This window comes from Sapajus apella, unplaced genomic scaffold (assembly GCF_009761245.1).
Source record: "Sapajus apella isolate SASKATOON/1434 unplaced genomic scaffold, GSC_monkey_1.0 scaffold36, whole genome shotgun sequence".
In the NCBI taxonomy this organism is placed as follows: domain Eukaryota; kingdom Metazoa; phylum Chordata; class Mammalia; order Primates; family Cebidae; genus Sapajus; species Sapajus apella.
Genome location: NW_022436976.1, coordinates 27,328,735 through 27,472,913, shown reverse-complemented (window position 1 = coordinate 27,472,913; position 144,179 = coordinate 27,328,735). Strand labels below are relative to the sequence as shown.

Here is a 144,179-nt window from a genome sequence, read left to right as displayed (position 1 = left end):
AAGTGCTCAATAAATTGTGACGACTTTAATTAAAACATTGAATAATAAGATAGAAAAAAAACATTTTAAAGCCATACTCTGGAAAAGTAGAGGGTACTTATTAGGTTTGTACTCTCTAGGCACAGTTGTGTCTTTAATGGACAGGTAGGGTCTACTCAATCCAGGAATTGATTATAGAGCAATTCCTAGAAGGGTTATTTAATTCAGAACTTTCAAAAGACGACAGAAGGATGAGTTAAGAGAAAAATAACCCCATTCCGCAATGAGAATTGCATGCCTGTGTATACAAGGAGACACAGTGGACACCATCATGGGTCTCAACACCCTCCTCCAAAAGGAAATGATCAAGTGTGACCTGGGTTTGAACCTCATGCTGCCAATTGGCAGCCACAGACCCTGGACAACTTAGGTAACTACATGGAATCTTGGTTTTTCCATCTTTAAAAAAATGCAAGTGGATTTTAAGATACCTTCCTCACAAGTTGAGGTACAGATCAAGCAAGAGAACCACTGTAAAGCACATGAAGACTGCATAACTCATTTTTCTTTCTGTACCCCTCGTTGTGACTAGGTTTTGCTTATGAACTTACTCCAAGTACAGTCTAAAGACATGAGATCTAGTACCATTGAGTTCTTTGGGGCTTAGCTGCTGCCAACTGGCTTCCAAAGGCGGCGACTCTGTCTCTATGGCTTCAGGCCCTCAGTTTTCATTCCTTCCTGATTCTGCATCCTTCCCACATCATCAGTATTATCAGTCTCCATGGAAGGGGCCTTTCAATTTCCCTTTTGGGAGAAATGGATTCTCCTTAATTGATACCATGCAAAATCTATGCACAGCAGCCCAATGACAAATTCCTTGTATATCATTATTGAACAAATCCCTGGAAGCATTAGTGAGCACTGCTGCTAAACCATCACAGCCCAACACCAGGTAACCAGGTCCCATGGGAAGAAGTTAAAAGTAGGCTGAGCAGTCAAAGTGGAATAGCCATCTGTATTAGTCAGGGTTCTTCAGAAAAACAAAACTAATAGGGTGTGTGTGTTGGGGTGGGGGGGGCGGTGTTTAAGTGGATTTATTATGAGAAATTAGCTCATGAAGTTATGGAGCCTCACAAATTCCAGGATCTGCAGTCAACAAGCTGAAGACCCAGAAAAGCCTGTAGTGTAATTCCAAGCTGACGGCCAGTTTACTGAAGATCCAGGAAGAGCTACTGTTTTCATCTAAGTCCAAAGGCAGAAAAAAGGCAGTGTTCCAGTTGAAAGGCATTCAGGCAGGAAGAGTTTCCTCTTATTTAGCCTTCTGTTCTATTTGGGCCTTCAACTGATTGGATGAGGCCCACCCACATTAAGGAGGCAATCTGCCTTCTCAGTCTACCAATTTCGAATGTTAATGTCTTCCAAAAACACCCTCATAAACACATCTAGAAGAATGTCCAACCAATTTTCTGGGCATCCCATGACCCAGTCAAGTTGACCCATAAAATAAATCATTTTGCACCACCTATTGTGGGAATTCTCTCTGTTTATCTGTATCTAGATGCCTGTCTGCATCTTTCTAGATGCCTGTCACATAGTGTAATCCTCCAGAAAAACATGGTGCAAACACAGTGCTTACCCTGAATTATACTCTCTGAATTATATACCCTGAGTTATACTCTCTCTGTTTAAATATCCTTTGAGGAAAACCTAGAGTAGTTTTGTCTCTATGGGACCTATTTCAGTGAACCCTGAGTGATACAGGGAGCAAGGCTGGAGACAAGGAGACCAGTTAAGAGCTGTGACAATTGTTTTGGGGCTCAAAACTAAGATAACAGCTGTGAGAATGAAGGACAGAGAGTGGGAAGGGATCAAAAAGCATTTAAAAAATAAAACAACAGGGCTTGGGGACCAAACAAACATTAAGCATGAGGAAGAAGGAGGCGTCCATGATGAGTTCGAAACCTCTGGTTTGAAGAGCACCAAAAGGATGATGTCTTTAGGTGAGGTGGTGTGGGCGGGTGAATACAGTTTGGGAGGTGTTTTCCATAGGATACTAGTAAATAGTTAAATGGTAAGCATATGGCTCCATAATGGACATTTGTCATTTTGTATCCCAGAATCCCTTCGTGCAGCCCCTCTGTTTTCAGATATTGTTCTAAATAAGTGATCTAAATGGAAGCTGATATATTTGTCTGAGGTTCTGCCTAGATTAATTCATGAAGAGATAGGCCTTTTAATCCAGACAAGCGCCCTTGCATTCTTCACCAGGATTTTCTAACCAGGTCAAGAGAGTCTCTTTCTTTCCTTTTTATAAAAGTTGTAAGCCCAAAGATTTTCTGGGCTGCCAGAAAGTCCTGAAGCCAGACTGAGAGAATGGAGCCAACGTGAAAGTCAATCAATGTCCTGCCAGTGCTCACATCCTTAATTCTAGCTGTCATGGGGTCCGGCTGTGTCCTTGCCCTTTCTTAAGCTGGCTTTGTGTGCCAGTGCTTTCTCTTAGTATTTGTCTAAGCTAGCCCGTGTTGGCATTCTGCCGTGGAGTTTTAAGGGATCTGAAGCTCAGAAGAGCATCAGCATTAGAGTCAGGGCTGAGACACATCAGGAGAGAAACAGTAACTAGAGCCTTTAGGGCAAAGAACTTGCCAAGGACAAATATAGGATGAAATACAGGACAAGTATAGGATGGAAAGAGAAGGAGCCAGGGACAGAATCAGAACAATCCTTAGTATTTTAAGGATAAGCAGAAAAGAAATCTAGTATGGAGAGTGAGAAGGAGTTAAAAAAAAATGAAAAAAAGAATCAATGGGTATGATCAGTGAAATAAAGGACAGAAAACTTTATCAAAGGGCTGGTCAACACAATCAAACATGGCAGAGTTCAACATTGAAAAGAATCCATTAGATTTAATCAAGCAGATTGGCAGGGGAGAAGCCTTCTGGCCCCAACTCTGAGGATGAGTGGAAGGTGAAGAATAAGAGACAGAAAGTGAGAGGTGCAGAAGAGTGGTCTGGGCAGTGCAATGTGGGGTTAGGACAGATCTTTAAAACAATGAGGAGGTCTGGAGTTTGTCTGTGTGCTGATGGAACAGAAGAAGGGGAGAGCCTTTACCGGGAGTGGAAACGGTCCGAAGCCCAGGAGTGGAACTGAAAGTTTGCAAGGCACTTTGGCTCATCTTTGCTCTTTCCTTAATACCCTTGGGAGGTTGCTCTTGGGGATATTATTATTATTATTCCATTTTGCAGTGATAAAACTGAGGCCTAGAAAACTTGAGTGACATTCCTGGGGTCCCATGATAAAACAGTGGGCCTTGGACTCAGAAAGGTTTTTTATGCCCAGTGCTCTGTCTCCCACACCACATGCTTTTTACTGCCCAGGGCAAGGTTGGCCTCCACCCTGCATTTAGACAGGGGACTTCAGGAAGCAGGACATAGGAGAGTTAACCCATATTGAGGATACCTGCCATGCATTTGACATTATGCTGAAGACTGAGAGTCATTCAGCAGATATTTATTAAGTACCTACTATATGCCAGGTGTAGGAATCAGGAATTTCCTCATGCAATTTTGAAGCCTGACAAATTTCAGGATCTGCAGTCAATAAGCTGGAGATCCAGGGGAGCCAATGGTGTGGTTCCAGGCTGATGGCCAGTTTGCTCAAGACCCAGAAAGTACTACTGTTTCAGTTCAAGTGGAAAGGCGTGAAAAAAGGTAGGAAACCAAAGAGATGAACCCCTGCCCTTGTGGAGATTACATTCTATCAGGGAGAGACAAAAAAACAAGACACCTTCTTGTATTCCTGCACTGAGCACACTTGTATTGAATGCATACTATCTACCAGACTCTATTTAGGGCCTAAAGATCCGACTGTGAACATAATTTGAAATAAATATAAAATTAAAAAATAAATGAATAAAATCTATATTATATGGTGATAAGTGCTATGGAAAAAAAAATTAAGTAAGGGAGGAGCCAGGACTGCTGGAGTGGGAGGTTTGCAATTTTTAAAAGGGTGGCTAGAAAAGGGCTTGTTGCAAAGCGAAGGTTTGAGCAAGACATTGAAAGAGGTGAGAGGGTGCACCTTTAGGATATTTTGGGGAAGAGGAACAGCAAGCGCAAAGTCTTCGAAGTGAGCACGTGCCAGGAATGGTTAAGGAGCTTGAGGGAGACCAGTGTACATGGAGCGTGATGGGGTAGGGTGAAGTGGGGTGCAGTAACCAGGGTACTGTGAATTGGAAGCAGGCAGGGGTATGGGTAGGGTCACGCAGGTGGAATGGAGAACATCTGAGATGGGAAGGGGTGTGGTAGAGTGAGGAGGGGAAAGGTGGATACCTAAGACCAAGGTAGTGCAGTATCTAAGAGTTGGATAGAAACTTAAGGCCCTCTAGACATATTAAGGACTTTTACTTTTTCTCCGAATGAGATGGAAAGCCCTTGACAGTGTTGATCTTAAGAGTTTTGGCCGGGCGCAGTGGCTCATGCCTGTAATCCTTGCACTCTGGGAGGCCTTGGTGGGTGGATCACAGGTCAACAGATCGAGACCATCCTGGCCAACATGGTGAAACCCCATCTCTACTAAAAATACAAAAATTAGCTGGGCGTGGTGGCATGCACCTGTAGTCCCAGCTACTCGGGAGGCTGAGGCAGGAGAATTGCTTGAACCCAGGAGGCAGAGTTTGCAGTGAGCCAAGATCGTGTCACTGAACTCCAGCCTGGTGCCTGGTGACAGAGTGAGACTCTGTTTCAAAAAAATAAAATAAAATAAAAATAAAAATTAAGAGTTTTATGATATGGCTTTATTTGAACAGCACCACCAAAGCTGTTTACTGAGAAGACTGTAGAGAGAAAGCATGGAGTCAAGGGGAACAGTTAAGACATTATGGACTTAATTCAGGTGAGAGGTGATGAAAGCTTAGTTCAGGGTTGCAGCAGTGGAGCTGGTTAAAAGCAATTCAACTGTTGATATATTTTGAAAACAGAGCCCCCAGTGTGTGTTAGATTTTGGGTGTGCGAGGAAAAGGAGAGCCAAGGATAGCTCCAAGATTCTGTTCCAAGCAACTAGGAAGATACAGTTGCTACTGAATAAGACTGGGAGGTCTTCAGGGCCAGGAATTTGAGGATCCAGTGTTTGACTTGGTAAATATTAAGTTTGAGGTGCCTTATCTTAAAATGTCAGATAAGGAGTGGGTCATGTAAATCTAGAGTTCAGGGAAGAGGCCTGAAATAAAGATAAAAACGTAAGGGTCATCAACTCAGACAGTGTGAAAAGGTTTATACCAGCCAAAGATGAGACAATTCATTCATTATTAACTGCAATGGGTTGACATACACATAATTATGTTTGCAAATCCATGCCTTCATAATGAAACTAAAAAATATATCATTGGTCCCTTTGAGGATGCTAAAGAGTAAGCCTATTATTCAAAAACTGATAAGTTAGAGAAAATAATTAAGCATTTAAACTGCCTTTCCTTTTTGAATTGCACTTCCAGGTAATCAAGTAGTTGATGAGGGAAAGTTCTCTTTATAGAAGTATTCTGATAAATTAAGAAGGAATAATAGCATTAGATGATAAATCAATAGCATCACAAAGCTACTAACTGGACATGGCATGTTTCCTACCAGACACCAGCTATTACATATTCTTGCCAAAATATAAAAACTGGCTCCAATCAAGCCACCAGATCTGCTCACTAATTCACAGGAAATACAGGAGACATAGGAACATGTTTAAAGACACTAAGTGGATATAGTCAGCAAAATCCAGATGTGAGAAGCTCCTAGCACAAACAACCCAGTTTTTTCAACAAATAAATTGCAATAAAATAAAACAAGAGTATCCATACATTTAGAGACCAAAGAGCTATGGGTCAACTGAATGTTATATATAAATATCATTTGAATCCCAATTCAAACCATACCACTGACTAAATATTTGATAACACTGAGAAGCTATTGCCATTTTATTAGGTGTGATAATGGTATGCGATTATGTTTAATACAAAATAAACCTAATCTTTAAAAAAATATTAAAATATTTACATTCCAAACAGGGTTATGCTTACGGTTTGCTTCTAAATACTTGATTGGAAAGAGGGGAAAGTTGCTGCTAGTAGAGTGACAGAGCCTGTATATTTACAATACCACCCTTTAAGCTTATACTTCTGTATGTCTCTGAAATCATCCATAATTTTTAAGGTCTAGTTAAATAGTTATTAGCATAATAAATAACACAAAAAGAATATGCACAAGAAATTCAAGAACAGGCAAAACTCATTGTAAAGGCATCCCCTATGGGAGGGGTGCTGCTGACTACAAAGGGGAATGAGAGAACTTTCCAGAATAATGGAAATGTTCAATCATGACCTGGGTGATGGTGACATATGTTTTGTAATCATGTAGTATAAGAGCCATAAAATTATAATAGTTCCACAATTTACTACATGTGAAAATAGACTATATGCAAAATTATATAGTACAAATTACTATATGCCAGGGCAGAGGGGAGGCCAGGCTCACACTTAGAATTCCAGCACTTTTGTAGGTCAGGGAAAAAGGATCACTTGAGGACAGGAGTTCAAGACTAACATTACAAGACTCTGTCTCTAAAAAAAAAAAAAATTGTCTGTAACTTTAAATGGTTGGGGGTAGGGGGTGGAGTTGGGAGAGTCACCAGGACATAAAGGGCAACAGAGGTTATAAGACTGGATGAGATCATCAAGAGAGCGAGTGAGGACAGGAAACAGGATTAAGTATTGTGTTTGGGAGCACGTCAACCTGCAGGAGTCCAGGAGTTGAGGGAAAAACTAGCAAAGGAGACAGAGAAGGACAGTCAGTGCAAGGGGGAGACACTGACAGTGAGATGTCCTAGAAGGCAACTGAGGAAGGGCTTTCACTGTGTCAGAGGCTGCTGGTGGGCTGCCAGAAGAAGACTGAGAAATGCTCTGGAGTACACCCTTTCTGGAGCTCTCAGTACAGTAAGGGAGGCAGCCAAGAAAGGGCTTCATGTGGAGGCAGTTTAGAGAGAAAGAGAGAAAGCAGAGAGACTGCATGGAACAGTGGAAAGGGCCTGGCCATGCTAGATGGTCCAATTTGATGTCTCCACTTATGAAACTATGGTGTGGGGCAAGGGACCCTACTCCCTGAGCGCTGCTTGCTTTGAGTGTAAAGCAAATATAATAATGATGTCTGTCTTGGTCCATTCGTGCTGCTATAACAAAAGAGCATAGATTATAAATTGTGTAGATTATAAACAACAGAAATTTATTTTGCACAGTCCTGGAGGCTGGAAAGTCCAAGATCAAGGTGCTAGCAAATTTGCTATCTGGTAAGCAGGTCCCATAGGGCATCCTCGAGGTCTTGTCAATGTCACATCGTATGACAGAAAAGATTGAGGGTCTCTCTGTGGCCTCTTCCATAAGGGCACTGATCTTATTCAAAAGGCCTCTACCTCCCTAATCTAATCACCTCCTAAAGGCCCCATCTCCTAATACTATCACTTCGGGGGTTAGAATTTACAGGGGGCACAAAGCCAGTGCAAATTTAACATATGAATTTGGGTGGGACACAAAGCCAGTGCACACCCAGCAATGTCCAACTTGTAGTTGGTCGTGAAGGCAAAATAAGATAACAGACTTTTATGTGAAAAGTCTAGCATGGTGCAGGGCATCTGGTAGTTACTCAATAAGCTGTCTTGACACAGGGTGCAAACTGTGGGCCTGGTAGAGGATTTCAATCAGAGAGGAAATGGCATTTGACTGGATCTAGAAGATGGGTGGCATTCAGAACTGGGAGGATTAGAGGGCAAAACCGAAATAAATAAAGTAAGAGATTATATCAGGTGAAAAAAAGAACGAGAAGAACTGGAAAGGCTGAATTTAGGAACTCTCTGGCACCAGAAGTGCCCTGGGGCAGTGTAAAGTCGGGAGACTCTGCGAAACCCTCTTCTCCAAAGGAGTTTGAAGAAGCCTGCCAGCTACACTCAGGCTGCAGCTGTGACCTTGCTGGGCCCTGAGAGTGACAAGAACGGAGCCCATAATTATTAACCTTGCAACTTGTTTCTGTAGTTTATTGTGACAAGACAATGCAATAAGGAGGGAGGTAATCAAAAAGCAATTTTGCAGCAGTAAGCTTAAAGTGACAAACCTTGCTTTTCCTAAATAAATCACTATTATTCCCATTTGGCTCAGGACTGACAACTCGGGTTTCCTTAGTAACCAAGTACTTACCCAAACCTGTGGCTTCGTGCGAGCGAGAGCAAGCTGCATCTGGAGAGAAGAACTGGTTGCCAAGTCTCTCCCAGAGGCCCCCTCACACCTCTCAGGTGAACGCAGATGCTATTAGCATTCCCAGCTTTCACATTCTCTGTGTTCAGTACTCTCTAGGGATCCCTGAGTTCTATGACACGTAGTAATTTGTCATTTTGCAGCATCATTAATTTGGTTTTTGATAACCACTTGCCTTGCTAGTGAGTGGATTTGGGAACTCCAGCATCCAGACCTCAGCATGGCTTTTGAAGTTTACAAGGTAATGCTCATGATGTGATTCCTAAAAATGTACCAAAAGTGGTTTCTCTGTGAATCAGGGACCTAAAAAAAGAAATCCAAGAGCTAATGATGGTGACAGAAGGGAAGAAAAAGCAGTGAAGACCAGGAAAGCAATGGCACTTAAACAGAACAAGTTCTGTGGCAAATAATATATTTTAGATAGATATTTACAAATACCTAGATTTATGAGGGTTTCTGAACATATCCTTTGCAAGTATTAAGTAACTATGCTGTTGTTTAACAATTCACTCCTTTTTCTCTTCTTTCTTTTCTTTCCTTTCTTCCTTCCTCCCTTCTTTGGACACATTTGTTGATGACCCACCTGGTCTAAGTCATGGCCTCTGTACACAGAGGCCTGACCCCCTTGCTGGGGAGGCAGATGTGAACTGATGAGTTACAACTCCAGGCTGAGAACTCAGAGGAAAGTGTGACCATTTCAGAAGGATTTGACATGTGGGACTATGGGCCAGTGGCCTGAGAGTTCATGTGAAACTGGGCTTGAGCATAGATTTCTCAGAAGCACTGGAGGGATGGGTTTGGAATAAACGTGGAAGGGCCTGGACTCCCCACTCATTTCCATGTCATGCCAAGAACGTCACCTCCAGGCTGTCTCTACTTATCCTCGGTTTCCCAGAATCCTCCTGTCTCAGAATCTCTGCCTGGAGCGCTCTCCATGCCCATCCTTTGCCTGGCTGCTTTCTTAGCACCCTACAGCTAGCTCTTGCTATGAATCTCTCTTTCATAGGGATGGGAGGAATCCTCCCCTAGACACTCCACCTAAAGTTCCTACTATTTTTCTTAATGGCCTTTAACAAAAACACATTTTAATTTTACATTTTTTGGTGTATTTGTTACATCTATCTTCTCTCCTGGACTCTAAGTTCCTCGAAATCAAAGAAAAAAGAATTGATTCATGATTGTATCCTCAGCACCTGACACAATGTCTCCTGATACATGGCTGATTCCTCACAAATACTGGTTGAATGAATGAATAAATGAGTCAAGACACAAATTAGAGGTGACCTCTTCCACCATGCCTTCCCTCCAAGTCTGGAGCAGCGTCTCTTTGCTGTGTGTATTTCCATAGTGCCTGTGCTTATCTGGTCATAGCACTTATTAGTATCACAAAATGGGAAGTATTTACTTGCCTGCTCTCACTCTTCCCTCTGCCCCAACCAAGAGCTCCCTAAAGACCAGGACCACCTCAGTCTCCCCCATTCAGAGGCTGGCATAAATGCATCCCAACCTGACGCTTTGCCCTAATAACAGGAGTGTTTTCCTGGAGGTAGGAGGAGGCTGGGCACTTGCTGAGCTCTAAATCATCCCTCCCCACTCATGAAGAGAGGAGCCTGCATGAACTGGGCTTCTGTGGGAGCTCCCCGGGCTGGAGTTCCTGTTCTGCGGCCCCTCCCCCCAGCTCCCTTCTTGTGATGACAGCGGGGAGGAGGGCCGGTCCCTCCTGCTGGCTGCCAGCTTTGCCTCGGCATCCTGTCTGCCTCCCAGGCATTGCTCTTTGCAAGCTGACTCGGTACAGTACCCGGAGGCAAGTGCCTGTGCTCCCAAGTGTGGATAGTGAGGTTGTAGGCTGTGTGAGAAAGCAGAGCTTGAGCAGCCAAAAGGGGCTTCCCACACCCTGCCTATTTCATTCTCACCCAGGGCACCAGCCAGACTGTAGGGCTTCTCTCATGAAGGTGGCAAGATTGCACATTTGGTGGGTACTTCACACGGCAGTCTTAACCATCACTCTTAACAAAAAGCCCTATGAGTAAATAGCAGGGAGGATAAGAGGGTCAGAAGTGCGAGAAAGAGGAAGGTGGATAGGTTGTGACTCTAAACAATGTGGTCAGGGTAAGTCTCACTGAGAGGATGACATTTGAGAAGAGATTTTAAGAAGTGAGGGGGTGTCTTCATTCATTTTGGGCTGCTATAACAGAATACCACAGACTGGGAAATTTATAATGAACGGAAATTTATTTGGCTCACGGTTCTGGAGTAGGTTCTCTGAAGTCTGAGAAGATGACACCAGCTTCTAGCAAGAGCCTTTGCGTTGCATCAACCCGTGGTAGAAGGCTGAAGGGCAAGAAACAGAGAGAGAGAGAGAGAGAGAATGTGTGTGTGTATGAGAGAGAGAGAGACAGAGACAGAGACAGAAGAAAGCTGAACTGATGTTTTAAATCAGGAACCCATTCACACATTAACCCACTCCTGAAAGAACAATATTAATTCATTTATGAGGGCAGAGTACTCATGACCTCTTAAATATCCAACCTCTCCACACTGTTGATTAAGGATAATTTTTTAACATATAAACTTTGGGGGACACATTCAAACCATTGCAGGGAGTTAACCATGTGAATACCTGGTGGAAGAACATTCTAGGCAGAAGGGAGGGGCAATGCAAAAGCTCCCAAGCGGGAGCTTCCTGGAGTTCTTGAAAAACAGCAAGGAGGAGGCCGGGCACAGTGACTCACACCTGTAATTCCAGCACTTTGAGAGGCCAAGGCAGGCAGATCACCTGAGGTCGAGAGTTCAAGACAAACCTGACCAACATGAAGAAACCCCATCTCTACCAAAAGCACAAAAATTAGCAGAGCATGGTGGCACATGCCTATAATCCCATCTACTCAGGAGCTGAGGCAGGAGAATCACTTGAACCCGGGAGGTGGAGGTTGTCGTGAGCCCAGACTGAGCCACTGCACTCTAGCCTGGGCAACAAGAGCAAAACTCCACCTCATAAAGAAAAGAGCAAGGAGGCCAATGAGGTCAGAGTAGAGCATGGACAAGTATATGTGAGGTGATATCAGGAGAGAAATACAAGGGCACAGACCATGTAGGCTACTGAAGAACTTTGGCTTTGATTGAGTGAAACAGGGTCCATGGTTGGGTTTTGATCAAAAAAGCGACATTATCTGTCTTGCATTTCTAAAGGATCACTCTTGCTACTGTGTTGAGAACAGACTTTAAGGGGCAAGGAAAGACAGAATCCATGTAAAAAGCTATTGAAATAAGCCAAGCAAGAATGGCAAGGATGATGCCTGGGACTACAGTAATGGAAGTAGAGATGGTGAGAAGTACTAGCTTTCTGGATATAAACAGTAGCGCCAAAAGGATTTCCTGAAGGCTTGGATGTGGGATATGAGAGAAAGAAAAAATACCAAGGATGATTTCATGTCAGAACAGCGAGAAGCAGAAAGGATGAAGTTGCTTCCGCTGAGATGCAGGAGGCTGCAGATGGAGCAGATTTAGGAGGAAGGAAAATCAAGGATTCCTTTTTGACTTATTGAATTGGGGATATCTATGCGTCTTGGGTTTAAGAAAGAGATCTGAGTGGGGGATATAAATTTGGGCTTTATCACCGTACAGGTGGCATTTAATGCCATTAGAATGGATAGGTCACCAATAATAGTGTTTGTAATGTTATAGGTGGAAAAAAGATCCAAAGTCCAGCTCGGTACATTGCAACATTAAGAGGTTGCTTTGACACCCCAAAGATATGAGTCACATTTAGAAAATTAAACAAAGTGCATTCTCTGTATGTACCAGCTCACTTACTTCCTTCTCAAACTTCTTGAAAAATAATCTGATTTCACAGTCTCCCCACCCAGCAATCAAGCTTCAGCTTCACCCATTTTGCCAAAACTTCTTCCTCCAAAGTCATCAAAGACTTCCAGTGAAGGAGCCTTAGTATCATTTGACATTGTTCCCTGAGCACTCCTAGGTTCTTAAAACTCCCATTTCCAGAATGTAGGAAATCACAGATGCATCTTTGAGAGTTAGGTCTTGTGGATTGCATCACTTGAGTCTGCCTTACTGGTTGACTTCAGATTGGGTTCATCCAATGGGAGATTGGTGGTCAGGAAGAAAGAAGTCAGGATATTTTTTTTCTCTGCTTTGGTCTATTTCCCCATATCTAGCAATGGCTACATCCTCCTCCTTCAGGATTCTGAACTCTGGTAGAACTTTTTTCCTGTTCTGATTTCAGCCTTTCTGTTTCAGTCTCTATGACTGACTTATCTTTCTCCTGTATACTCAATTGCTGATGTTCCATTCTCACCAATTTTCTCTTGTTTTCTCACTGTATATGCTCTCTATGACCTTGTTCTCCCCCGCCCCATGATCATAGCTATCATTCATATCTTATGCATTCTAGCTCTTTCCCACATCTTACCAGTGAAGCTGTAACCCATGTGTTCAGGCACTCATCAGAAACCTCCACTGGAAGTCCCCACAAACATCCCCCAAGATGATTTCATGTCCACCAGTAAACCGAGCTTCTGCCTCCACGAAGCTCCTCGTCTTCCCCAGGGCCTATTTCCTTTGCTCTGTCATCCCCTTTTCCTGGAATTCCCTCCTGCCTAGCCCCCTTCTCATCTACCTTCCTCTTGCCTGTCAGCCTTCTCCCAAAAGGGGAAGCTAGTCCTTTTTTCTGTCACCATTACTGTGTTTTTGCTGCCTCCAGTCTTGTGCCCTGTCACTGGGTGGAGAGTCTCTGTTATTTATGCCTCAGGCCTAACTCAGTTAAACTGTTCCATAATTTATAAGACAGCCAACCTTAGCATGTCTGAAGTTATTGAACAAATATCAGAGAGAATTTAGATTTGGTTGCCGACGAACAGAGAACCTGCAGTCTGTGGTCCGGAAAGGGTCACATGGGATAGAGGATCAGACTGCTGCTACTTCAGCTTCTCAAACTAGTCATGATCTTCCTTCCTGGCAGAGAAGCCATCCCCAGCTCCAGCCTGTTTAATTGAGGCCCTCACAATTTGCCCAGCCTCACCTACTCCGTGGTGAAAAACACAGAAACTTTAAAATACAACTGGCCAAGATTTGAAGCCAGATCTTTATCTTGGCTGTGTGATCTCAGGCAAGTCACTTCACTTCTCTAAATGTGGAGAAGGAGGCTAATAATATCTACCCAGCCTCCTTCATTGAGGAAATGCATGGATTATAGTGAGTGCCAAGAATTTTATAAGCATTATCTAATTCTTACACCCAATTATTAGCTAGTTGTACCTAGAATACATCCATTGGCATTTTGGAGGTGAGTGATGAGAGACAAGGAAATATCCCATATCCTATAGGATTCTATATAAGTATGTGGGAATGGGGAGCTTTCTCCAACAGAATAGCCAGCTTCGCCCAAGACTCCCACTTGGAACAACCAGAAGTTCTGGTCACCATATTCTTAGTCCATTGAGTCTCTTACCTCTTCAGTGTCATTCCCCATCTCTTACTCCATGCCATGGAGAGGAAGTTGGCTTCTTCTTAACGGTCTCCCCTTGGCAAATGAATCACGCTAAAGTCAGAGATTACAAAAACAAGTGGTTAACACCAACCCCTTCAGGTTAAGGTTCAGAAGCTTTAAAAAGAAGAAATACTAGGAAGATAAGAAAGAAAATAAACAAGATTTTTTTTATCCATCTGCTGAATGCAGTCAGATGCTACTGCTGTAATATATGACTCTAAAATTACTTCCTGGATGTAGAGTATTTAGATAAAGGAGTGCAATGTCAGTGATGTGCGCGGTTCCTATTTGGGTGAGGGGTATTGCTACCCCCACATACCCTAGTGAGACCACATGAAGCCTTTGAACTGCTCCCTATCCTTCATCCCCACACTCAAGCAGTCACCAGTTCCTTTCCATTTGTCACCTGAGCATTCTCTCTGCCCACAACCTCTGGCCACATGTTTCCTCTCAGTCTCTGGGCCTGCAGCCACCTCTGGGTAGCTTTCAGACCTATCTTTCTAAAACACACATGAGATCAATTTTCTTCCCAGTTCAGAGCCTCTCCTATCTCATTACCACCTCAGAGAATAGTTGTTAAACGTGAATATGCCTAAGAATCACCTGGAGAGCTGGTTAACGATTCAGATTTTCAGGCCTCGCCCCAGAGAGTTTGAATCTATGGGTCGCGGGAGAGGCCCGGGGACCTGCATTTTTGACCAACACCCTGCCCTTACTGGGCATTCTGATACATACAGTCTAAATACTACATTTTAAGAAAAACTGCAAAAGAATGAATGGAGGAAGGGAGAGAAGAAAAGGAGGGAGAAGGCCAGGCAGGAGGACTCAGTTCAAATCCGTCAAAACAGCACAGAAGAGCCTCACCATCTGGCACCTGCCTATACCACCTTCCACGATGCCATCTCTAACTACCCTGTAGAATAGTGTCCCCTCAGCAGCCCTCGCTTTCCGTACCTGGTTGGGTTCTTCTGCAGAGCACATATCACCACTGGAGACATTTGTGATTATTAACGTGCTTGCCTTCTGTCTTCTCGCATTCCAGTATAAGCTCTAATGCAAGCAAGAACTTACATTTTACTTTCATATCCTCAATTACCTAGAACAGTGGCTGACACCTAGTAGGAAATATCTGTAGGTATTTGTGGGGAACAGGGCTCACGCCTGTAATCCCAGCACTTTGGGAGGCCGAGGCAGGCTGATCACCTGAGGTTGGGAGTTCGAGGCCAGCCTGACCAATATGGAAAAACCCCGTCTCTCCTAAAAGAACAAAAATTACCCAGGCGTGGTGGCGCAAGGCTGTAATCCCAGTTACTTGGGAGGCGGAGGCAGGAAAATCACTTGCACCCGGGAGGCAGAGGTTGTGATGAGCCGAGATCACGCCACTGCACTCCAGCCTGGGCAACAGGAGTGAAACTCTGTCTCAAAAAAAAAAAAAAAAAAAATACAATTGTTGTGTACCCAGTCCTACCCCAACACCTCCTTTGAGGAATAGCACGGCCCCTTCAGGTCACATGACTCCGAGGGCCCGCTCAATAGCAGTGCTGAGCAGGGTGGGCACATGACTAAGGCCCAGCCATTCACAGTAGCCCATCTCCATATCCTGGGTGGAGACAGTTCTGTGGGTGGGTATTTGACTCACTCAGGGCAATCACACTTTCACAACAGCTGTGAGTTGTGGACCTGGAGATGCCAGTGACGGTGTTCCCTACATACGTGCAGTATTAGCAGAGGAGCCACGCAAACCTCAGAGATGAGGAGAGAGAAAGAATCTGACTGTGCGGAGGTCCCATCCTCTCTCTGACGCCCTGGTGCCTGCAGTCCGTCTGTCCTTTCATTCCGAGTCACACTCACACCCTTTCCAGCTATCCAAGCCATTCCACTCTTTTTGCTTCAGCTAGTTTGAGTTTTCTGTCATTTGCATATGACAGAATTCTGCCTAATACATGGGGACTAATTACAGACATAATTAATTACAATTTGCCATGAAGTCGCAGGCAGGAGAATGTAGGCTGCATTGAGAACAAATAATACATGGGCCTAATCCAGTCTTGAGGGTCAGGCTACTTCTCTGGGGAAATGGGATTTAGCTGTGATGGAAAGGATGAGAGCAGTTAGCCAGATGAAATAGGCTAGAGAGGGCTCCGGGCAGTGGTGCAGTAGGTGCGAAGGCCCTCAGGTAGGAAGGAGACAGCTGGGAACATTCAGTGAGTTAGAAGAAGGCCAGGGTGCTGGGCACCTTTGGTTTCCTCACCTCCACTCCTGACCTCTCGCTTTGGGATCCCTCCTGCTTCTGTGTTTGCTGCTAGCAGCTCACCTACTCTTGCAACCTTCAGAGGCTTGTCCAGGGCACTGGAGACACCACACGTGTACAGGAGGCCAGCAGTGCCTGGATGTTCACGTGCTTCTCAGGTGTAAACTCCAGTAACTGGCTAGCGTGGAAGAACACAGGGCAAATTCTGGGATGATAGTTCTACACCAGAGCTTTTTGCTAGATTAAGTTGAGTCTGAAACTTCACCTAAATCACTCTCTGACTTGGCTTCTTCCTGTTCTTTCTCCTGCTTCTGTTGCTTTCTCCTGAGAATAGTTGGAGAAGAAACCATTTGCATTTGAATCTGTGGCTTAGAGTCCACTTTGGACGAACTGGACCTAAGAGCCAGTGTGGGCGAGGCAGCATGGCATAGGGAGGGTGGCATGAGGTGAGACTGAGAGGGGCAGGGGCCAGGGTCTGGGAGCTAATGGGTTCTGTATAGGATTCAGGGCCATATCCCAAGCAGCGGAGTTACCATTCCCCACCCACCCACCCAACATCATAACCTCATCATGCTTTTCAACATTTCTCAAACTGTCCTTTCACTACCGAGTTATCACCTTAGGCCCAAAATATGTCCTTTGTCTGGAAAGCTCTCTCCCACCTTCTCTACTCAGTTAACCGATGTATCCCACATAACTCACCTCAAGTATCTCCTCTTCCAGGAAACCTTTCTTGACTTCCACTGGTCACTGTCCCCAGGGCTGGGCTAGATACTGCTTCTCCATGCCCCCCAGTATCTTCCTCCTAGTTTGATCATTCATCTCCCTTCAATAAAGAATCATTTATTGGGGAAACATGCTCAAGATTTTTATTATAGATGGGGCACATAATCAAAACAGTTTAGCGACCTTAACCCTAGATTCTGAGCCTCTTGAGAACAGAGATTGTCTTAATCCACTCTGCTCCTTTAAGTGTTATTTAATGCCTGGTAAAAACTAGCAATTGCCTGCTTGCTTACTCTGTGGGAGACCACTGTCCCAAGCATTTTATATGCTATTTATTTATGCAATCCTGTGAGGAAAGTAGGTATCTTGCCTATTTTACAAGTAAGACAAGTGAGTCATAGAGAAACTGAATAATTTGTCCAGGATCACATAGCTTGTAAGTGACAGAGCAACACTCAGACTGAGGCAACATTGACCTTAGAATGTGGATTCTTAAACAATATGTTGAGGCCAGTCTGTATACAGCACAAGCACTCAAAAGAGCTGAAGGTGATTATGAACATCGCTATCATTAAAAGATCTGTATTTTCAGCTTCATTAACCCACTTTTCATCTCCTGCCTGCTTTTTCTTATTTTTTGTAACAGTCCTTGGAAGATTTTGCCAGTCCAGCATGACTTCACAATGCAGCAGTTACTGTGATGAGGTTCCCGCTTATCTCTACATGGTCACCTGGGAGATCCCTGTCTTCCTGACAAGATTTTAGGGATGACTAGAAACCTTGATGAAATTGTGGAACCCCCCAAGAGACCCATCAACCATATTTACAAATCCTGTCTGCAGCAGGAGTGGGAGAAGAGAATTTCCTGGGAAGATTTCCAAGATGCTTCCAGTTGAAATCTAAAGACCATGAGACAGACTTTCATGCTGGGCTTCAGCCTCTGCCCGCCTCCACAGCTTACGTGCTGCTTGAGTTTGTGTTCTCATTTATTTCTCACTCACCAGAACCTACTACGTGCTGGGCTGGACGCTGAGCTTACAGAGATGCCTAGCTCATAGCTTAAAGGAACAGTTCAACAAACAGGAGGCCCATATTAATACCCTGAAGCAAATGCTGTGGCTGAGGTTGTTGGAGCACAAGAGGAGGGACCCTTGACCCAGGCTGGGAGTATTGGGAAAACCTCCTGGCCGAGGCAAAAATGGAAGAAACTTTGAAAGTGAATTTGTGTGTGGCTCTTAACATTTTCCTTAAACTGCATGTCTTTGGGGGAAGTATTTAACCTCTTTGAGCGTGGATGATCTTACGGTAGTAATAGTATGTACAGTATGGCTTAATGAGATAATTAATGAAATAAGTGTTTTACAGACACATAGCTAATATTTGAATTCTCACTAAGTGGCAGACATTATTCTTTGCCATTTAGGCCATTTAATCCTAACAACTCTGTGACATAAAAACTCTTATTATCACCATTTTATAGATGAGAGAGCTGAGGCACAGTCTGATCTTGAACTAACCAACCAGAGGCAGATCCTGAGACAAGAACTCAAGTGCAAATAATTTCTGGAGAGGTGCAAAGAGCATGGGTCACATCAGGAAAAGGGAAGCCAGCCAATAACTGCATGATTAAGCCGGCCACTCCGTGGGTAACTAGTGCTTAATCATGTGGGGGATCTGTGGAACATGGTGCAAAACACATGCCTTGAAACTATCACAGTCAAGAGGCAAGGGAGTTGGGGCATTTATACCCTCATTATCTGTCAGCTATTGGTTAGAAGCTGCCCCCAGAAGACTGGGCCTGCATTGCACATTGACAAACGGGGTTCCAGAGGCCCAGTCACAGCCCTGCAACAAAGACAAGGGTGCTGGCCATACAAAGTGGGGCTGGATCACATGCAAATACTGAAGGGATCTGAAGGGATAGGTGCCAAGAACTCACAATGTCTGCTCTAAATCCCAAAGGTCAGGGAACTTGCCCTCTGGCCACGCAGCTATTAAGTGGTAGAACTGGGGTTTAAACCCAAGCAGCCTGACTCCAGAGCCCACTCTATTAAATCCACACTGTTCGGCCTCTCTCAGTGCTGGCCACACACAGTGTAGCTCTTGCGGTTGTCATTGTTATCATGACTACTGTTTTCTTGTTCTACCTCTAGAGATTAAAGCCAAGGTCAAGTAATCAAGTCATTCATTCTACTCTTGTGTTGTGTTGGGAAGAGTGAATTCGGGAATTGGGGCTCTTTAGTTCAAGTCCTAATTCTGCCCTGCCTAGCTAGACAGATCGTTTTTCCTTTCTGGCTCTGATTTCCTCAGTTATAAAAGAGGTATCAGATTGGATGATCTCTAAGGAAGTTTCTGTGTCTGACATTTCTGACATTTCTCTCATATGATTTTTCTACTAATGTGCAAGACGTCCTCCTGGTAGGTCCCGGTCGGTGGGTGTCTCTGGCTTGACCGTCTCCACCCCTTTAGACGGCCAGTTCCTGATTAAGCAGGACTGACGGTAATTTATGTACTTACAAAATCCTCCTCATTGGGAACAAGAGGAAATTAAATTGCTCACTGGAGTCGGTAACAGATGGTTGGCTCCATCTTTTTTCTGACTGGGACCCCCCCAGAGAGAGTAATTGAGGGCATCCTGTCACATGAAAGAGACCGAGGGGGTGAGGGAGGCTGAGGGATGGTCGGGAGGCCTCTCTCTGGCACATCACTCATTCTGATGTCTCCCCACTTCTCAGTGAAGGAGAAAATCAAATAACACCCGGAAGGAACTAAGCGGTTTGTAAATAGGGCACACTGGGGTGCCTCCAGCTTTTTTATTCTACTTTATTTATTGTGCATGCGTGTGCATGTACATATGTGTGTGAATGTGCATGCATGTGCACGTGTGTGCTCATGTATGCATGTGTGAACCCTCAAACCCATGTTGGAGGTTTCCCAAGCATCTGACCCAGGAAACTCAACTTGGCCAGTCCTAAGGGAACCCCTGGATGGACCTGGAGGCTGACTGGGCCCTGCTTGCTCCTTCATGCACATGCTGGCCCTCCTCCAAAGCCTCCAGAATGCTAGTTTTAACCAAGGGCTGACACAAGATTTCTTATTATTCCTTAGCTGAGGGAAAGAGCGGTGAGAGATTCAAATCTACATCAACTCTGCAAACAAACATCCACCTGCAAAACTCCACTGTGCCTCCTGAAACCTTCTTATTCTTTCTCTAGGTATCTCTTTGGGCATCTCAGCCAAATGCCCAGTAGAATGTTAGGACCTCCCTTTGATGTCAAATTCCAAAAAGAACTTTTTTTGAGGAGATGTCAAAGGAGTATAATTTGGAATATAAAAATAAATAATAAGCTCAGAAAAACCTAGGTTTTAATCCTTGCTCTGTCACTGACAGGCTGTGTGTCTTTGGGCTAGTCACCTATCCTCTCTGACCTCTCTTTGATCTTTAAAATGGGAATATGGGCCAGGCATTGTGGCTTACTCCTGTAATCCCAACACTTTGGGAGGCTGAGACAGGAGGATCACTTTAGCACAGGAGGTTGAGGCTGCAGTAAGCTGTATTCATGCCACTGCACTCCAGCCTGGGGCAAGAGAGTTGAGACCCTGTCTCAAAAATAAATAAAATAAAAAAGGAATATAGATATCTTCGTTTGAGGATTCTAGGAGACAGTATATGTAAGGCAGCCAACAGAGAGCCTGTCAAACTGTAGATGCTTAATTAATGTTTGTTCTAAGAACGATAGAAGCCAATTTTGAAGAAATCTTTGAAGTCACTTCCAGATTTACCAATTACTGGATTACAGACCAACAAGGCAGAATTTAGGTACATCCAGCCCCTGCCTCTTCCTGCTCCTCCTTAGTGACAAATGGTGGATCAGCTCCGCCATCACCTGCTCCACTCAACACATACTCACACATGCTTTTCTCTCATGCTAGGAGTCCAGGAGATAATCTAAGGACCCTTCTAGTCCACCACTCGGTTTGAGTTGGACAACACCAGCCTCTCACAGTATAGGAGGCTTCCAGTAATAACATCTCCTAAATAGTTAATGTAACAAGAGTGTTAAAGCTTTAAACATAGGAAAAAATATCACCTATAGTTATACTGCCCTAATATCAAATCTTTATTCTATTAGCAAACGAACATTTACATCATCACCAAGACTTTTTGTTCACTTGGTATTTGGTAGTCTTTGGACGAGACCCTGGAATAGACAAAGGGCATTAGTAGAAAAACTGGTGAAATCCAAATAAAGTCTGGATTTTAGTTAATAGTAATGTGACAATGATAATTTCATGGTTTTGACAAGTGTACCATTGTAATATAAGACATTAACCTTGGGGAAAGTCAGGCAAAGGGTAGGTGGGAACTCCTGTACTATCTTTGCAACCTTTCTGTAAATCTAAGTATTCTTAAAATTAAAAGGTCACTTTATAAAAAGCAAAGTATAAAATACGTACGTTGTATGTAATACATGTGTACATAAATTAGCAATCATGTTTACCCTTCTAAAAAGAAACTAATCATCAGCACATTGTTTAAACATAGTAATTACAGTTCCCATTTTTGTTGCTAAATAATAGTTCATCTTAAAATATCAAATTTCTATTTTTTCTAATTCTGCCATTAACTACTAATTGTAAAACTTTATTCCACCTTTTTTTGCCTCTATTTCCACATCTATAAAATGAAGATAATAGTCATGTCCAGCTCAGTGCCTAGTGAATAGTAATTGCTCACTTGTTGTTATTACTATCATTGTCCTGTCTTGGTTCTTATTCAAACTCCAGTATCAAGCCTCGTGCAATGCTGAAGAAATTGCTCAGAATCTCTGGAATTTGGTCCTTCACATGTGAATCAAAATTGTCTTTTGAGCAGCATATGAGGAACCTTGGCATGCACTGTCATGCGATGCGTGAGAACATGCAGGAGAAATAAGAATAGCCAACTTCAGAGCTTACTATGTGCTAAACTGTTACAAGAGTCTTACAAGCATTACTCACATAATCCTCACATCAACAGCATGAGGTAGGAATTCTCCCTTACAGAGATAGGAAAATTAAGGCTCAGAGATGTCAAGCAACTTGCCCAGGGGCACACAGCTTTTTGTGTCAGAGCTGGACTTGAACTAGATGGTCTGACCCTGGATTTGGTGCTCTTAACCTGCTGAGCAGAGACAGCTATGATCTGCTAGGACCTCAGCTCTCACAGCAGCCGAGGAGTGTGTCTCAGCCAGCAAAAATGATATAGGAGAGGCACCATCAGCATTTACTGCAAGGAAGATGAAGAATTGCACCCTGGTTCTTGCAGGTTTCTGCCCCGAAGTGATGCACATCTCTTGCACTCACATTTCATTGGTCAAAACATATCACCTGGTCATGGCTGACATCAAAGGATCTGGGCACAGAAATAAGAAAAGCATAACTACTGATGAGGAGCACTAATGTCAGATGAGCATTATTAATAGAAAGGGGCTTTCTTAGAAGGCTAGAAGCACTTTGTTTATATTGAAATGGCAGTTCATCAAGTAATGAATGTTCCTATATTAATAATATGAAGCATCTTATGTATACATTATATATAGGTATATGATAAATACATATTAATAAAATGGCAATAATAATTGTTGGTTGGGTTTTTAGCAATTTTAACAAGTAATCTTCTACCTCAAATGTATATCAGCTCCACTTCTTGCTAATTGCATGAATTTCTAGCTTGATCAACCATCTCAGGTTCCCTGGGGCTAAGGGATTGCCCACGATGTGGGACTTTCGGTTCTGGGCAAACTATGACAGTTGGCCACCCTACCTTGGCAAGCCTCTTAACATCTCTAAGCCCCATTGTTTACACTTGTCAGATGGAAGATAATCAAATCTACTTTTTGTAGTGATTAAATGTAAACACACGGCATAATTTCTTGTGCGTGGTAAATTCATTAGATTCTGACTATATTACTACTAGTAGTATTAAGTTCCCAATAATTGGAGGAAATAAATATCAATATTCCCACCTTACAGATGAAGACATTGAAACTCCAGCAGGTCATGAGACATGCCTGAGTACACAAGCCCACTGCAAGCCTGCTCTTTGGTTCTGCAGAGGCCAGGCACTGCCCTCTGGCCCCACCCTCACCAGAAGGAAGCTGCTCTTGGGCTGAGGCCTTCTCTGACCTAGAGGAAGTGCTGTCCTGCAGCATCCCACTGGCTCCCCTCCATGATTTACACCTCCCATAGTGAACTTGTGCAGGCACTCCTGTTCTTGCATCTGTGAAATATGCTTCTTGCTGGAGGATTTAGAAACCTGGATGTGTGGCAAGAGATGCTCTCCGAAAAACCTCTCCTGGAGAAATAGGGACTTTCCTTCAGGGAGTGACAAACTACAGTTTCCCTAAAGGAATACTCACCCCTTGTACTTAGGAAGCACGTTATATCTGGCAAAGGCTTTCCATAGGAGTCACTCCACTTGTTATTCCCAAAAAATCACAAGAAGAGAGGCCAGGTGCGGTGGCTCACTGTAATCCCAGCACTTTGGGAGGCTGAGGTGGCCGGATCACGAGATCAAGAGATCACCACTGTCTTGGCTAACACAGTGAAACCCCATCTCTACTAAAAACACAAAAAAATTAGCTGGGCGTGGTGGTGCATGCCTGTAGTTCCAGCTACTCAAGAGGCTGAGGCAAAAGAATCGCTTGAACTTGGGAGGCAGAGGGTTGCAATGAGCCCAGATTGCACCACTGCACTTCAGCCTGGGTGACAGAATGAGACTCCGTCTCAAGAAAAAAAAAAAAAGAGAAAGGAGACATCATCACCTCCAATGCCCAGAAACAGAAAGTCACGCCCAGGGAGGTGAAGCAATCCCAGAAAACAGGTCTCCAGCATGGCAGAGTTCTCTCTGCCATAGTAAGATTTTCAGATGGCACCTCAGAAGTCATGGTCTATTAGGATAAGCAACCACTCTGATTTGCCCAGGACTGTCTCAATTTTAGAACTGAAAGTCACCCATCAAAGGACATCCCCAGTCCTGAACAAACCAGGGTGGCTTCCCTGGTTACCCATAACCATCTCTTTTCTACCATTATTTCAATTTATATATATTTTATGCTCATCATTGTAGACTCACCAAGGTAATAATAAAGAAATTAATTGAGAAATTGATTTTGTCTTGTCCACTAAACTATTACCTTCATGCAGGCATTGGCCAAATCTGTATCCTTTGATCCCAGCCGATGATATCATACAAAGTAGTCTCTCAATATATCTTTCTCTAATGAATGAATGAATGAATGAATGGATGAACAAATTTCTCAGTAAATATTAGATAAGAATACCTAGTAACCACCGTTGCTCACATCAGCATTTCCTAAAATATCTTCCTTCCAGAAGCTTTTAATATTAATTTTTAAAATAAAGGTTTCCTTGGTGAAATGAACACCAGAACACTGGGTTAGACGAAGTCAATTGATTTATTTATAATGCAGGGACTTTCTTATTTACTGAGCAAAGTACAGTCAAAAGGGCTGGAGGTGGGGTGGTGGACCAGTAAGTACACGCTGTTCTTCAAGAACAGTAATTTAACCATGAACCCTTTTAGCAAAGGGCATTTGAGAGACTTGTGCTCTCTTAAACATCTTCTGAGAAATGGTGGACTAGATAACTAACCATGTGTACTCTCTGCCAACTCCATTTCCTTTGAGCCTGTAATAATCATTATTGTTACTAATGCCATCCTTGTTGCTCCTTGTCAATGGATAAGAGAGAACTAAAGATAAGCTCTGCCTCTCTCCCTGTAAGCTCTAACTCTCCAAACTCCCATAATTTTTCCCTCCAAGGCAAACTAATGCATCATAAAAATAAATTACCATGGTGTGCTGGCTTGTTTTCAAAATATTCCTGAGGGATGACAAGCTGTTCCAGTTTATTCTTCCCTAAACCCTCATATCACCTTCCGTTCGTGATCCCCATGATCCCTGCTGAACAGTGGAGGGAAATTCTTTGGACATCCTATTAGGATGGTGTTGGTGGCAAAATTGCTGTTATCTTACTAGCTGAGAGCTGAGAGCTCAGTGGCGAGGTGGCCAGATTCCTCCATGGCTCAGCAACCTCCCTGGCCATTATTCACAAGCAATGACTAATCAGTCACCTAGAGGCTGCAGAGGAAGAAAAATCAAAGAAGGGGTTTGCTTGGCTGTCATGAATGCTAAAAGAATAGTAGCAAGGGGTGGCGGGAATAGCACCGGCTCCTGAGGGGATGAAATAATGGTGCATTTCAAAGTAAATTTAAAGTTGTTTTGAAATACATCAGCCAATGATTGGGTACAAAGTCATTTGTCAAGATGAAAAAAAAGAGAGAGCTGATCAACTTTCAGTCTCAGAAAGGGCACAAAGACAAACTTTCCTGCTATGTACCAGGTTTTCTTCTACTGATATTCATGTATTAATTTTCATTTTTTTAATTTAACAAATATTATGAATCCATTATATGTTGGGTGCTATTCTAGCCACAAGAGACACAGTGGTCAGCAATCAATCAATCAATCAAATAAAAAATAAAACACCACCAGCTTCCCCAGAGATTGTAGATTAGTGAGAGAGAGTGTGAATAACCAAATAAACAAATGCTCATAAGTGCTATGAAAGAAAGAAGGAAAGATACACAGTGTTGACGGCAAATGTATGACAGAACAATATGACTTCGGATGAACAATCAGGGAAGACTTTCTTGAGGAGATGACATTTGGACTGAAACCTAAAAGATGAGCAGAAAGTCTCTTATTTGAACATTGTTTTGGCTGTGAGTAGCATTAACTCAACTGAAAATGACTTAAAAACAAACAAACAAAAAAGGTCTTGTGCAATAAGAAGACTGGAGGAGGCAGAGTTTCGGGGGTAAGTGGCTTGACAATGTTATCCAGACCTAGGTTTTCTCATTATTCTTCCCTGCCGCTCCCCTGGGGCTATGGCACGTCCTTTTGGTCTGCCACAGGCAGCCTCACGCAATGGCTACTACAGCTCTGGGCGTCACATAAGATAACAACATTCTGGAGCAGAAAAGTATGTGTTTCTTCCCTTGAGGCTCCTTTTTCTTTTGCAGAAATATTTTCCCTATGTCTCCCAGCAAACATACCCCTCATGCCTCATTGGCCAGAATTTCAACACATGTGCATTCCTAAAGCAGTTGTTGGCAAAGGAAAGGAATTACCATGATTGGCTTGGATCAAGATCGACCCACTGGGGGCTTCAACCTCCTCCCAATATCAAGTTTGTGATTACTTGATATCGATATAAAAATAGGGTTTTGTTAACAAGGTAGATGACAGAAATTTTGCCCGTGATGAATTTTACAATTAGAAAACTGAGATCAAAGAGTTGCACAACTTGACTCATACAATTTTGGATTGGAGCACAGGTGAATCTGACCTCAAGTTCACGCTTTTCTCTTTACACTGAAGCATGCAATGAGGGCTGAACCAGATCCAGAGGGAACTGATTCTGTGCTCCAAGAGGTGGGGCTGGCCCTGGTGTTGAGTTTGCAAATGAAGGAGCTCCAATCATAGGAGGAAACAAAAGGCTAGGAGCAGCGAGGGCCCAACACATTTTCAAGGGAGAAATTTGGGGGCAGGGGGCACAAGCACAAGAAATGACTATAACTAGGGATCCCGTTGATGTCTCAGAAATAAGGGGAAAATCCCAGTTACTAGAATAGAAGATCAGGCAGGCAGACTAAGTGACTAACACTCCTGCATTCCTTCCCTGTCTCAGCACTGGACTGCACAGCTGCCTCAGCTGTGAGGACAGCAGGGTAAAGAATGTGGGATTAGGGCAGATTATGAGAACAGTTCAAAGGTGATCCATCCACATTTATAGAGTAGAGAAAGAAATAGAATCCACCAAAAGAAAGTGGAAGCAATGGTTATAGAGGTAGAAGAAAATGGAAATAGCATAGAAAACAAAACAAAATTTTCATAGGAAAGGGATGATCAAACCAAGGTCTGGCATAGAATATGAATGGAATACACTTGGATACATCCATGAGTGCATGAATGAATGAATTGGCCAAGCATACAGGAAGGACCAGAGAGACTGTAGGACCTGCACATATCATGGAAATGAATCTTAGCCCCCCAGGCGTTGGAATCGAGTAGAAAAGAGACAGATGGAAGGCTCTTGGGGATAGCTGGTCCATCTCAGGACTTGGGTCCTCTTGGACTTGAACATGGGTGGTAGCCAGGTTACACCCCCCCTTTTTCAGATGCAGCTGCACAGTCAGGCTCTGCTTCCTTTCTGCCCTTTATAGATGCTGTGCATGTCCTCTGACAAACTGGCCACAGTCTTAGAAACAAAGCCTACACTATTGCAAATAATAGAAAACCAAGTAGATGGAACCTCCCAGGATGGGTGAGAATAGGATAGGAGAGACCAGCCACCAAATGTAAATTTTCTAAACTCAGGGATGGCCTTGGAGGAGTCCTTATGCTCCCCTCTAGGGTTGTTTTCAGTCACACACCTGTCCTGAAATCTCAGGAATGCCTAGGTCGACACCACTTCTTCAAACATGCCCCCTTGATTTCCTAATCCAGTGCCTCCGTGCATGCTGTCCTCCCAAAGCGAAATGTTTGCCTACCCCACATAGACTTGTCCCCAAAAGGGACAACTTCTGAAGCCAGGCTGTTTTCTTACAGGTCCCCTCATTTAAGGTAGTTGGTGCTTCCATATAGCGTAGCAGTCATTCCGACGAATTTACATCTAATAATTCATCTGTTTTCCTTCTAGTCCAAGAATTTTTTGAGATAGGAGATATATTTCATGTCTATATCTGCAATGACTAGCATAATACCTGATTAAGTGGTCAAATTAGGGGTATTGATTGACATATATATGATTTTATGAGCAAGTATATAACAATACATACAAGGATGAGGGCTATGTGAGTGAATGAGAGTAAGTGATGTAATTGGAGAATAAAAAATAAATGAGGGGTTTCCGGTTCCAATAAAGATGGTATATGCACCCTCCACTCTGTATTGCTCCTACTAAAAGCAACAGAAAACCCTGCAAAGAAATCACAGAGCAGCTAAAAAGCAAATGATAGTGGGTGAATCTGCAAAGGAAACAACTTCAAGCAGCAGCAAACTGTTGGTGAGTTTCCTGTTGATTTTTCCTCCAGGATTCCCCACTGCGCCCTTGACTCAAAGGTGGCCTGAAATCTAGAACCATGCACTGGGTGAAAATAGAAGCCCTAGGAAAAGTCTTCTAATCCTGGTAGGAGGAGTGGCTTCCCACTCCGTGAGGTGCAGCTCAATTTCCTTCCCCCACCCCTAAGTGTGGGCTGGATTTAGTGACTCACTTCCAAAACACAGAATACAGAAAGGAAAAATAAAACAGGAACTTGACAGAAGAGAAATGTGGCAGACAAGTCTGTAACCAAGTGATCAAGGTTAATGTCAGCAGTTATGTTGGTTTCCAGTATCCCCTGAGATGATACAATGAGGAGGGCACTTCATCTGTGCAATCCTAGTCTATCATAAGAAAGTGTCAGACAACCCAAATTGAGGGAGATTTTACAAAATACCTGACCAGTACTCATCAAAATTGCCGAGGTCAGGAAAAACAAGGAACGCCAGGGGAAGTGTTACAAATCAGAGGAGACAATAACTTTCTAATTTTTTAAATTTTCATTTATTTACTTTTTTAGGGATGTGATTTTGCTCTGTCACTCAGGGTGGAATGCCATGGCACAATCACGACTCACTGCAGCTTCAGCCTCCTAGACCCAAGCAATCCTCCCACATTAGCCTCCCAGGTAGCGGGGACTGCAGGCATGTGCCATACACCCAGCTAATTTTTTTTATTTTTATTTTTTGTAGAGTCAGTGTCTCACTGCTTGCCCAGGCTGATCTCGACATCCTGGGCTCAAGTGATCCTCCCACCTTAGTCCCCCAGTGTGCTGGGGTTACAGGTGTGGGCCGCTGAGCCCATCCCTGACACATGATAACTAAATGTAATAAGAAATCCTGAACTGGATCCTAGAGGACAAAAAAAGTCTTTAGTGAAGAAATGGGTGTATCCAGATTAAAGTCTGTATTGGTTCATAGTATTGTGCCAGTGTTAATTTCTTAGTTTTGACAAACATATCATCATAATGTAAGATGTTAATATCAGTGGGAAATGGGTGAAGGATATAGGAGAGCTCTCTAAATACATAAAATTATTCCAAAATAAAAAGTATATTTTAAAAGATAAAGAATAAGAAGAGACATACTATGCAAATACCGATCATAAGAAAGCTAGAGAGGCTTTAGTAAACATCAGGAAAGAAAAAATTACCAAAGATAAACAGAGGGAGAGACAGTGAACAATAAACGGAGCAACAGAAAACAAAAGACAAGTTAACACTAGAAGAAAATATTTGCAACTCAGATACTCAACACAAGACTTACATTCAGAAAAATATAAAGAAGCCTCAAATCTCAACACTAAGAAGGAAAGCATCCATTTTTCTTAAAGGGCAAAAAAAAAAATGAGACACATCACCAAAGAAATTATTCATATGGCAAATATGCACATAAAAAGATGACATTATCAGCCTCTAGGAAAATGCAAATTTAAACCACAATGAGATAGAGATACCGCTATAACCCTTTTAAAATGGCTAAGAAAAAAGAAGACAAAGTCAAGTGTTCCTGATGATGTGGGTCAGCTGGAACTTCCATTCACTGCTGGTGGAAATGCAAAATCATACAGCCACTCTGCAAGAAGTCTGCAGTTTCATACAAAACTAAACCTACACTTGCCATATGACTCAGCAGTCCCATTCCTAGGTATTTAACGTGAAAAAATGAAAAAGTATGTTCACACAAAATCCCGTACATAAAAGGTATAACTTCTCTTTTCCTAATTACCAAACACTGGAAACAATGTTGAGTGGATAATCAGATTGCAGTTTATCCATACAAAGGGATACTACTTAGCAATTAACAACAACAAACAACATGGATGAATCTCCAAGGCATCATGCTGAGTGAAAAGACCATCTCAAAAGATGACACTGTGCATGATTCCATCTATGCGACCTTCTGGAAAAGGTGAAACACAGTGAGAGAGGACAGTCAGTAATCACCAGGGGACCAGGGGTGGGGGAGTGGGATTACAAAGCAAAGGGGCACAGGAGTTTTGGGGGTGACAGGCTCCTCTGTGCCCTGCAGGTGATGGTAGTGTCACTAATCTATACATGTTTTCCCAGGGAGAGGGAGTCGACTTGACTGCATGTAAGCTCATATAATAATTGAGAACAGCAATAACAATGGCGAATGGCTGTATTCCTACTTGTGAGTCTTTGTTCATACTGTCCCAACCTGAAAGGATCTCCCTCACTCCTATCAGCCTATCTGTATCTATAGCAATCTCAACTAATTACTGGAATCCTGCCTCTGACATCCCTCTCCTTTTGAATCTCGCTGTCCCTGGTGGCCCGTGACCCGAGGGGTGCCGCAAAGGCTTTGTGAAATAAGCCCCTCTGGAGCCAGCCTCCCTGGTGTGCTGGCGACACCATCCTTGCCTCTGCAGACACACTGCTTACTGTGCTCGGGTGCTCTCCAAAGGCTGCAGCTACCTTGGGTTCTGTTTCCACCAAGATTCTTGACTGTATGGAGGAGAACCTCCCCCACCTTGAGCTAGCTTCAATAGAAGGCATTTATTGTAGGGCTTCACAGAGATCTCACAGCACCTGTGACAGAAAACTGAAGAGAGCCAGGCCTCAGGAACTGGAGAACTGGCCTCTGGCTCCCAGGCCTGCCTGGCCTCTCCTCTTCCCCATGGGTCTGCTCCATGCCCCTGCCCTCTCTCACACCTGCTTTCTCCTGCTTGCACATCAGCTTGTACAAGACCCCCAAGTCCTCCAACTCCAGATCTACATAACTTTTGTGCTACACACTAGCAGCAGTCTCATTCAGTTTCCAATTCCAAAGCTTGGAGAGGAAAATCAATTGGCTCAGCCCAAATTTTTAAATATGACACACACTTTTGGGCTTGGATTAGGCATTCACCTCTGGCCCAGTCAGCAATTGGATAAAGAACGGGATCAAATGGCCTATGAGCTGCTCCATTGAGGGGCTGTGGCAAGGGCAGGCAATACAGTAATTGCCTCTGGAATTAACTCACAGAAATGGCAGGCTATAAACACACAGCTCTCCCTGGGGTACAAAATCAAGACCACACATCCAGCTGCAAGAGCAACTGCAGTTTGGGGGCAGCCAAAGAAGCCTCAGCTTCAGACCCATTCAGATGGGCCAGAGCAAGAGGAGGCCCTGGGTGGGTGAGGTCAGGAGGCCTGCTATCGCCAGAGGCTTGCAGGAGTCATAGACCCAAACTCAGAGTTCACCTTAAGCAAGAGACAGTCACAGCAACACAGAACAGCTTTGCAGACAGATGTCGGGGCAGGCTAGGGGCGGGTGCAGGGGCGTGTCTGTGAAGGGCACTCAAGGAGGCAAGGAAAGGAACCCCCATCCGAAGGCCACACCTCCTTGCTTTCTAAGTAGTGTCAGCCTCCCCCTGCTCCCCACGACCTGGGGGCCCTCCCTCCTCACCCAGGGCTTGACTGAGAGGCGGCTGCCTTGTCCCCTCTGCTCTAGGCATTTCTGAGATTTCATCAGTTCCGCCTGCTCCCAGACAAAACAATTCTCCAGACCCAGTTTGTGACAGCAAAGTGCTTTTCTCCCTTCTCAGGAAAGAAGATATGTGGTCACACACTCTCTCTACCTTTGCATGTTCATTTTTTCTGTAAAACTGAAATCCCTGCCTTCTCCTACCACCAGAAGAGCAGAGTTAGCCTGACCTGCCCTTGTGCCGCCTCCAGGTCACGTAGGGGTGACTTGTACCATCCAAAACTGCATTCGTGCATTTTCTCTCCAGCTCATGAGCTCTTTAAAGACAATGTCTTTTCCATCTGTTTCCCTACACCTTGCACAGTTCTGAGGAAGTGTTTCTATTTGAGTTCTTCCAGAAGCCACTCTGAGCAAGGGCAAGTAGTTCAACTGGGAGAGGAACTCAGGAAACACCCACAGGGGAACAGGAACATGGGAGGGGGAAGGAAAGGCAGCCAAGGGCTGATGCATTTAAAACCCAGCTATGACTTGTGGGCAACTGGAGCTTAACCCCACTGAGAAGGCCCTGGGGGTGCAGGATACACACTGCAGAGTTGCCCCTCCACAGGGTGAGGGAGCTGGTGCGGTTATTCACCAACACCTGTCAGCCATCCGGGAAAGGTGCTTCTAGGTGGCCTTAATACCCTAGATTGCAGGCCCACCACTGGGACAGGCATAGCTTGCTGCAGCAGTCAGAGATGGTCCTCAGCAGAGACATTCAGGCACTGGCCAGTGGAACTTGGCACAGCTAGAAATGAAGTGGTCAGGAGGCGGGCAGAGGGGTGGGGAGGTGCGATTTAGTAAACACTTACTGAATTATGCTCGATGAACTTCAGAGTTCATTGGGAATTGACTGTTTTTCTTTTCTATCCCTACAAAGGGATACACAAAAGAATGAATGTTACTCCATTTAATTCTTCTCAAATTTGTTGGAGAATCTTAGGCTGGTTACTTCAGTGTATTATTCCCTCCCACTGCCTTTCCTTTAAAAACAAAAAGGCACAAATATATCCTCTCATTGGATATCTGTCACCCATTGGATTGTTGATTCTGATTCTGTGGTTGAGCAAGTGGGTGGGTGTCTCCTTCTCTCCTTCCTCCCCCTCTATAAGCATCACTCCCAGAGCTATGAGGTTAATCAGAGCAGAAAAATGTCCCATAGTCTTCATCAGTCGGGGGCACACACGCAGCAGGGCTCTGAGTCAGCGCAGGGAGGACCCTGGCTCTACCTCCACTCACTGAGAGTGGGCAGACTACATCACTTGTCTGTGCCTCACTTGTGTCATCTGTAAAACAGACATCTATCTTGCTTAGTCTTGTGGAGATGAAATTACATAAGGTATGGAAAGCATTCAGTACTATGCTCAATACTTGGAGTCTCAATTTTTTTTTCTCCCCTGAATTCAGGATAACACTGTAAGGGAGGGTCAAGTGGGGGAGAACAATTGATTTCAAAGACTGGGATGTTGGGGATTCCCATACACATAAGAGGGAACTGAAGTGCAGAGAGGTCATGAAAATCATCCCAGGTCACACAGCTCAGTGTGGGATTAGAACCCGGACTGTCTGGCTACAGACTCCACCCTCATCATCACTATGTTTTACTGTTGTCTGAGAAGTGGTTGTGCGAGTTGAATACTAGAAGTGGGAAGGTGATGAAATAGGTTCTTTCTAAGGAAAATAACGCAGAAGTGCAATAACTGTGGTCCAAAGCAGAGCAGGCAAGGGTGGGAGTGGAATGGAGGCATGGACAGGAGGGATGTGGCAATGGAGGAGTTTAAGAACTGGGGAAGGCCGAGGGAGCAGGGGAGAAGGAAGAAAGGATCAGTGAGGGTTTGTATTTGGCAAGCCTGTGGCTGGGTTTTGACATATTTAACTTAGGGCCAGAGAGCAAGGTTTGCAAAAATTGATGACACAATGATTTTTAGAATATCCATTGAGTCACCAAATACGAAAGTCCAGCTACATATAAGCTCCACCACCTCAAACTAGGCCTTAAGTGTGGCTCAGAAATACCTGAGGAGCTCACCATTAAAATGCTAGCACTCAGATGTTACTTTAGACAATTAATATCTCTGGAGGTGAAGCTGTGGGCATTGGTATTTTTGAAAAACATTCCAGGTGATTTTAATATGCATACAGGGTTGAGACCCCCTGGAATTCAATATCTCTTTTAATTCTTACATTTAATTCTCATTTTGCCTTTAAGGTTCTATTATTATTATCTCAGAGAGGCTAAGAATCAGCTCAGAAGGAGCAGAGCCAGGGTTTCAACATTAGTCTATGTGACCACAAAATCCATCCTTTCTGCCACTGCTAGCTTGGAGCTTACAGGGGTCTTAAAGGTTGCTCTCTTCCATCTCCTCCCATTTTGCACAGTAGAAACTCAAGGTCCTAGGATTGGAAGTGAATTGTCACAGGTCACCCATACCAGTAATGTCAGAGGCCAGACTCCAGCTTGCCTCTCCTGGCCCTTGGCCCAGAATTCATTCTTCCCAGCCAGGTGGCATTCTGTTTTAGACTAGAATATTGATCCAAGAAGTAGTGAGGAAAACCGCCTGAGAGTCAGACAGTGCTCTTTCACTCCCAAGGCTGGAAAGACAGGCACCATATTTCAGGGAGATAGTGAGCAGAGGAGTCCCAGCTGGCCACCTCCTCATGTCTGCACAATAGCTGCATCTCAGTGACAGCCAAACCTCTTATTAAGCGGCCTGTGCCATCTCACCTCCTGCCCTTGCTGAACTTACACAGCTCATGTTGTAGAGATTAGGGAAAAAAAAATCCCTCAACCCCGAGGCAGAGCAATAACAACATGGAAGCCAACAGGGAAGGCAGTTAGTCGTGTTGGCTTGAAAAATAACGAAGGTGACATTTAGGGCTGCTCTGGCCTCGCTGTCATGGAGTCTCATCATTAATTCAACTGTCTCTGTTACAGACAAACTTCCTAGTCAGTCTTGAAGTGGGGGTGGGGTCATCCTATCCTCTGTGGCCCATTAAAGATGTAGGGGTCTTCTTTTATTTCCCTCTGTCCCTCCAGTCACCTGAAATTTAGTCTCTGTCCAATTCCTGGCGCTCACATGACATTTCTGCAGGAGAACATAATTGGCTGTTGTTGACGGGGAAGGGTGGGGAGAAAAGGCAAGAAGGGTCGACTACACATCAGTGCTCTGCCTGGCTGATAGATGCTATTCATTGAAAGCCCATGATGGACCACTCACTCATTCATACAATAATTCATTCAACAATTGATTACAAGTAACTAATCTGTGTCAGGCACTGTACTAAGTGCTGAATATACATTTGATCCAAATAAGCATGGCTTCTGTCTTCCTGGAGCATAGAGTCTAGTGTTACCCAATACAGTGGTCACAAGATTCAGGTGGCTTCTTAAATGCAAAGTGATCTAAATTATATATAATTAAAAATTCATTTGTACTAGCCACATTTCAAGTGCTCAGTTAGCCACATGTGGCTAGTGGCTGCCACATTGGATAGATAGGAAACAGTTCCATTGTCACAGAAAGTTCTATCAGACAGGGCTGGTCTAGTGGGACAGGCAGACACTTTCTGTATATTCTTGCCTCTACCCCTCATTGATCCTTTTGAGATGGGTGTTGTTTTCCCTGTTTTAGAGAGAAGTAAACAGTGATCAGCTCGTCAATTTAGAGCCAGGATTTGAACCCAGGTTTGTTCTACTCCAAAATCTGTAAGCAACTGAAAGTTACCAGGATCAAAGCTACAGATAGCAAAGTGGTTAAAAGAATATGGTTTGCAGGCTGGGTACAGTGGCTCATGCCTCTAATCCCAGCACTTTGGGAGGCCAAGGCAAGTCGATCACAAGCTCAGGAGTTCGAGACCAGTCTGGTCAAAATGGCGAGACCCCTTCTCTACTAAAACTACAAAAATAAGCTGGGCATGATTACAAAAATATGCCTGTAATCCCAGCTATTCAAGAGGCTAAGGCAGGAGAATTGCTTGAACCCAGAAGGTGGAGGTGGCAGTGAGCTGAGATCGTGCCATTACACTCCAGCCTGGGGGACAGACCAAGACTCTGTCTCAAAAAAAATTAAAAATGGTTTGCTGTCTATTTATCAAAGTCTAAATATTAATGTGAATCAGGTTTTTTTTAGCCTCTCTAAGCCTCAGTTTCCTCATCTGAAACTGAGACAGCACTGGTCTAGTGGGACTGAATAATCATATGGTCACTTCATTTTATAATAGAGATGAGAGGTAAGATAATATATGTGTGCATGATACCTGGAAAGGAGAAAGTTCTCAATGTATGGTAGCTGTTGTTTTGGATGAGAAAGCTGAGCTTAAGATAAGAGAATTAATAGTAGTTTAGGACCAGAACAAGATTAGCCCAGAAACCATTGCTTTGGAAAACTTAAGAAGACAAAAATTAAAACCACCGATGAACATGGAGAGTGAACATGGAGAGTGAACATGGAGAGTGAGCTATGGTGAACATGGAGAGCGGGCTCAGGATTTTGAGCATTGTATTATCTACTGCAGTGTTACAAAATTGCCAAAACCTAGGATCTTAAAACAAGAAACATTATCTCACTGTTTCTGAGGTTCAGGAACTGGGGAGCAGCTTAGCTGGGTAACCCTGACTGAGGATCTCTTGCAAAATAACTGTTGACTGGGGCAGGAAAATCAATTTGCAAGAGGACCTAGTGAACAGGCTGTTGGCAGGAGGCCTTGGTCTCTCTTGGGCTGTTGGTGATCATCCTGGATCTTCACCACATGGGCCTCTACACAAGGCTCCCCAAGTACTCTTAAGAATGGCAGCTGTCCTCTTCCAGAGGAAGAGGTCCAAAGGAGAAAGAAAGAAAATGAGAGGGAACAAAAATAGGAGTGCGGGCAGAGAAGAATCCAGTCTTTTTATAATGTAATTTCACAAATAACATACCATCATTAATGCTGTATTCTATGTATTAGAGGCAAGTCACAGGGCCAAGTATGGTAGCTCACGCCTGTAATCCCAGCACTTCGGGACGCCAAAGTGGGTGGATCACTTGAGGCCAAGAGCTCAAGACCAGCCTGGCCAACATGGCAAAACCCCATCTCTACTAAAAATACAAAAATTAGCTAGGCGTGATGGTGCATGCCTGTAATCCCAGCCACTCAGGAGGCTGAGGTGTGAGGATCACTTGACCGCAGGAGTCAGAGGTAGCAGTGAGCTGAGATCATGCCACTGCACTACAGCCTGGGTGGCAGAGTGTGACTGTGTCTCAAAAACAGAAAAAGAATCAAGTCACAAAGTCCAGTTCAACCTGGACTAAGAGAGGATTTACACTCCACATCTTGAAAGGAAGTATATCAAAGAATTTGTGAATATATGTTAAAACTACCACAAACATGAACTGGGATAAGTACTCAGAGCTCCCTTTGAACAGAGAGCATGGATGAATCCACCAGAGATGAAGCACAAAGTCTAGGCATATATATACACCACTTTACTATCCAGGAGCTCTGGGTCAGACCCGGAGGGTATTAAGATGCCCAACCCTATCAGATGAGGAAATTGGCACCAGTAGGACATATCTGTGGTAGAGATGCATATACGTGGGACTGGGCAGGGAAGGAGGGTGCATGATCAGTATTTAATAGGATATGAAACTGAGTACCCATATCCTATTGGAGAGGTGGGCACCAGAAATATATGTTTCTCTACTGAGAAACATTTCCAAAATTGCATTCTTTTTTATTTCTGGCCAGAATATCTGGTCCTGAATTCCTGTCTCCCTTCCTTCACTTGGCATCAGGTTGAATAGTGAGAAGGAGAGGAAGAAAGGAATAGTTATTGAACACTTACTGTGCCATTTTATTTATTTCTCATGACTATCTTATCAGATAGGTGTCACAGGCAGATTATTAGAAAGAGGGTCCCCTCCCACGCATGTGTGTAGCTGTCTGTAGTCCTGAATCTCATTGTTCTTTAGCTCCCAACGCTGTTGACCTACCCAGACAGTGTGTATAATGATTCATGGGAGCTACGGGGGAAAACACATTGGCCTTCCAATTTAGATATTTAAATTTAAAGACTATGAAGGTTTACTAAGATGCAGTTTACAGATGAAAATCAATGCTCAGTATTTGTCACCTACTGCTAGTGAGAGATCCTGGAGAAAGTGTAAGTGCCCCATAGCTCATAGGAGTCACCCAGGACAATCTCACTCCATGTTTGGCTTTCAACATTTTATGGTTGATTAGGGTTGACTTGTGCCCAGTTAAGTAGAGTTACAGATGATATTATTTAAAATACTAGAACTGAGAAAAAATTGTGAAAGCCTTCTGTACCAGACAGAGGTTCACTGGTTATCCCAGCAGACTGGGCACTTAAAAAAGTCATCTCGACATAAAGATAAGAAAGGTAATTTTCTTTCAAAAAGACATTGGTTCACGGTTTCCTCACCCTTTCTGTGATGAAACTTGTTGTTTTCTGTGAATAAACTAGTCTCTTACAGCTAAGACAATAACTAAACTCAGCCTTTGGTATGCATTGAACTCTGGCCTAGATCTTTAAATAATTGTTTCAGAAAGTGTTGAATGCAGGTTTTCAAAAACATAATATTTTAGTATGAGCAAGCATTTTTCTTTCATTAACAAATTTTAAATTACTATTTTTATCTCATGCTTTAAAAAATCTCCATCTTAAAAATGTCCACTTATGTATGTTTTAGAAATAAAATATTAGTACAGAAGTTAACTATGTACTATGTTAATAATGACATATACATACATTGATACTAGAAGCTCAAACTTTTTACAGCCAGTAGAGGAATATGACCAAAAACGAGTGAAGACCACTGCCATAGAGACTAGTTTTTTCTTTTAATGTGATTGAAATTTGCTCTCATTCTTTTGAAGCAATTAAAAGGAAGGAAAAGGCAGGGGTAGTTAGAAGGGAGAAAGCAAAGATGGAGACACAGAAGGGATGAAGGCTTTGGAGGGCCAGCGCAACTCAGGAATGGCCCAGGAGAAAGCAAGAGAAAAATCTGTCTGAAGCTGTTTTCACATAATCACAGTAGCCAAGGACAAAAGCACAGTCCACCCCAACTAACCTACTAAGCAGCTAAGAAAAGGGTAAGAAAGGTACACCTCAAAGGATGCGGGGCCAGCAAGTGTGGATATAAACAATGATAGTTTGTGAGCACGCCAAAGAGTACCGATGAAGGCACGGAACTCACTCTGTGGCTGAATTATTCCCAGAGGCTCTGATTTTTTTCTGTTTATATTTTCTATCCTGATGAGAAATGCACTGATTTTCACCCTGTCTCAGGACAAATAGAACTTTGACATGTAGTTCACAATTTATGTAACTGATTTCACATACTTCTGCCAGCTGTATCACGTTTCTGACAATTACAAATATTTCTCTCCTCACTCCAAGGAATTGTGGGGCATCCACAATCATGGTGCTATCCCTTGAATGCTACAGTCTGGATGCTATTATATTCATCTGACACTGCAGGCAAACAGAGGCTGAGAGGGGTGATGTTGCTTACCCAAGGGCCCAGGAGGATAACTGGTAGAGCCAGGATTGGTACCCAGGTCGATCTGAGAAGGTACCTTAACTAAATTCTTTTCTGTATTCCAGGTGTCAGTCTGGATACCCTCAATCCCAAGGCATCTCAACCAGTAGCAATTTTTAGAGGTTCAGGGTACCCCCAACCTGTTCTCAAAGCTTCAAAAGTCTCATTAAAATGGCACAATACAGGTTATTTCTTAATGAATACAGTGTTTGTATTGGATGAAATCTTTCAAGGGTGGAGTTAATGATGTAAGTAAATCAGATGTGTGGTCATCGGTAGTCAGAATATGGGGAGCCACTGCTTTAGATTTTCACCCAGAAGACAAATATCCCGCATTAAATCCCTTTAACTTCAATAGCATACGACTTAGCCAGACTGATTCCTAAGCAGAAAACCTCAGGCTGTTAATATGACCTTATGTGCTTCGGTTTCCTCCTCTGTAAAATAGGGGTGAAGACAGACATACCTCTGAGTGTTATCGTAAGGACTGAAAAAACTGAAACATGTACGGCACTTAAAACAGTGCCTGACACGTCGCAGGAAGTCAGGGACAACTGCTGCCCTTGTTGTTGTAACCTCAGTTTCCTTGTCTGTAAAATGGGGGTAGTTTATGTACCATCTACCCCATAGGACGATTGTAAGACTCAAATGAAACAGTGAAAAAGTGCTTCATAAGCAATATCATGCTCTGAAGATGAGAATGTATGCTCGAATTTTCACTCCTATGTCTCACATATGAAACAAGTCTAAGAACAGTGTATTCCAGCCAAGAAATTAAAAGCTTTGTTCCTTTGGAGTCAGAGTGTGGCCCTGAACAGATCAACGTTGCCGAAGCGAAAAGAGAGAGATTTAATTACCTTGAGCCTTAGTGCCTTCCCCACTGAGAGCAGAGAGCTCCTGGTGAGAGGAGTAGCTGAGTGGAGAGGTGACAGGTCGTCATATGAGTGCCTGGGGACTCCCAGCCATAAGCTCCGTCACCTTCCTAGGGCCAGACAACTTGACAAAGGAAGAGCTGGCTCCAAGGAGAAGGTGTGAACCTGTGTCTTTGAAAGGCCATGATCTGTGATGAAATCTGTTTGAGTGTGGCACCCTGGGGAGAAGGAGGCTAAGGTTGCTTTTTTGGCCCTTGCATGGCTGTGTATAAATCTTCATGTTCGAGGCATATGGTGTTTGCATACACTGGTATCCACATTCTAAGGGGTATGTACACTCACATACTGAGTCTTACATGTATAAGGTTGTATGCATACTTGAGTCTGTGTGTACACGTATCTATGACCTGGGCACATTCCTGCATGCATACATGGGTTTGCATGTGGATGCTGGTTCTGCCTCCATGGGCAAAAATGTTTATCTGTGTCTCTGCACTTGGTCTGGTGGACATGTATCTATCTGGATTGCCATGTGGACCCACGTGTGTAAGTCCCTGGCTTCACAGGTATATGAGTCTGTCTACATCCTTGCCATGTGTTTCAGTAGAGCCTGAGAATCTGAGACAGGCTGTGGGGCTGTCCACTGGGACCATCTGTGGAGCTGGGTCTCCAAGACTGTGGGTGAATGACCCAAAGCTAGGAAGAGATGGGAAGGTTTGCATGAGGGAAGCTGAGCTCACAGCTCCAAGCAAATGGATCCTGCATCCAGCCAGAGGGGTCAAGGAAGACCAGATATTAAGTGACAGGAGGTGCAGAGCCTGGGCTGTGAAGAGGAGAGTTGAAGAGGAGGGAAAATCACACTGCAGAAATGTGGAAGCAAATGCTCTGGCCACCAATCCACAGTTGCTAAGCAGGCACAGGCAGAATAGCATTTTTGTTGTTTAATTAGAGATGTTTCCTTAAAGGTATCATACCAGCTGCACCATGTGTATGCATGGAAGACATCAATGTGTGTATTGTCATGCACACACTGAGGTCTGTATTTGTATAGGTCCTTACCAGGGCCTGACATATGATGCGATTGCATCTCAAGGATTTCCACTGTGACTCAGACAGCATTTAGACAGCACTTACCGTGTGCATGATGCGTTCAGGAGAGAATGGAATGAAGTAGAATCATGTCCCTTGTCCTTGAGGTTTTTATATTCTAAATGGGGCCAGAAACAGAGAAATATGCAATGCAGAGAAACATTATAAGCAGCATAAATAAGATGGGTAGGAATTCTTCTGCCTAGATTTGTGTTCAAGCCTGAACTTGGCCTTGTACTAGCTGTGTGGCCTTGTGAATGTTATTTAACTTCTCTGAGTTCCTTTTCCCTCATCTATCACATATAACACCAATATAACACCAAGATCTAGCACTAGGTTGCTGTGAGAATTAAAGGAAGTAACATATCAAAGTCACCCAATAAAATATAAAGTACAAAGCAAACACGATGGATGTGGGCTTGCTCAGGCAGTCTCCTTGGAGGAGGAGGCAAGAGCTGACCAGGGTGATGGGCAAGGGTAACTATAGCCCAGGAGAGGATGGGACCATTCTGAACTCCATTTCGGGCAGCCCTTGTCCTCACACCTCAGTGGTATCTGAACAGCAGGCTTCCTCTAATCACTGAATATCGGGGTAGGAAAGGAGCTTAGAAACATGAATCTAAGGCCGGGCGTGGTGGCTCACGCCTGTAATCCCAGTACTTCGGGAAGCCAAGGTGGGCGGATCACAAGGTCAGGAGTTGGAGACCAGCCTGACCAATATGGTGAAACCCCGCCTCTCCTAAAAATACAAAAAATATCTGGGCGTTGTGGCGGGTGCCTGTAATCCCAGCTATTTGGGAGGCTGAGGCAGGAGAATCACTTGAACCTGGGAGGCGGAGGTTGCAGTGAGCTGAGATCGCACGACTGCACTCCAGCCTGGGTGACAGTGTGAGACTCCATCTCAAAAAAAAAAAAGAAAAGAAACATGAATCTAACCCATCATATTGCTAAGGCAGAAACACTCAGAAATGCTCATCAAAGCCTTTCCAGAAGTTTGCAGGAGTAGCTGACACAGTGTGAGACATCGTGCTGGTGGTTTTGCACATGCTCAGTCTGGCTTATTGGCAGAGCTATTGTTAACCAATACAGTATCTTTCTCAAATAAGAAAAGGACCTTCCTCTGGACAGATGCAGTCCATCAGAGGCTCATATGACAAGCTTTAAGCAATGTTGTATGAATGGAAACTAGAACACTGTGCCTCCTTCAGGCAGGCACAGCCCCTGAGCACACCACTGGGCCCCCAGCCACCAGGTGGACTGCAGCCCTCCTCTCCTCTCAGGCAAGCGCCCTGCATGACCCTAGAGAGTGGCCCTGGGTTTGAGCCTGGCTAGGGCAGGGCTCAGCCAACATGTAGGCACTGATGATGTGGCAGCAAACAGGACATCGACCTCACCCCCACAGGAATTCTCAGTTTATTTCAAGAAATGAAAACAACAACAAAACATGCAACTAATCATTGTAAAAAGTTCCATGGGAAAAGGAGGCTACAGGTTCAGAGGAAGGCCCAAAGCCAAACCTCAGGGTCAGGGGCAGCTTCATGGAAAGATGGTGAAGCATTCAGGACAGAGTGAGATGCAGGTATATTTGGCACACAGCAGTGGTGGGAGCGCAGGGCTTTTACATTTTGATGTAGCCCCATCAAACCATTGCATTGAAATGGCCCCTAAATCAAAAATGGATCCATTAATATAATAATAGACATCATTTATTGGGCACTTACCATGCATTTTAATTCGAGTACTTCTGTAACAACCTTAGGAGACAGGAACTGTTATTATCCACAATTTCCCACAAGGAAACTGGGGGGATCAATGCCTTACCTGCAGCACCCATGGTCAGTGGCAGAAATGGGGGCTGCTGTGAAGCTGTGCCCTTCATCACTGCCCAACACCACCTTTGCTCAGGACTGTTTATCTTGGCAGAACCCAGGAAGAGGGCTGAAGCCGAAGCCAGATTTGGGGGTATATAAAAACCTAGGGCAGTATGTTGGCCATGGAGAATATTCCTCACAGATACCGAGCTTCAGGGAGCATGACTGCCCAGTGGTCCGCACAACTGCTTTCCGAAATCCAGCACAAACTGCATCCTGACTGCCCCTGGCCACCCCTAGCCAATGGAGGAGCAGGACAGGGATGCTGAGGAAGGGCCCTTCCTGGAGGCTTGGGACTCCTCTCTTGGGCAACTGTGGCTCCAGTACTCCCAGCCTTGCCAAAGTTTCCTTAGGATTGACTAAAAACGCTTCCTGCATCCCTCTCTCCCTCTTTTGCCCCTTCACTGGGAGTCAGGCCTGTATTGTGGACTTGTGGCTTTTCCAGCCTCCCCTGGCCTCTTCATTTTTTCCCACAGGCATTTCCTCTAACAGATTTCTTGCAAGTTTAATCCTGTCTTGGTTTCTGCTTTCTCAGAGGACCTGGACTAACACAGATGGGGTGGGTAGGTCTGTGTGGAAGTAATGTGGGGGCCCAGGGGAGGTTCCTGAAGCCAAGGACTTGGAGCCTGGAAGGCAGATGAATGGGATACTCTAAGAGAATGCACTATTGGCTGTCACGGGAAGCTCTGACACTCTGCTCTTTCATCTTCAGGCCTCAGAGAGGATGCTCTTTCATGAAAGAGATAATACTCATCCCCTGCCAACACCCTCCTGTCTTCCCTCCACCTACCCTCACCTGGGTCTCATCTGGAGGTCATTCTTCCAGGAAGCCTTGACATTCAGCACTGGTGATGTTTTTCTTCCTTGTGCCACCACAGCCCCGTTGACCAGGACCTGTCCCAGAACCGGTCTGCGACTGCAAGGGTAGCCGTGCTTGTGCATCTGAGCCCTCACTAGTTGGGGGGCTCCTTAGGGTGGGTCTCAGTCTGAGCCATTCATCACTGTATCCTAGTACCCGGCGCAGTAGTGCCTGGAATGCAGGTGGTGTTGAGTGAATGAATACATGAATACCTGAGTGAGTGGCCTCACAGCAGATCCGCAGCTTGCCTTGTATGATGCAGATACAAATTTGCTGACCCTTAGTTTCCTTATCTGTGAAAAGCAGTGAAAATGCCGAACTCTCCAAGTTGTGAGGATAATGCCCAACTCTTTGCCTGAAATATATAACAAAGTGGCTGCCACTGTCACAGGACCTCACACACCTCAGGCCCTCTGGCCTGCCCCCCAGCTGCCCCACTGTAGCCCTATTGCCCATATGTAGCTGCACTCAAACAAAAGCGGAAGCTCTGCTTTTTCGATTACATTGAAAAAATAGTGACTTAGGTTTTGCCGTCTGTACTACCTGCCATCTCTCTCCCCAGTCCCTGGTTTCTCTTCTCCTGATTATTAAAAACATAATAAACACATATTGCTCCCTTGCTACTGTCATAGCCACTGGGGATTCAGAAATAAGGAGATGAGAGTCTTTTTTCTTACAGCTCATGGTCCAGTGAGGGTTGGGGAGAGAAAGAGAACAGCAACAAACATAAAAATAAATAATTGCTACTTGGTGTAGTAAAAGCCACAGTGGACTAAGACTCAACTGATGGCGTGCGACAACATATATCCAAAATTTCCCAAAACATAGCCAATTTCAAATTATTTTATCATTTTTCACTAGAAACAATTTGTTGGGTATGACTTAATATGTTTAAATTTTTTACTATGAAACATTTCAGGCATATAAAAAGCATAGGTATAATGAACAACTGTGTGCCAAGCATGCAGCTTAAAATACAAAACCCGTTTGCATTCTTCTTTTTCTCCCCAGTGGTAGCCTCTCTCCTGAATCTGGGTTTAGCTTTCCTCAGTGTGTGTGTGTGTGTGTGTGTGTGTGTGTGTGTGTGTGTGTGTGTGTTTTGTTTTGTTTTTTTGAGACGGAGTCTCACTCTATCGCCAGGCTGAAGTGCAGTGGCATGATCTCGGCTCACCGCAACCTCCTCCTCCCAGGTTTAAGCACTTCTCCTGCCTCAGCCTCCCAAGTAGCTATTACTATAGGCATGCACACCACGCCTGGCTAATTATTGTATTTTTAGTAGAGATGGTGTTTCACCATGTTGGCCAGGATGATCTCGATCTCTTGACCTCATGATCCGACCACACTTTGGCCTCCCAAAGTGCTAGGATTACAGGCCTGAGCCACTGCCCCGGCCCTTAGTGTGTTTTTATGCTTTATGTACTCATCTACAAATTACATACGACATTGTTTGAAAAGTTTTAAAACTTTATATAAATGTTACATACTGTATGTATGTATCACTCACTCTGCAACACTTTTGTTTTGTTCAACATTATGTTTTTCAGATGTATCCATGTTGATGCCTCTATCTCTGATTCATTCATTTTCACTGCTCTATAGTATTCTGTTGCATGATGATATCACAAAATTGATCTGTTTTCCAGGTGATAGGCATGTGGGTTGGAGAAACAGAATCACTGTGTCTTTCCATTAGCGTTCTTCAGTAAGTAGACACCAAGATGAGATTAGCTGTGCATGAGATGTATTGGAGACATTCTTGTATATGACAAAGGAGGGGATCAGGATGAGACAGGAAGAGGCTTCAGACCATGATGTAGGTCTGACACATGAGAAAGGAGAGCAGGAAGGAAGGAGAAGGAAGTTGGAAGAGCTGTGACTACAGTGCAGTTCTAAGAACGTTTTGGCCAGGCCAACAGGGTGTCCTCATGCAATAGTCATCCATGACATGATCTCATGTGCAGAAGGCATGGCCCAGCTTTAGTGCCCCTGACATACCCAGTTACTGTGGACCTGAAGGTGTAGCAGCTGGAGCATTTGTCACTTATGCACGCCACAGAGGGCTCTGTTGAAGAGTTATCTGAGTGATGCCCCTCCATGGCCGTTACATGGTATATGAGCAGAAAGGAAGCAGACACATTCTTCCTGGTGGAACTTCTTTCATTCATGCATCCTCTATCTTATGAAAAAAAAAGGCGATATTAGAGAAAGTCATCACAGGACAGTGTCATTAAAGATGGGTCCTAAGGGACTGTCTCAGGCATCATTGCTAGCCAGCAATCACAGCAAGCATTATGTGATTCATTTATTTTTTGTATCTACGTTGAGCTCTGCTTCCAGGGATCTGCCATCAATGATCCAAGAGGTTCCTTGTTAAGGCTTTGGAATCACACAGACCTGCATTTTATTCATCTCAGCTACCTGGGCATTGCATAACATTGTGTAAGTCTTTTCACCAATGTGGGTCTCACTTTTGTTATCTAATAAATGAGGATAGCCAGACTTATCTCATGGTATTATTATAGGGATTAAAAAAACATGATATAAATATAGAGTCTGGCACACAAAGTTACGTGCTTTTAAAAAGAAAACATTAGTTCCTTCCCCATCCCACTGTGACATTATTAGGGGAAAAGAAATCTACTCTTAGATGTAGTAATTTTTCTCAAACTGAGAAATGTTTAAAAACTTAGGGCCTTAGTTCTGTAAATTCCAGCTATCTATCGCAATTGGGGCGAATCAGAATGATCTCCACGAACCTTCTAATTCATACCCATCACTCTTTCTAAAGCAGCAATTTGTGATTAATCTCACTCTAGGGCTAAATCAGTCCCAAGCGCTTCAAAGCACTTGATAAAGAAGCTCTCTGATTTATAGCAAACACCATTATTGAGCGGTGGCAGGGAGAAGCCATTGGGGATTTGTCTTGCTGGAAACTCTGTCTGTCGGAGCCGTTTCTTCTATTTTCCTGGGTAAGAGCTCAATTTATTTCAAAATAGATGAATGGAGTTCCTTGGTAGGGCAGGAGGAAGAGAGGACTTAGATACTTTTTAAAAATAAATAATAATACTTAATATTTTAAATTTGTGAAACTCTTTCAGCTTACACAGACATCAGGATTTGAAAGAAGGCTAGGCATATAGTAGGTCTTCAATAAATGTTTGTAGATGTGTACAATCATCTCATTTAATCTTCACAGCAGCCCTAGGAAGTACACTGAAGCCATTCTTCCCATTTGACAAAGAGGGAATTTGAGGTTGGCAGCTAGGAAATAGCAAAGCTGGGAGTTTCTTTTTATTTATTATTTATTAATTTTTATTTTTACTTTATTTATTTTTGAGACGGAGTCTCACTCTGTCACCCAGGTTGGAGTGCAGTGGCGTAATCTTGGCTCACTGCAACCTCTGCCTCCCAGGTTCAAGCAATTCTTGTGCCTCAGCCTCCCAAGTAGGTGGAAATACGGGTGTGCAGCACCACACCCAGTTAATTTTTTCATTTTTAGTAGAGATGGGGTTTCGCCATGCTACCCAGGCTGGTCTTAAACTCCTGGCCTCAAGTGATCCTCCCACCTCAGCCTCCCAAAGTGCTAAAATTATAGGCATGAGCCACCGTGCCTGTCCAGAGCTGGGACTTTCATGCACATCCAGGCCTGACCCTTACCTTTCACCTTGCCATCACCCTCAATGGTCCAGGAGCAGCACTGTTAAGCCCATTCCTGGACCACAGATGTCTGAAGCACTGTCTCATCACCAAACTGGAAACCTGGTTAGCCAAGACTGCAGTTTCTTTTTTTGCCTATTCTTTGAGCCCATGTGGTTCTATTACAGAACACGTTTATAACACATTAGCGTCTTGCACGCGGTCCATCTTTCTGACTCCTGTCTACTTAGAGACTGGCTCTCCTTCCAGTGACCTTCATGGATGGCTGTCTTTTCTTTGCTTCAGCATCTCCTATGACTGAGAACTCCCTACTCAGTTGCCCAGTGTCAAGAGCTCTTCTTACTTGATTGAGCCAACCTATCACCCCTGGAATGTAATTCCTTGGACTGTAGACTTGGGTCCAGGCAGAATTGTAGTAGCAAAAGCTTATTAGGCCTTCCCACTTACAAGCTGGGTGACAGAAGAAAAGTGATTTAATTTTTTATGCCCTGGTTTTCTCAATTATAAAATGGAACCAATACTATTTTATCAGTAGGAATACTTTTAGGAACAAGTAAGAAAATACCCAATTAATAATGGCATAAATAATAAAGACATTTACTATCTCACTTCACGAAAAGTTTTGAGGCAGTCAATGCCAGCATTGCCCCAGCAACCCAGTGACACTAGGATTCTGGGGTTCTGGGTTGGTATCCCCGGGATTCCCTAGGTCATATCTTGACATAGCACTTACAAGGCAGGGATAAAAGACAAACAAATAAGCAAACAAACAATTAAAACAGAATCTTCTGTGGCATCTTTCTTCTCAGGGAGGAAAATATTTGCTATCCTTGGAAAGTACTTGACTTTGCTTTCTTTCCTATTCATCATATCTAGCTACACACCTGTTCTCAGACCTGGCCTTGGCTTAGGTGAATAGCATTAGATAATTGACTTAGATATTTGCAGGCAGGGCACACTATCACCCAAACAAAATGAAAAACAAGAGGAAGGGTGGCTGTTAGCTGGTGATACGGTTTGGATCTGTGTCCCCATCCAAATCACATGTTGAATTGTATGGAATCCTCAATCCTTTTTTTGGAGGTGGGGCCAGTGGGAGTTGATTGGATCATGGGGCGGGTTCTGATGAGTGGTTTAGCACGATCCCCTCAGTGCTGTTCTTGTGATAGTGAGTGAGTTATCACGAGATCTGGCTCTTCTAAAAGTGTGTAGCACCTCCCCACCCCTCCTGCTCCCACCACGTGAGACACCTTGCTCCTCTTTGCACTTCTGCCATAATTGTAAGTACCCTGAGGCCTTCCCAGAAGCTGATGCCACCATGCTTCCTGTATAGCCCGCAGAACTGTGGGCCAATTAAATCTATTTTCTTTAGAAATTAGTCTCAGGTATTTCTTTATAGCAATGCAAGAGCAGACTAATGCAGCTGGGCAACAACAGCATTATGGTGGGTGCAAAATTGGATAATACATGCAAAGTGTTTAGTGGCGTCCCCAACACTTTCTGCTTCATAAATGCTAACTATTACTATTGCCTACTATTATCATAAACATTCACAAAAAATAACCAGGGTCCCTCTGATCGTCTCTTCTCCCATCTAGGACTTCTGTTCACTTTCAGTTATGCCCTACCTTGCTAGTCATGTTAAGAGAGGAAGTAGTCCCAGGAGAACAAAATAAATCAAATGACATTTCCCCACACTGCACTGTATTGTCATGCTTTACAAACTATCCAACCAGCCAGAGCCAATCTCACAACACTTAATGCCTCCAAATGGCATTTCATCTGAGACCCAAGAGCTTGCAAGGTCAAGGTAAGTCTTACCTGGGAGGCCTGAGTCAACTCGCTCACACTCTCTGAGCTCGATTTCCTCATTCATAAATCAAGTGGGACAATTTTATCTGCCTCACAGAATTGTTGCAGGAGTCAAGCGAGCTACTGCATGTCAAGTGCTTTCAGAGCTTGGTTTGTAAGAGGTCTCAATAATGAGTGGTGGCCATTATTATTGCTCTTGTTACTGCTCTTATTGTTAGGGACTTGATCTTACCAAGCACTAATGACCTCATTGCCAGAACAGTCTGACCCAAGGGCACTCTGCAGAGAAAGTCTGAGCACCGCCTAGCATGCCTTCCAAGACTGGTGTGTCTTCCCAGCCTGCGTTTCCTTCACATTTCAACTCCGACAGATTTCTGTGTTCTGGATGAAGCTGTTGAGTGTTAACTCTGCAATCTGTTCTGGCTGTTCAATAAACGTCTGCTCCCAAACCAGCTGTCACATACATGTAAATATCACTTCACGTCTGGATTTTGATTTCCGAGTCAAACTTCTACTTCACGGAGGCTAGTAGGGTCATTCCAGATACAGAGACTAGGAATCACCGATAAAGCATCAAGCATTCCTGTGGACTGTGGATGAAAAAGATGAGGATGCCAGAGCTCCTGCTCTACAGGAGCTCCCAGGCCAATAGCCAGCTTGCAGCATGATGGGGTAGGTGCAGTAACAGAGCTCTTTCCGTTGCCACAACATGCAGGTAAGGATAAACTGAGCTTTCAAGAGGCGTAGTGACTTGCTGGATCCCACAGCTGGTAGGGAAGGCAGGATGTGAACTCAGACCTTCTGACCTTGAATCCTCAGTGGTTTCCTAAACTATAGGTTGGTGCGAAAGTAATTGCCTTTTTTTTTTTTTTTTTTTTTTTGCCATTTAAAAGTAATGGCAAAAAATGCAATTACTTTTGCACCAACCTAATAGTTCTCCTGAGAGGAGGAGTTAGTTCTTCGTAACGCGCTCAAGTCAAAGCTGGTGGCCCATGTGACTTTGGGTAGCTATTAGGGTCCAAAAAGTGCCCTAACCCCTGCAATGTCAAGGGTCAGTTGTATGTTCCTGAGGCTGCTGGGCCTTTTTCATGAATACCTTTTAGTTAGCTGATTGGCTCATTGCAAAGGGAGCTGGTGTTGAGATCGTGGAAAGTTTCAGGGACTATGGAGCAGGAGAAATGCTCTAGGCACTTGAACAAAGCAAGGGTCCCAAATAAATGTTTCCCACATTGTCCTGCCAATTGCTCTCATTTCTTTTGTGTGAGGGGAGGCGTATTAAAGACAGTGAAAGCCTTTGAGTGTCATAGACCTAGCTAAATTCCTGGGCTACTGTGTGACCTCTGTAAAGTTACACAGTCCTGTGAACCCCCATTTTCTCATCTGTAAATTAGGAAAATAAAACATCCTCACAGGGTTGCTGTGAAGATTAAAAGGAGAGAAAGGTTATAGAATCTTGCCTTAGTAGGGCTCTACAAACACTAATTCCCATTTTCCCAGTCCATCATCTGGAGAATGGATTGGTGATTCTAGGAGATGGCTGGCCTTATTTCTCCAGATTTAAACAACAGAATGTAGAAATTGATGGAAATCAGGAACACCCTCCAGACAAGGGCCATAATGGATTAACGAATTAGGTTAATTATTTTTATGCTCTGTTGCCCAGGCTGGAGTGCAGTGACATGATCTAATCTCACTGTTAACTTCTGCCTCCCGATTCAAGCAATTCTCCTGCCTCAGCCTCCGGAGTAACTGGGATTACAGGTGCCCACCACCACTCCCTGTAATAAAATTTTGCATTTTTAGTAGAGACAGGGTTTTACCATGTTGCCCAGACTGGTCTTGAATTCTTGACCTCAAATGATCTGTCCACCTCCGCCTCTCAAAGTGCTGGGATTACAGACGTGAGCCACTGCACCTGGCTGAATTAGGTTAAACACACACACACACACACACACACACACACACACACACACACCCCAGACTAAAACAAAACATGCCACAAATAAAAGTTTCCTTTCCTCTCACACTCAAGTAGGAAGAGATCATCACCAATTCTGAGTTGTAACAGATCAGAACCAACCTTTGGGAAATGACCTCTCTTAACTAATAATCATATAGCCCAGATGAAGACATGTTAGAATATGTTAATAAGAATCAGCACAGTGTAGCATTTGGGATGTTCAGCAGAGCATATATACATTACTATATTTAAATCCATAATAATTCTGGGAATTGGGTAGGGCAAATATTACTATCCCATTTTCCCAAATAAAAAAATGAGACTAGTGATGTTGCCCTTGATTCTTTGAAGGCTCCAATCACATCAGAAAGAAATAATTTGGAAAAAACTAAACTCAACATTTCTGTGTAAAAACAATAGTTACTTAAGAAATACAACCTTAAATATAGAAGTACAGAATTCTTAAGTAAACCATCCACCATTTCTAACCTACAAAAGTATGATTAAACTTTAATATATTGGTCAAAATTAATACATGTTAACTTTAATATTCTGAAGGAGAAAAAAAAACTAATCTTATTTTAGACCAATGCTGCCCAGGATGAGGTCCCAGGCCCCTTGTGGTCTACTAAGATGGAATTGGAAGCCTGCCAGCTCTGCTTAATATTTCAAAGAGCTTAACTAAAAATTTTATATTTTCTTTCACATAATTAAGCTGCTCAAACTAATTAAAACAACAATTTTTTTTCTTTTGGCTGGAACTTTGGTAGCACCAGAGATCACATGATGATCAGAGGTCCTGCTTGGTCTTTGATGATATCAGAGACATCCTAAGACCTGGAAACAGAGCTGCACTGTGACTTATGCCCCATACCCCACAGTCTCCTAAACAGCCAGTGTAGTGAGAACACCTGGACATGGGTCTAGACACACCAACTCTTCAAGATAGAACTTAGAGGTGTAAAACTCTTTGCTGGCAGAGCCAGCTAATGTAAAAGGAGGCCTGGATGATTCAGAAGCTGGGAGCCACTAGCCTAAGTTTTCTGATGGAGGTTAGGGGGCAAAGTGTAGATGGGTAGAACACTGATAGAGTTTTCTTCCCCGTAATGAAGTGGGAGATTTATCTCATCTCACTACAGATTAAAGAATTCTCTAGGCTCTCATCAAAACATGTTATGAGGTGATTAACAAGAATTTTATCCTTCACATGTATACATACGCTTAAAATGGATATTTTTACCATCTGCCATCGACTATTAAAATGGGTGCTTTGAAATAAGGGAAAAGAGGTGTTGGCCCTGGTGTTCACGAGTGAAGGATGAAGGGAATGCACATTTTTCATCCTCACTTTCTATGAGATTTGTTATGGAAGTGGCAGTACATGGAGGAAGAGGAGTCAGGAAATGAGAGGGTTTGAACCAGTTCTGCCATTGAGAAGTGAGTAGTGCTGGGCACACATTGACTAATATTTTTGAGCTTCAGTTTCCAGGTAAATGGAGGTAACAGCTCCCTCTCCAAAGAATGCAGTATTGCAGAAAGAACACTGGATTACAAATCAGTGGACTCTTCAGTTCCAATCCCAGTTCAGCCATTTACCTGAATGCATACTTGAGTCACTTGCCTAATTCCTCCAAGCATTAGTTTTCTCCCCTATGAGTAAATAATGCCATTTGTCCTTCCAATCTCATAGATTGGTTTTGAGGCTATAATTCAGTACAAAACAAGACAAAACAAACAAAAAAACTTTTAAATGGTAAAGCAAATAGGTTAATGAAAATTTGCTATCATATCAATATAAAATTTGTACTACATTTTTTCTCAGATTAGGTATCATTTCAGATAAAATTTGTCAAGGAATCATCTTGTTTTTTGCCTGCTGAAAGGATAAACAGGTTTTAATTCCAGTTCTGTCACTTACTTCATAAGCCCTGTGGTTGCATCTCTCCCACTGCGCAGTAGCCATTCTGTTTGGGTGGTGTTGAGTCGTGCCCATCCTCAACTCGTGTTGGATCCAGATAGGTCCAAGCCAATCAAAATAATGCCATCCCCTGCCATGGCGATTGCTTCAGGGTGCAGTTAGTGTTAAAGGCTTTGTTTCAATAGTTGGGGTGTGAGTCAGTCACTCATCCAGCTGGATGTGAAAGCATGCAATCCTGGAAGTGCTGGCAGCCATCTTGACATCACCAGGGAACATCTGAGAAAGACTGCAAAGAAAAAGAGCCCTTGCTCGGATGACATCATGATCCCCTAGATTAAACTGTGCCTGAAGCAGAATATTTCTGGGCTTTTCTGTTAGTTTGAGGGAACAAATTTTCTTGGTTGGGTTTGTGTTGGTTTCTCTGTTCTTGCAAGTAAAAAAAAATCTTAAGAACTATACCATGTAGCCTTGAGCAACTTCCGTTACCCCTCTAACCTTCAGCTTCCTGACCTACAATAGGGCATAGTTGAATAGAATATCTACCATAAATAGGGTCGCTGTGGGGTTCAACAGTGCTTGCAAAATGCTTAGCACCATGCATAGCTGATAGGTTTGGCTGTGTCCCCACCCAGATCTCATCTCAAATTGTAATCCCCATGTGCCGAGAAAGGTGATTAGATCATGGGGACAGTTTTCTCCATGCTGTTCTTATGACAGTGAGTGAGTTCTCACCAGATCTGATGGTTTTGGGGGTGGTTTTCCCTGCTCTTGCTTGATCTCTCTCACATGCCACCAATTGAGATGTGCCTCTTCCCCTTCCACCATGATTGTGAGATTCATGAGGCCTCCCCAGCCATGTGAAACTGTGAGTCAAGTAAACCCCTTTTTCTTTATAAATTACCCAGTCTCGAGTATGTCTTTATAGCAGTATGAAAATGGCTAATAGTATAAAGTATGCATCAGTATATGGTAACAATTTTTATTACGTTTGCAGCTTTAGATTTTGTGTTAAATGCTGTATCATTTCACTTGGTCAACCAAGTCAACCTAGGAGAATTATTTTGCCCCCATTTTACAATTAAGGAATGAAGATTAGAGAGTTTATGTGACTTGTCCAGGGTTCCACAACTACAGAAGCAGAGATTTTAGAGTATGACTGTTTCTCCTTTTTTTCAGTCCTTTGACCAGATGATTGCTGTACAGTGTCAATAAAATATTAATTAATGCCTATAATGTGTCAAGAACTATAAGCATATAGAAGTAAATATACACGCTGTCCTTGTCCTTTAGTTTTGGGGGATAGTCTCACACTATCAGAATTATAAAAAAATCAGGTTGAGTTTGTGTCTTGAATTTATTAGCATCATCCTCCTAACAACTAAGTTAACCACCAGCCTATCATCTATATCCTATAGGCACATGAAAAGTATTGACAGGAACAAAGTAGTTCTGCAACTAAGTGCAGAACATAGAGCTTATTTCCATATAAAATTAAATATATATATACACACACACACACACACACACACACACACATATCTTGTATTTCAACTGCTATTTCTTCTAAAACATTGAGCTGAACTGTAACATTTCTTTTGCATTTGATTCCACTGGTTGAAAAAAGTCTTTCTGGTATATTATAAAGATATTATCTCTGCTCCTTCTGACATGGTGTCAACTTGTATATGTTTCTAGCAAGTCTGAACAACACAATTAGAAGTGACAACAGTATAGAAGAAAAAATAGAGGTCTTTGCTACACTATTTTCTTAGGGAATCTGTAGGAAAATCTAACGCTGTGTTTTACTGTTTACCTTTAGGTGATATTCTCCAACTGTCTTTATATGTTATGGAGTGTCTTTCACAACACTCCAATCACAAGGAGTGTAAAAAATGATTATATTGAGAATAGTTAATGTGAACCTCTTCATGACCAATGGTTGTCTTGTGTGTAGATCAGGAAATTCCTTACAAGTAATGTATAATAAGCCCTGGGAAACAAAAACAGCCTCTGAACTTGTTTTCTTAACAACTAGATATTTTGTCTAAGAAGATTTAATATTGACAGGGCACATCCCAGGTGAGATTTCACAGGCTTCTTTCCACAGGCAGTGGGAGAGGTTCTACTCTCCTACACTGCCTCATCTAAAGCTTTTCATGTCAATTTTGATAGCAGAGGCTGAGAACCTATAAAATCAACCTGCAGGAAACACAAGTGGTCCCTGATTTCATAATTATGAGATTTTTACTTGTATTGTAGCCATATGTGGGGAAGCTAATGAATAACTGAGAATAGTTTGTTCCTTGTTTCGATAGCTTACTCTTAGATATCTGAGCATTGTAAAAAATGGACAGATTCGTAGTCAGATAGATCTAGCTTTGTTCTATCTAGGTGAGAGACATTGGGTATATTATTTAACTTCTCCAAGCCTATTTGCCATTGTAAAATAAGAATAATAAAACCTAACAGGGTTATGGAAAAAAGATAAATACAGGGCCCAGCTCATAGTAGACATATAATACAAAGTAGTCCCTTTCCTCTGTAATTCTCTAAGAAAATATTTATTTAATATAATGTGTTTCAAGAAAAATGTCTTCTTAGAAATATAACCTAAGCATCACTAGACTTCACTAGTTTGGGAATACACATATTAAATAAGTCATATTTCCACATTTATATAATGCAGCAATTTCTTGGCACCACTGGGGGTGTGTCTTGTGCTTCTTCTCTTGTCATTTTCCTCCGGTCCCCTCGTTGATATCTGCGGCTCAGGAAGGTCAACTTGGGGGCAGTGCCTTGCCTCTGGCTCTTTTGATGGTACCATCATAGAAACAGAGTGGTTGTCTTCTCTGGGAACCCCAGAGATTCCCAAATGGTAATCTCATGGAGCAATCAAATGACACAACCTTCTGTTAAGACATCAGTGCACCAGGAACACAGTGTCTCTGTGGAAATGCCCTCTCCCCCAATTCTGTTTCTTGCTTTGCTATCTGAACCACAAATTCTACTTCTTGTGTCTCTCTAGGAAAATAGCTTCTGCCTGTAGCATTTTCTCCAGTCATCCACAGGTGAAGATAAGAAAATTCTCTATCCTGAGGTCCCCTTTTCCACATAATCCCACCCCGATGCTAACAATTTCCTGCAAACAGATACCTTCAGACTATTTCCCACTTCATCATAATCACCCAGACTTGGAAATCCAGTTTAGGCTCAGTTGAAACCTTCTCTACAATAAAAACTACTTGTGTGTTCTCATTTCTCATCCACTAGGGGTCTGCCTTCTAAATCAAAAGCAAGTAGAAGACAGAGTAAAATGTGTAATATAAATTTATTCTGTGACATTTTCCTCATTGAAGATATTTTAACATAGATTAAAATCCATCAATATTTCATGAAAAATAAATTCTAGAAGAATTTAGATAATATCCGTAATGTACATGATTTGACCCTGAATATCCTTTTTGTTCATTTCAAACATCAATTTTTTTAAAGTAACATAAAATGATAAAGACTGCAACATTCTTCATATATCTTGTGTCTCATAAGTTTTAATTCAATTACCAGTTCTTTTCTCAACTAGGTATGCTAATGGTATTTGCTCCTGTTTTTGAACAGGAAGAGTATCCATTTTCTGTTTCTTCGTAATATTTAGGTCTTCTTTCTCTGATTCTTCAAGAAAATGCTTCATGCTGAGTTTGAATAGTAATCGAGGGTCTGGTTTAGACAGTGGTGGGCAATTACACATCTCTCTAATTTTGAGAGCCTATAAAAAATAAAATTTAAAAATACTATATATAATCAATGTATTCGGATTGTTTCAGTAATCCCTAATATGTTTCATATAAAACAAAGAATGCATTCCATATTTTTTTAATAAAAGGTTATCTTGATTATAACACATAAAAGGGAACCACTAATAAATTCACAGTGAACAGTTGTTTTCATGATTTGGTCAAATAATATTTAAAAAACAACAATGACAACAACAATAGTATTAATATCTGTAACAACTGCCCAAATGCTCTTTTGAGAGTAAATAGATCTTAGAGATACCTCTGTGGTATCTCTAGGAGACCTGAAAACAATCATTCAGATTTAAAAAGACTCTATGAGTGACTTTTTCAAGAAAAGGTAAACTGCAGAATATAGATGACTGAATATACTGAAAAAAGATATACATAACTGATACAGTCTTGGGTAGAATTGATGCTAATAACCTAGTGATATGGTTTGGCTATGTCCCCACCAAATCTCATCTTGAATTGTAATCCCCATAATTCCCACATGTCATGGAAGGACCTAATGGGAGGTAACTGAATCACGAGGGTAGATTCTTCCCATGCTGTTCTCATGACAGTGGTTAAGTCTTACGACATCTGATGGTTTTATAAAGGGCAGTTCTCCTGAATACATTTCTTTGCCTGCCCCCATGTAAGACTTGATTTTGCACCTCATTCACCTTCCACCATGATTGTGAGGACCATCCCCAGCCATGTGGAACTGTGAGTCAATTAAACCTCTTTCCTTTATAAATTACCCAGTCTCGGGTATGTCTTCTGTCTTTATTAGCAGTATAAGAATGGACTAATATACCTAGAAAAGTAAACGAATCAAAATCATGACAATTTTTAACTTTAGGAAAAAGAAAACATTACAAAGGAATGGAAAGTAATCACAGTGTACTATGGGGCTCAGCTATGACTAGGGCTTACAGTTTAAAATATCAAATCTTGATGAAACCAAAAGTACAATTTTATCATACTGAGAAGGGGAGAGCTGTATGTGTGTGAGCATGCACAGGGTGTGACACTGGGAAGAGGGGGCTTACGTCTCATCCCACACAGTGGAAAATGAATAAGGCTCAAAATTGAAGTTAGGTAGTAGCAACATAAGCATGTTATTTAGACACAGTGTAAAATACCAAAAGAATCATCCAATAGAATTGGAAATAGTTACTCCTGAAACTGACGGCAGTTCTTAGAACTATTTAACTCTTTAAAGTGGGTATGTGGGTAATTTTAAGACATAACGACCAAAATAATTTTTAAGGAAAAATGGTCTTCATAGTTAAGGAGTTTTAAAAGAAAGACATTTAGGAGGAAAAACTAATTTAGTTTTTTACTACTTCTGGCTTTTTGATATTGATGTGTCTTAACAAGGGAAGTAAATAAGGCAGTAGAGGAAACAGTGTTTGGGGGCTGGTAAAATTTTAGAAAGACTGTCCAGGCAAGGCCTCACTGATAAGATAATGACTTGGGGGTCAAGAGAGGGACAGACCTGAAGAACATGAGAAAAGAGACCATGTAGCGACCTAGGAAAAAAACATTCCAAGAGGGAGCTGTGAGTACAAGGGAGAAGGGAGTGTGCCAAGGTGTTTCAGAATAGTGAAGAAGCAGGTACAGCTGGGTGGAACAGGGTAGAGGGCAGGAGGAGATTATGTAGGACCGCACAGATCACGCTAAGAATTTTCAGTTTTACTCTAAACAACCTGCCTCTAATATTTGTGGGGTCCATGGCAAGAATGAAAATGGAGGCCCAGATACCATGTATCTAAACACCTAAAAGCAGTAAATCAAGCTAATACACTACTACATAAAATCTGTTCATTCTCCTACTTTGAGGAATACACATTCAAAATTACCTGGAAGTCCAGGTGCAAATTCAGAATTCTTGAATTTTAGGACACATAATATTGCAGGGAGCTTACTGTAGCTCTTGCTACTAGCCTGCCATCTGCCCCCTTTCCCAGCCCTAGCTTATCTGGCACTGTAAAGGGCCTTGCGTGCATGTGTTCAAGGAAGAGGTCCACGTGGGCCCTGAAAGCAGGCTCAAACATGTTTGGGCAAAGAATTCCATCATCCCAGATACCTTGAGTTGGGTGTGGTAGGGGCACTGGTTCTTGAGTCCCACAGGAGAGGGGGACTTGTAGTTAGAGGCAAGCCAGATAGGCGTCCTCTAAGTGAATGGGGTCAGGGGAGAAGCTTGGGTCTAGGAGCACTTCTAGCTCTGATGAGGCTATGAGTTACCAAAGTAAGCAGAGGGTTTGAAAAAGCATTACTTAACGTGAAATTCTTTGGTGGCAGGGGCCTTGTCTTATTTTTCTTTGTATTCCACAGCAGATATAAGATATTGCTCATTTCAACTGAGTGTCAAGTAAGCGTTTAAGTAAACTGAATTGACATAACAAGAAAACGTTTCCCAACTATAGCACTTATAGCACTTAAGTAAACAGAAAGTCAGACCATCAGCTAAATAGTGACCTACTGTCCAAATGGGGATACCTCTGACAATGAAAGGAGATGCTAGTGAGATTTACAATGAGACATCAGGCATAAGCCAAGACTGTCTCCGCAAAACTGGGATGCAGTCACTCTTGCCTTAGCTCCTTTACAACATGTTAATTTTCTTTTCCAAGTGAGAAGTTTACCTGTCGTGGCTGCTGTATCAGTGTAGTGCCTATGTCTAAGCACTGCACTGGTATCAGTAAAGGGGGAAAGTATGGAGTCCAGCAGGTACCAGCTGGCACAGCTGAGTTTGGCAATGAGAGATGCAAAGCAATAAAGAGAGGAATAGGATGTCATCCCCTCTGATCTTTGGGTGTTCAGTAAAAACTCTTCTCTTTTCCTTAAATTCCCTTATTCAGTCTTTTTGATACAACAGATACTTAGAACACCACAGTGAGTAAGATGCCAGGTACACGTCGGTCAGAATAGTCATGGTCCCTGCTCTCACGCAATTTACTTTGTATTTCTCCATTAATGGGCATTAGAAATGTTCTCACAGTTGTGTCTATTTGGCTTTTATAAATTACCCTGCTATAAAAACCTTTGTTTTTAAAAAAAAAATCTTATTTTCTTACCTCCATTTGGAGTTACGTGAAGTCTAACCCTCAAAATAGAATGACCTAATCAAAGAGTTAAGAGCAGATAGATTATAATTTTTATTATATAGGGCCAAACTGCTTTCTACCAGAAAGGCTTTATGAACCTTTAATGTCACCAGCAATACAGCCATACTTGAGTTATTCATAGTTATTCACATAAGATTTCATTACTTTTATCTAGGTAACTATGTAATTTCAAATCTCAGAATCCTTACAAAATATCAGGTCAATTTTACATGTGAGGAAACTGAGTCTCAGAGAAGTTAAATGCCGGGCAAGGAACAAAAAGCTGGCTTGGTAAATGTTTTTAACAGCTTTATTTGCTAAAACTTGGAAATAACCAAGATGTCCTTCAATAGGCGAATGGATAAGCTACCAGATATCCAGACAAAAGAATATTATTCAGATCTAAGAAGAAATTAACTATCAAGCTATGAAAAGATATGAGGAACTTTAAATGCATATTGCTAAGTGAAAAACACCAATCTGAAAAGGCTACATGATTCCAACTACATGATATTCTGGAAAAGGCACAACTATGGAGACAGTAAAAAGATCAGTGGTTGCCAGGGGCTTAGGGGAGGGAGGAATGAGTAGGCATAGAGTGTATTTTTAAGGTAGTAAAACTACTCTGCGTGATACTATAATGGTGGACACATGTCATTATACATATATCAAAATGCACTGAACTTACAGCACCAAGAGTGAACCCTAATAGATTTTGGGTGATAATGATGAGTTAACATAGATTCATCAATTGTAACTAATATTATCACTCTGGCGTGGGATTTTGATAGTATGGGAAGCTGAGAGTGTGTGGGGGCAGACATATAAGGGAAATCTCTATACCTTCTACTCAACATAGAAGTTGAGGCTTTAGAGTCTAAAAATAAAAACTAGAGTCCACTATTTAAAAAAAAAAAAAAGCTGGTCTGGAAGTAAAAATGCTGGGTTTAGAACCTGTTTTGTTTTTACTGCTTTTGCCCTACATTTTTTGTGCTCATGCTTTTTTGCACCAAATGATGTTTCTTGAGTAAATTTTTTACTGAATAAATGTACTCTGGAGACGTCTGAGCTAGGTTTCTTTAATTGCTAGAAACACTACATATTCTTCACACAGGTTTTCTATCACTACTTATTCATATGTGAACTGTTTCTCCTCTCCAACTATCTATCAGGTAGAATCCTGTTATGACCATACGTATTTCTATCAAATCTTCATCTATTTTGCATAGTAAGATATTATTGGATGTCTTAGTAACTTATTTTTCTTTTTTGCTTTCCTTTCCATATTTATCTTATTACATTTCAGGGAGGCAATGTCTTTTGTTTTTATAAATTCTAATCTATTTTATTAAATATACCTTCATCTCCTCCAAAGTGAGCAAAATTTTCCCACCATATAGCTAGAATATGCCTTTCCACTTCCTTCACTTTGTTTTCTGTGTTTAACTCCATGCACTGTACATAATAGGCACTTAACAAACGCATGCTAAATTTTAAACAAACATTTATAGAACACTAGCTATGAATAAATCATTACGATAAATGTCATAGAGAAAATACTCTTAGGAGTTTACCATTTAAGAAAAAGCAGAAATGTACTCTAAAGCAAGAATATATGGTTCTGAGACTCCTAAGGAACGTTTGAAGTTAAATATAGAATTTACCAGCCTAAAGACTACAACTAGAAGTGAAAGAAACATCTATTGTTCACTTTCTATGTGCTTTCACTGTGTGAGGTATTTACACGTTATCTAAATCGACAACGGAATTTGAACCACTTTTGAAACCTTGGGCTTGGCATAGAATACTTAAAGTGTCTATGCCAAAGAGAAGAGGACAAGGGAGAGAAGGCAGCAGGACCTTACCTACAGAAATGCACACGTATGTACATCCAATATCTAGGAGATGTTCCTATCCTGATTTCACATATGAAGAAAACTGAAGGTTAGATTAGGAAACTTTCTTCAAGTTAGATGGCTGAGTGAGAATTAAAACCCAACAGTCCTAAGACCACTGTTATCTTTACATTACTATTTCCTGTGAGCATCTTTCTCCCATTACCAACTATTAATTTCCTACATGCTAAATTTCTATAAGGGAGTGGAGGTACTGTTCAATTCTACTGCCAATTTTTCTACTTTTCACCCACTATTGTATTGCTTATCTTGCCTATTATTACACATCATGCAATCATTTAACAAATATTCACTAAGCACCTCAAATTGTCATAAGTACTATAGATACAGCAGTGTACAAAGGCCTTACATTCTAAGGTAAAAGCCAATAAACTACTAAGGTAATTTCAGTAAGTGAATGAAGAAACTAAACAGTGAGGTGCGGTGGACAGTGAGTACATGGAAGCGAGGCTATTTGAGATTGTGGGATCAGAGAAAGCTTCCCCAGGACAGTGACATTTGCCTAAAGAACTGAGGGAAGAATGTTTCAGACAGAGAAATCAGCAAGTAGAGGAGCTGTAAGGAGGACACTACCTTGACGTGGAATGGCTAGACCAAGGAAAGACTAAGGAAAGGGGCATATGGAGAAACTGGAGAGCTAAATAGTGGCCAAATTACATGAATGGAAGACCTAGGAAGAGTCTGGATTTTTATTCTAAGTTAGATGAGAAGCCATTAGAGGGTTGTAGGCAAGGAGAGGACGTTAAAATGATAACTCTGGCTGCATACTGAAAATAGGTTGTTAGGAGTTGAGGTGAAACGTGACATCAGAAGATTAAAACAGGAAATGACTGCAGTAACTTGGGAGGAGATGATGGTGACTTACGAGGAAAGTAGCAGTGGTGAAGTTGAGAAGGGCACAGATTCTGAACATACTTGTCGAACAGTCAACAAGATTTTTTCATGAATAGGATACAGAAGTGAAGGAAAGAGAAATTGAAGATGAGTCCTAAATTTCCTCTTCTGTGTTAACAGCTTTTCTTTTATGATGCTTCTCATGCATCTGAGGATAATTAACTTGCTCACAGTAAATAATTATTGTAACGTAATATAGTACTGTTTGTCAATTAATGATCCCAGCCCATAAATTCTTTTAAAGTTATTGTTTTTATCAAATTGTCAAAAAAAATCATTTATGCTCATAAGATGAATCAGAAACTTAATAACATAGCTTTCTATACTTTGAAGGTAGAACTAATTAGTAACTAGGCAATTGCTCTCTGAACTTTTGAAAAAATTCTCCAAATGAAATTCCATTCTAGTTAGGCATCCTTTTCTTTGTTAGTTTATTATGACTCTATGGGTTTCTAATACAGTTTTTAAAATTTGATTTATTTATGCCTCACTCATTTCTAAAATTAATTTGAGGAGCTTCATTCTAGCTATAATTTCTACTCCTAGCTGCATCTACTCTGGCAATTCCCCTCCCCACTCAATGCAAACACACTTTAATTACTTCTGATTTTGACCTGAGCTATTAATCATCTAACTAAAAATAACATTCTCTCAAATATTTTAGTTTCTTGTATGTTACCGTACCTCTTCTCCTGATCCTATTTACACTTTACTTTGTCTAACTAAGCTAATGATTATGACTTTGACTAAATTTCCCAAAGAATCAACTACTGACATTTTGCTTATTTCTGCTTAATCTTATATATAATATTTTCCCTATTTGAACACTTATATTTCCATATTTCTTTTCTTTTTCTTTCTAATATAGACATTTAAGAAAATTTTTAAAATACAAATTTAGCAAAAGCTCATGAAAATATAACTACATCATTATAAAGTTTATTGAATTTAAGGCATCCCCTTGTTGTCTATAGATTTCTCCCTTGCTTTACACGTGTGGAATTTTAATTTTCATGTGGTTATCCATTTTTTAATTTTTGTTATATTAGTTTTGCTATACTATGTTCTGATGACTGGAACCAAAACTTTTTGTATGTGTGTATGTATATATGTATGTATTTATTATTTCAATGGGTTTTTGGGAAACAGGTTGTGTTTGGTTACATGAGTAAGTTCTTCAGTGGTAATTTCTGAGGTTTTGGTGCACCCATCACTCAAGCAGTGTACATAGTACCCAATGTGTAAATCTTTTATCCCTAACTCCCTTCTCACTATTTCTCCTCAGTACCCAAAGTCCACTGTATCATTCTTATACCTTTGCATCCTCATATGAGTGAGAATATTACATTTTTATATTATGTACAGATATTTTTGTCTAAGTTTTATGATCAATATTTTCATGAAAGATATGTGTGTATTTGAAAACATATTCCTTTTTCAGGATGAGTTCATGACCTTTGCAGGGACATGAATGAAGCTGGAAACCATCATTCTCAGCAAACTAACACAAGAATAGAAAACGAAACACCACATGTTCTCACTCGTAAGTGGGAGCTGAACAATGAAAACATATGGACAGAGGGAGGGGAACATTACATACCAGGGCCTGTCGGGGGTGGTGGCAGGGTAGGGGAGGAATAGCATTAGGAGAAATACCTAATGTAGATGATGTGTTGATGGGTGCAGCAAACCACCATGGCATGTATATACCTATGTAAAAAACCTCCACGTTCTGCACATGTATCCCAGAACTTAAAGTATAAGAAAAATAAATAAATAGAAACTATATTCCTTTTTCCTAGCATTTAGTTTCTTATGCCGCTTAAATCTTGTTTTTCATACTATTCAACTGAATTATTTGGTAATTCCTTACTTGATCTATGGTTTTCTAAGAATGGCAGGGTGCAAGCTACAGTCACAATTATATTTAAACAAACAAAACTGTATATTTTATCTAATTCCTGATTGTCAGTAGATTCTGGAAAGAGCACTGCTACAACTGAGCACGTCACTGACATATTGTTCTATGTGTTTCATTCACTAAGGATCTTCCATCGTAAAAAGCAAAGCTAGTTTTGCTAGATATCATAACAAAGTGTATTAGTCCCACTGTTTTTGTTTGGTTTGTTTCTTCCCTCCTAAACTCTTATACTTCCTCCAAAAGCAAGAAGTATAAGAGCTTAGGAGGAAAGAAACATATTCCTTACACTTAACAAAAAGCAAGGTATAAAGTCATTCTTACTCTTGTGTGTCTTTAAATTTTGTCTTTTTACCTAGGTAGCTTGTAAGAGCCTGTCTTTGCAATGATGATTAAACACTTCATAAATTTAAATATCTAAGCATTGTCATTTCAGGGCGTCTCTTGGATGATACTCTGGGAATCTTCTAAAAATCCATCTTGAGAAATGTTACCTAAACCAAAAAATGTGATACAGAAACCACGATCAAAGAAATGAAGACATGTATAAATGAATGAATATATCTTTCCCATTGTTATATGCAGCTTGGATTTCCTGGTGCCTTTTCAATATTATTTCATTTTTTTAGATTTTTTTTTTGTTTTTTTTTGCTTTCGGCATTTTAATTTGGTTGTGCTATGTTCCTCTATCTTCCGCATCAATGAGTCTTTGCTCTGGGGCATCAGTTCTGCTCTTTACAGCCTCCACTGAAAATTTTACAGGTTCTCTGCTGAATTCACAAGTTTAACAATTTTCTGAAATGGATGTAACTTACATTTGTGAAGTTGTTCTTTCAGCTTCTGTCACTTTCAGTGCAGTTAAATCAACCTTATCATGCCAGCTTCAGGTGGCACTGCTTCCATGATCTTGCCACCTTGGCTGTCCTCTCCAATAAAGTAAAATGTTTAAGTTTGAGCTGAGATTTGGTTTTGTTTTTCATATTTCTGCTCTTTAAAGCTTATCTCAATTGGGAACAATGAGTATTTCAGAGGCTTTGTTTTGGGTTGCTGTTGCTGAATTAGTTTACATGAGGGTCCTTGTAGTGTTATTAGTTAAGGGTACTTAGATATTCAATAATCTTTTAAACAAGATAACCCTCATTTTCCGTTTCAACTCTGTTTTTCCAAGTCTTGTAAACTTATTACTCTGATTTTTTAAGTCTCTCTTACCTAACACTTAAATCTATTTTTGAATAAGAGAAAAGTATCAGCAACATCTTTAATTCTATTAGGGTTAATTTGGCTGGTCTGAGTTCTAAATAGAGTCTACATACATTTCTCGAGAAGACACACTTCTCAGGTTGTTTGAAAACCGATTATTTGTAGGGTGGTGCTAAATTATCACCACACAATCACTTGCTAGTCACAAGGAAGAAAATCACCTTTACAAGCAAAGGACCAGGCAATCACCAGCCAAACCACTGATGGCCTTCAGTATGACCAAATATTCCAATGCAAAGCACTATGAAGCATAGTTGCATCACCTGTAAAATATCCTTCCCAAAATTTAACTTCTATTTACAGACATATAGAAACAAGTTAGAAATATCATGAAGAAGCAATCAAGTAAATCCATAATCTACAATGTGGATTATATGTACATATGTACTCAACAAGTCAATGACAAGTTTTAAAACAAACAAAACAAAAGAGAGGGAGGCACTGTTCTAAAGACAAAAGGGCTTTAGGGATGTAAGGACCAAATGCAATGTGTGGATCATGAAGTATCCTAATTTAAACAGGCCAACTGTAAAACTGCTGACATAAGGAAATCTGAATATAGACAGAATATTTAATTTTAAGAAATTACTGAGTTTCCTTAGGCATAATGTTATGATTATGGAAAAAAATGATACTACTTTCTCAAATGCATACTAAAGTTGATGGAGTTCAGGACATATCATTCCAAAATATGACTCGAGGAGACTAGACTATGCCACCCCAAATATGCCTCTTTAGCATAATTCTCCACCTCTTGGAGAATTATTCATTCCGTATCTCCCAGGTATACAGGAAGTAAACATGTTAATAAACTTCCGTTTCTCTCTTGTCAGTCTGTCTTTTAATACAGGGGTTCATCTCAACTAAGAACTATGAAGCATAGAGAGAAAATTATTTTTCCTCCCTATAAAGCAATTAGGGGTGAAATGCCCTGATATCTGGGCTTTATATCAAAATATTGCTGGGAAAAACAGAGATGGGATAGATGAAGCAAGTGTACAAAAGGATTATACTGTTGAATATCAGTGAGTGAAAAATAGGGGCTTATTAAGCTTTCAAATTATTTGCTATCTTGACGTGTGTTTTAAATATTTATAATAATGGTAAACTAAAAGTTAAAAACAAAAAACTTTTTCCACTGTCTTCCATTCTCCTCTAACATTTTTGCATTCCTATAACTTCACCCCTGATTTTACGACTATGTTTTTAGATCTAAATAGCTTATGAGAGGTTTAAATGTTTCTCCTGGAAAATGAAACTAGTCTCTTTACTACCACCTCTATTTCCAACTCTCTTCCTTAATTTCTAAAAGCAAGCATATACTTTTCAGAAGGCCTAAGGAGTTGGGTGTCAATGACCCTAATCCAAAGACTCACTATGCAACAGATTTAACAGAAATTGATGAGATTAGTGGGTAACTACTTTAAAAGACACAAAAGAAATACAAGGATAATGCCTACATGGCTATTTAGTAACAGAACAAAAACTCTATAAAGGAAATCCCTAAGTCACTTCAGCATTCCTTACTGCCTATGTATATCTATGTTTCTTGAATTCTCTGTTGAACTAGTTATAACATATTATGGGTCACTCATTAATGAGTTAAATAAAATCTCAGAGATGTGTTCATTTTATATTTGAATGATTCATGATTTCACCATTTAAAAAATTATCCTTTAATTCATTTCATTTCCTTTCACAAACACTGCAATGGAAATTGGAGTCTTAGTTTTTGAAGTGTTCTAAAGTAATTAAGTATAAATAACAGAAGTAAATAATTTAAAGTAAATAAATATAGAATATTAAAAATTAAGGCCACCTTGACATAGGGCAATTATCCTCTGGAATGATAAAATAATTAGGAAAGGTCTTCAAGCAAACCTATGAAAACATTTTATAATCAAACACTCCTAACATATGAACATGATAAAAATCCTATCATTTGCAACAATATGGATATATCTGGAGGACATCATGCTAAGTGAAATGAGCCAGGTACAGAAAGAAAAATACTATATGGTCTCACTTATATGTGGAATCTAAAAAAGTCCAACTCAGAGAAATTGCAAGTAGAATAATGATTACCATAGCCTGGGGATGGGGGAATAGGAATGGGGAGGTATTGGTCAAAAAGTACAAAGTTTCACCAGCCTGGGCAACATGGCAAGATCACATCTCTACAAAACGCTAAAAAAAAAAAAAAAAAAAAAAAAAAAAAAAAGGAAAGAGAGAGAGAGAGAGAACGAAAAGAAAAGAAATGAAAAAACAGGCATCGTGGCATATCCCTACGCCCTAGCTACTCTGGAGGCTGAGGTGGGAGAATCGCTTTAGCCCAGGAATTCAAAGCTACAGTGAACTATGATCACACCGCTGCACTCCAGCCTGGGGGACAAAGCTAGAGACAGATGAACAGACAGATAAATAGATAAATAAATGAATATTAAAAAGTATAACGTTTCAGTTAGGAGAAATAACTTCTGGAGATCTACTGTACAGCACTGTTACTATAGTTAATAAAAATGTACTGTATACTTGAAAATTGCTCAGAGAATAGATTTTAAACATTCTTGCCACAAAGAATAAGCATGTGAGGTGATGAATATGTTAACTGGCTTGATTTAACCATTACACAATGTGTACATATACTGAAACATCACACTGGACTCCATAAATATATACAATTTAAGAAATTAAAAAATAAACACTTGCATTAAAAAAATAACTAGCTATATTTATTCCCAGTAACAACTAAAGTATTTACGAAACAACTGCTAATATACATCAGTACTCTGGCAGGCACTACATATCAAGTAAAACAGCAACTACTTTTTCACAAAAAAATAAAAGTAAGTTTTTTTAAAAAAAGAAAAAAATGGAAAAAATTAATGCCAGAGAGTTTTCATGATTGGATTAAAAGCTTTCTTTGAAAACAGAAAGGAAGACATTTCAAGGGGAAAAAAAATCACCTCTATATTTTTAGCATGTTTTTCTAAAAATATCATTACTTTCCCTTTTCCCCTCAAAAGCAATTTTTTTCTAATAGCCCATTCATTTCAGCTTCAAATAGATACACATCACATGTACCATAATGTTTTTTTTAAGGGTTTAGACAATGTTACTGTCAGGCTTCCTGGCTTTATATGATTCAGAGGCCAATTCAATTACAGTAGCTGCTATGATATTTGCCTTCCTCAACACTCTCTATGTCAGACAAAATGAAATTCTGTAAGGTGTACAGTGTATGTTTGTGTACATTGGCCAACAACGACATTTCACTTCAATGTTAAACACTCTCATATTTTCTGGTCATGAGATGTAAAATATTAATGATTTATTCATTTACTTTGTCCAATTATAAATGCATAAGAATGATTTACACATGAGTCCAAATCCCTAGCTTCCTGAAAGTGTAAAGGATACTAAATAAAATGAGATTAATATGAATATAGCCATCAAGTGATTCTCATATCTAAAAATTGAATGAAGTGAATTTGATAAAGATTTTTCAAGTTTCTGAATAAAACTGGCATTGAAAGCTCTAAAACATTTAAAAAAATATCCTATTCAAATTATGATTATAAATGTAACCCTAAACAATGAATAAGTTAAAATTAAATATTTTTCCTATATGTTCTATCATTCTCCATACCCTTCATCCAATGAAGAGGGGATGGTAGAAACAGCATTGATAAATGGAGAATAAGAAATCCAGTTCTAAATGCTTTCAGTTTTAAAATAAATATTTGAAGCAGATTTCTCTTATTCATATCTAATCATGTTTTATAACAATCCTTATAGAAAAAAGTTAAATAAGGTGTCTCTTTCAAGGGCAAATTATAATATATATATAAAGTGTGAACAGGGTAACTATAATTTTAAAATTGTTATACTATTAAACATCAACAAATTGATACAACATCTGCTCTTCATTTTTTCAGCCGAGTTGTTATGATAATCAAAATATATAGAATATGTGTTTAACTGATTATTTCAAGTACATAAAATTATAACATATCAGCTTATTAACAACAAATAATATTACTACAAACCTGTATTTATCCTTTTTAAATGTTAGTACATCACAAGATTATATTTAACCAGGCAATCTACATGTTTTATCTTGAAATTCACATTTAAAAAAATGCAAATGTGAAAAAAGGTTTGCTTTTTTTTCTAATGTGAGGTGTTATCTTGACTTAAAAACAAAGCAAAAAAGGAACCGATCTATTTTCTGAACAATACACTATGCTAAAATGATCCAAAACTATATTATTGCACTGCTTTGTAGGTCACATCCTTTTCAAACATAAGCGACCCTGTCACTCCTCCAGTCCTCTGCTCAAATCCCTCCACTAGAGTCCCATCTCTGTGAACAAAAGCCAAAGTCCCTACAGGGGCGATAAGGCCCACGCCCTCCCCATTCCCTTGCTCACCCCATTAAACCCACACTGGTTTTCTTGTTGTTGCTCCTGCCCCATGGCCTTGAACCCTTCCCCAAGACAGCCACAAGCCTGGCTCCTTCACTTATTTCAAGTCTGTATTCAAGTATCAGCTTTTCAGTCAAACCTTCTCTGGTTGATGACTGACCTCATTTTACACTGGTATTCCAGCACCCCTCCCATCTCTGCTCACACATAACTGTCTACTAAGGACTCATGTGTTCCTATAAAATTCATATTTTGAAGTCCCAACCTCCACTGTAACTATATTTGGAAATAAGGCCTTAAAGGAAGTGACTAAGGTTTAATGAGGTCTTAAGGGTGGGGTCCTGATCCAACAGGATTAGTAGTTTTATGAGAAGAGACATGAGAGAGCTGTCTCTCCCTCTCCTTTGCTCCCTACTCCTGCCGCCAGTACCGAATTTACTGTCTGTCTCCCTTTATTGCAGAATAAGCTTCGTGAGGACAGGGATTTTTGTCTATTCATATCACCTACAACCTGGCATATAACAGATGATCAATAAATATTTGTTGAATGCATAAAGTATATATTTAAAACATCTTAAAAGTTGATAAGCTACAGTAAGAAACAATATATTTTTGTGACGCTATTCAAAGGATCTAATAAGAAATAAAAATACACAATCTTCAATAAGCTAAAGTTTAAAAATCAAATGATCAAAATTTGTGTTGTAATCACAGAATCCTACTTTCTTGGTTCTCCTTCTATGAATCTGACCCAACACAGGCTCTGTCTTCCTCTCACCCATAAATGTGGAAAATATGGAATACTGTTACTTTGAACTTTTTCTCTAATCACTTCCTACATGAACTCATCCATTCTCATTGCTTCAACTATCGCTTTTTTTTTAAGATGACTCTGAAACTCTGAAATCTTCATCTCTGGCCTGGACTTGTCTGTGCACTCTAGTGCTATATTCACAACTGCCTTTGAGGGGAACATCACTTCACCAAACTGCTAGAGATGTCGAAGGGCAGAATCCTTACATAGAACATAATGTACTCACTTGAGTAGAAAAAAAATGCTACATAAAATATAATTTTAAAATGTAGTAGTAGTATAAAGACTCACTTAATTCTATATACTGTCTGAGAAACTGCCTTCTTTCATTATAGAAATTAGACTATGATAATAGGGAATTCCAATCTTTGAGTTATGACTGTGTATTCTAATTAACAATATACCTGTGTACTAACAGTTTCACTTCAACCACTCAGTTATTCCCAATATTGCAATAAAGTTTTATTACCTTCAAATTGAATTTAATCACTTGGGGTGGGGAATATAAGAAATTATATGAGGTTTTCAAATTAAGTTTCTGAACTAGGATAGTTTATTTTTAGAAGAAAAATGTCTCATGTCTTTGTCTTCATCACTGACTCCCAAATAACATTTGTTTCTTTAGCCATTTTTCTTCCTACTCACTAATCAATTCATTATTAAAGACTTCTCTAAAGCACAGATTTTACCTCTCCAAAAAAGCTCAGTAATTTGATGATGAAATGACAATTCAGAATTTAGAAGTCTTCACATTAAAAGTTGGCTAACAGAATTCATTATCCAATTTAAACGAACCACATATTTTTAGAATTTCATTGAGCAAAAAGAAAAAGAAAAAAAATCCAGGAGAAAATTATACTGTTACTATGCCATTAGAGATAGGCAGACCTTCCAGGGTGCAATAAAGTCTCTGGGGCCTTGGATAGCATGAAGAAACCTCTTATAGTCAGTGATCCTCAGTACCAATCAGTTACTGATGAAATACATGATGTCCCACGCCTATACTACCCTTTTAAGAGGAATAATTACTACATATTATATCAGGTAAATTTCACTGCTATTTCTTTCTCAAATATTTTTTCTTCAAGTTAAGAATATAAATTAAATCTAGTTAAGATAGGTGCTGATATAGACTGAATGCCTGTGTCCCCCCAGAATTCATATGTTGAAATTCCAGGTCCCAATGTGATGGCATCAGTAGGTGAGGGCCTTTGGGAGGCGATTAGGTCATAAGGGTGGAACCCTCATAAATGGGTTAGTGCCCTTATATAAGAGGCTATTGAGAACTCTCTTGCCCCTTTTAGCATGTGAGGTTATAAGGAGAAGATGGACGTTTATAAGCTGGGAAGTGGGCCCTCACCACACATCAAATCTGTTGGAAACTGGATCTAAGACGTCAGAGCCTCCCCAACTGTGAGAAGTAAGTTTCTGTTGTTCATAAGCCACCCAGGCTATGGTATTTTGTTATAACAACCTGAACAAACTAAAATAGGTGTTAAGAAGCCATGCTCAACTGTCCTCAATGCTCACAAAAGGCACAAAGTATGCCTAAACTACCAACAAATCCTGTCATCACTCCTCTCAAAAAATATCCAGAATCTGACCAATGCTCTCTCCCTTTTCTGCTACCAGATATCTTGGTCCAAGCCACCGTCATCTGTTACCAGGATTATGATAAGAGTCTCCTAAATAATTTCCCTGACTCCATCATTGCCCCACTACAGTCTGCTCCATGCCAGTGATCACAATAAAACATTAGTCAAATCAAGTCACTCCTCTGATCAATATCCTCGACTAGCTTTCCCATCACTTGAAGTGAAAGTCAAGTTCTTACAATGGCTTAGAAGAACCTTCGTGGTCTGGTCCCCCTTCACCTCATCTTAAACTGTTCTTCCTCTCTTTTACTCCCTTCAGCCCCAATGTCTTCCTTGCTACTCCTTGAACACATCAAACACACTCTCACTTCAGGTCCTCTGCGTCAGCAGCTTCCTCAGCCTGAAAGGCTCCCTCTCCCTCTAGACAGCTACAGGACTTGTTCCCGTGCTTCCTTCCAGACTCTGATCAGTGAGGCCTTCCTTGACAACAGAACATAGACTAGTACCCCTTCTCTGCTGCCTGCCCTTCTCTAATACTTTTCACCTGCTTTATTTTTTCCCAAAGTGCTTATTATTGCTTGGCATACTGTATGTTTGTTTCTTATTTGCTTTACTTAACTAGAACGTTAATTCTAAGAGAACAGACTGTTGTGTTCTTTGTTCATTCCCTAGCAAGAGAATATAGAGTAGTAGATTATCAATAAGTATCAATAAATATTGATAAAATGAATGAATGGATAAATCTTGCACTAGTTTCTTATCCCAAACTAGATTCAGATTCATCTTCCTTCAAACTGCATACCACTAAATTTTTATTTTTCTTAGAATAAATCACATCCTTGTATTAAAAATCATTTTGTATGTATCTTAGCATCCTGTAAATATCAATAACGATGTCTTATTCCTCTTTGTATACCCCACATCTAGCATCATTTCTTTCTTTCTTTTAAGAGGTACTCAATATTTGTTCATTTGTTGGGCTGAATTTGAAGTCATACTAAAAAAGACTTCTTTTTTTTTTTGAGACAGAGTCTCACTCTGTCACCTAGACAGGAGTGCAATGGCGCGATCTCGGCTCACTGCAACCTCTGCCTTCAGGGTTCAAGTGATTCTCCTGCCACAGCCTCCTGAGTGGCTATTACAGGCGCACACCACCATGCCTAGCTAATTTTTGTATTTTTAGTAGAAACGCGGTTTCGCCAGTTGGCCAGGCTGGTCTCAAACTCCTGACCTCAGGTGATTCACTCACCTTGGCCTCCCAAAGTGCTAGGACTACAGGCATGAGAAAGATATTTCTATAATATACCTGGCTCTATTGTGCTATCCATTAGCACATGGCCCAGTACCAATTCTTAAATTGCTAAAAAAAAAATGTGCTGCTTTCATAACAACCCACCAAAATTTAATACGAGTGAGATAGAAAAGGGCGTGTAAGCTGGCTCAGAGATGCCTAATATCCATTTTGTACTGATATGGAAACCATGAAACACATCGGGAATGATGTCAACAAATCAAAAGACTTTCAGAGGATACTGAAAACTACTTGGAAGAAAGCTGCCTCAGCTTGACCTACTAATGAATTCTACAAAAAGAAAAGCCAGAGAGCAAATGGTTCCCTCTTATCTTTATAAAAAAAAAAAACCAGAAACAAACTAACATGAAGAGATTTTTCCTAAAAAAAAAAAACAAAAACAAATTCCAACATCACTACTACAATTAATATCCACTTGACCCAAAACTTTTACACAACTCATTAACTGGTATTTTTAACAAAAAGCTTAAATAACCAAGGAAAGATTAAATTATCATCAATGTTTAAAAAACGTAATATGCCTTGAGTTTTAAACTTTCATCAAGTCAGTTAAAATTAGAGTCTCATATTAAAGGGGTTAAACCTTTACTAGTAAGAAAAGTCAACCATACACAGTAATTTATTCTCTAAGACTTGTGGACAAGCAGAATTTTGCTTTTCAGTCAAACTTTTTGAAAACTAATCATCCATAATTATAGTCATCAAAACAGTTAATAGACTAGAACTCTTCTTACAAAGCAAAAGAAGTGACAGCATTACAAATAAATGATACGGTAAAAATAACATCCTTCCTTCTGTGGTGTCAACTCACCTGAGGTATAAGTCTATCCAAGTGCTCAACTCGATTGCCATGAGAAGGGTGTGTAGATAACCATTCTGGCATCTTGGGTTGCCCATGCAGGCTATCAACAAACTCCATTTGCTGCCAAAACACTGAACTGGCTCTTATGTCCACACAAGCCTAAAACCAAAATTAGTAAAGCCACACAATGAGCTCAGTTTTGAGAATATTTTCTTAAAAACATGACTTTATGTCACCACATGCTTTAAAATCATTTTCTATCATCATTTTAATAAAAGTAGAACATAATCATTGCTTAGAAAAAGACCCACCTCAAACAATATGATATCACAGTACAGAAATAAGAGAATGCCTGCCCTCCTCACATACAACATTCATAATAATCCTGCTCCCCAAAGATAACCCACTATTTTCAGTATGATGGATATAAAGAACATATATTAAGGGTAAAATATTATACACAAATTAAAAATTTGTTTTCATAAAAATAAGGTTTTTAAAATATAACCTATTAAAACATTAAAAAACTTTACTTCTATGCCACTAGATCAGAAAAAAAACTTCAAATAAACTTAAAAGAAGACATTTTTATTGTGTACATCAATTTACCCACTTTTCTCAATGTATATGGAGAATATACTTAATTCATATTATACCTTATAAAATACAATACCTTGTAAAAGTACAATATAAAAGTACATTAGTACTTTTTAGAAGACTATATGTAGATTTTGTGCATGTGTATGCACAATTCCATCATACGCTCAAATATATATACCCAGACATATATAATTGTATATGCCCAGAACATATCTGGGAAGCTATTTAAGAAATGTTTAATAGTAGCTACCCTAAGAATGTACCTGAGGTATTTGATAGTGGAGAGGGAGCAGGACTTTTATTAAAATATATTAATTTAAATATATTAAAATACATTATTGTATAATTAAAATTATTTTAAAATCCTCCATAAGGTGGATTATTAATATTTTATTAATTTGTTCAATTTATTCACATTTCTTAACTTATTCTTTCTATAAGACGTAACTGGAAAACAAGTAATTATATTTCCCAACCATTTTACTTTTGATTAAAACTAAGAAAAATATATATGTATTATATTAACTAAAATGTTCCCTCAAAAACGCTTATAATAATGTAATTGTGAAATCACAAAGGCAAATATATTAATAGAACACTGCATGCTAGTCAACAACCATCCTACATAATTTCTTAACAAATACCATTAAAACATTTCCAAATGTTAGCAAAATAAATAAAGAAGTTTTAAATGCAAGTAAATCTTATTAAATATTTAAAGAAATATAATTCTTTAAGATCTCTGAGTATTTTAAGTTGAAAAGAAGTCAAGGTACTTTATACACTGCTGCAAAGATATGGATATACATATTTATATGTATATAAACAGGAATATACAAGATAAATGTATATCACAAACATAAATATGATTCATGTTTGTACACATAAGTACAAATCTATATATGCAAGATGTGTGTGTGCTTATGTATAAAATATGTTTGTAACATAACTACCTACACAGAAATAATTATTTGATGTTGAATTAGAAATACACAGGGGAATATGCACCTCAATAATAGGTAATCACATTCACAATAAAAATACAAGCTGAGAGTAACAAGTATTCTTCTAAAATAATCCATTAAAATATAAAATCATTTGAAAGAATTCTAACACAAACAAAAAAACCCTCTGAAAACTGGAAGATAAACATTTCAATGGACTACAAATTCATGAATTATCTAATATGAAGTCTATCTGCTATATAAGCAAAAAGCATACTTATCTAATTTTTTAAGCCTAAAACTGTTAATCAAAAGACAAAACATTTCCTTATTCAATCTCTAAGTAACACAGTTGAAGGAAATCTTTAAAGCAATATTTGATATGCAGAAATAGAAAAAGAAATTAATTATCCCAACAGACTAGAAAGTATTCCAAACTAAAAATATTAAAAAGGGACTTGAGATGTCTACTTTAATGTTAAGATAAGAGTGTTGAGTTTGTCTATATTTCTCAAACCCAGTTCAAAGACCCATTAAAGTCAGATAATTGTGTTTCCAAAATGAGTATCTGATTTACATTTTTCCAACTTAGGAAAAATAAGTAACAGGGTGGACATCAGCAAGATGGAAAAATAGGAAGCCCTGAACCCTCCTTCCCCATATGAACACTCTGATTCAAAAATAATATACAAATTCCCTTTGTGAGAAATCCTGAAACTAGGTGCAATGCTCTGCACCTGCACAAGTATGAAACAAGCCACATCAAACCTCGTAAAAAATTGGAGATACCCTCTCACCATAATCTCCAAGAGCTATTATGTACCTCCGATATGGCACCACATGATCATAAGAACACCTGCAGCTCCCCACCACTCCTTAAGGAAGGAAAAAGTTGGCTTGTATATCTAACATTCCAACTTTTCTAAGAGCTGCCCTAGGAACTGGCTTTTGTCTTGCCACCCTTGTAGCACTGATGGAATCTAGAACACTCTAGATGACAGGGGGCCAGTAATAACAGCAACAGCAGTTTGAATAAGCACACAAGCAGTTGCCATACTCTCTCCCTAAGGTTCAGCATCAAGTGAGTTGGAGAAAAACTCCAAAGCCCAGCCTCTCCCAGGGCAGGGATGGGGGAGAAACGGTAGATCACATGTCCAACACTCTAACATTTCTGAGGGCTGCCCAAGGGACTGGCTTCTGTCTCATCTGCCTTGGAGCACTGATAGGACACAGCATATGGACCAGATGGACCAGATATGACCCTAGATGCCTAGGGACTGCTAAGAACAAAAATAGCAGTTTGTACTAGCATGAAAGTTTGAGAGATTCTCAGAATCTCTGCTGTGCTGACTAGTGAAGATCTTCTCCCGTACAAAGAGTCTGTAAAGACTAAGAGAGGTTGCTGTTTTTTCCTAATGTGTAGATATCAACGATAAGAGTCAAAAAATAAACAGAAAAATATGTAACAAAAGAACAAGATAAATCTTCAGAAACTGACCCTAATGAAAGGGAAATATATTATTTATCTGACAAGAGAATTCAAAATAACCTTCATAAAGACACTCAATGAGGTCAGAACAACGCATGAACAATGTCAGAATTTCAACAAAGACTCAGAAAATGTAAAAAAGTACCAAACAGAAATTCTGAAGCATACTCTCAAACAACACACTCCTGAACAGCCTATGGGTCAAAGGAAAAAAAGAAAGGAAAATCATCTTAAGACAAATGAAAATGAAAACACAATATAACAAAACCGATGGGCTACAGCAAAAGCGGTTCTAAGAGGATAGTTTATAGTGATAAACACCTACATTTTATAAAAGAAGAAAGAAAACAAATAAACAACCTAATCTTATACCTGTAGGAACTGAAAAAAAAAAGAAGCCCAAAGTTAGCAGAAGGAAGGAAATAATAAAGATTGAAACAGAAATAAAGGCGAGAATTTAAAAAATAGGAAAAAACTTGAAACTAAGAGCTTTTTGGAAAAAATTTACAAAACTGACAAATCTTCAGAGTAATTAAGAAAAAAGAAGATTTAAGTCAACAAAATCAGAAATGAAAGAGGACACATTACAACATACCATTATAACTGATACCATACAAAGGATCATTAAGAGACTAATCTGAACAATTTTCCTCCCACAAATTGGATAACTTAGAAGAAATGGATAAACTCCAAGAAATATATAACCCACCAAGACTGAATAATAAAAAAACAGAAAATATGGACAGATCTATAACTAATGGAATTGAATCAATAATAAAAAAACCTCCCAACAAAGAAAAGCCCAGAACCAGATGACTTCACTGGTGAATGCTACCAAAAACATTTAAAGAATTAATGTCAATCACTCTCAAACTCTTCCAAAAAATTGAGGAGGGAAAACTTCCAAACTTATTCTATGAGGCCAGCATTAACCTGATACCTATGCCAAAGACAATAGCAAAAAAAATTACAGGCCAATATCCCTGATGAACATAAATGCAAAAATTCTTAACAAAATACTAGCAAACCAAATTCAAGAGCACATTAAAAGGAATCACACCTTATGACCAAGGAGGATTTTTTTTCCTGGTAATCAAGAATGGTTCAACACACAAAAATCAATTAATGTATTAATGTCATACACCACAGTAACAGAATAAAAAATCACATGATCATCTCTATAGATGTAGAAAAATCACTTGACAAAATTAAACACTCTTTCATGATAAAAACTCTCGAATACTAGAAATAGAAAAAAAATTATCTCAAGATAATTATGGTTATATATGAAAAGTCCACAGCTAGCATCACATTTCATAGTGAAAAACAAAATTTTTTTCCTCTAAGTGCAGGAACAAGGCAAGGATGTCCAATCTTGCCACTTCTATTCAACATAGCACTGGAAGTCCTAGCCAGGGCAATTAGGCAAGAGAAAGAAATAAAAGGCATTGAAATCAGAAAGAAAGAAATAAAATGATTTATCTTTTCAGGTGATATAATCTTATAAGTAGAAAACTAAAGACTCCACACACACAAAAACCCTGCTAGAACTAACAAAGTCAATAAAGTTAGGGTACAAAAATCAGCATACAAAAATCAGTTATGTTCCACACACTAACAACAAACTATCCAAACAGGAAATTAAGAAAATATTCCACTTACAAAAACATTAAAAAGAATAAAATACTTATTAAACCAAACTAAGGAGGTGAAAGGCTTATACACTAAAAACTATTTTTAAAAACTGATGAAAGAAATTAAAGACAACTCCAATAAATGGAAAGACATCCCATGTTCATGGATTGTAAGACTTAATATTGTTAAAATATCCATACTACCCAAGGTGATCTACAGATTCAATGAGATCTCTATGAAAATCCCATTGCCATTTTTCTTATAGAAACAGAAAAAACAATCCTAAAATTCATATGGAACCACAAATGACCCAAAATAGCCAAAGCAATCTTCAAGATGAGGAAGACTAGATGCATCATGCTTCCTGATTTCAAAATATATTGCAAAGCTACAGTAATTGAAACAGTATAGTATTTGCATAAAGACAACCACTCAGTCAACAGAAAATAACAGAGAACTCGAAGTTAAGCCCACACAAATACAGATCTTTAACAAGGCTACCAAAAATACACAATGGGAGGCCAGGCATAGTGGCTCATATCTGTGATCCCAGCACTTTAGGAGGCTGAGGCACATGGATTGCGTGAGACCAGAAGTCCAAGACCAACCTGGGCAATATGGTGAAATCGTCTCTACAAAAAATTAGCCAGGTGTGGTGGTACATGCCTGTGGACCAGGAGGCTGAGGTAGGAGGATCACCTGAGCCTGGGAAGTCGAGGCTGCATTAAGCTGTGAGCATGCCCTGTACCCCAGCCTGGATGACAGAGCAAAACCCTACTCAAAAACACACACATGCATACACACAAACACACACACACCCTTCACAATGAAGAAACAGCAGTTTCTTCAACAAATGGTGCAAGAAAAACTGAATATCCACATGCAAAAGAATGAAAGTGGACCCTTATCTTACACTACATACAAAAACCTACTAAAAATGGATTAAAGATGTAAACATAAGATCTAAAACTATAAAACTCCTAGAGGAAAATATAAGGGAAAAGTTTCATGACTTTGGTCTTGGCAATGATTTTGTAAATATGACACCAAAAATACAGAAAATGGAAGGCAAAAATAGACGAGTGGAACTACATCAAACCAAAAAGCTCTGCACAGTAAAGGAAACAGAGTGAAAAGGCAATCTATGGAATGGGAAAAACCATTTGTATACCAAATATCTAATAAAGAGTTAATTTCTAAAATACATAAGGAATTTCTACAACTCAATAGCAAAAAAACTAAAAACCCAATTTAAAAATGGGCAAAGGGGGAGAAGATCCAAGATGGCCAAATAGAAACAGCTCTGAATTGCAGTTCCCAGTGAAAACGCAGAGGGTGAGTGATCAACACATTTCCAAATGAATTTATACTGCCCACAGACCAGGAGATTCCTGGGCGGAAAAGCGCCATGAGTCTCCAGCATGGCTGTTTTAGCTGGTGCAGCGGGACTCCGCACAAAAACTCACACAAATCTGAGCGCAGCTTCAACTGGCGCGTGGAACGCCTGGGAGACAGAGTCGACCATTGAACTGAAAAAAAGGGGGCTGCAACAGGGAGCCAGGTGATCTGGCTTGGCCGGTCCCACCCCCACAAAGACCAGCAATCTGAAACGCTCTAGACTGAGAGTTTCACAGCAAGCACAGCTGGACACGGGACAGTCCAGCTCTCTGGGGGGAAGGGCATCCGACATTACCGAGGCAGTCCACCACTACCGAGGCAATCCACCATTACCAAGGCAGTCCGCCATTACCGAGGGAGTCCACCATTACTGAGGCAGTCTGCCATTACAAATACAGTCCACCATTACTGACACAGACTGCCATTACTTAGGCAGTTCTAACTATTCCTCTATAAACAAAACTGCAAGGAAGTTGACACAGCAGCTGGGCAGAGCCCACAGCAGCTCAGCAATGCCTCTGCTGGCAGACTGTCAGGAGGCTACCTCCCTGCTGGTCAGAGCATCCCTGAAAAAAGGCAACACCTCATCAGGAACTTATAAATAAAGCCCCAACTTCCTAGGACAGAGGATCTGGGGGAAAAAAAAAAGCGTTTATGAGTTCCGCTGCAGCAGACTTAAACGTACCGGCCCAGCAGCTCTGAATGGAACAACGGAGCTCACAGCTCAGCACTTGAGCTCCTATAAGGGACAGGCTGTCTCCTCAAGCAGATCCCCAACCCCGATATATCCAAAGAGACACCTCATAAAGGAGAGCTCAGGCTGACATCTGGAAGATATCCTTCTGGGACAAAGATAACAGAAGAAGAAATTGGCAGCAACCCTTACTGCTCTGCAGCTGCTGCAGGCAATCCACAGGCAAGCAGGGTCTAGAGCGAACCTCCGTTAGTTCTATAGAAGAGGGACCTGACTGTTAGAAGGAAAACTAAAAAACAGAAAGAAATAACTTCAACATCAACAAAAAGGTGTCCACTCAGAGATCCTATCTGAAAGTCAACAACCACAAAGACCACAGGTAGCTAAATCCACAAATATGGAAAGAAACCAGCACAAAAAGGATGAAAATACCCAAAACCAGAATGCCTCTCCTCCTCCAAGGGATCACAACGCCTCCCCAGCAAGGGAATAAGGCAGGATGAAGAATGATTCCGATGAATTGACAGAAACAGACTTCTGAAGGTGGGTAATAACAAACTTCTCTGAGCTAAAAGAACAGGTTCTAACCCAATGCAAAGAAACTAAGAACGTTGAAAAAAGGTTTGACGAAATGCTAATGGTAATAAACAGCCTAGAGAGGAATATAAATGAACTGATGGAGCTGAAAAACACAACACGAGAACTTCGTGAAGCATACACAAGTTTCAATAGCCAAATCGGCCTAACAAAAGAAAGGATATCAGAGATTGAAGATCAACTCAATGAAATAAAACGAGAACGCAAGAATAGAGAAAAAAGGGTAAAAAGAAATGAACAAAGCCTCCAAGAAATACAGGATTATGTGAAAAGACCTAATCTACGTTTGATAGGTGTACCTGAATGTGACAAAGAGAATGAATCCAAGCTGGAAAACACTCTTCAGGATATTATCCAGGAGAACTTCCCCAGCCTAGCAAGGCAGGCCAATATTCAAGTCCAGGAAACACAGAGAACACCACAAAGATATTCCTCAAGAAGAGCAATCCCAAGGCACATAATTGTCAGAATCACCAGCGTTGAAATGAAGGAAAAAATGCTAAGGGCAGCCAGAGAGAAAGTTCGGGTTACCCGCAAAGGGAAGCCCATCAGACTCACAGTGGATCTCTCTGCAGAAACCCTACAAGCCAGAAGAGAGTGGGGGCCAATATTCAACATCCTTAAAGAAAAGAACTCTTGACCTTGTGATCCACCCACACAAGGATGTTTTTCGAAACCAATGAGAACGAAGACACAATGTACCAGAATCTCTGGGACACATTTAAAGTAGTGTCTAGAGGAAACTTTATAGCAATAAATGCCCACATGAGAAGCAAGGAAAGATCTAAAATTGACACCTATCATCAAAATTGAAAGAGCTAGAGGAGCAGGATCAGAAACACTCAAAAGCTAGCAGGAGACAAGAAATAACTAAGATCAAAGCAGTACTGAAGGAGATAGAGATACAAAAAACCCTCCAAAAAATCAATAAATCCAGGAGCTCATTTTTTGAAAAGATCAACAGAATAGACAGACCACCAGCCAGATTAATAAAAAAAGAAAAGAGAGAAGAATCAAATAGATGCAAAAAAAAAAAAATGATAAAGAGGATATCACCACAGATTTCACAGAAATACAAACCACCATCAGAGATTACTACAAACAAGTCTATGCACATAAACCACTAAACCTGGAAGAAATGGATAAATTCCTGGACACCTGCACCCTCCCAAGCCTAAACCAGGAAGAAGCTGAAACCCTAAATAGACCAATAACAAGAGCTGAAGTTGAGGCAGCAATTAATAGCCTACCAACCAAAAGAAGCCCAGGTCCAGATGGGTTCACAGCCGAATTCCACCAGACATGCAAACAGCTTCCTTCTGAAACTATTCCAAACAATCCAAAAAGAGGGAATACTTCCCAAATCATTTTATGAGACAAACATCATCCTGATACCAAAATCCAGCAGAGACTCAACAAGAAAAGAAAACTTCAGGCCAATATCCACGATGAACATTGATGCAAAACTCTTCCATAAAATACTGGCAAACCAATTGCAACAGCACATCAAAAACCTTATCCATCACGATGAAGTAGGCTTCATCCTGCGGATGCAAAGCTGCTTCAACATACGCAAGTCTATAAACGTAATTCACCACATAAACAGAACCAAAGACAAAAACCACATGATTATCTCAGTAGATGCAGAGAAGGCCTTTGACAAAATTATATAGCCCTTTATGCTAAAAACTATCAATAAACTAGGTATCGACAGAACATATTTCAAAATAATAAAAGCTATTTACAACCAACCCACAGCCAATATCATACTGAATGGGCAAAAACTGGAAGCATTCCCTTTGAAATCTGGCACTAGACAAGGATACCCTCTCTCACCACTCCTACTCAATACAGTATTGGAAATTCTAGCCAGAGCAATCAGGCAAGAAAAACAAATAAAGGGTATTCAATTAGCAAAGGAAGAAGTCAAACTGTCTCTATTTGCAGATGACATGATTGTATATTTAGAAGACCCCATTGTCTCAGCCCAAATTCTCCTGAAACCGATAAGCAACTTCAGCAGTCTCAGGATACAAAATCAATGCACAAAAATCACAAGCATTCCTATACACCAATAACAGACTTAAAGAGAGCCAAATCAAGAACGAACTGCCATTCACAATTGCTACAAAGAGAATAAAATACCTAGGAATACAACTAACAAAGGATGTAAAGGACTTCTTCAAGGAGAACTACAAACCACTGATTACGGAAATAAAAGAGGACACAAATAGATGGAAAAACATTCCATGCTCATGGTTAGGAAGAATCAATATTGTGAAAATGGCCATACCGTCCACAGTAATTTATAGATTCAACACTATCCCCATCAAGCTACCTATGACCCTCTTCACAGAACTGAAAAAACGACCTTAAACTTCACATGGAACCAAAAGAGAGCCTGCATAGCCAAGACAATCCTAAATAAAAAGAACAAAGACAAAGGCATCACACTACCTGACTTCAAACTACACTACAAGGCTACAGTAATCAAAACAGCATGGTACTGGTACCAAAACATATAGACCAATGGAACAGAACAGAGGCCTAAGAGGCAACACCACAGATCTAAAACCATCTGATCTTTGACAAACCAGACAAAAACAAGCAATGGGGAAAGGATTCCCTGTTTAATAAATGGTGTTGGGAAAACTGGCTAGCCATGTGCAGAAAGCAGAAACTAGACGCCTTCCTGACACCTTACACTATAATTAACTCCAGATGTATTAAAGACTTAAACATAAGACCCAACACCATAAAAACCCTAGAAGAAAACCTAGGCAAAACCATTCAGGACATAGGCATAGGCAAGGACTGCATGACTAAAACACCAAAAGCATTGGCAACAAAAGCCAAAATAGACAAATGGGATCTAATTAAACTCCAGAGCTTCTGTACAGCAAAAGAAACAATCATTAGAGTGAACTGGCAACCAACAGAATGGGAAAAAATCTTTGCAATCTACCCATCTGACAAAGGGCTAATATCCAGGATCTACAAAGAACTGAAACAGATTTACAAGAAAAAAACAAACAAGCCCATTCAAAAGTGGGTAAAGGATATGAACAGACACTTTACAAAAGAAGACATATATGAGGCCAACAAACATATGAAAAAATGCTCATCATCACTGGTCATCAGAGAAATGCAAATCAAATCCACATTGAGATACCATCTCACACCAGTTAGAACGGTGATCATCAAAAAATCTGGAGACAACAAATGCTGGAGAGGTTGTGGAGAAACAGGAACACTTTTACACTGTTGGTGGGGTGTAAATTAGTTCAACCATTTTGGAAAGCAGTGTGGTGATTCCTCAAGGACCTAGAAACAGAAATTCCATTTGACCCAGCAATCCCATTAGTGGGTATATATCCAAAGGATTATAAATCGTACTATTATAAAACCACATGCACACATATGTTCACTGAAGTACTGTTTACAACAGCAAAGACTTGGAAACAACCCAAATGTCCATCAATGATAGACTGGACAGGGAAAATGTCACACATATACACCATGGAATACTATGCAGCCATAAAAAATGATGAGTTTGTGTCCTTTGTAGGGACATGGATGAACCTGGAAACCATCATTCTCAGCAAACTGACACAAGAACAGAAAATCAAACACTCATAGGTGGGTGTTGAGCAATGAGAACACATGGACACAGGGAGGGCAGCATCACACACTGAGCTCTGTTGGGGGGAATTAGGGGAGGGAGAGTGAGGGGTAGGGAGTTGGGGAGGGATAACATGGGCAAAAATGCGAGATATAGGTGATGGGGATGGAGGCAGCAAACCACATTGCCATGTATGTACCTATGCAATAATCCTGTATGTTCTTCACATGTACCCCAGAACCTAAAGTGCAATTATATATATATATATACATATACATATATATATTTTTTAAATGGGCAAAGAACCTGAATAGACATTTTTTCAAAAAAGACATTTGAAAATAGTAACAGGTATTAGAAAAAATGTTCAATATTGCTAGTCATCAGGGAAATGCAAACCGAAGTCACAGTGAAATATCACCTCACACCTGTTAAGATGTCTATTATTTAAAAAAAAAAAAAAAAAAAAAAAGGAGGTAAGTGTTGGCAAGGATGTGAAGAAACTGGAACTCTTGTCCTCTGTCAGTGAGAATATAAAATGGTGTGGCCTTTACGAAAAACAGTATGAATATTACTAAAAAACTTTTTAAAAAGAATTACCATTATGATTCAGCAATTCCACTTCTAGATATTTATCCAAGAGTTGAAATCAGGGTCTCAAAGGGATTTGCAGCCACGCTCATTGCAGCATTATTCACAAAGCCCAGATGTGGAAACAACCTCAATGTTCATCAGCGAATGACCAGATTAAGAAAATGTGGTATAAACATACATTGAAATATTTTTTGGCCCTAAAAAAGAAGGAAATCCTGTCATATGCAACAATATGTATAAACCTTGAGGACATTAAGCTAAGTAAAACAAGCCAGTCACAAATGGACAAATGTTGCATGATTCCACTTACAAGGGGTATGTATCTAAAGCAGCAAGCTTGTAGAAACAGAGAACAGAATAGTGTTTGTCAGAGACTGGAAGTAGGAGGAAATGAGGAGTTGCTATTCAATGGATATAAAGTCTACGTTACGCAAAATGAATAAAATCTAGAGATCTGATATACAACATGTGCCTATAGTTAAGTATATATTGTACAATCAAAAATTTAAGAGGGTAGATCCCATGTTAAATGTTCTTACTAAAAAAGAGAAAAAAAGTAACAATTACAGACCAAAATAAAGATATTTTTTAAATAAATATTCAATGTATCAAAAGTCTAATTCATTTGCTTCAAGAAAATTACTGAAGAAAACTAAGAACTTATTAAGCAACTGATATGGTTTTGCTGTGTCCCTACCCAAATCTTGTTAACAATGGTAATCCAAATTGTAATTCCCATGTGTTGAGGGAGGGACCTGGTAGGAGGTGAGTGGATTATAAGGACAGTTCCCCCATGCCATTTTTGTGATAGTGGGTGAGTTCTCATGGGATCTGACGGTTTTGTAAGGCAGTTTTCCCTACTCTTACGTACTGTTTCTCCTGCCGTCATGTAAGATGTACCTGCTTCGCCTCCTACCATGATGCTAAGTTTCCTGAGGCCTCCCCAAACATGCAGAACTGTGAGCCAATTAAACCTCTTTCCTTTATAAATTATCCAGTATTGGGTATTTCTTTACAGCAGTGTGAAAATGAACTAATACAGCAACAAATTCAGAGTAACTCATTGCTTCAATAAAATTACTTAAGTGAACTAAGTAACTTATTAAGCAACTCTAAGTACATAAAGAAAGAAATTAGACTCTAGATAACTTTTCCTTCTTAAAACAGAATAAATAATGGCTACCATTGGCCAGAGAAACATAAGAAAATATGTGTTAGTGAAATACTTTGGCCCTAGAATATTTCTTGAGACAGTAAACTAAGATAATGGGAAGACTACAGGTTTTAGAACCAGAAATATCTGAGTTCAAAATATCAATTATTTTATTTATTAACAGTCATTTATATGACACTACATGTCAGGCACTGTTGTAAGTGTATTACAAATATTAACACATATAGTAACTCATTTAATCCTCCCAATAACCTAATGAGGTAAGTACCATTATGACTCTCTCTTTACAGATTAGATGAGGAAACCAAGATCCATGGTGACTACATAACTTGACAAAGCTCACACAGCCAGTAAGTGACAGAGCCATAATTTGAACCTAAGTAGTTTGGTGACCGAGTTTGTGCCCCTGGGTCAATAATTTAGTCTCTAGGAGTCTCAGATTCATCTGTAAAACTAAATTAAAGCAGTGAATTATCAAGCTAAAATGTGGTAATTCTTACAAAGAAGTCAGCCAGTCCAGGACTCAGAACACAGTTGATACTATTTCTACCCTTCTTTTCTCCTGGTGAGCGATCAGAGGCCTACAGTAATGGCAAGATGCTATGTCTGGCCCTAAGTGATGATGTCATGATTTAAAAGAAGGTTCTAGCACAATCCAGAGTAGAATATAAATGTATATGAATATACATTAAGGAACATGTTAATTGAGAATTTGCTACTATTAAATTAGAAACTCAGTGGGATATGATATTCTTAAAGAGTATAGCAGTATAAAAATTATTCTTTTAATTTCAACATTTCCCAATGCCAAAACAACAGAGGAGAAATATGTATAAATAGATCCAGACCAAGTAAAAGCCTAACTGTACTGTTACCTGTAGCCAACATTTTCATTAGAAATGCAAAGATGAAAAGTATCTCTGAATTGTGCTGTCTATATTCATTAGACGCTCCAACAAAGCTGTTAGCCATCACCCCCCTCAAGAGGTAAATCCTGACACAATGAATCTGAATCTTTTTTTAGGAAACCACTGACACCCTACACTCATCCCAGTCAGTGTAGCATCCTCTCCTGTATTCCACAAAGACACGTGACAGGTAAAATAATCATCTGAGGCAATACTACAAAGGATTATGGCAGGGGGAATTGGGCTCCTACAGCTAGAAAAATACACTAAGGCTCTTATAAGATTTAAAGGTGCCAAAACAGATATAAAAATGATCATTATTTTAGAAGCGATACCACAGAAAACCAAAATTATTTCCAGCAGGCAAAAATAAGAAAGTTCCCTTTCAGAAATGAATGTTCCTCCACCATGGGAGGGGAAAATCTTACTGTCTGTGAGAGCTTTGTCAAGTTACTTAACTTTTCCATCCCTCAGTTTTACCCATACCTCACAAAGTTGTTATGAAGATCAAATAATGAACACATGTAATACACTCAGGACAGTGCTCAGCACATTAAAAATGTTATCATTATACACAACTATCATTATTGTCATCATCTACCAGAAACTAGTTCATTTCAGTCTCACATACTTCCATAGGTTCATCATTTTCCAATATTGCTGATGGCATCACTTCTTAAATCTCATTTTATTTTGTAACCCACCTATTCTCTAAACAATATTTTTCTAGTTAATAATTTAAAACTGCTCTTTTCCAACTAAATGCAACATAATCTTAAGATAATCTCAGCTAAGCCAGTCTCAGTATTTGCCAATCCCTCACACTGAGAGAAAACTTATCAAAAATATTTCATGTGCTCCAACACAGAAATGAAAGACATTTGTTGTTCATTTAATTTTAATTTTCTGCTCAATTTTTTGCATCTTTTGATTGCCAGCATGTCAGTTAACCCATCAACATAATAAATTAAGTTTTCATGTTACTTTTTTCCCTCTGTCTTAGGTAAAGTTTTATCATAAGACTGAACAGCTCAAATCATAGCAATGAAAAATCACATGAATACACAAAAGCCTGTCTCATTTCTCCAGGTGATAAAATTAAGTTCAAAATAATGTATGTATTATGAAAGTTACTTTACAACATACCTATTAAATAAGATGGTCTCATTACTTACTGGTTCTTTTCTTTCTTAAAAGAATCATTAAGCAAAGAACCTAAAACAGTAACCCAAATAAAACACAAGGATAGTCTGCTGTGATGAAAGCTCAGAATACCAACCTGAAAAACAAGAACTAAGGCTCTTCCTACTAACTAGGTTATAGGTTATTAGATAAATCACTTCACATCTTTGGACTCTGGTTTTCATATATGTAAAATGAGAAGGTACATTAAATTAGCTCCAATTTTCCTTCCTGTCTATGGTTCTACAATTTACTATTTTAAATAAAGTTTAGAATTTGAAATTTTCTCATTTCTGTGATGAAAAGTAGATTTTGCTTATTACCTAATGCCCTCACTAGATGGTGCTATTGGCACAGTTATCTTAGGCTACTTGAGAAACCAGCAGGCCATGTTTCCCAAAAGGGCCACTTAACAGGCTTTGGGGATTACTCCCAGTGAGTGCTTTCCAAGCCTCTATAGAATATTTATTACCCCGTTCCTCTCCCATTAAACACTCATAATTCCCCACACCACCCCAATCACTGTGACAATCAAAAACAATCATACACAATGTCATCCTAGAAGGCTACCCCAGTTCAGAACCACTAAAAGGAAATCAGTTTTCTTTTCCAAACTTAAGAAATTGTCATGAAAAAACTAAAACTTATAGCTTAGTTGCTTGTGAAATTTTTAAAAAGTAATTTCTATAACGACTGTAAAGTGTCAAAAGCTCTTTACAGTGACAAATATTCATACCCCCAAAAATCAAATGCTTAACAGGACATCTTTTGTCAGCTGATAAACGAACAGCTCCTTATTCTATGCTTAATTTATATTTCAGCCCTACCAGTTATTACTAACTCTATATTAATCATTCTGATAATTTATATAATGATAAATTAAATGCTTTCCAAATGAAAAATTAAAAGTACTCCTATAAAAATGTAAATATGCCAAATAAAATCACTCATAGCCAATAGCAGAGGAGCAGCAGAGAACCCTAGAAAGTGGGCTGCCTACTTTGAAAGAGACTTCATGAGTAACATACGGAGATATAGTTTATAGATAGAATTGCCAAGACTTGATGAAAAAATTAAATGTAAATGATAAAGAAGGAAGAACTAAGGAGGACTCCAGGTTTTTTCCCGAAGCAACTGAATAGAGGGTAGTGTATTTATTGGGAAAAGGAAGACCAGAAGAAAAACACGTGAGAAGAAATTAAGAATTTAATATTGAACATACTGGGTTTGAGATACTGTACTTGTGAAATAAAGAGGAGACAGCAGTCATCTGAAGATAAGTGATTAAAAGACAGGAGCTCTATGAATTTTAATTATATTAAGTGTATGAGATAGGTCCAAGTACTGTTCCTATCCTACAGATGAGGAAAGTTGAAGCACAAAAAGAATAAATAACTTGATAATAATCACACAGCTAGTACTCTCTCTAGAGCAGATTCTCAAACTTAGGCAGTATAGTTCCAGAGTTCATGCATTATCTCTACAGTTATTGCTTGCTTCTTTGGCAATTGATTAATCACCCCACACTACAGAGACCCCAGAAAGGTATAGTATTTGACATCCAAGAAAGAAGGGTGGAGGTATAAGGTTCGTTAACAGAGAATTTTTAAAGGTCTCCACAGTGAACAGGAAAACCCTACTCCCTTTTCCATTGCCAATCCTCAAACAATGACAAACCAATGTTTTTTGCTTGTTTTTTATTTTTCATTTTTGTGGGCACTTAGCAGTTAATAAATTTATGGATTACATGAGATATTTTGATATAGGCATGAAATGTATAGTAATCACATCAGGGTAAACGGGATATCCAACAGCCAATTTTTACAGAATTCATCTGCAGATATTTAAATGACCACAGAGAAAAGGCCAATATATATTCTATGGGAAGGTTCCCCAAAGAAAGAGCTAGATCATTGTCCTATAATCTCAGAGTAGAGCTCATCATCCCAGCCTATGCAAACTCAGCTCAGGCTCTGAATGAGTGAAGATATCTGCTATGCTCTAAGTGACCACTGGACTACAGGGAGGATGCTTCTGATGGGAAAAAAAAAAAAAAATATATATATATATATATATATATATATATATATATATGTGTGTGTGTGTGTGTGTGTGTGTGTGTGTGTGTGTGTGTATATACATATATATCATTCAGAGCCAACAGAACTGTCTATAGGAAATACCCAGCATTCAATCAAAAATAAGCAAACAAGCCAAGAAACAAAACCAAAGGCAAAAACAGACAAGAGAAACAGACCCAGGGATAATGCAGATAATAGAGTTAACATGAATTTTTATAAAAAATATGATTAACATATTCAAAAATAATAAACAAAGAAACATATGACAAAAATGGAGAACTTCCCCAGAGAATTGAAATTTATAAAAGAGAATCAAAGGGATATTCTAGAATGAAAAGACAAAGTAACTAAAATTTAAAACTCAAATATGAATTTAATGTAGAACAAATACAGCTAAAAATAAGCTTCATGAACTTCAAGACAGGTAGTGGAAAACATACATGCTTATACATGGGCAATTAGAGTTTAAGTGATTAGCCTACTGCATGTTCTCACTCGTAAGTGGGAGCTAAACATTGACTCCACATAGACATAAGGATGAGAAAAGATACTGGAGACTACTAGAGGGAGGAGGGCAAGAGGGGAGCAAGGGTTGAAAAAACCACCTATTGGGTAATATGCTCACTATCTGGGGGACAGGATCATTTGTATACCAAACCTCAACAACAAGCAATTTACCCATGTAATACATCTGCATATGTACCCTGAAACCTAAAAGTTGAAAAAAATAAAAAATAAAATAGCAAGTCACAGAATCAAATAAAATATTTGCAAGACACATATCTGACAAAGAACTTGTACCTAGCACATATGTGAAAAACTCTTACGACTCAAGAATAAGAACACAAACATCTTTCCCCAATTTGAAAATGGGAAAAATATCTGAGAAGATAATTCACAAAGGAATATAAACGAAGAGCCAATAGACACATAAAAATGTTCCACATTATTAATTATAAATAAGAAATACAAATTAAATAGACTAACTTTTCCCCCAAAAAGGCAAAGATAAAAACAATAACGTTCTGCTTACAAGAGATACACACGTAAGAACACAGAAAGTTTAAAAATAAGAGAATATTAAAGATTTATCATGCAAGTACTAACTGAAAAAAAGCTGAAATAACAATACTAAAAGAAAAAAGTGGACATTAGACAATAAGTATTACTAGAGACAGTGATTTTATATTGAGAAAAGGATCAATCCACTAGGAAAATCTACCAATCCTAAGTGTGTATACTAAAGATACTTTTAAGATGTACAAGGCAAAAATTGGTAGCACTAAAAGGAAAAAAAGAAAAATCTACAACCATAGTGAAATACTAACAAACCTCTCTTGATAACTACAAAAAAAGGAAAAAAAAAAAAATTCAGCAAGAACATAGAAGATCTGAAACAACAAAATCAACAAACTTGAAAAACCTGACATCTATAGGCCACTGCACCCACAATGGCAGGATTCACTTTCAAGTGCACATCATTTCAACAAAATTGATCACATACTGAGCCACAAAGCAAGATCCAACAATTTTCAAAGGATTCCAGTCATTCAGTGTACTATCCAATCAGAGTGTAACTAAGCCAGAAATCAAAAACAAAAGTTAACTTTAAAAATTATCAAATGTTCAAAAACTAAGCCATATACTTCTAAATAACCCATGAGTCAAGGAAGAAACCATGGTGAAAATAAGAATACATTTTAAACTTAAGAGAAAATAACATATCACCACTTGCAACATGACAAGTAAAGATGCTCTCAGAAGAAAACATATGGCCTTAAATGTACGTACTAGAAAAAAAAAAAAAAAAAACAAAGAGTTTAAAACAAATGATGGTAGTATTCATCTTAAGTTAGGGAAAGAACAACATATGAAACCCCAAAAATGAATGCAGAATAAAAAAAAAAAAAAAAACCACCATGGTAACTGACATAACAGAAAACAATTATATAATAGAGAAAATAGGAAAACCCAAAAGACGATTTTAAAAATATTAATGAAAGTGATAAACTCTAGCAAAAAAAGAAAAGACACAGATCACCAATATTAACAAAAGGGATGTTTAAAAGATATATGTAAAATGCAGGTATTCTTCAGACATTAAAATATAATAATAGTAATATATTAAAACAACTTTACGCCAATAATCTTGAAAATTTAAACAAAAATTCCTAGAAAAACTACAAACACCGACACAAGAAATAGAAAAATCTGAATAGTTCTTTATCTATGAAAGAGACCGAGGCCATAATTAAAGACAAACTCACAGAGAAATCTTTAGGCCCATATGGCTTTACCCAGGAATTCTCCAAACATTTAAAAAGTAAACACAGCTAATCTTACAAAAACTCCTCTGTAGTAGAGAAAATGAAGAACACTCCCTAATCAATTTTATGAGGCCAGCATAACTTTGATTCCAAAACCTGACAGGACATTACAAGAAAAGAAAATTCTAGGCCACTATCTCCTGTGGACATAGAGGTAACATTCTAAACTAAGCATTAAACCAATCCTAGCATTATATCAAACGATAATTGACAAAATTGAGTTTATTTCTCCAAAAATGCAACTTAACTTTAAAAAAAAAAAATTAATGTATTTTGCCATATTAACAGATTAAAGAAGAAAAATCATATATTCATTTCAATAAATGCAGAAAATGCAGGGGGAGGGAGAACATCAGGAAGAATAGCTAATGGATGCTGGGTTTAATACCTACGTGACCTGTGCAGCAAACTACCACGGCACACGTTTATCTACATAACAGATCTGCACATCTGCACATGTACCCTGGAACTTAAAAGTTGAAGAAAAAAATATAGAAAATGCATTTGATAAAATTTAATATACATAATTTTTAAAAATCTTAGGATATTAGAAATAGAAAAGAAACTCTTTAGATAAAAAGAATCTACAAAAAGCTTACAAGAAACATCATAATGGTGAAATACTGAATGCTTTCTTTCCCCTAATATCAGGAAGAAACAAAGTTGCCCACCACTGACTTTGTACTCAAGTTTCTCACTATTGCAATAAGGCCGAAAAAAAAAAAAAAAAAGAGTACAGTTGACCCTTGAACAACACAGAGGTTATAGGCACTGAAACCCCTCTGTGCCGTCAAAAATCCACATATAACAAAAACCTAACTACTAATAGTCTACTGTTGACCTTGCCAGTAACACAGTAAATTAACATGTTTTATATGTTATATGTGTTATATACTGTATTCTTACAATAAAGCTAGAGAAAAGAAAATGTTATTAAGAGCCATAAGGAAGAGAAAATATATTTACTATTCATTAAGTAGAAGTGGACCATCATGTCTCCATCCTTGTCTTCACATTGAGTAGGCTGAGAAGGAAGGGGAGAGTTGGTCTTGTGGTCTCAGGGGTGGCAGACGTAGAATGGAGACAGGAGAGGCAGGCACACTTAGTGTAACCTAATGGAAATACTTTGTAATTTCTATTGTAAAATAAGTCAAAAGTAGTCTTGAATAATCAGAATCCTTCTGCTAGACTGTCTAATGTCAATTTGTTTTCTGGCACTACTATGTCTTTTTTACCTGGCACCATTTTGGAATCACTCATCTCCATCAAGTCATCTGTGTAGTCACACACAACATCTGGATAGTTTGCTTCATCAACAATTTATTATTTTAGGTTTGATGGCTTTCATGGCTTTTTCTATAACAATGATGGAATCTTAAATGGTTTAAGGCTTTCGTGATGTTCTATCAGGGTTCCCCTTCACAGCACTGACGATCTTTTCCATAAATTATCCTGTTGTAATGACCCTTAAAGGTCCTTATGGCCCTCTGATCAGAGGCTCAATTAGGAATGCCATGTTTGGGGGCAAGTAGACCACTTAGATGCTTTCAGTGTTGAACTCATGGGGTTCTAAGTGGCCAGAGGCATTGAGAATGTAAGAAGAAATGGCAGTCCTTACTGGCAAGATGCTTCTTGACTTTAGAACAAAGCATGGATGGCATCAATCCAGAAAAAGTATTCTCATTGTGTAGCAGGCCTTTTTGTTATACAACAAAAAGACTGGCAGCTGGTATAATCTTTTTCCTTAGAGGCTCAGGGGTACCCCCTTTATAGATTAGAAAAGTACTTAGAAATCCAACTCCATTTCCACAGAGTTAGCATATCCCTTTCCACCTTAAATCTTGATGCTCACTTCTCTTCCTTACTAATAAATGTCCTTTGTGGCATTATCTTTTTTCTAGAATAGGACACTTTCATCTGCATTAAAAACCTGTTCAGGCAGATATTCTTTCTTCTCAATGATTTTCTTAAAGCATCTGGAAACACACCTGTTGCCTCTTGGTCAGCAGAAGCTGCTTCTCCTGTTATCTTGACATTTTCAAGTCAAATCTCTAATACTATCAAACCATCCTTCGCTGGCATTAAATTATCCAGCTTTAGATCTTGCATCTTCCCTTTGTTTTGGTCATAATGTAGTGACTTTACTTTTTCCTGAATCATATTAGAGTCTATATACAAGCCTTTCTTACAGCAATCCTGCACCCACATAAAAGGTACATTTTCTACACAAGATAGAGACTTTTGCAAAAAGTGCAAGGTTTTCATGCTTTCTGGCATAGCTGCAGCTATGGCTTCACAAATTTTCTTTTCTTTTATTAAATGGTCCTTACTCTGGATTCATTTATTTTGAAATGGCAGGCAACCACAGCTGCAGTGCTCAACCTACTGTATATACCAAGCAATTCAACTTTTTCTTGTAATGTCATGAGTTTACTTCTTGGAAGCATTTCCAGTATCACTAGCAGCAACTCATATGGGTTATTCAAGGTATTTACAGCATTGCACTAAACATGATGGAAAATATGCAATAGTTGCAAGAGACCATTTACTGAGATACTCAATTTATTGGAAAGAAAGCTGCTCATATGGAGATGATTAGCATCTCATGGTGTTTTAAGCAGATATTCACAACACTTGAGATCACTGCAATAGCAACAGGAAGTAAATACAAAATTATAAGAGCAGTGCAATAGGTACTACAGTTAACACAATGCAGTTATGATTTAATACTGCATCTTTACACTTGTTTACATTTCCCCAACTGCAAATGGCACTATGTATGGTCCGTGTATGCACAAGTTTTGATAAATTTTCATAAAAGATTTGCATTTTACGGTAGCAAATTATAAAACATGAATATATACATGTATTTTATTCATTCATGACATACCTTTTTCTTAACTTTTTCAATATTTCTGGGCTACGTGGTTCATCTGTTTTTTTCAAATTGTTGCAAATTTCCAAAAAACTTTCCAATGTATTTACTGAAAAAAATCCTGTGTATAAGTGGATCTACACAGCTCAAAAACATGCTGTTCAAGAGTCAACTGTATACAGATTGGAAAGGAAGAAATAAAGGTTGTTGGGTACAAGGTCAGTTATAAAAATCAATTGTATTTTTTTAAAAGCAGTTTGCTTTAAAAAGGACACTATTTATCATGATATCAAACACTTAGCAATAAACCTAACAAAAGATGTGTAATTCCTACATACAAAAAAAATTTCAAAACATCTAGAAAAATTAAACATCTAAACAAATGGAAAGATATATCATATTCATAGATGGGAAGAATCAATACTATAGGCACTAGTCAAGTGTCCCCAAATTAATGTAGAAATGCAATGTAATTCCAATCAAAAAATCATGTGTTTTTCTATGTATGTATAATTTAACAAGCTATTCCTAAAATGTATATAGAAATGCAAAGGTACATAGTCAAATCAATTCTGCAGAACACTAGAGGACAGAAGCTTCAGGTTATAGTGATAATATGGTATTGGCTGAAACATAAACAATAGGCAATGGAACAGAATAGTGCATCTAGAAAAATACCCCACATATACTTCCACCTTTATGACAAAGAGACACTGAAGTCCAATGAAAAAAAGATGACATTTTCCAATGAACAGTGCTGCATCTATTAGCTATCCATATGGGGAAAAAAAGATGATGCCCTCTTCTTCGTATTATATATTTAAAAAAGAATAGTAAAGTTTCTTAGAAATAAAGCAGGAATAACTTACTGAGATAAACAAAGATTTCCTAACCAGAACACAGAACACACTTAACATACAGGGAAAATTTGACAGACTACAGTACATTAAAATTAGGAAATTTGGCCAGGCACAGTGGCTCGCACCTGTAATCCCAGCACTTTGAGAGGCTGAGGCAGGCGGATCACAAGGTCAGGAGATTGAGACCATCCTGGCCAACATGCGAAACACTGTCTCCACTAAAAATACAAAAATTAGCTGGGCTAATGCCTATAGTCCCAGCTACTTGGGAGGCTGAGACAAGAGAATCGCTTGAACCCAGGAGGCGGAGGTTGCAGTGATCCGAGATTGTGCCATTGCACTCCAGCCTGGGTGACACAGGGAGACTCCATCTCAAAAAAAAAAAAAAAAAAATTAGGAAATTCTTGATACAGATATTCTGTGGCCCTCTTATTTGGGAATTTCTCAGTGTATGCAGTCTGATAATTACCTTAACCATACTTATTTAACATTTAAAGAACTGCTTTTGCTTTTGTGAAGGAGTAATACCTTGATTTATGAAATTAAATCCATAAAACTTATGAAAGATTCAAATAAAATGATTAATAGTTTTAATAACTACCAGAAACATAACAAAGGATCAAATAAAATTTGAATTTAATATGGGAAGTGGCATTGCTTTCACTCATTTTTTAAAATGCAGTTTTGCTTTTTTAAAATGTAGTGTATCTTAAACGCTATACTCAAGTTATCACAGGTGATTAAAAATAGCTGCCAGGTGTCCTGTTCAGTAGATGGGAGCAAAATCAACTTAAATAAAAGTAAAGGCCCAGAGGTGCTCTCTTTGGCTAGCAAAAAAAAGCCATCTGCCACAACAAAAATAACCTAAATGTCTGGTTCTTCTACTGTTTATTTAAATGACAGAAACTAAGTTTGCTTAGCCAAGATCATAGCTACAACAGGATTAACCTATCTTCAAGTGGGGGAAAACCACCTATCATCTTGTTTACTCAAAAAGCCTCCTTAGGGCGTAGGTTGCAGTGAGCCGAGATCGCGCTACCGCACTCCAGCCTGGGCGACAGAGTGAGACGCTGTCTCAAAAAAAAAAAAAAAAAAAAAGCCTCCTTAGATCAGAGAAGCAAGAAGTGAAACATTGGAGTATTCGAGTAAAATAAAGATAGCATTAGCTTTCCAGAGGGCACAAACGTTAAAAGGCCAGAGTGGATGATAACACATTACATAACCAAATGTTTTAAATTTTCAATTTATATGTTTCATGTCTATCATCAAAAAATGTATACATGCAAAAAATTATTTCCAATCAAAAAAAACTTCCTTTTAATAGAACCTAAAAATTACTACAATCTTATGGATTCTGTCTAAGGCATAATACAGCTTCACATATAGAAGGGAATTCAGTATCTTCAGTTATACATTCTTTCAAGGTCCATAATCTTTCAAATTTCTAAATTAACAGAAATTACATAAAGGGTTAATACAGTCCAACTCTTATTCTCTGCTCATGCCAAGCATCATTAAAATAACACACATTTATCTTTTAGCCTGTGAAAGGCACTGTGTATTCTCAACTACTAAACACTTTACCTTTGCAGCAAGCAACAGTCCAATTTTGTCAGCTTCAGCCTCCAATTTTCTGCTGTATGGTCTATTAAACACATACTAAGAAGAAACAGGACAGAAAATCTCCATTAAGACAATTTATTTGATTACAAAGGGAGTAACAAGGAGAGGTATTTTTAAAATGTTTCACGGAGTATATAGGATAAAGTTCTTATACTCTGTCTACTAACATTAAAATAACTCCATGATATAAAATATAAACACAGTCTTTATTTTCTTGATTAGAAATTAATACTTTAAAAACATGATAAGAATAGAAGTCATGCCTATAAATTTCTAGACAGTCTGTAGTATAAGTAATTTACTTCTATTTTTCCAATTATAGTCTCCACCTACTGAGTACAGGATTCACTAAGAAAGTTTATTGATGAAGGCTTTTAATATGGTCAAGGAATATTTTGACCTTGCAGTTTAAAAATGAAATCAAGAAAATGTAGGTATGTAATAACCAATGACACTACTAGACAATTTATTTCAGTACAAAAATTAACCATATAGCAGAATGCTCTTTCTTTGATAAATTAACTTAATTTTCTTTTTCTTTTCTAAGTATTGATTAGCTGGAAAAATGAAATTTTCTTCTGACTTCAATAAAAAACACACATAGATATAGTAACTTTAATTTTCCTAATTACTTGTATTTATATGAATGCTTTCCAGTTAAATTCTAATTTTCAGTAAGTACTAAAACTTTGTAGGAGATGAGTCAATAGGGACGACTTTTGAGAAAAGAGCTATTAATTGGGGAAGCAATCTTTCAAAGGTAGCCACATGTCTGTGATGGCCTGAAATAATATAATAAATCTGATATACAGTATGTGACCATTAGAAAGACTTTCTTACTTTTCAATCATGTCTGTTTTAGGCCGATAAAGTATCTCATATACTGCTTTCACTCTTCATGACAGGCTGCAGGTGCCCCCATCAAGTCTATTGATAGCATATGGATTTAAAACTTTGACTTTAAAAGAAGAAAAACTTAAGTTCAAGTCCAAATACTGCTAACTTATTGTTAACCCTGAGCTAACTGTTTAACCCCACTAAGTCCAGTAGTAACTTATGTAACACGGAACTAGTAACAGTGCCAAGCAAACATAACAGTTCATATTTATTGAGTCCTTACTTTGTGCCAGGTACTATGCTAAGTGCTTTATATAAATGATTCTAAACTTAGTGTGATTTTGTCCTCCAGGGACATTTGTAAGTGTTTGGAAATATTTATGACTGTCATAACTGAGAGGAAGGAGAGCTATTGGCATCCAGGGGATGGGAGTCAGAAATGCTACTAAACATCCTACAGTGCACAGGACAACTCCCCTGCAACAAAGAATTATCCAGTCCAAAGTGTCAGTGGTGCTGACATTGAGAAATCCTGCTTTAAATGTATCACTCAGTCCTCACGACAAATGAGTGTCAGCAACTCCCACTCCCGAATGACTTCACTATCAACATTCCTCTTAGCTCTCCAATCACAGTGAGCAACTTTCTAGAGAAAAACCTCTACTTGTCACCAAAATTATTGAGGGGACTTGATTTAGGGAAAAAAAATTCAAATAGAATCATTCCTACTTTATTTTCACTGAAGAATTACAATGAAGTGGTAAATTTATCAAGTATTTCAAGAAAGAAATAGCTACGTTATCTTTCTTATGATCAACTCTGCTGATTCCATTACAGAAAAAGCAATCTATAGATAGATGTGGAACATAACTACATTAATTCTTTTAATTTCCCGGCAGGTCAGTGACAGAAACAGAATTCAAAATATGAGGTCCTATAACCTATGCAATAGCCATTCTTTTGTTTTCTCTTTAAGAACCCTTACTTCAATATAAATGAACCAAATGATATGGCAATAGTGAGTAACAGACTAAGTTATCCAACCTCAAAAACAGTTTGTCTCCCTGAATTTTGCACATTAGATTTAAACAGCACCCAGATGGCACTCTGATGGGTGCTCCACAAATCATTAAATAAACAAATAGCAGACTGTTCATAAACAATCAAACCTCCGGGGACAAGAGGAAATATTCAAAGAAAGACGTAAAATAAAATAATCATGGTTAACAAAGTAGTTATAAAGATGGCAAATCTATTTTCAGTAGTACAGTGTTTTGAACAAAATGAGGCACTTAATAAATTTTTGAGATGATTATTATACATAAGCACTAAAAACAAAAGTTAACAAACACGTAGTAAGACTTTCCTTTCAATATTTACAAAGCAATGATAGTTTAACAGAGTAAGAAGGAAGGAAGGGTGGTAAAGCAGCTTTAGCCAATTCTGTGCCCATTAAAGTTCAAAGGTTTTAACAGTGCCCCATCAAAATGCAAATATAGTTGGTTCTCTGTATCTGTGGATTATGCATCTGGTGGATTCAACCAATTTGGATAGAAAATATTTACAAAAACAATAAAAACAAACAAAAATATATATAGTAAAATAACTATTTACATAACATTTACATTGAATTACAAGTAATCTAGAGATAAAGTATATGAGAGGATGTGCACAGTTACATGCACATGCCATGCCATTTTTTATCAAGGACTTGAGCATACTCAGATTTTAGTATCCACGAGAAGTACTGTATACCAAGGGATGGCTGAATTTTGGGGTAGGGGGAGTCATTCAGTTACTACGAAAGGAAGGGTCAGTGACTGGGTTTTCTCTCTGCAAAACCAATAAATATATTTTTTAAAATTATATTAGCCACAAGTTTCCAAGCCCTTCTAACTCATCCATGCCCATCATTTGAGAGATGCAGCTTCCTTAATTTAAATATTTATACATAAGAATATCCCCCAAAAATGAGAAAACATAAGACACCAAAAATTAGTACCCGTATATTTCAAAGTAAAATGTGATTTGCTGCTTTACAGTAGTATTAAAATATCCTCACCACAGACTATGATAAACTCAAGTTGTCTCAGGCTTACCTCTTGCAATTTAGACTGTATCCACTGGCCCAAAAGGGCCAAACTATCCCGAGGACAAATGGCCCAAATCATTGTGAGGAAAATCATACCTAGGAAATCCAATAAATGAACCATGCCAGCCTTTTCTGCCTGAGAATAATGGAAATAATAAAATTTACATTTCATACATCAAGATAGTATATGCTTACATTTTCTAGTTCATTATGTGTTACAATTACCTGACCTCCACCTAAGATTGAGAGTTCTCTTTTTCTTCTTTTGCTTATTCTTTCCTGGTCTGTTTTTCACTTCCTTTGTTTACTTACATACCTATTCATTCATTTAACTAGTATCTACTGAGCCACTTACTATTAGTGAGATATTACCCTGAAGTTTCTTATATTAACAAGCATAATAACCTTGTGAAATAGGTACAATTATCCCTATATTTATAATAATGAAACTGAGACAGAGGTTAAAAGAGTTGCCCAAATTCACACAGCTATTACTAAAGAACCAGAAATCAAACCCAGTAAGTTTTAGTTTTTAATTTAGTTGCATCATTTAAAAAAATCAAATACATGTTTTATTTTACTAATGTTTTTGGATAAAGATTAAACACTACCTAACATAAGAAACACAACAAGAAAAAACTCAGAAAAAGACTGGAAGTTTATTTTAAATAAAGGTATTCTGATCTTCAAGGCCTAATATATGAAACATTATTCATTTATACAAGTTTGTAATTTTTAAGTCTAGTATTTCTCTTGAGAGAATCGGGTTCTATGAATTTTTGTATGTACTTATATCAGTTACCAAAAAAGATTTTTCGTAAAATAGTTGTTTTGAGTAGTAATATCTAAATATAAGTTTAATGAACTGGATTGTTCATGATTTGCCATTAAAGTTGATGAGTAAATGTTAATGTTGTAAATGTTAACGATTATCAGCTGAAACTGATAAAATAGCAATCCTTATTTGAATGTATGAAAAATGCCTGAAAACTAAAAACAATGACTTAGAATATTGTCCCTTAACAAATATTGTGCCCTCACAAAACATACTTTACCTCATTATATGTGTCACATTACTTTGCCTCAAAACACAACTGTGTGTTTTGAAAAACAATTATGAAATTATTTTAACATGAGAAAGTGAAACTCAAAATAAGGAAGTCGTTATAGAAGAGAAAGCTCTTGTTAATAAAGAATATAATTGCTATTATACAGTCTTAGAAAACTAGAAATACACACAAAAAAACCTGTATTTGTAGAATGAAGAAAACCTAAAAGCCTAGATAAAATAAAAATTGAGACTCCCAAAAGACAAAATCTAGTGCTGACAATATTTCAGATCTCTGCAAAAACATATTAACTATTTTCCATTTTAAGGCTGCTGTTTGCTTTTTACATCTCATCTATTGTTTCCGCACTGATAGAGCTGACGATACACTGAATAGGAGGCACTGAACTAGATGCCTGAAAATCAAATGGACTGAATGGTAACACCTTTCCAATGCTAAAATGGACAAAACTGATTGATTTTGCAGTTATGAAGCCATTACTTGAAAGATATTAGAATGCATATAATAACACTATTTCTACTGCTTAGTGTGTATTTGTTTAAGAAAAAAAGATTTTTTTTTTTCTTTGAGACAGTGTCTCACTCTGTCACCCAGACTGGAGTGCAGTGGTACAATCATGGCTCACTGTAGCCTTGCTCTCCCAGGCTCAAGCAATCCTCCTGCCTCAGGCTCCAGAGCAACTGGAACTACAGGCATGAGCCACCACGCTCAACTAATTTTTAAATTTTTTTTATACAGACAGAGTCTATGTTGCCCAGGCCAGTCTCAAACTCCTGGGCTCAAGCAATCCTCCTGCCTCAGCCTCCAAAAGTGCTGGGATTACAGGTGTAAGCTACTACACATAGTCAAGAAAAAATGTTTTGCAAGAAAAAAAGGAGGTAATTACTCTTGATGCTTCAGAAAAACACCTCATCTTATTACTACTTTAAGGAATAGGTAGAATTTGAGATGACTTTTAGAAGGATTAGAATCATTATCATTTCCATTTGAAGTTGTTAACGTTACTTGTATTTCTGATTTAGCATTTCAGTCATTTCACTTTTTACCTTTGTGTTTACAATTAAAATAATACTTCTCTCTAACGTAGACAAAAGAGCCATTCACATTTTTAAATGAGTAACAATTTAAAAATGTGTGAAACAGATGTGTTATTTTCTTTAACTCATATCAAGATGAACAGACATCTATTCACAGGAGCATACACCAATTCGAATTCTATGATCTATAAGAAAAGTGCTGCTAAAAACCAGGGAGCTGTGGTGAAAGGAAGAAACCCTGGACTAACATACAGAAGACCCAGGTTAAAGTCCCAATTCAGTTACTTTGTCAGGTTAGTCATGTTACTGAATCTTTCTAAACATTGGTTTTCGCTTATATAAAACAGTAATAATAAATACATACCTCATTAGGTATTAAAATTATGAATGAGAAGCTACATATGCTAAAAAGCTGAGTAAACTGCAAAACAGCAAGGTATCATTATTACTCTGCATTAATTATACATGACACATCATTCTAGACATTTTCAACGATGCTCCAAGCTATCCTCTGAGAATGAATAAAAAAAGATGATTTACCCATTTAAATAGTAATATCACTTCCCCACAATTAATTTTCTGACTAGATTACAAGTATATTAATAATTATAGAAAGTTTAAAATTTAATTTGAAATAATTAGGGGTTGAGAATAATTACTTTTTAGCAAAAGAGAGCAGTGATAAAAATAGTATTTAAGAGAAATTTAATTATTCAGTATCAAATACTAAAGACCATAAAAATTCTCAAAATTAGTCAAACACATTTTTTGAAGTAGCAGATTAAGGCAATTCCTCAAAACTAAAATTCCACCATTAAAAAAAAAATGAAAAAAAATCAATTCTTTAAAAGACTTTACTTGTTAACTTCAAAGCAGTTTTTCCAAACCTGAACATTCATTTTAGGTACTTACAGCATGTCCAAGTACTGCATGTGCTATTTCATGGCCCAGAAGGAAAGAAAGTTGATGAATATCCGTTACACTATTTAAAAATCCAGTGAAAACAAACATTTGTCCATTCTGCACCACAAAGAAAATAATATAAGCAATTAGAAGGTAATACAAAATAAGGACAATAAATTTAACAATTACAATGAGTTTGAGAACATTTACTTACTGGAAGCACAAAGGCATTAATAACTGGGGAATCAACCACATGAACAGTCCAATTGATCTGAGAGATCCCTGGAACATCTTTATTGGATTCAATTAGATGACAAAGCACTTCTTTAACAGCCAGGTATCGGGCATCTTTCTCAGTCAGCATATGATTTTTAAATTCTTCCATCCACTGAAAGATTAAAAATCACTTCTTATTTCAAAAGAGCACTACAAAATGTTTACTCTGCTTCACGGAAAGTTATATGGCTACTTATTGTTGAACACTGTAACTATCAATTATATAAAAGTCTGCATATATTAAGCACTCAAATTTCTCAAATCTGAATTATTCATGCAAAGGCAATGTGGGTTCTCACAAAGGAATACATTCTAATACTAAGATTTTTTATGATTGAATACATTGACATCAAAATTTCGCTCTTTTGATTAACCTTCAAATGAATACTTAAGTATTATTTCTACTTTCCTAAACATTTTAGAAAACACTGCCTAGGCCAGGCAAGATGGCTCACACCTGTAATCCCAGCACTAAGGGAGGCCAAGGCGGGAGGGTCACCTGAGCTCAGGAGTTTAAGACCAGCCTGGGCAACATGGTGAAACTCCATCTCTACCAAAAACACAAAACATTAGCCAGGCATAGTGGCATGCACCTGTGTTCCCAGCTGTGTGGGAGGCTGAAGTGGGAGGATTGCTTGAGCCTGGGAGGCAGAAGTTGCAGTAAGCTGAGATCTCGCCACTGCACTCCAACATTAACCTGGGGGATAGGGTAAGACCCCATATCAAAAAAAAAAAAAACAAAAAAAACTGCATAGAGAACTTAAGATTTCACCTAAGTAAAACACACAAGAAAATTACATTTACAATGCATTGAACCAAAAAACACTTTATACTTAAAAAGAAAGTTAAACTTTTACCAAAATAGATATTTCATTAATTTTAAGGTGTTTTATTCACACAAATTGAAAGGAAATTACTGAAATCTCAGAACTAATGAGCATATCACTGTCTCTACATGATGCTGATTAAAACTAGCCGCCATAGAAGATACTTTTTCTGATGTTATATTAATGAGAGCTCTTTCAAGCATACTGAGATAAGTACAGATGTTCTGAAATATTACTTTAACTTTCATAAAATGTATACTTTCTTTCACTTAAGAATCAAGAAGTGGATGGGCACGGTGGCTTATATCTGTAATCCCAGCACTTTGGGAGGCCGAGGCGGGTGGATCACGAGTTCAGATTGAGACCATCCCGGCCAACATGATAAAACCCTGTCTCTGCTAAAAATACAAAAATTAGCCAGGCATGGTGGCGCATGCCTGTAGTCCCAGCTACTTGGAAGACTGAGGCATAGGTGCTTCAATTGAGAGGCGGAGGCTGCAGCGAGCCGAGATAGCACCACTGCACTCCAGCCTAGGTGACAAGGTGAGACTCTGTTTCAAAAAAAAAAAAAAGAATCAACAAGCTAGTAACTTTTCTCCTTGAGATGCATTACAAAGATATTATTTTATATTATAGAACATGAACTTACCAGTAGTCTTTATCTTAAAGACTTTTAAAAAGCATAATCCACCAATGTGAACTGCCTAAAACAAAAACCCCCATTATCAACTCTCCTGAAGTAAATAAAACAAGAATATATGTAATCAGAGCACTTTATAATATCCCTATAAGAACATGTATTTAAATTTTCCTATGACACAAGTATAATTGTAGCTAAAATAAGAAAAAAGACAAATGTATCTATGTCTATACGGAATTTTTTTAAATGTCTTATTAGGAATGTGAGTGGTAAAAGATGCACTAATACTAGGCCTGTCTCAATCTTTCCAGAACAATTTCCTCAAACTTGCCTCTGACTAAATCCTAAGAAACATCTCAAGTCTCCGTATATAGTCTACTATGAGATTGGTCTTACCTTGATTAAGAGAAATTTTTATACTAAGAAAACATTATTTCTTTTTTCATAGTAGCTTTCCATTGATAAACTCAGAAGTTGATTTGGAATAAAAAGACTTAACCATGCTGGGTGTGGTGGCTCACACCTGTAATCTCAGCATTTTAGGAGGCCAAGACAAGTGGACTACCTGAGGTCAGGAGTTCGAGACCAGCCTAGCCAACATGGTGAAACCCCATCTCTACTAAAATACAAAATAATTAGCCAGGTATGGTGGTGTGTGTCTGTAGTCCCAGCTACTCAGGAGGCTGACGAAGGAGAATAACTTGAACCTGAAGGCAGAGGTTGCAGTGAGCCAAGATCCTGCCACTGCAGTCCAGCCTGGTTTAAAAAAAGACTTAACCATGCCAAAGCTGTCGAGTGAGGCTACTGGACACAAATTCAACAAATATTGAGTGACAGGTCATATAACATGTATATGTGCTATAAACTGGAGAGAAAATGATGACCTCTGTCCCTAAGAAACTCACTAGGGTACAAAATGTTTAACTATCTAAATTATTATACTTTCCAAAGAGGTAAGTCTTCTAAATTCCAACTTCATTTTGGATTCAAAAAATATAATAAATTGCTAAAACTGATGCTTAGAAAAAACGGTCTTATATTACTTGATTTTCAAAGTAAAAAAATTCTGACTATAAATCTATTTATTCAATACATATATACTAAGCACTATACTTACACACTGTGTATTAAAATACAACCATAAACAAAACAGGTAAGATCCCTGCCCCCATGAAGCTTAATCTAATATGGGAAACAGACTATCAAATAAATAATTATGCAAATAATTGTTACTCTCATGAGTGCTTTGAAGGAAAAGTATAGCACGCAGAGAAAAAAAGCCTAGGAGACCTAACCCTAGTATGGTCAAGCAATGGGCACAATTACAAATGAGCTGGTTCATAATTCAGACGGTATGAAGGATACCTCCTAGGGCCTCATCCAGTTCCCCTGCGTAACCCAGTCTGGATAATCAAGGAAGGCCTTCCTGAGAAAGTGACATTTAAGGTGAGATGTGTTAAACAGGAGTCAGCTGGGTGAATGCTAGGAAAAGCAATGTAGGCAGCAGTAATACCAGGTGCGAAAGGTCTGAGGCCTTTTGGAAAAAAAATGCTAACTTCATATCAAATACTAAAATTAAAAAGCAATGTATCTTTCATATTTAAGAAACTTTCCTACTTTAAGTGTTATATTAAGCAGTCTAATTAAAAACAATTCTTACTACTTACTGCTTCATATTCCAGTTCTGATAAAAGTCTGAACTGCTCTTTCCCCAATAATAGCAGCTTGCTTCTTCCTGTGATTGGACTTACTTCCAGGTGAGTAAAATAAAACACCACAAAGAGCAATCCAAAACTACTCAAACCAAGGACTAGCTTCCATTTATTCTTCCTTATACTTTCTTTAAATAGTTCCTTCTTGTTAGGGGGAAGTGCCTGCCACCATTTCCTTATGCCCCTAAAGCAAAAAGAAAAATTCAAAGTTCTGATCATCGTTCCAGCACATATCACTAAAGCTCAAATGCATACACTAGAATTTTATGTCCTCAAACACTTGAATTTGTGTGATATATTTTGCTGAACACATGGCTTTTCCAATTAACAAGGTTCTTAGCTAAATGATGAAAAATAATTAACTATGTAAATTTACAATTAAATATTCTAAGGCTCATCGAAATTTTCTTCTTCAGCTATTTTAAGGATAAACACTAAATGAGATGCTAGTTTACTATAACTACCACTGGTTAACATTTATTAGTATTTAATACATGCAAAATACATATGTATGTATCTATACATATATATGTGTATGTATGTGTCTATATATACACATATATATGTGAGCTGGTTCCTTACATCTATATTATATATAGATATATATGTGTGTGTGTATGTGTGTGTGTGTATATATATATATGTATATATACACGTCTGTGTACATACATATATCTATACACACGTGTGTATATATACATATATATGCTCTATATATGTATATATGTAGAGTATTTTGCATGTATTAGATATGTTTGCATGTATATATATATATGTTATTTAATCTTCATAATAACCCTGTGTCAGAAGAGAAAACTGTTAAGTAACTTGTCCATGACCACAGAGGTAATAGAAGGAAAACCGAGCAATGAAGGCAATGACATTCCAGAGTCTGACCACTTAACCACTTAATAGGGATAACTGTCTAAATAAATATGTAAGAGGTTACAGTACAATAAATCTATACCTGAAACCACTATTCTATTTTTTCCCACTTCTCCTCAGACCTCCAACACAATCTGCCAGTGCTTCAAGGTACAAGGGAAACTACCTCAGCACTGATTTTGGAAATAAATAGTGCTCAGTAGCAGAAACTCCACTATCCTCTTTAGAACATGAAAAAGGAAAGATAATAATAAGATCATAAGTACTCATTATATAAGAAAGTAGGAGATTTTATAGATTACATCTGAGAAGGTCCAATTTCTATCAAGCAGTAATACTCTCTACTGCTTAGCAGTGTTCAGATACATTTTGACAACAAGCAATGTTTTCAATACTGAGGCTAAATATTTCCTTGTGTTGATCTATAAAATAACAACAAAAATTTAGCATTCATACATCATTCTCTTGACAGAAATTTACAAAATAACTTCTTAAAGTTATCTCTATTTTGTGAAGTGACACACCCCAATGCCTCTTTACACAAAGTGTTTCAATGTAAAGGGACATACAACAAACTATCAAGTGTACTTATTTCCTATTTAAAACCTTACGTGACATTATCATTTATTTAAAATGTATGAAAGACATTTTTCATTCTAAATGAAAAATTTTAGGTGATTAACAATAGTAACAAAAACAAAAAGTTAAAAAATAAATCATTTAAAAGAATGAGAACATATCAGAAATCATCCCAAGAATCTGGGATGAGCGTATTACTTCAACCAAGAGCCAAAACAGCTGTATCTCTTCCGGATGCCAACACCAAATCATGAAGAACACAATAAATTACAAATAGAAGTTATTGGTTTTTGATCAAAAGCAAGCTGGTTTGGTTCATACGGAAATTAAGAAGGCTAGAAGGAGCTTCACAGTCATCAAACACAAGAAAGCTTTCTAAGGAAATAGTGATTAGCTTTCTTCAATCTCCATGAAACAAATGAGAGAAAAAAGATTAAAGTACTACCAAGCTGTGAAAATACTATTATAAAGGACCACCAAGAAAAAACAAAGGTGTGTTGGGAACAGAAAAAAAAGAGAAGCATTAATGATTTAAGAGTTAACTAGGAATGAGCCCATCCTTATATAAGCAAAGTTCCTCAGTTTTATGATTTACTGCCTCAAATTGCACAAATTTAAAAAAAAAAGTAAGTACTCTTCTTATATATGAGCTATAACCAACATTTCTGATCCATATATCTTAAGATTCTGCAATCATAAGATTTTCTAAATGTCTATACGATATGTAAGAATAACTTTTTAAAGAGATCAAATTTCTATACCATAAATTAATATGCAACAATAGGTCCTAATCCTGTTTCAAGATTATTAAACCATACATAACAAAACTGAGTAGGATCTATTGTTTAGAAACTTTGTTTTGAGCTAAAGGGGGAGAGAGAGGGGATCTAATGAGGTTTCTTTAAAAGTCCAGTTTTATAAATAAAAAAGTTGTTTCTAAAAGTTAATATAACACAAAATATTAATGCAAAAAGTTAATACAAAAGTTTATTTTTCTAAAAAAAGCATTTTACCTGCCTACAATGATTGCAAGTAACTTCTGCACTGGTTTAAGAATCATCAACAAGAGAGGAACTGGAGCAGCTTGAAACCGTGGAGAGGTGTGGAAATTCCTAACAGCTCTTATAGGAGAAGGGCTTCGAGGATGCAATACTAACAGACTAGGAACCGCTGTAACTTTTTTTATTAATAGCTGTCTTGAAAAAGAGTCCTTCCATACAGTATATTTGCTGGCATTCATCCAAATTTCCTTACTTTTGGTACTTGAGAGGTATCCTGTTTTTTTGTTGTTAAAAGTCCTATAAAAATGAAAGTTTCCAGGCAGAAAAGTCCACCTATCACACTGATTTACTCCCAGTCCCTCAGACTTATTTACTATATGGTTAACTTGTACTTGGTGACAGCCCTGTGAGGTTGATGCTGACGTGTTACATTTTCTCCAGTTAGCCCGTGAATTAAACCGGAAGAAAACATGGTTTCTAACAGCAGACTGCAATCCACTGATGAAGCTCATACTTTTTACTTGATTACCTGAAACACAAAAAATAAACTGTTAATATCTGCGGAAAATATTTACTTACCAAACTGGGAATATAACACTTATTAAATAGGTGTGTCAGTTGTTCTAACACATCTCTGGCTAAATTACCTTGGGTTTCAACTCATCACCCCTACAGCAACGCCTTCTAGCAAGATAAACCAGAGTATACATAACATTACATTTACTATGCAATGTGTACTTTAGAGGCTTGAATTTTTTTCATTTCATTTTTAATTTTTAGTTAGGAAAGGGCCATTTTTATTTTAATGGCAAATTATTCGAGCAATAAGAAATGGATTAGATAAAAACAACAGTAAAACTTTATCCAGTTTGCAGTAACTGGGGGGAAGCATGAAACCAAAAAGTAAAATCTGACTTACAAAATGCCCTGGACATTAGGTGGTAAAGAACAGCGATTCCTGAGAGATGGGAAACAAAAGACTATGACAACCAATTGCCCTAGCTCATTGCCTGGAGAGTGCTTCCAGGTCACAATGCAGATAGGTGGAGCCCAGTGGTTTCCCTAAATCGAAACGATAAAGCTGGGAGGTCAAGTAAACCAAGGCTGCTAGAGCTCACAGCACAAAAGACAAGAGAAGACAAGCTGCACTGAGAAAGAACTCCAGAGCTCTGCAGAGAATTACCTTCTCATATTCCGCTGAGTCCTGTCTGGGCATATGCGTAAGAAAATCCCCTGGAGCTGGGAAAGGACCAACTGAAAAGACTGGAGGGAACGATATACAGGGCTCACACAGGGCACAATATAGTGCCTATCCCCCCGCATCAAAGTGGAAAACCTTATCACTCATGGGTAGAGTACTCAGAAGGGTTTTGCCTCAACATTAGAGAAAGATTAGTCCTAGGCCAAAAGCTGCTCTGGCCCCACCGAACAAACATTACAAGCAACACCCAAAAAGTCAAATGCTTCCAAGCAGCAACTGCATCTCACAAAAAAACAAACAACAACAACAACAACAAATTCATGAACCAGTATCAGGACACAAAACTATTTAGCACTTAACAAGGTACAATTTACAAGTAAAAATCACCAAGCATGCAAGAAGCAATATATGTGACCCATAATTAGAAGAAATTTCAATCAGTGGAAACTAACTCCTAAATAAACAAATAACAGCATTAGTAGACAAGAACGTTAGTTATTATAACTATATTCCACATGTTTAAGAAGCTAAAGGAAAATATGAGCATGTTATGCAGAGATATGTAATATATTTCTTTAAAACGCCTACACTAAACTTTTAGACAAGAAAACTGTAAGATCTAAGATGGAAAACATACTGGATGAAACTAATAACAGATTAATGTTGTAGAAATGAAGATTTGTGACCTTGAAGACGTAACAATAGAAACCATCTAAAATGAAATGCAGAGAGAAAATACAATGAAAAAAAAAGGCACAGAGCCTCAATGAGATACGTAATAACTTCAAGTGGCCCAATATTCATCTAACTGAAGCCCCCAAGGGGGGGGGGGGGGGGGGGAGGAGTGCTGACAGAAAAAAAATACTTGAAATAATGGCCAAAAATTTTCCAAACTTGATGAAAACCACAAACCCACAAAGTTTAACAAACCCTACACAAAAGAAAAAAAACTGCAAGGCACACAATTTCTTAAAATCGATAAACGATAAAATCTTAAACTTGACATCTTAGATGAACTGTATAAATTCGTTGGAAAACACAAAAAAGGCTGGTCACAGTGACACACATCTGTAATCCCAGCACTTTGGGAGGCTGAGGCAGATGGATCACATGAGGCCGGGAGTTAGAGACCAGCCTGACCAAGAAGATGAAACCCCGTCCCCACTAAAAATACAAAAATTAGCCTGGTGTGGTGGTGCTCACCTTTAATCCCAGCTACTCAGGAGGCTGAGGCAGAAGAGTCACTTGAACCTGGGAGGCGGAGGTCGCAGTGACCCGAGATTGTGCCACTGCACTCCAGCCTGGGCAATGGCGGAGCAAGGCTCTGTCTCAAAAAAAAAAAAAGAAAGAAAAACACAAAAAGGTATATCCTATGATTCCATCTCTGTAATATAAACTGCAAAATAGGCAAACTAATCCAGAGTGACAGAGAGATCAGTGACTGCTTGAGGAGTGGGAGGAAAAAAGGGGCAGTGGAGCAGATTCCAAAGATTGGCGCTTGCCTGCAATCCCAGCTACTCAGGAGGCTGAGGCAGGAGAAGCGCTTGAACCCAGGAGGTGGAGACTGCAATGAGCCAAAACTGTGCCACTACACTCTGGCCTGGGCCGCAGAATGGGAACTTGTCTCAAAATAAATAAATAAATAAATAAATAAATAAATAAATAAATAAATAACAGATTGAGAGAATCTAAATATGAATTGACTTTTAAGTTGTTTTAGGTAATTATTACTTATTTTCTTAGGTGATAATAATATTGTGATTATGTTGGTGAATATTTATTGCTGGGATACGTGGTGAAGGATTTATGATAAACAAAACTCTTTCAAATTGTACAGCAAATGTGCACACACACACAGAGGATGGGGACATAAAATCACTAAATAGAATATCAGCAATCACTGTACCTAAGTGATAGTTATATACGTGTTCCTTACATTTTTCCTCAATTTTTTCTGCATGTTTCAAAATCTTCATATAAAAGTTATGGAAAAAATATGTAAAACTCAACCTAAACTAATACAATATTATCTAGAAAGATGCTTCAGGACTACCAGTTTTAATAAATAGTACTACCTATACATCAAGCTATTTTTAAATTACTCAAATTTATTTTTTATGTAATTTATACATTCAGCCCTTGCATTGTTAATGTATAATGTGAATAAAGGGCATGCTAAGTTAAACATTAACTTTGAATTAACCCTTTCTGAAATACTACCAATTTTAAATTAGTAAAGTCTAAGGTGATATATATTAGTTTGACATTATAAACAAGCTACTTTGTTTTTACTTTTCTGAACCAACATGAAAAGTGGTAAAATAATTTTATGCCCAGAAATCATTTCAAAATGCATACTGGAGTAGCTAGTAAGGTTTTCATTGGCTAGATAGCATGAGAGTTACGCAGCACAGAATATAGTCCTGGCCTCATGGATGTTATAATCTAGTTGAGATTATAAAACTGAACCTAAGTAAAACTATTAGGGGATAATAAAATTCAGTTACTAAATACTACATACTGTATGCATTTTTAAAGAGATATCCATGAGTAGCTGAAGAGTTCAGGAAGGCAGCAATTATTTTTCATGCCATTTATTGGCAGATGCAGAAAGACAAAAAACAAATTGAAAGAACCATTTTAAATGGGAAAGTGTATTAACGTTTAAATGTAAAGTCTTCTAGAAGTCAAACGGCAAAAAAAACACAAGCCTTTCCTTTCCCTCAAATCTGATGATTTACTGTAGTAGATAAGCTTCAGACACTTGACCAAGCACAACTCCTTTTTCAAATGTGCATCTTACAGCCTCAGTTTAGGGGATGGGCCTAGATGACCACATTCATCCCCAACAACCCCTACCAGAAGCTACAGAGTTAGGAGTTGGGATTTGACACTAAAAAGATTTTACGTAAAACAGTATTCTGCACAGGAACATAAGGGCATGTGCAAGCTGGGTCTACAGCAGGTGCTATGCCCAAACAAAGCAATATGTAAGCAAGAACTACAAACGAAAAGCTTAAAAAAAAAAAAAAAAAGTGGATCCACAGAAAAGACAATGGTATGTATGTGTAGACAGAAGGTAAGTGAGAGACTACAAAGCCAAAGAGAGCATTAGAGAATAAAACCTCCCTGACTCCCATGAAATCAATGTATTTCCTAAATTTATTTGAGCTTCTTGAGCTTTTACTTTATCCCAAAACTAATGCTCTTTCTTCAGTGAGTTTCTATATTCTGCAAATGATCTCTAAGACATTCACATGGTATAAAACAGCTACACATTTGTTTTCGTAAATCGATAGCTTTTTAATATTATACACGTCGTTTACTAGAACTAGCTGAGGGATCCTTCTACAATCTGCAAAGCCAAATTTACAAATTTTCAACATTTAATCAGTTCCAGAAATACTGGATTATCTCTACGGCAACTTTAGCATCCAAAATATCTCGGCCCACATTAAATCAGTCATGTCAATTCCACCTCCTTATCTCATTCTAGCCCTTCCTGGGCTTGTGGTCTTATGTTGTTGCACTACACACCTTATCTCCCTGTCTATTTCACCACCAACCCCTCTTATTCCAGTTTGACCCCAAACTAGACCTAAAGCACTCTTTCTAAAACGCAAACCTACCCCCACAATTTACATTAAGAATCCTACCCCCAAAATTTACATACAGTCTTACCCTGATAAATACCAACTAACCATTTAAAAGATGATGTGGGGCGGGGCATGGTGGCTCATGCCTGTAATCCCAGCACTTTAGGAGGCCGAAGCAGGCGGATCACGAGGTCAGGGGTTCGAGGCCAGTGTGGCCACATGGTGAAATCCCGCCTCTACTAAAAATACACACACACACACACACAAAATTAGCCAGGCACAGTGACACTTGCCTGTAATTCCAGCTACTCTGGACGCTGAGGCAGGAGAATCAATTGAACCCGGGAGGTGGAGGATGCAGTGAGCTGAGTTCGTGCCACTGCACTCCAGCCTGGGCAGCACAGCAAGACTCCATCTCAAAAAAAAAAATTTAAAAATTAAAATAAAAAAATTTTAAAACATGACATAGTGGTCTATAAATCTTTAGAAGATTTAAAAGAGAGCAATCTATGGCAAAGGGATATGCAAATTTAAAAATAATAATAAATGCTACCTGAAAACTTCCGTATAGCAGAGGTAGCAAACTCAAATGTCTAAAGAAGACCTTTCTGCAATGATGGAAATGTTCACAGCTGCACTGTCCAATAAGGTAGTCCCTACATGCGGCTACTGAGCATTTGAAATGACTAGCGCATCTGAGGAATAAAAGTTCAATGGCCATATGTGGCTAGTGTCTACTGTACTGCACAGCACAGGTTTGTAGGGTCCAGTATAGGTGAGTATCAGCAAAGCGATACTGATGTGAATGTGGATTCATGCCCATCTAAAGGAGGTACAAACGGTATGATGGAATTTGAACTTGCAGTGACCAAATGATTCAAAACTTTCAAGTAAAACCAGAATTTCAGATTTTTATCAATTTTTAAATGCTGGCAAAGAACTTAAACTTAATTTTAACAACCTTGACCAAACATTCAGATTTTGTGTTTTTGACATCTGAACTGTATTACCATTCATTTATTCTAAAAATATTTAATGAGTGCCCACTAAATGCTAGGCCTCATTATGGATGTTAGAGATACTGCAGAGAATAAAATAGATTTTAAAAACCCTCCACAATTTGCAAAAATAGTAATGATAAAATATGCTAGTATATACAAAAATAAATACAACTATTCACAACTGTTTTGAATGGGAGGGTGGTGGTTGAAAGGGATTATTAGTATTTTCACCTTACATATTTCTGTGCAGTTCAAACTTCCACAGGATGTATTATTACTTTTTAAGCCTCCACTCAGGCAACTTTTTCTTTCTTTTTTTTTTTTTTTGAGATGGAATTTCGCTCTTGTTGCCCAGACTGGAGTGCAATGGAGCTATCTCAGCTCACAGCAACCTCTGCCTCCGGGTTCAAGCGATTCTCCTCTGCCTTCGGGTTCAAGCGATTCTACTGCCTCAGCTTCCCGAGTAGCTGGGATAACAGGCATGCGCCACCACACCCAGCTAATTTTGTATTTTTAGTAAAGATGGGGTTTTCTCCATGCTGGTCAGGGTGGTCTTGAACCCCCAACCTCAGGTGATCCGCCCACCTCAGCCTCCCAAAGCGCTGGGATTCCAGGTGTGACCCACCGCACCCGGGTGCAACTATTTCTGTAATTTCCTTTTATTTTCTTCCTTTTCGAGACAGGGTCTCACTCTGTCATCACTCAGGCTGGAGTGCAGTGGTGCCTTCTCGGCTCACTGCAAATGCAACCTCGCCTCTTGGATTCAAGTGATTCTTGTGCCTCAGCCTCCTGAGTAGCTGTGATTACAGGCGTGCACCACCATGCCTGGCTAATTTTTGTATTTTTAGTTGAGACAGGGTTTCACCACGTTGCCTAGGCTGGTCTCGAACTCCTGGTCTTAAGTGGCCTGCTCACCTTGGCCTCCTAAAAGTGCTGGCATTACAGGCCTCAGCTACCGCAACCAGCCAGTCCTGCTAATCTTTTAAAATTTTTTCTGTAGACACGGTGTGGCACTATGTTGCCCAGGCTGGTTTTTAACTCCTGGGATCAAATGACAGCATTGCATTGTGAAGTGCTGGGATCACAGTCAGGAGCCACCACGCCTGCACTTCCATTGGTTTTCCATGGCTTACATAAACTCCTTCATAGGGTAAACCAGGCCCTCCTAATACTCCTCGAAGCACCTTCCCCAAGCCTCCTTCACCCATTCCTAAATTCCAAACCCCCTGATTTCCTTACAGTCCTCAGAAAAAGGAAGGTCTCATCCCTATGGCTATGCACATCTATTTACACTCCTTAGCTCTGCTCATGACAAGCAAACTCCTTCTCATTTCTCATGACTTGAGTGAAAATTTTTACAAAGAATCCCACTGACACAGAAGGCATAAACAAAAGCCTCAACACCACCCGTATATAATTAAAATCATTATCATTTCTATCACTGACAACTAAGTGTCATTTTGACTAGAAACAGTGCCTGATAGTTTGTAATCCCGTTTATCCTTAAAAAAGGGTAAAGAAAGAAGGAAGAAATCTTTTCATGCATTTTCACGAAACCAATCACTAGACGACAGAGCACACAAGAAAAAAAAAATCAGGGCTGACACGTTCTCTTCAAAGAGCTGTGGCAGGTCAACAAACATAGCTGGCAGACTTCTAGGATTACAAAATTAATGATGTGAGAAAATTAAACAATTTGGATTGTTAGCCTCTAAGAACATTTCAGATCTTTAATTCTTTAAGTACCATCTCAGAATGAGCAAGTGCAGCACTCACTGGCACTCACAGCTGAAGCCTGGAAGACAGTTTTAACAACTCTTGCTGAAAATGACTATTTCTTCTCCAGTTTCTATGGAAACAGCTGTCAGATTGGCAAAAATAGGACATGTACTTTAAAATAATCATTCAAGCAAAGTACACACATGATGGAAGCCTTTAAAAAAGAATTGGACGGCAGCAGACTTGGTTCTTAAGCTTCCAAATGTCAGACTACACCCCTTCACCCTGGCTGAGAATGACAGAGATGAACCTAAATCCTTTTAACGAAGGTGGCATGACCTTGATCAACGCCTGAATGCCAAATAAGGGATTTTCATCTCCCTGGACTACAATTTCTTGCTGAGGATTGCAGGGCACAATAAAACTGTTGCTCCACACACAGGCAACATTTAAAGACTATACAGTGGGTTCTGTAAACGAGTTGACGAGGAAATTGTTAAAACTCCCCGGAACTGCTTAGACGGGGAATGTTCCGGTTTGCACAGCCGAGTTGAGGCAGGAAACGTGTTCAATTTCTCCTGGAGAGTCGGGGGCGGGGCGGGGAAGAGACGGAGGCCCCAGCCGGGGGGAGGCGGTCCCCTCTGGCTGGGGTGCCGGGTGCGGCGCCGGAATCCTCGCGGATGAGAAACGCCGCTCTGAGAGCGGAGCCGCTGAGGAGGGCGGGCTGAGGGCGAGGGTAGGCGGCCCCTGAAAGTACTGCCACGGCGCCAGACACACACGGTCCCCGGCGTGCCGCTGGCCGGGCGAGGGGAGAACCGGGCTCTCCCAGGACAGATCCCCTCCCTCTCCCGCCCCGGGGCCCCGCGTCCCGCCCCTCCACGCAGCCTCGCCGCCCACCCACGCCCCCTGCTGTACCCCTCCCCACGCATCCCCACTCCTCGCCGCGGCGCCCCCACAGGCGCTCTACGCTCCGCCCCCCTCCCCGCTCCCGCACTTTGCCTCCTCCCCTCCACACGGTCCTACTCGGAAAAGCTGGGGAAAGGCGTCACCGTGAGGACTGACTCTAGCAGAAGCGAAAGCGGGGACACCGCCGACCCGACCTATGCGCAGGCGCGCACCCGCACTTCCTGCCCTCCGTACCGGTCTGGGCGCCCTTCGCTCCGCCTACACCCGGCAGTCAATACAGCCGCCCAGAGTCTTCTCCCAGAGGCCCCGGTCCCCGCGCGGACTGTGGCGTTCTAGCGCCCTCGTGTGGCTGAAGGAGAGAACGTGGCCCTCGGCTGGGCTGCCTGCATGGGAACCACTTACCCCTGTCCGTGGTGAGTTGGGTCCTCTAAAGAATGATCCATGCAAAGCTGTGTCCGTTGTAGACTCTACGGCAGTACTGGCCAAAAGGGGAGAGACTCCAAAGGCTGCCAAAAGACGAAGGCTTCCTGGTTCTAACTCTGCGTTCATAGAAATACTTTGGAATGTGGGAACGGTGCTTTCATATGATTTTTGGAGGGACTCATTTTTAAAAAGATTAAGTATAATCTTAAGTGTCTGGAAGTTAGTTGAAAGTAGCTAGCTACAAAATGATGTGTATAGTATGTTTGATTCATTTCACCAAAACATATTTATTGAGCATCAACTACATTTTAAGTATCGGGGATGTGGCAGTAAACAAGACAGACCTGACTTTTGTGAAATTTGTATCACAGTGAGGAAAGGCAGGCAATAAAAAAAGTGTACAAATAAACAAGCAAAAGATTGTATTGTGATGGATGAGCAGTGAGGTCCTATATTAGTTTATTATGTTTATACTCTATGCACAATGAAAACATCTCAAAGGACATAAACACTGAACAATTCTAAGTACAGTATCTCTTTGGGAAGATTTGTAAGTTATTGTTTCTTTTATATGTATTTTATAATTTGCCTTTTATTTTGAAAGGGATAGTCTGGAACCCCTGACCACTGAAACCCTAAAAAAACTGAAGTAGGAGGTCCTTCAGTCTTCATGGGATGTATCTCCCAACCTCTGGAGTACACGTGACTTATCAAAGTTTCCAGCATGCTAGCCACCTCTTGCTCATCCTGCTTGATCAGCCTGATGTCGATGTGTAATGTTGGGGTTCAGGGGCTTAGGGGAGCACCCAGTTCCCCTGAGAGGACGTTTCTCCAGGTTCTTGATGTGTCGTTCCCCAGAATGGGAGAGGAGACCACGGAGCAGTACCCTGCTAGAAGTAAACGCCGGACTCAAAAGTGTTTGTAGGAAGTGATTTATTTAGGTAGGAGAAAGAGAAAGAAACAGCTAACTCACACCGAGTGAGAGAAAGAAAAGCCGCTCTCACACTGAGTGGGAAGGGTTCCCAGAGGGGGAAACCAGAGCAGGAAAGCTACTCTCACACTGAGCGAGAGAATCCAGATGGAATCCAGGAGAGGAAAGCAGCTTCCACACTGAGTGGAAGGGAATTGAGAGAGAGATGGAGTTTAGAAGGGGAAGACAGCTTCCACGAGAGAGTGTGGAGGGGGACTGGGGGGGAGGGAGGGCGGGAAATCCAGGAGAGAAAGATGGCTTCCACCAGGGTAGAAGGGGATCCAAACACGGAGTCTGAAGGGGTGTGGGAGAAGGGGACGTTTAACCTGGGAGGAACCCCCACCTTCTCTAAGACCTCTGGCCAATGAAAGCAGCTGGAGTGATTGACTTTTGACCCCTTCTCGAGCCTGACAAAATTAAAACATCAACCGTTAAATCTCCCGATGGAGAGAGATGGGAGGGGCCATGGCGCCTTGCCCTTAAAACTACGCCCCCTTGTGGACCGGGAAAGAGAACACATTCCCTCAATTGGTGTAATAGATGGGTGTGTTCTCGAATTTCCAGGTGATCCAGCTCCTTTTGGACTGCAAAGAGCCCTTATGTCATTCTCCTGGGCCCGCCTGATTTCCAAAGGGGCCAGACTGGCAAGTTAAATAAAGAGAGGATAAGGATGACCAACCACCCTTGTATACTTTAGGTCTTTAATTATGGCATTAATCTCTATCGTCATCCCCTATCCCCTCGGATGAAATGTTCGTTTTGATTTATTATCTTGACTTGGCAAGAACAGCTTCAGAAGCTTCCTGGTGGCTCTCCCCGCCATGATAATTCAAGACCAAGGATCTTGAGCTTCTTATCAATGTGGAGATTGCTCCAGTTGCCCGATAGGTACTTCCAATTATGCACTCGGGAACTAAGGAAATGACTACAGGATGGGTCCATGTATTCCTGGACCCACTGTAAGCTGGACATTATTTAGGCCTCTGCGTATTACCTGATCCCCATAAGCCCCCACACTTAGAGAGGAGCCATGTGTGTTACACACATTGGGTGTCTGGGTAACACCTGTGAAATGTCTGGGTATTCCCCTTTCCTCAACATATAATCAGTTGAGAAAATGGGCATGGGACACAGACCAAAGAATAATCATTACAGTAAATATTTGTTTCAGTATTGCAGGATTCTTCTTTCTAGGGACCCAACAACCTCTTAAGTCACAGATTCTGTGGTCTCAGTGTGAAGTTAGGCTTGGTTCTGAGACTTGAGCAATGAGCGGTGCTTTTTATTAAGCAATTAGTCCCTGCATGGGGTAAATGGCTTCTTTTCTTCCAGTTGTAGATATTAAGCAACAACCTTGTTGGCTGTCCATCTGTTTTTCCCCCAGGGAGATCTTATGCCATTAAAGCCCTCCACAACCTCTGTGGATCACACCCCTTGGCTGCTCCTCTGCCCTTGCCAGGTGTTACAGAAATTACATCCTCTGGGCTCCTCATGGTTAAAGCCACCACCTGGCTTCTACTACTTTAGGATACTATTATTCCAGTAGATATTATCAAACCCAGCTTTGTGATCGCCTCTCACTGTCATCCCTTCCCTTCAGAGGAGAGCCTTCCCTGAACTTCTTAGTGATGCTAGTGCCCTCTCGCCAGTGTGTTCCCCATTGCCATAGTATATGAGGTGTCCTCTGGGCCTCCTGTACAGCATTCTTCTCTGCCTGGCCTTCTGGCTCTACACAATAAATTCAGGCAAGTCCACTTCCTTCAGCTCCTTCTGTCCTTCCTCTACCATTTGCAAGGGCAATTCAGACATTCTTGCTTTACTCTGCATGGACCATGGCTTTCTTTCAGCTTCTAATAGTCACCTAGCCGTGAGTTTACCCCATCTTCTAGAGTCCCAAATCCCGAGAAAGTGCCCCCAAGACAGTGAATGTTTATTTAGCCAAGCTTGTTCCTGTCGCTTTGATCAAGCACCTTCAGAAATCCAATTCCAGGGGTCCTCTCCTGGCTCCTGCTGGTACATGCTAGGTAATTCTTTTAGCTCCTACATTATGCAATCTTTTCCCTCCTTTAACAGGCCCAACACATCCCCAGCTGGGTGGTGCTGGGATTTAATCTGAGTTATCACCCTGGCAGATATCTAAGAGGAGATGGGGCAGCTCCTGAGTAGGCACCTGTTTATTCCTTATACTAGAGGCTTCCACACTGCCATCTCACATGAGGGAAGTGTTAGCTTTGACTAGGGAAGGGTCAGCCACCTCTGCAAGCTCTTAGGGTCTGCAGAGTCAGTATCCTCAGGGATTCTATCAGGTTGTCCCATTTCACGCTTCATGGTTCCAAATTTTCCCCCAACCCGGGCCCAGACCTGCCTAGGCTAAGCATTTGAACATCTCTGGGGCTCTGCAACTCTGATCATGAAAATCTCTTTTGCTCCACTGCTATCCACACTCCTCCACTACAGGAGAGAAGAACCTCTCTGCTACCTACCAAGGAGACTTCTGACTCTCACTCAGCCTTAGCTGTTTTACTAATGACCTCACTTTCTCATTTTCCCATGCAGGGCATCCGCACAATGCAGCAATAACCAGCCCACTTGCACTGTTCTTTCAGACATTGCTCCCTCCATCTTTCAAGTGCCTTAACTATCCCACTTAAATGGCATTGCCCTCCCCTGGGCCATTTTCCCAAGTTGCCATCACTGAAATCCACACATGGGCCACTATCTTGTGCCAAACACTACCCACAACCCCACGTTACTCAAGATGGAGTTCTTGTAGCCTGCTGGGCAGTTAGCCACTCTCAAAGCTGATCCTTCCTTCCTTCCTTCCTCCTCCTCCTCCTCCTCCTCCTCCTCCTCCTGCTCCTCCTCCTCCTCCTCCTGCTCCTCCTTTCTTCTTCTTCTTCTTTTTTTTGTAGAAAGTGATTCATTTAGGGAAAGAGAGAGAGAGAAACAGGAGGAGAGAGAGAGAAACAGCTAACTCTCATGCTGAGTGAGAGAATCCAGAAAGATGGGATCCAGGAGAGGAAAGCAGCTTCCACACTGAGTGGAAGGGAATAGAGGGAGATGGAGTTTAGGAGGAGAAGACAGACTTTCACGAGAGAGTGTGGAAGGGGACCCCAGAGGGGAAATCCAGGAAAGAGAAAGATGGCTTCCACGAGAGTGTTCGTGGAAGGGGACCCAAACATGGAGTCCGATCTTACCATCTTCTTCTCAGCCCCTTCTAGTCCACCTCTATCAGTGTAGGCCCCCTAAGAAACAGATGCTAAGGCGGAATCACGTGCAAGACATACTTACTGGGTGCAAAATCCTGGGAAGGATAATGAAGCGGGAGCAGGAATAGACATGAAGGGCCCTCAGATCATAACCTTGGTTAAAGGAGAGAGGGAAAGAAGAAAGACTGGATAAGAAGCACCTCAGGTTGTAGCACAGTTCTAAGAAAGTTTTGAAAATGAGGAGTCCTTCAGCCAAAATTCCTGCAGGAGGAGTTCTATATTTTGCAGAGATGGACACCCACTAGTGTTCACACCATGGGTAATCATTGGCTAAGAGCCTATGGGGAGCATGCGCTTGTTACAAATGCAGGGGAGCCAGAAGGTCAGAGGCAGGGCCTAGCAGTCAACCATGCTCCCCAGAACAGATGTAAGCTGCATATTTTCACAGCCACAGCTGCTGGAGGATTTAGAGTTTGAATAAGTCTTCTGTCCTGGCCATACATCTTTGTGCTGCCCTTTCAACAAGTCTTTAAGCAATGTGCTATGGATGGAATGTTTGCATCCCTCTGAAATACATATGTTGACCCCTAAATTCCCAATATTAAAGTATTTGGAAATGGGGGCCTTTAGGAGGTGATTAAGTCATGGGGGTGGAGCTCTCATAAATGAGATTAGTGTCTATAAGGAGATAAAGAGATCAGAGATCTCTCTCTCTCTCTGACATGAGAGGATATAACAAGACAGCTATCCATAAACAGGAAGAGGGTCCTCACCAAATCCAACCATGCCAGCATCTTCATCTCAAACATCCAGCCTCCCAAACTGTAAGAAAAAAAGTTTGTTACTGAAGCCAATCCATCTACCGTACTTTGTTGAAGCAACCTGAACTGACTGAGACACATGATCAGATTCTATTCACAGAACCAACCTTCCTATATTGATTTGCTACTTTTTTAATTGTATTTTAGGTTTTGGGGTACATGTGAAGAACATACAAGATTGTTGCATAGGTACACACATGGCAGTGTGATTTGCTTCCTTCCTCCCCATCACCTATAACTGGCGACTCTTACAAGTTTTGCTTTTGTCAAATTTCCCAAGCTGTTTACCCCATCTGAATTCAGAGGATTGACATTAATAATTTCCTTTGGCTATGTCCTTGGGAAAAGGGCTTCATTTCAAGCACAGCTTAATGAAGTGTGGGAAGTTTTTGAAGATGTTCTTTACTGAGCACTCACGGTAGGAGGGTTGTTTAAAGGGTTATGTGAAGACTGTCCTGTGACAACATCGTGAAGTTGGACTTTGGCTGTAACACCTAAAGTCAATGCTGTGCTGCGCCAGCAGATCCCCATTCACTGAGGTTCTCATGCTGGCAGCTACCTACCTCCCTAGAGATTTCCCTTGGCTGGAGATACCTGCTTCATCCAAGGATAGGCCCTCTGCCCAGCGACAGCACTTACCCAACAAACATTGATTGGGAGTACACAGTCCTGACTCCTATGCTTCAGCTGAGGGTAGCACTGCAAGGCCATCCCAGCTGGAGAGCCCTCCACGAGACTCCACTTCTCCCTCCACCCAGTCTACTTTCCCTTACTCGCTTATAAGTGTTGTTAATTGGCCGAGCACAGTGGCTCATACCTGTAATCCCAGCAACTTGGGAGGCCGAGGCGGGCAGATCACTTGAGGTCAGCTGTTCGAGATCAGCCTGGCCAACATGGTGAAACCCCTGTCTCTACCAAAAATACAAAAAAAAAAAAAAAAAAAAAAAAAAACCAGGTGTGGTGGCTCATGCCTATAGTCCCAGCTACTCAGAAGGCTAAAGCAGGAGAATCACTTGAACCTAAAAGGTGGAGGTTGCAGTGAGCTGAGATCGCACTACTGCACTCCAGCTGGGTGACAGAACAAGACTCTGTTTGTAAATAAATAAATGAATAAATAAATTAATGTTGTTCCTGAGATCTCTCCCCTATAACCCTGCATACAAAGATTTATCTCAGAATCTGTTTCCAGGGAACCCAGCCTAAAACAATTCAGTCTGCTCTAGTGGAAAACTGTATTAAATGCTATGACACAGAAAGACATTCATTCACACCTCCTATAGGAAGTGCAGGATGTTGAATACTGAGTTAAAGAAGAGAGTAACTCTGAACAATTATGAGGCATAGCTTGTCTTATAATAGGTTTAGGCAGATGTTCAGCACACAACAATCAGACCTCTGATGATATAGATTCAGGATGAGAACCAGGTGAAATAGCCACAGGATTTGATGAGGGTCACATATTGGAAGGCTGCAATGTATGGGTGGCACCTTGACTGAAGTGACCTTTCATTTTTCTTGAATATGTGCCAGGCGTGACTGTTCAAAAGGGTTGAAATGACTGATTGTGAATTCGAAATCACTCCAACACAGAGAATTTCAGCATCTTCATTTAAACGTTCTACTCCAACAAAAATCAGCCCAGCGCTTTCTTCAACCACATATTTAACTTCTTTTTATTTCTTGTGTCATTCCAGCCCTTCTTGCAACATACCATGAATAAATCTGCCATTTTAAAGTAAATTTTTTGCTTAAAGAGAATGATCACACCAAGTTCCAGTGTGTTGTTTTTACAAATTGCGTCGAAATTATTAGTACACTAGTATCCTGACTGGTCTCCCTGTCTCCAGCTTCATTCCTCTTGTCTAAACAGCAGTCACCAGGACCCAGCTCCGGAAATTGGGTGTGGGATAATTCAGTATGGCTCAGCGAGCTCCACAGAAGGCCATGGGGAAAGGTCTCACCTTGGACATACCCTTCTCACTCCTCAGAGACCAGTTCTTCAGAGATGTCAGGCAAGCACTTTTCTAAGTGTTGGTGCAACTATTAGTATTTCAATTTATTGCGCAAGTGAAATACTAATACCGTAGAAAAGCAAAACAAAAATAAAAAAAAAAAATCACCCTTAGCCTCACTATCCCAAAATAGCCAGTTAACATTTTAATAAGTAACCCACTTGAAAAGCAAGATTAAAATTACTTTAAATATTTAGAAGATTGATGAGATAAAAGCTTCCTCATTGTTGTTTTGATGTACATTCCTTTGATTCCTAATAAGGTAAATGCTTTTTCATGCTTATATAATGTTTGGATTTCTTCTTTAGTAAATTCCCTGTTCATGCCCTTAACCCATTTTTCTGTAATATATTCATTTGTATTTTATAGACTTATAAAAATTTTTTAGACGTTTAAGAATTGTCTGTCATTTATGTAGCAAATATTTTCCCCACTTGAAGTTTCTCTTTCAACTTTGTTGATTCAGGTGAAAAATATACTTAATTGCTAAAATTTTGATACAGTCAAAAATATCCATCTGCCTCTGAGATCCTATCTACTGTCTGTCTCAAACTTAAGATTAAATATTTATCAGTATTTTCTTCTAGAACTTTAATGACTTTGTTCTTTCTTAAATCTTTTAAAATCTTTAATCTACTAGGAATTTATTTCAGCATAAAATAGGTGGAAAAAAATAACCTAGGCTGGGCACAGTGGCTCACACCTGTAATCCCAGCACTTTGGGAGGCCGAGGCAGGCAGATCACCTGAGGCTGGGAGTTCAAGACCACCCTGACCAACATGGAGAAACTGTCTCTACTAAAAATACAAAAAATTAGCCAGGCTGAGGTAGAAGAATTTCTTGAACCTGGGAGGCAGAAGTTGCAGTGAGCTGAGATTGCACCATTATACTCCAGTCTGGGCAACAAGAGTGAAACTCTGTCTCAAAAAAAATAAAAATAAAAGTACCTAAAGTATTTTCTGAGTGATTAGGCCAGTGGAATTTTTACAAAGGATATGTGCATGTGCCCTCCCCATGGTTAGAACTACCAAAGTAACTCTGTCTCAACAATTAATTTAACCCATCCTGACTGACTTAAAGCATCACTGTTTACAATACGCTAAATTCCTGTGAATATCTACACATGTTTCTGCAGTTTCCCTTTTTTCTCTTGGTCTGTTCTGGAGCTAGTGCATGATTCTTTCTATTTATTATTGTAACTTTGTAATATACATTTTGTTTTCCAATATTGTCTGGCTCTTATACATTTGACCTTCAAGATGAGCTTTTGAACAATTTTTTTCAGCTCCCTTCCAAAAAAAAGAAAACCATTGGGATTTTGATTCTGTTATTGTTGTTTTTATCTTGGATTAATTTGGGTGAAATATATATCTTTGCAAGGTTGACTACCAATCAAGGAAACATGTACATCTCCATTTATCCAGGTCTTCTTTTATGTCTCTACATAAAGTCTTACACTTTTCTTATATGGGTCAAAGCAGTATATTTTTTAAAGGAACTATAAACTTTACTTCTTAGGATTACAGAATCTCAGAGCCGGAAAGGACTTAAAAATCACCTCACAACTCCCACCCCATCTGCTGTGGAGTCCCCATCTTAACCAAAGATATGCAGCATATTTTGGCTGATTTTTTTAACATAATGGTATCACACTATGAATATTTTCTGTAACTTCCAGGTTATCAGTTGCACAACATGCCTTGGAGAAATGTCTTTATCAATACTTATAGATCAATTTAATCCATTTTAAGCACTGCATGATGTCCTCTGGAAAAGATTTCATGTCGTTTACTTTATTACAGTTGATGGACATTTAAGCTATTCCTATCATTTTGCTCTCACTAACAACTCAGTTCACAACCTTGAGCTCTAACTAAAGAGCACACACCACTGGGGCACAGTTCCCCTCCTCATATATCACTACCAAGTGGCACAATGCCTGTTCAAAGAAAGGCGTTCCTTTACCTTTCCATGGAGCCTCAATTCTATTTAACAAGCATCTATTATGCATAAGTACCGGGTTTTTTGTTTCTAATCACTAAGAGTTATTTTTTAGAGAAGTTTTAGGATCACAGCAAAATTGAGCAGAAAGTGAGAGGATTTCCATCTACTCCCTATCCCCACATGGACACAGCCTCCCCCACCACCAAGAGTGGTACATTTGTTAAAATTAACATGCTGTAATCATCCCAAGTCCATAGTTTATATTACAGGCATTTTAACACACTAATTTTGACATAATAAACAAATCCATGATTTCAATAATACTATGGAGACTACACTATGTGCCAGATACCCTACAGAACCTGGTGCTCCAGGGAAAATGGCAATCCCCTACTCCTCTTCTCAACCTAAACAGTTCCCAAAATAAAACATGGGCCATCACATCATGGTATCTACTTATTTATAAGCACAGGTAACTCTTCATCTATTAGATCACTAGACCAGGCAGCAGATTTCCAAATAATTTGGATAACCTCTGGAATTTGAGGTGTCCATGCTTAAATTTCCATGTTCTTGTACATGCTATTATTTCTGTATGTCTCTCAAGGAGAACTCCCTATTAGCAACTCACACAGAAAGAGTAGCATGTGCAAGACAAGGATATGAATGTGACAAACACAACGATTCAAATATAAGTAATGTATTTGGGAGGGGATCCTAGGAAGCACACACTGGTGAGCAGAGAAGTAAGACAGGCAAGGAAAGAGTGCTAATAAAGAATACATTAACAAACTAGTTACCAAAGGGGGCCAACAGAGAGTTGTCCCTCTGAGGAATGCTAGGAGACTGTGTAAAACAGTCCACAGAGTTTTACCAAGTGAGGATGGGGAAGCTGGGCTATTTAACCATCATTCCTGCCAGTAGCATTGGTTGAGGGGTGTCCAAGGAATGATTTATTCTATGACACTTCCAGCCTCCTGCATGAGCACATAGAGAGACCTCCTATAGGACAAAGAAAGACCCAAGCAAGGAGCTTCAGGTTCTGGCAGTTGCAGGTTGAACCAGTATGTGCAGAAATATGGGCCAGACACCAATATAAAGGATAATGTGAGTAGACACCAGTGGCATCTTCTACAAATGCCTTTTTCTGTCAATACCTGGCTAATTCACTCTTCAAAACACAGGGCAAAATCACCTACTCTGGCAAGTCTGGCATGTATCTGCACCAGGCCTGGGGAGCTATCCTACTTCTGCATACCTGGGGCACTTCGTGCTTATGTCACTCCTACTAAAAGATTGTAAGTGGTTACGCTGAGTACAGGTTGGCCTGACTCCACATCCCAAGCTGAAACCATGAAACCAACATAAGTAAGCCCCTTAGCTTGTGGATGCATCACTCTAATCTCTGCCTGCATCTTCACATAGCCCTGTTCTCTGGGTGTTTCAGTGTCTCTCCTCTTATAAGGACAGTAGTCATTGGATGTAGGCCCACAAGATCATTAACTCAGTTAACATCTACAAAGACTCTATTTCCAAATAAGATCACCTTTTTTTTTTTTTTTTTTTTTTTTTTTTGAGATGAAGTCTCGCTCTGTCACTCAGGCTGAAATGCAGTGGCATGATCTTGGCTCACTGCAGCCTCCACCTCCCTGGTTCAAACAATTCTCCTGCCTCTGCCTCCCAACAAATAAGATCACTATTCTGTAGTTTCAGATAGATGTAAGTTTTGGAACACTCTCCAAACTACCACATGGACAAAACAGACCAATTAGACTAATATATTTTATCATTGAAGGAGATAAAAATTCTGCTGTGTGGCTCTTAAATCAGGAGAATGTGAGACAAGCACTACTGATATGTATTTTTACCATGATAAGGAAAATATTGGCCTAGAAAATAAAATGAAGTCAAGAGCAGATGAAGATATTAAGAAACAGACAATCAGAATAAACTTATATCTATTAAGGAAACTGAGCCAATATTTAATAACCTTCCATAACAGAAAACCCCAGGCCAAAGTGGATTTAATGGTGAATTCTACCAAACATTTACAGAAGAAATTATACTAATTCTTTACAATCTGTTTCAGAAGATAAAAACAAAGGGAATACTTCCTAACTCATTTTATAAGCCCAGCATTTTCCTAATACCAAAACCAGACAAAGACATTATAAGAAAATTAAACTGTCAGCAAATATCTTTCATGAACATAAATGCAAAATTCTTAAGTAAAATGCCACCATATTGAATACAACAATTGTAACAGGGATCATATAGCACAACCAAGTGGGAATTATTCTAGATATTCATAGGTCAACACTTAAAAATCAATTAATGTAATTTATTACAGCAGCAAGCTAAAGAAGGAAAGTCACATAATCATATTAATACATGCAGAACACGCATTTGACAAAATCCTGTATCTATTTATAAAAAACAAACAAAAAAACAAAAAACCTCTCAGTAAACTAGGAACAGAGGGAAACTTCCTAAACTTGATAAAGAATCTCTACAAAAGTCTACAGCTAACATCATACTTAATGATGAAATACTAGACACTTTCCCGCTAAAATCAGGAACAAGACAAGGATGTCCCCTCTCACCACTGCTTTTCAACATTGTACTAGAAATCAAAACTAATGCAATACAATGAGAACAAGAAATGAAAGGTATATAGATTGGGAAGGAAGAAATAAAATTGTCTTTGTTGTGGATGCCATGTTCATCTAAAGACAAAATCCAAAAGAATTAACCAACAAAAGAAAAAAATCCTCCTGAAATGTCAGCTAAAGCAAGGTTGCAGGGTACAAGATTAATATGCAAGTCAACTACTTTCCTACCTGCCAGCAATAAACAAGTGAAATTTAAAATTAAAAACACAATGCCATTTACATTAGCACCACTCAAAATGAAATACTTATGTATAAATTTTTCTTTTTAAGTACAAGATCTATATGAGAAAAAGTATACAATTTTAATGAAAGAAATCAAAGAACTAAATAAGAGATATTCCATATTCATGGATGGGAAGACTTAATATAGTCCATCAGTTCTTCCCAACTTGACCTGTAGATTCAGTGTAATTTCAATGAAACTCTCATCAAGTTATTTTGTGGATATTAACAAACTGATTGTAAAAGTAAAAGAGCTGGAGTACCCAAGACAATATTAAAAGTGAATAAAATTAGAGAACTGGACTTCCAGACTTATTATGAAACTACAGTAACCAAGACAGTGGTGTATTGGCAAAAGAATAGATAAATAGACCAAAGGAACAGAAATGAGAGTACAGAATTAGACCCACAGAAACACAGTCAACTGATCTTTGACAAAGATGCAAAGGTAATACAATGGAGAAAAGATAAGTATTTTCAAAAAATGGTGCAGGAACAATTAGATATCCACATACCAAAAAAAAACAATCTAGACACAGACCTTACACTCTTCACAAAAATTAACTAAAAATGGATTATAGATGTAAATGTAAATGCAAAACTATAAAACTCCATTGTAAAATGCCAAAGTATAACAACAGATTTTCTTGGCCAGGTGCGGTGGCTCACGCCTGTAATCCCAGCACTTTGGGAGGCCGAGGTGGGTGGATCACAAGGTCAGGAGATTGAGACCGTCCTGGCCAACACAGTGAACCCTGTCTCTACAGAAAATAGAAAAAAAAATTAGCTGCACATTGTGGCATGTACCTGTAGTCCCAGCTATTCGGGAAGCTGAGGCAGGAGAATCACTTGAACCTGGGAGGCTGAGGTTGTGATAAGCCGAGATCATGCCACTGCACTCCAGCCTGGGCAACAGAGCGAGGCTCCATCTCAAAAAAAAAAAAAGATTTTCTCACTGTGTTGCTCCAGCCTAGGAGAAAATCTAGATGACCTTGCATTTGGCAATGACTTGTTAAGTGCAACACCAAAGGCATGATCCATGTAAAAAACAATTATAAGATGGACTTTATTGAAATTAAAATTTTCTGCCCTGAAAAAGATACTGTCAGCAGAGTTAAAAGAAAAGTGACAGATTGGGAAAGTATTTGCAAGAGACACATCTGTTTCTAAAATGTTATCAAAATAGACAAAGAACTCTTAAAACTCAATAAGATAAACACAAAAAATCTGATTAAAAATGGGTCAAAGGCCTTAACAGATATCTTACCAAAGAAGAAATATAGATGATAAACGAGCACATAAAAAGATGTCCTACATCATATGTCATCAGGAAAATGCAAGTCCAAACAACAATGAGATACCACTACACACCTATTAGAATGGCCAAAATGCAGTACATTGATAACATCAAACGCTGGTGAGGCTGTGAAGCAACTGGAATTCTCATTCATTGCTGGTAGGAATGTAAAAATGGTACCGCCACTTAGAAAGAACAGCTTCTTACCAAACTAAATATACTACTTTTATCAATGATCCAACAGTTGCACTCCCTGATAGTTACCCGAAGAAGTTGAAAACATGCCCACACAAAAACGTGCACACAGATGTTTACTGCAGGTTTATTCACAATTGCAAAAACTTGGAAGCAATAAAGATGTCCTTCAGTAGCTGAGTGGGTAAAAAAGCTGCAGTACATAAAGACAATGGAATGTTATGCAGCAATGAAAAGAATTAGGCTATTAAGCCATTAAAGACATGACAGGTTGGGTGTGGTGGCACATGCCTATAGTCCCAGCTGCTTGTGAGGCTGAGGTGAGAGGATGGCTTGAGCCCATGAATTCAAGTCCAGCCTGGGCAACATAATGAGATCTCATCACTAAATAAAATAATAAATAAATGAATAATGTTTTAAAAGAAAAGGGCATGGGAGAAACATAAATGCGTATTACTAAATTCAAGAAGCCAATCTGAAAGGTGACATACTGTATAATTCCAACTACATGACATTCTGGAAAAGGCAAAATTATAGAGACAACAAAAATATCAATTGTTGGCACAGTTAGGGGAACGTGAGGGATGAAGAGGCAAAGCCCAGAGGAATTATTTTAGGGCTGGAAAACCACTCTATGTGATACTGCAATGGTAGATACATGACATACATTTGTGCAAATCCATGAAATGTACACCACTAAGATGGGGCCCTAATATAAACGATGTACTCCAAATGACAATAATGTGTCATTTTAGGTTTATCAATTGTGAGAAATCTACCATTCTGGTGAAGGCTGTTGATAATGGGGGAGGCCGTGTGTAGAAGGGCAGGGGATATATGAGAAATCTCTGTACCTTTTGCTAAATTTTGCTGTGAACCTAAAACTGCTCTAAAAAATAGTTTATTGTGATAGTTAATTTTATGGTTAATATGATGGTTAATTTGACTGGGCTAAGGGATACCCAGATAGCTGGTAAAATATTATTTTTAGGAGTGGCTCTGGGATGTTTCTGGAAGAGATTAGCATTTGAATTGGTAGAGAGTAAAGAAATAATCCTCACCAATGTGGGTGGCCTCGTTCAGTCTATTGAGGGACCCAGTAAAATAAGAAAGTGGAAGAAAGATGAATTCATTCTCCCTGTTTCAGCTATGACATCCATCTTCTCCTTCCCTCAGTCATTGGCACTCTTGGTTCTTGGGCCTTCAGACTTGGACTAGGATTTACAGCCCTGGCTCTTCTGGTTCTCAGGCTTTCAGGCTTGAACTAAAACTCACCATTGGCTTTCCTGGGCCTCCAACTTACACATGGCAGATGGAGGACCTCTTAGCCTTCATAATCACATAAGCCAATGCCTCAGAATAAATTTCTTACTCACTCACTCACTCACTATCCTATTGGTTCTGTTTTTCTGAAGAATTCTAATTAATGCATCTGTTTAAAAAACATAAAGATATTAAGAGAGTCCCGACAACACTATTTGAACCCTTGGATCCAGCCATGACTAAAGTTAACACCTCCCCTTCACCTTCCAGTTATACAAATCAACATATTTTCTATTTGCTTAAACTTGTTTGAGTTGAATTGCTAGCACTCATTGCTGAATAGAGCTTGCTAACACAGTTATTGCACATCTAGTTCCCTCCTCAATCCATTTCCCTTTCCTCTTCTTACACGTGACAAGTTCCTGTTTATCCTCAGGTCTCAGCTTAAGCAGAACTTCCTCTAGCACATCTTCCCTAAATTGATCCCTACTTCCACTCCAGCTTCTATCAGTTCCCCTTGCTGGATGTTCTCATACGGCCCTGTATTTCCTCATAACACTCACCCCATACTACTGTAATTACTCATTTCATTTATTCCCCTGTTCCACCACTACTACCACACTGAGCTGTAAGATCTTCGAGGGCAGAAAAAAAGTTCTGTTCATTGCTATATTCCCATTTCTAATGTGATGTAATGAAGTGAGTTGTCTGTTCATTCATAAATTTAAATCTTCATTTGGTTTTCAAAATTGTAGTAAATTATGTGCAAGTGTGTTTTGAATGGCTACTAGACAATTGTAATATGTTCTGATTAATTTTTAGCATACAAGCTAGTAATTGCTTTTACTTAGGGAGTTCTAAATGAAACTGTAATAATTGTTTTAAAAACTCCCCAGGCTGATCAAAGGAAATTATTTGAAGAAGATAATTATACACATGGAGGATGAAGATTATTGCTTTAATAGTATTTAGCAGTCTGATTAGAAAGAGAGAACCCAGTCTGTTAGTTCTTTGAGCATTTTCTGAAGATCTAGATCGAAGCCTAAAGAGATTCCTTTTCTTTAATTTTCATATAAGCAACACTAGCCATATAGCACACTTGCTTAGCCAACTTAAACTGAAAATTTAGGAGAAAAGACCAAAAGGTGTTTATATCACAGTTCCATATACATCATTCATTCATTCATTCATTCATTCAGCAGACATAACCTTTAAAATAAATGAAACATTAGAATTCCTTTTTATTAGTCAAATCACAAATTAGGGGTCTGATTGATACAGGAGTTAAGAAGAAATCACTTAGTCAGACAGCAAGGGCATGGCTTTCCTTTTTAAAGAAAAGCAGCCCCAAATCATTTTCTAACCAAGAGCAACCTGCAAGCTGGGAACTTGCATGGGTGAATGACGGCAGGACCTAAGAACTAGACATTTTGAAGATTGCGGCTCCATCTTCCCTCCTCTGCCAGCCGCATGTACTGTAAAGGACCAGACAAGATGGTGCGGGTCAACTGGAAAGCTACTTTGCATAAGAAGATTAGGGTGGGGCAACCAGCCTTCCTCATGCACTATGTAACCGTCATACCTGATTGAACCAATCTATGAGACCTAGGTAAATCAGACACCGCCTCCTCAAACTGGACTACAAAACTTGGGGGATTCACCACCAACCGGTCCTTTCCTTTTCAAGACCCTTTCCTCCATAGAGGAAGCCGTTTCTCTTCCTCTTCTTTTCTACCTATTAAACCTTTGCTCCTAAATGCCTCTTGTGTGTCCATGTCCTAAATTTTCCTGGCATGTAACAACAAACCCCAGGGGTGTATACCCCAGATAATGTAGCCACTTCATGATCTCGGTTGAAGAGTAACCTCCCTAATTCATGTTCACCTAGAATTTGTGTATGTGATCTTATTGGAATGGGGTCTTTGCAGATGTAATCAAGTTAGGATCCGTTCATACTGGATTAGGGTGGGCCCTCATTTGGCGACTAGTGTCCTTATGAGAAGCCAAAGATTTGGACACAGAGATGCTCACAGAGGGAAGACAGCTATGGGAAGAAAACAGAGACTGGAGTTATGCTGCCGCAGGCCAGAGACTGCCCCAAACCCCCAGAAGCTAGAGGATACAAGGAAGGATTCTTCCTAGAGCCTTGATTCCAAACTTTCTAATTTCTTCAGGAAAGAAATTAATTTTTGTTATTTTAAGCCACTGAGTTTGTAGTAGTTTGCTATGGAAGCCCCAGAATATTAATTCATAGACCAATCTTCTGCCAAGTGATCCTTCCTTTCCCCCCACTACCTAGCCTCCATCCAATTCCAAAACATTTCCTCCCATGTCTTTTTTGTTGTTTCCTTTTAAAAGCGTTGGGATCTGCCATGTTGCCTAGGCTGGAATGCAGTGTCCATTCAAAGGCGTGATCCCTCTACTGATCAGCGCGATAGTATTGATTTGCTCCATTTCTGACCTGGGCCGGTTCTTCCCTCCTTTTAGGCAACCTAGTAGTCCCCCACTCCCAGGAGTTCTCCATATTGATGCCGAACTTGGTGCGGTCATCCAATCAACACAGTGCACAGCAGCCCAGAACTCCTGGGCTCAAGCAACTCTCCTGCCTCAGCCTCCCCAGGAACTGGGCTCCAGCCACCAATCCCAAGTCTTTATGCAGAGCAGTTAAGGATCTTTAGCTCCTCACCCAAGCAAAGGGACTCCCTTTGCATAAAGGAAGGCTCAGACCCTGCCTCACTGAACAGGAGGTGCCTGGAGATAGCAGGTTTTCCTTTCCTCCACCCTAGCAGGCTCTTCAAAGGGAGAAGAGGGCAATAAGACTGAGTGTAGTAGAACAATTGATTTCTCCACTGATTAAAATTATACCATTCCCTTGAAGTTTAAAAAAAGAAAGACAAAAAATAAAAGAGAAAATGAAAGCAGTTACAATCAATTTGGATTTAAAACAACAAATTTTGCATTTAAAATAACAAGTTTCTTCCCATTTTTTAAAAATGAAGTGGAGCCATGTAATTCTGTGACTTTTCCCTCACTTAACAGTATATTGTGAGCATTGTCCCATACTAGAAAGTCCTCAAGGATTATACCACAACGTATACAGATCCACAATCCCTTATCCACTGTTGGGGACAAGGGAAGCTCCTTTTCACCTGCTGAATGTTCCCTGAAAAATCAGCTTACAAAGGCTGATTAATTGGACAAAAGGCATACAAATGTATTTAACATATATGCATGAGAGTCTTCAGAATGAGAACCCAAACCCCTAGTGGGGTGCAGAAGTTTGTATACCATCTTGAGGTTACAGAAAGAATGGGGGGCTGGGATCCTGGCAAAACAGGTATGGGAGGGGAAGTCAATGGACTTGAAGAGCATACAATGCTCTGTTGGGCCCAGAGTGAAGGATGAGGTGTGACAAAAGTCTGTCCAGGTTTGTTGACAGACATTAGTCTTCCTCCCTGTGATACGGGTTTAGTTAACGAAACCTCAAGGAAGAGACTGAAGGTAATTGTTTTCTTCTTTGGTAAGTCTGGACTTTGGGCAGAGAAAGAAGCTTTGGAGAGCAATTTATTGCATGCTTTGGTGGAGATGGAGGTTGAGGGCAGAGATGGAGAAAGAAGTCAGAAAAACCTTGAGCCTCCTTTTTCAGTTTAGCATGTACAAAGCACTAAATTTTGGGATATTGATCTCTGAGTCCCAACACCACAAATCCAAAAACCTGAAAATCCAAGAGCTGTTTTAAAAGTTTGGCAGCAAAACTGACCTGAAGTGACCTAAGCCTATTTATGGTCTATTTATACCACTTAGTGTGACAGTTAATGTTTTGTGACAGAAATCTAAATGTATTGATTAGAGATGCTGTCACAGACCCTGCTGAAGAGATGAAAAAACATGCACCAAATCATTCTTCTAAAATCCAAACATTTCTGAATTCTGAAACACACTGGGTCTTAAGGAGTTGTGAAACTATATAATCACCCTCCTGTAGTTATTTATTTATTTTCACCTTTTTACTATTATAAAAAGTGCTGCATGCAACATGTTGTACATGAGAATCTTGCTTGCATCACTGTTCATGTCCTTAAGATAAATTCCTTGATATGGAAATAGAAAGTCAGAAACAGAACATTCATATTTGCTTTTTTTCTTGAGAGCACACAACTCATTTTTAAATTGCTTCCTTACTTACATGATTGTGTAGTTAATGACTGTCTATGCTGTAGCCTTCACATTCATTAAAGGCAGAGACTGTACCAGTCAGGATTCTTTGTTGTAAGCAATAGCAAAGGATTGGAGCTAAACTTAAAAGGAATTTATTGGAGCATTTGGATTAAGTTCACAGAATCAGTGGGAAAGCTGGCGACCAGACAGAGAAAATGACCAGGACTTAAGGTTGCCTGGGCAGCAGGGAATGTGGCCAGTGTCAAGCTCTGGGGCAATCCAATTGTGATCTTCTACCAAGGTTTCTGCCACTGGACTTTGGCACTCATGGAGCAGCTGTGCTCTTGACAAAGCCAATACTGTCATGAGAAAATTTCTCAATTGGCCTGATTTGTGGCTTCCTTTCCTCTAGATTTCTGTCCCAGGCAGGAGAGTTCAATTGGCTGAGCCATGTCACATGCCCATATTCCACCTGCCAGGGAACAGGACCAGCAGGCCTCCCATCAAGCTTCACACGACGTGGATGTTTCCCCATTGAAAATATTGTGGAAATCCCACAATGGTAAGAAAAAATAAAAGCAACAGAGCAGTTCGTCATGTGTTCCCCCAAACTAGTATGATATCTGGCATCAAATAAGACAAAAAAATATTTAAAGGAACAAATAAATGACCAATACTGGGTATCTTTGATGATGCAGACTGTCCTGCTTGTGCTTACTTCAGGGTAACCACTCACAATCACTGGGGCCTTTGCACTCCAGCTAGAGCCAACACTGGTCAAACTGGCTGCTCAGTCAAGTTCACCCCGGTTCCATTGAGGTCAGATGAGCCAGGAGCTTTATAAGCTAGAGTAAGCGGATATTATTAGACCTATTTTATAATGCAAATATGACGTTCAGGGAGGTGAACTGTCATATTCAAGGTCATATAGCTGGAAAGCAAGAACAAGGACTTGAAGCCTCATCTGCTGGCATAGTTTCCCACCTTCTATATCATGTTGTTTCCATCACATATGACAATGTGCTTCACATCAAAATATTTGGGTGGCCAGGACATTTCCTCCAACAGTATCAGATAACAAGGGAGTTGAGAGTGCTGAGGCCCCCGAAGAGACTCAGCTACATCCAGTATAGGAGAAAGGTGGGTACAAGGATTTCAAATAGTTAATGCTTATCTAGGCCAGATCCCTTTCCTTGCAAGGAGACAAGATGCCTTGGTGAGCTGAACTGCCTGCTGATAAACTGCTGGCTAATGTGTCCAGGCTATCACTCTGGATCATTTCTCTTTCCCTTCTTACTCAGATTGATTTTCCCTCCTTGTACAGCATGGACCAGAGAATTTCTACTGAAATTGAAGACATATGGCTTACTGTGGTGCCAGGGGACACAATCCCCCTGTTTACAGTATGATTCCCTTACAGCGAATGGGCCCCGCCACCCTACCCATCACCACCCCTCCCAACAATTCCTTCTTTGAGCTCACTATAAAAGGCAATAATGAAACCTCTAATGATATTTAGTAATGGCAGGGAATGGTTCCAGGAGGGAAATTACAACTGGAAGATGTCCACCAAGACCTGCTAGTAATTGTAAAGGAAATCTACTCAGTTCTCAAAGGGTCCTTTGTTTTATATGAACAGGAGGCTTCCAAGGTTGCTCTAGCTCCCCTAATAACAGAAGTCTGTGGAAAGATGTCTCCTTCAGAAAGTGCAGTGGAAGTTCTGTTCACATTACGTTAGAAAGAACCCACCCATAACTAGTATTTTCTCCCCATGTTCTCGGGGGACCTTGCTCTAGTTCTAACAAGAGTGACTATTTACTAAATACATCATCAGCAGACTAACCAAGGAGGCAAGTGCAACATTAGACACGATAGAGTCAGGGTGTTAAAGCTCTCCGGTGGCTCTGCCCCCTCTGTCTGATTTGGGTAAATCCATTCTCCTCTGTGAGATTCAGTGTCTTCATCTATAGAATCAGAATACTGAAATGAATGACCCTCTAAGCTTTTTCCAGCTCTGACATTACATTCTGTGATTCCACTTGGAAAATGATAAAGCAAAAAAAAATATGTAAGCAGAGAGAGAAATGGGTGATCTCTAAAAAATTGCTTCAATGACAGAAACAGCAACCCTGGATACAGTCCTGGTGACCTACACAAGGAAATCAGTTGAGCCTCCTCAGGAGGCTCAGAAGGCAGGCTGCAACTTGCTGGGCAAGCCATACCTGCACCTCACATTCCTTCCAAGGGCAGCCCCAGGTCTGAGCTCACAGCAGTGAACCAGTGAACCATAAGGTATCTGTTTGTTTGTTTGTAGTGGTGGGGAGGTGGGTGGAATCTTGGACATAGCTGCTCAATCCCTGAAGATAGCTGGTTCTGAAGTCCTGACCCCAGCAGAGGCAAGCTGAGTTTCAAAACTGAAGCATGAGGGCGCTCTTCCTTGGAAGAAGTGAATTAAAAAGGCGTGGAAAAAGAAACAATAAGTGTAATGGATTCATGTGGTTTTTACAGCTAATAGGTATATGCAGGGTGTGTGTTCATGAGTTTACTCAATGTCTTTCAAATCTCAGTTTGCTGACATGTGACATAGATGTAATATAAACAAGAGAAAATTTAAAATACACAAAACTTTCACTAAGTGCCATATTGTTTCAGAAGCTCATATCAATAACCTTATTTAATCTTCACAATAGTGAGAGAGACACTTACAGTTTCATTTAACTAATGAAGAAACAGGGGAAGTAAGTGACTTCCTGGCCCAAAGGAGTAAGATTTGAGCTCCAGCTTGTCAACATTTGGGTTACTTCCAGTAAGTTGATGGCTCAAAAAAGATTATGTGTGAAAATGCCGTGCAAATTATAAATGGTATAAAGTGTAAGAAGTTACAGTCCTGAATTAAATGCACAAACCTAAATATCATCCAGAAGCAACATTCTGATGGAGGAAGGGGCTTTTTCAGGGAGCCTCCTTTGTTCAGTTGCCCACTGGATCCTTTATTTTCCAGGCAGACAAGTGTGTTTTTTTAAAAGTGACTCTTGAAACAATGACGCTTTCTAAGTCCAGCTGTGCTACAGAAACATCACTCTTAAGTCACTTGCTCTTTTCATGCATGAAATGAGGTGTTAGGTCACAGGTGATCACCAAGGTCACTTCCGTCAAAGCACTTCAGTGACTCAGAAGTGAAAGGCACCCAGACAGACCTAGAGTAGGGAGTCAGGTACTTTAGCCATCCTTCCCACTGTGGGAGAGCCTGCTCACATCCGCCCTCTCCCCTTGGTAAGTCCCATTTGATCCTGGAAGGAAGTTTGGAGCCCGGAGGAAGTTTCTCCCTTGATGAGTGACTGCAGACTGAGATATCTGGCAATCCTACAGAATCCACTCCACCAGCGCATACCAGCCACAGCCCCAAGTTGAGAAGTCAGTGGCTGAGAGCTGCCTCTCCCCAATTCTTACTGGTGTTTCAGTCTTGAGAGGCCATCGTAGACTGTAGGTAGGATGGGAGGAGGGGCATGAGTTGGATTCCAGGGGAAGAAACTGAAGTCCTAGATCTAGCTTAGCTGTTGCTGAATACTTGATATACCAACCACTCCCTCTTTGTACACACCCAGTGTTGCATCAGTTTCTCAGTTACTGCAGTAACTTGTTTACTTGGGGGGTACCCCACAGCCACACACATAAATGAATGTGAATAACTGAGTAAAAAGGAAGAGATAAGTGTAACACAAACAAGTGGCTAGTTTTTATGGCTAATAGGTAAAACATGTCTTTAAAGTACAATAGTAAAATTGCCAGGTCTGGTGGCTCACACCTGTAATCCCAGCACTTTGGGAGGCCGAGGTGGGTGGATCACAAGATCAGGAGTTCAAGACCAGCCTGGCCAACATAGTGAAACACTGTCTCCACTAAAAATACAAAAATTAGTTGAGCGTGATGGTGGGCACCTATAATCCCAGCTACTTAGGAGGCTGAAGCAGGAGAATCACTTGAACCCAGGAGGCGGAGGTTGCAGCGAGCCGAGATCGCTCCACTGCACTCCAGCCATGATGACAGAGCAAGACTGTCTCAAAAAAAAAAAAGTAAAAATCTTAGGAAAACAACCTGTGCACACCCAGCAAGGCCATAGGGCCCCCTGCAGACTGGCTTTAATTATGCGGGAAAGTCATTTAATCTTAGAGCCACAACACTTTGAGATTAAGTAATTTGCTCAAAGCCTAAATGGAAATAGCACCACCTATTTCAAAGTAGGGCTTGAATTCAAAGGAGATACAACTCTTGAAACAAACTAGAGTTTTCTGTCTCCACTGGTGAGAAGGCTTGTTTAGAGATGACCAAAGGCTGGCACTGTTTTTCATTAAAGTAGCTAGTTTTAGCTTCCTCTCTCATGCTTACCTTCCTGTAATCTGAAGGAAGTTTCCAAATAATCTTATTTAGAAAGAATAGCATGTACACTGGCCAGTTAGGACATCTCAGGACACACAGGAGTAGCAACACAAAACCCTCATTTTTTGGGGAAAAAAAAAGTGTTATAATTTGAAATTTAAAAAATACAAGTCTTGGAAAATTAGAGGAGACCAAAGTGATAGACATCCGGAGGAACTTTTCACAAATGCCAACTTTTGGTTTGTGCCTTTCCCATATTTTATTAAATTCATGTTTAAAAAAAAAATCACAGCAACATTATCAAAGACAACCTATGTACAAACATTTTACAAAAGAGAACATTACCAATGTCAGTGGTAGCAAGGGCAAGCTGAAGAATAAAAAGACTGAGTTTCTGCACAGTGTCTGTTCTCAAAGACATCTAAACTGCGTTCAGGCAGCTGAAACAGGCTTCTTTCCTGGTGACAAGCATATGTGGTCGGTAATACAAAAACGATGGTAAATGAGGCTACTACACAGGCCTAATTAACAAACTCCTCTTCTGGTCGGGTAGGCCATGACACAAGTGGAACTCATCAAATAACTTAAACCCAAGATGGCAACAACGCTGTTTCCCATCTAAACTCATTTAAGCCTTCACAATGCCACAATGGATTCCGTCACTTGCAAACGCTGCCGGCTGGTCACACAGACACTTGCTTTTTACACATAACGCTGCGCCATCCCTTCCTTCACTGTCCCAGTGAGGTTTCTTGTTGTTGGATCGAAAGGGGAGACATTTCAGAAATGCTTCCTTCAAGACAGAAGTGAGAAAGAAAGGCGACCCTGAGGCCAGTATCTATTAAACTCGGTGTGTGCGCAAAGCGGAGGGGGAAGGCAAGAATTTAAAAGGATAAACGTCTCTTTTGCACCCACCGAGAATCAGGAAACGTGACTCACTGGGTCT

General features: G+C 39.7%; 2 protein-coding genes across 7 annotated transcripts in view; both read right to left on the bottom strand.

Annotated features, from left to right (window-relative positions):
* Window positions 1-42,271: 42,271 nt before the first annotated feature.
* Window positions 42,272-119,896, bottom strand: OMA1 (OMA1 zinc metallopeptidase). Of its 6 annotated transcripts, none has more exons than XR_004274662.1 (12): window positions 119,788-119,896; window positions 111,260-111,776; window positions 108,738-108,966; window positions 105,542-105,715; window positions 105,337-105,444; window positions 102,325-102,453; window positions 99,350-99,424; window positions 74,795-74,944; window positions 52,959-53,244; window positions 45,607-45,787; window positions 42,703-43,966; window positions 42,272-42,545 (listed from the first exon to the last, which is right to left on the bottom strand). XR_004274662.1 is itself a non-coding variant. In XM_032296852.1 (9 exons), the coding sequence occupies exons 2-9, from the start codon at window positions 111,757-111,759 to the stop codon at window positions 56,512-56,514; spliced, it is 1,575 nt and encodes a 524-aa protein (XP_032152743.1). In that variant the 5' UTR covers window positions 111,760-111,776; window positions 119,788-119,896; the 3' UTR covers window positions 56,268-56,511. The 6 variants fall into 6 exon arrangements, 3 of the variants coding, with proteins under 3 accessions (XP_032152743.1, XP_032152744.1, XP_032152745.1); XR_004274661.1 differs by having other exon boundaries at window positions 42,272-43,646; window positions 43,824-43,966; XR_004274660.1 differs by having other exon boundaries at window positions 42,272-43,966.
* A 23,571-nt stretch (window positions 119,897-143,467) lies between these two features.
* The window catches only part of TACSTD2 (tumor associated calcium signal transducer 2), a 2,344-nt gene continuing 1,632 nt past the window's right edge, over window positions 143,468-144,179 (bottom strand). The window contains exon 1 of the mRNA XM_032296851.1: window positions 143,468-144,179. This exon is cut by the window's right edge and continues 1,632 nt beyond it. The gene's annotated coding sequence lies outside the window, so the exon portion shown is untranslated.

What these genes read in the sequence shown, in the direction of transcription:
- OMA1 (XM_032296852.1), bottom strand. Translation starts at nt 111,759, where the DNA reads ATGAGCTTCATCAGTGGATTGCAGTCTGCTGTTAGAAACCATGTTTTC. An exon ending in CTTGCAATCATTGTAGGCAG is followed by an intron (nt 108,967 to 111,259) that starts GTAAAATGCTTT and finishes TTTTTGCTTTAG; the next exon opens with GGGCATAAGGAAATGGTGGC. An exon ending in CAGAACTGGAATATGAAGCA is followed by an intron (nt 105,716 to 108,737) that starts GTAAGTAGTAAG and finishes TTAATCTTTCAG; the next exon opens with TGGATGGAAGAATTTAAAAA.